This window comes from Phyllostomus hastatus, unplaced genomic scaffold (genome assembly GCF_019186645.2).
Source record: "Phyllostomus hastatus isolate PE091 unplaced genomic scaffold, TTU_PhHast_1.1 phas_scaffold_200, whole genome shotgun sequence".
Lineage (NCBI taxonomy): Eukaryota > Metazoa > Chordata > Mammalia > Chiroptera > Phyllostomidae > Phyllostomus > Phyllostomus hastatus.
Window position 1 is genome coordinate 8192693 of NW_025334016.1, and position 144179 is coordinate 8336871.

At 37.3% G+C, this 144179-nt stretch overlaps 1 protein-coding gene across 2 annotated transcripts; it reads right to left on the reverse strand.

Annotated features, from left to right (window-relative positions):
• Window positions 1–3019: 3019 nt before the first annotated feature.
• Window positions 3020–119210, reverse strand: MAOB (monoamine oxidase B). Of its 2 annotated transcripts, XM_045860610.1 has the most exons (15): window positions 119044–119210; window positions 71972–72066; window positions 69331–69468; window positions 30997–31101; window positions 30188–30279; window positions 22777–22918; window positions 21177–21326; window positions 20034–20193; window positions 15440–15536; window positions 14347–14400; window positions 13099–13156; window positions 9412–9509; window positions 5591–5702; window positions 4951–5013; window positions 3020–3905 (listed from the first exon to the last, which is right to left on the reverse strand). In XM_045860610.1, exons 1-15 carry the CDS (start codon window positions 119087–119089, stop codon window positions 3750–3752), a joined length of 1566 nt encoding a protein of 521 aa, XP_045716566.1. In that variant the 5' UTR covers window positions 119090–119210; the 3' UTR covers window positions 3020–3749. The 2 variants fall into 2 exon arrangements, with proteins under 2 accessions (XP_045716566.1, XP_045716567.1); XM_045860611.1 differs by lacking the exon at window positions 69331–69468.
• Between the last annotated feature and the right edge of the window lie 24969 nt (window positions 119211–144179).

The following is a 144179-nucleotide window of genomic DNA, read 5'->3' on the forward strand; positions in this document are numbered from 1 at the left end:
ATTTCCTGCTTTTTTGGTCTAATTTGGGATTATCTTTGTAAATGATATCTAATGTGACTTGTAACTTCAGTTGGCACAATTGCAACATAATGTATAAGTGCAAAGCATGAGGTCTATGCATGTAGCATTAGGAGAACAAAGGGCCACCTTGCACAGTGGGAGGATGAATAGTCCAGGAGATTCCTGGAGAAGATAGTTTCTTATTTGACTCTTCCTTTTTTTTTCATTCAATAAATCTTTCCCCCAGTTTTATTGAGATATAAGTGGCATACAGTACTATATAAGGTGCATAACATAATGATTACACTTACATATATCATGAAATGATCACCACAACAAGTTTAGTTAACATCCACAGTGTCATATAGATACAAAAAAAATAAAAATAAATATCATTTTCTTTTAACATTCATATATACCATACAACAGTAAGTATAGTCATCACTTACATTGTATTCCTAGCATATATTTATCTTATAACTGGAAGTTTGTACCTTTTTACCATTTTCATCCAATTTCCCCTCCCCTCACCTCGTGACCACAAATCTGATATTTTTTTTTCTAGTAGTTTTCTTTGGAGGTTAGTAATTTTTTATTCTCTCCCTTTTAAAATTGTGAAACATGCCCTGGCTGGTGTGGCTCAGTGGTTGAGTGCTGGCCTGTGAAGCAAAGGGCCACCGGTTCGATTCCCAGTCTAGGGCACATGCCTGAGTTGTTGGCCAGTTCCCCAACAGAGAGTGCACAAGAGGCAACCACACATTGATGTTTCTCTCTCTCTGTTTCTCCCTCCCTTTCCCTCTCTAATAACTAACTAAATAAATAAAAGATTATTTAAAAATAAAATTGTCAAATATGACATACATACAGAGAAATGTATAAAACAAATGTACAATATTGTGAGTAATTATAAAGAAACACCCATATTTTACTCAGGTCAAGAAGTAGAATATAGTTAGCATTTCAGAAGTGTCTCATATTTCCATCAGGGTCACAGCTCTCTACTTTGCTCCTGGTGGAAACCACCATCCTCAATTTCATGTAATCATTTCCTGATCTTCTATGTAATTTGACTATCATGTGGTTATCTCAGAGTTTTTATTTTTACATTCCACATATGTGAGATTATGCAGTGTTTATCTTTCTCTGTCTTACTTATTTCACTTAGCATAATTCCCTCAAAATCCATGTACATATATATGCACACACACATATATATATATAATCTGTCCAGAAAGTACCCAGCCATTCACTAAGAAAAATAGAGACATTTATTAAAGATACAAGATACAAGAAACATTGTACATAGGACTATGATGCCTCGGTGTCCTTCAAAGTAGGCACCTTGAGAGAACTCACACAGTTCTCCCAGTTCAAAGGCGATTTTAGTTTTGGGAAAAGCCAGACAGAAGTCACAGGGCACCAAATCTTGGTTGTAGAGGGACTGAGTCACCTGGGTGATTTGATGTTTCACCAAAACCTGCACAAGATAAGATGCATGAGTAGGGGCATTGTCACGGTGAAGCTGCTAATCACCAGTTCCCCATAGCTTCAGAATTCTGAATCATCTGAAGAGATTCTGTGGAAGAATGTTCAAGCTTAATGCAAAATTTGATGCAGATTCATTGCTCTACTTGCTCATTTTGAATGTAACAGGCACACAGTACACATCCTCACTCAATGATGTCTACCACCCCTACTGACTGGTATACACTGAAGTCATTGTTCATAAATGTGCATTCCAGTCCACTCTCCTTGGCTACCAGGTTACATCAATGTTGTGTAAACCATTTTCATTATATTAACAATGGCTGGACTTTTTCTGGACAGACCTTCATATATATTTATCTCAACTCTTTTACCCATTGATCCTTTGATGGACACTTACATTGTTCTCATGTCTTGACTATTATAAAGAATGCTGCTACAAACATGGGGTTGCAGATATATCTTCCACATGGTGGTTTTGTTTCCTTTGAATATATTTTCAGAAGTAGTATTACTAAATCATATTGTAGTTCTATTTTTAATTTTTTGAGGAACCTCCTTACTGTTTTCCACAGTAGCTGTACCAATTACATTTCCACCAACAGTGCACGAGGGTTCCCTTTTCTCCACATCCTTGCCAATACTTGCTGTTTGTCGATTTATTGTTGACAGCCATTATGACAGGTGTGAAGTGATATTTCATTGGGGTTCTGATTTAATGGATATGTTGATCTGTAATGTGATTACTTTGGGGGGAAATTTTTTTGGAGGGTAGCATATTCAAGAAGATATACTTATGTCAAGTACATTACATGTTTAGACAGATTCAAAACACAACATTTACAAAGAAATTCTAGTGAGTTCTTTAATTTCCTCATTTTGTCTCTAAATTTCCTATAAATTCATAAATATAAATGTCACTGTAAAATCAGAATCTTTATACTATGATTGATTAATCCTAGGGGATTTCTTAAATTCAATTTATACTAAGGTTAATAAGCTTTATTTTCTAATGAAAAGTATGAGAATGGCCATTTATAGATTTAAAATATATCTTGATAAAAGCTTAGTGAGTTCAGAGTTATGAGTCCTTTCAAATGATATTATTCATTTGAAGAGTAGTTCATATAGAATTTAGTGGAGTGTGAAACTGTAGTTTTAAATTAATTAGTGTACCTAGTAAAAAGCTTTCCACTGATAAGGAATATTAAAGGTTTGATGAAATATTGTGATTATCTTAATAGTTAAAACATCTTGCTTATTAATATGTCAATTATTTTGACAGTTTTTGGGGGTGGTAAAGCAAGGAGTTCTGTCTTTTAGCATCCTTGTCATGTCATTATAAATCATGTACCATGTGTTTGCACACACAGCACCCATAATAGGCCATCTAATCAAAATGCATGCATCATCTAAGCTTCCAGTAAATTTTGACTTAATACTTTAAAGCCACAATTATATGCTTAATATTGTATTGTGATTTAATCTGTCAAAACCTTGAAAGTCATTACCTAAAAAGAAAAAGCAACAGACATCTGGTGAATCAACTTTATTGTGTAACAATAGTAGGAGTAGTACAGTAATAGCACATAACAACTTAGTACAGAGTAAACTCATACAAGAGGGAAACACAAGTAACCATGGCAGGAAGTAGAGGAGGGTTATTGAGGCATACATTCTAGGAGGTGGGAAAGCAATGGACCTGTGTTCTAGTCTCCAAAATATTGAGGTCTATGTGGACCTTGGGAAATTATGTGCCACCTCTCTCAGCTTTATTTGGGTGAACTCTAAAAATATAAGGTGAAGACTAGATGGTCTCTAAGGTCTTCTAGCTATAAAACTACAGGATTCTAAGGACAAATGCAAAAAACTTGAAAGATAAGGATGTTGCCCAGTGAAGAAAGGAGAAGTGCAAAGTCATGGAGGTGGGAAAAAACTAGTTGTTTTTTTTTTGTTTCTTTGTTTTTTGTTTTTTTGTGCACGGGCAAGGTGTGTTGTAGGACAGTAAGGACTTTAAACAAGACTGCTTAACTACTGGGAAGATTCTGGGGGCAACAAATTTGGAAGTGGGCAAGACAGAGTGCTAAACCAAGTAGGGGGCAATAAGCAGGGACCAAAATGAAGAAAGAGATACTGTTTCTTATGGTCAGTTATTTGACTTATCTTCATGCTCCCCATCTCACACTAGAGTCTGTATATCTTTACGGAACTTTACCACAACCCCTTCCCCAAACCCACACACCAAGTAAAGTAAGAAGGGGTGGTTACAGATGCCGCATGAAAAAACCCTTTTTGTGGGCCAGGAAGCCAAGAGCAGTTCCTGAAAAGATGGTAGTCAATCCAATCAGCGTCAGCAGGCCTGGCACTGAGGGCAAATGTCTCTCCAAGAAGGCTGTGGTAATGGGTTGTGCAGGAACATCCTGGGTTCAGAGAACATTTGGTGTCAGTACAAGGCTTGTGAGCTTTGCTCCAGAAAGTCTACATTTCCTCCAGTTCTCCAAACATGACCCACTCTTGTCAACCTCTAGACTGTTAAACATAATATTCTCTCTGATCATAACACTCATTCCCATTTCCTACTGGGGCCTTTCCTTAACTAATTCTGACTCAACCTTCAAGTCTCAGTTTATACCTCACTTCCTCAGAGAGCTTTTCCTGTATCCCCAGGCTAAAATAGTCCCTCTTTTAACATTCTCAGCATGACTTCTTTTTCACAGTTGTGCTTTTTGGTTATCATATTCTCTCAACCACATGTTGAGCTCTGTGAAAGCACTACTGTAGCCTTATCACATTAGTTGGTGCAGAATAGGTACACAATAAGAATTTGTTGAGTTGAATAAATCTATGGTCCACTCAGCCCTCAATCCCATCCCTGACAGGTATTAAGAGAAAAACTTGCACTATCAGGGATATTCTTTTTGACTTCACATTTAATAGAGGAATGACTCTGACCTTTTTCACCCTCATTCTCTACATTACATTTCAGTCTATCATGCATGTGACCTTCCTTCCAGCCTGGAAGACTTACTGGGGTTTTATTACAAAAATAATATTGTATATATTGAAAATGAATTTTTAAAACCTAAATCTGCTCCAATTGATCCCAATCCTTTGCCACTAGACAGAGGATGCTGCTATATCTTACTTTCACTTCCTACCTCCTGTTGAGAATCACCAGATTTAGAGATTTATTCAACAGGCACATGCTTAATTCTTAATATGCCTAGAACTCTCAGATGAAAAATATTGTATTGTTCCTAATAATCTATAATGAATGTGGCAGCTACAAATTTATCAAAGTTCTAAATCTCTCACCTCTGCCCTAACTCAGGCTAGTAAATTTTCATGGGTTGAATCACTTAGGGAAATGTATGTGTATATACTCATATACAAGTTGTGTTCTTTTTGCAAATAATTGTTCTTAAATGACAGAGATTTCAATTCATGAAATAAAATATAACCTACCACAGACTCTGGTTCAGACTGCCAGATTTCATCCTCTGGAATCTTCCTCATGGCATGCAGGATCTGAAAGGAAGGAGTATCCTGGTGAATAATGAAAGTGACACCATATTTTTCCTAATCTGCTCTTTAAAATAAAGGACTGAATCTTGAGATATCCATAAAAAACACCAGGATAACAGCCAACATAGTCACTCAACCTTTAAAAGGGTCCAAAAGGTCTTTCACTGATGGCATAAAAATCTCCAATCATTAGGCTCACCATAAATTTTACTTATGAAACATGATTTAATAGGAATGAGATCAGAGGAATGAATTATCAGGAAACATATTAATGAATTCTGAGTGCTAATAGAAACCTGTTTGGTTCTATAACATTAAATCTAGGTTATTTCTCAAGGAGAGCCATAGTGATCTTTTGTCCTATGAGCTCTTTTCATCTTGGGTGACATGATAAATATTTTTGTTGTTACTTCTGGGTTAAGGTGTTCACTTCATCTGAGACTACTGTTAAAATTGTGTTTCATGCATCTTCAGATGGGAGTTACAGGAGAGTTGGCCTCCAGGATCTCAGACATGTTTGATCTGCTTGTCAGGTCCATAAGTTTCATCTTTCTCCATAGCCCATGACCCCAGGTCCTACCTCTCGGGCTGCTCTCTCCCCAGCCTCTACAGCTCCCTCCATGTAGCCACTCCAGTGTGTGGCAGTCTCTGTGCCTGCGAAATATATCCTGCCCACTGGCTGGCGTAGAACCCTTGAAACAAAAACAAAGGAGTAAAAATGGTTAGTATCAGAGAACCAGAGAACCTTAAATATCAAGTTGGTTGGTTTCCTCAGATTCTAAACATCAGGAGTACATTGTGAATTTTGGCAAAATGTTCATAGGTTCCTCCAGCTCTTACATGATCCTTGTCACAGACAAAATGGAATAAAAGCCAAAGTCCACCCCTGTACCAAAAGCTTACAAGTAAAGGCACTGACATCAATGGAGCATGCATTTGCTTCATCTACATAAAGTCATATATAGCTCCTTTGATGGCTCACTAACTGTTCCCAAGCCAACACATGGCTTAGTTCCCTGTCTGGCTATTCTAACAATGAACTTAGCAAGTCACTTTCTCTAACCAAATTTCCATGTAATTCCAAGGTTATGAAGATAAAACTTTTTGCAGTATTCCAAATGTCATGGACCTTAAGGATAGAGGAAAGCCCTGTGGGAAGGTAATCCTTGCTCAGGCTGGAAGTTACATAGCTAAGATATGCTGTACCTTAGTTTCTATCCTATAAATCGAAGCTAATGATATATAGCCTGACACATGTCCCTGAGAAGGAATAAAGATGAAAAAGGGCATTATCATGTCACTACCAATGCCTTATAAGATGGGGTTTATCTTACTTCTTTCATGTGGTCAAGTTCAGACCAGTGCAGGTGAGTGTTCTTTTCCTCCCCACACTCCATTGCCAAAAGGCATTTTCCTGACACATCTTATGGGACTGAGCATGAAACCTGCCACTCCATAGTCAGAAATATAATCACATCACAAGCCAAAAACAAAAGTAATGCTCTGAGTGGCTTTTCTCTGTTGAAAAGTTAAGTTTTTCATCCCCAGATCTGCTGTATGAGGCAAGAGATCCTATCTACCATTCCAATTCTCCATTTCATCCTCAATATCACCCAGAGCTCAGACATGCAGAACTTTTTCCCAGATATTCCATGAACTTGTAGAATTTTAAGCATTTGCTCATACAGTTTCATCCACCTAGAGTGTATTCCCCAATAGCCTTTCTCTGCTTTCTAAAATCTTCAGATATTATGGATATTATAGGCCTTTTCAGATTTTTCTAGGTAAAGCTAGCCCATCCCTCCCTGGGTCCTCATGGTATTAGTATGCCCCTCTATTATAATACTTACCATAGTGATTATAGTCCTTACCATAGCATTAGAGCAATGTTTGATATTCTCTTATCTCCTCATTTCAATCCCAGCCCATCAATCCTTCACAGCAGAGAGGGCTTTTCTTAGTATCAAAGGTTTCATCACAAGGCTTGGCAAATGGTTGGCATAGCCAATAAACGCTGAATGAAACCATTACTATTGACATATTGTACACTCACCGTAACCAAAAATTAACACAATGGTCCAGTAGCCAATAGGTGGAGCCCTTTGGCCCAAGAATGTTCTCATAATCATCTATCATTTCATTATTATTTTGCCATCTTCAGGAGGGAAAAAAGTGTTAACCAAAGTCATTTTAATATTTTTTTACCAGTTTTCATGGACAGATTAGTCATTTACATTTATTCACACTCTCTTTTAATTATACACTCTGAACAGCCTTTTAGTCACTACTCTACATTTCTTATTTTGTTTAGATTGAACTTTTAGCATCATATTATTGTTTGGTTTAATATTACTCTCATAGTCATAATAATTACTGCTATATCATTAATGCACACCTTGTTACCATCATCAAATACAATTAACTAAACACCAATGAGTTATAACTGGATGTACAACATTGTGAATACTAAAAATTATTGAATTGTGCATTTTGAGCGGGTAAATTATATAGTATGTGAATTATATCTTAATAAAGATGCTAAATAATAACAGACTGATTAACACACTGATTATTGTCTATGATATGCCATTTGTGTTTTCTCATATACCTCCTAAGGAAAGTGAGGTTCAAAGAGGTAAAATGGCCTATCCGGGATGACAAAGTTGGTTATTTTTAGAAGCAGGAGGGGAACGCAAGAGCCTTCACTTTCAGTCTAGAACTCATTTTGCTTTTATAATGCTGTACCCATGTTGGCACTTATATAGTTCTATTTGAAGAATTCTTACTGAGCTTTAATCTCAGTATGAAGAAACTTCTTAAAATGTAAGTGAACCCTCTGACTATCTAAATACCTATTCTTGTGCTGCATTGATTGGTTATATTGATTGGGATTGGTTCTTCAAAGGAATTAAGAGTGAAACACAGGACTTCCAGTCAAGATGGTGGCATAGATAAACACAGCTCACCTCCTCACACAAGCACATCAAAATTACAACTAAAATATAGAACAACCATCACTCACGATCATCAGAAAGCAAGCTGAATGGAAGTCTGGCAACTAAGGAATTAAAGAAACCACATCCATCTAGACTGGTAGGAGGACTGTAGATGCAGAATGGGCTGGTCCCACATCCATGTGTGGTAGATAAAAATTCGGGAGGGATATCTGAGGAGCAAGGAGTTCCAGCCTCACAGTAGGCTCCCCAGCCCAGGATTCCAGTGCCAGGAAGATAGGTCCCATAACTTCTGACTGCAAAAACTAGTGGGGATTGAGTCAGTGGAAGAAACTTCTGGAGTTCCCCTTAAATGACCCACACATGGACTTACTCAGAGTCACTCCCTCTGAGATCCAGCACTGGGGTAGCAGTTTGAAAGGCACCAGTGGCACACAAGGAGGAAATGAAGTGTCTGGCATCAAGGCAGGAGCTGGAGAGAGGTTTCTCTCAGACAGAAGGGAGGACAGAGGCCATTGTCCATTTGCTGAGCCCCCCGCCACCCCCCACAGAACCACAGAGCTGGCAGGCAGGTGCCATATCTGAGACTCTATTAACATGGCTAACAATGTTTGTCCCACCCTAGAGATCCCCTGAGACTCAGCTGCACTCAACTTACAGGCACACACAAACTGTGAACTGTGACTTTTCTATATGAATGGCTGGTCTTGGCTCATGCTTCACAACTTCCTATTCCTATCAAAGAAGCAACAGCTGGCTTCAGTAAGCCCCAAACTCTATACCTCTTGCTAAGGAATTGAAGGACAGATAAAGAGCTTCCCAGGCAAGAAAAAACTAAAGGATTTCATTATCACCAAACTATTATTATATGAAATGTAAAAGGGATTTATTTAAGAAAAAGAAGATCAAAATTTTGAACAATAAAGTGGCAAAAATACCCATCTGTCAACAATTGAGTTTAAGAAACAAAGTAAGCATACAAGAACAGAGACATAATTATGGATAAGGAGAGGGTTTTGATGATTGCCAGATGGGAGGTGGGTATGGGGGAATGGGTGAGGAATTGACAAGATTAAGAAATGCAAATAGGTAGTTAAAGAATAGCCATGGGGATGTAAAGTACAGTATAGGAAATGGAGTACCAAAGAACACATATATATGACCCATGGACATGAACCATGATGTGGAGATTGCCTGAAGGAGTGGGGATGCTGGGTAGAGGGGGTCAAAGGGGGAAAATTGCGACAGCTATAATAGCACAACCAACAAAATATAATTTATAAAAAGAGTGAAAGTCACCCCCATGTTGCATAATTATGATTTCTTTCATGAGATTCACAAGATACAAATAAAATTGGGCAGTTTTAAAAACATTTCCAAGAAACAGAAGAGCTATTATATAAACCTATTTAGAGTTTGAATTCAACTTAGCACACTGTCACTCTACCTTCCATATTGAGTCAGGATCCCTGGGGGGAAGTAGGTCGTGTAGCAGCCTCCTGAGTACTGATCCTCACACCAGTTCTTCTCTTCATAGTGCACTGGCTGCAAGGCAGAGTGTAAAAAGGTCAAAGGAAACTCAAAGGAAACTATCTACTCTAGAACAAATGAAATACATTCCTATAGGCTTCATATTAAAGAACCACTAAATGTCTGAAATACTTCCTTATTTTCATGATGTTTTTAGAGATTTGTCTTTGGGCAGGTAAATACCCTTGGTAATAAACTTCCAAGAAATTCTGACTTCAGAAAGTTTTCTCAATTTGTTCATATAAAACTTAGGTACTATCCATAAAACACAATGGTCAAGTTCCATTTTTTAAATTGGTCTTAACTAATAATAAGTTGTACTGCCTAATGGTTTCAAGACAGGTTTTTAGAAGGATTTATGCTTCTGTAGCTATTGGAGTAGGAAAAAGCAAAAAAAAAAACTGTCAAGGGAAAAGGATGATTAGATTCATGTTTTTGGTGGAATTGAGCTTTGTTGAAGGAAGCTAGACAGACAAATTAATGTTTTCATGCAATGTAAGCAATTCTGGTTTTTGTAAACAATTATTTGTAAACAATGAACAGGGAAAACATTAGATGATATTTTGCAAAGCTCAAGCTTTTAATTTATATAACCAAATGTATACATTATCATTAAGCATGATTTTAAAAAGATAAAATCAACATGGAAAGTTTTAAGAAAAAAATTCTTTTAGAGGAGAGCAGTGGGGGGAAATTGGGACAACTGTAACTGAACAACAATAAAAACAAAAGTCAAAAAATAGATTTTGATAAAACATTTTGTTTAAAAATTTTGCAGCCTGGTCAATAATGTCGTAATAACTCTGTGTGGTGCCAGTTGGGTGCTGGAGATGTCAGAGAGAGTGCTTTGAGAAGTATATGGTTGTCTGACCACCATGCTGTGCACTTGAGATGAATGCAAAGTAATGTTGAACGTAGGCTGTAATTGGAAAAAATAAAATAAAATAAAATAAAATGGAAAATTCCAGAAATAAAAAAAAATTGCAGCCATATAGAACTTTGGGTACTCATTTGTAATGTCTCCTATTTACAAAGCACTAGGCACTTCCTAAGGGGTATAAGTTGCTCCAGGCCTCTTGTGGTGTTCCCATGTCTTATGGCCAACCTTCTTCTGTCTCTGCATCAGATGGTGACAAGCACCTCATGAGCACCTTTCTCTGGCTGTTTCCTGCCAATTAGAATAAAGGATGGACTTCATCTTTCACCTTTCCAGGACTTGCTTCCTTCTGTGCAATAGACAACAAAGGGAGAGTAAAGCAAGTTCCCCTCTTTATGCCAAGAGGAAACAAGGACAGGAACAACTCATTTTTATCATCAGCAACTAATCATTCATATTCTTCATAGGAAAATAGACTTTTCCAAATTAAAAATGATCAACTTCCTTGGAAATCTGAGAACAACTGATTTCCTCCACAACTAAGGTTCAGCAAACAACTACCTAACAGGTTGTTAGAATAATTTTAATTTCAAACTGTGTAAACCTGTTAGTGCCTCAGAATGTAACTTAAAAAAAATTGGAGTATGTACCAGAGTGAACTCTCTTGAACAGTGTTTGTAAACAGAAAACCCAGTAATTCTTAACAGATGTGAATTACACACACACACACACACACACACACACACACACACACACATACACACACACACACGTATATCTGTGGTTTTGCTGGTTCACTCACACTACCATTAAGCTGAGTCTATGCTCATACTTAAACTTGCTAAATGGTATATGAAAGCAAAAAATGAAACAAAACACATTCATTATTATTATGTTTTCATCTAAATGAATCAATTAATTATTCTTGTTCATTTGCTGAGAAAGAACTCCCAAAATACTTAAGAACCCATGTTGCACTTATATCAACTACAGGGTAAAATTGCTTTAAAAATGAATGAAAATGAAAAATTCAAATGTCTCAACAACTTGACTAGAAGGAAGCAAGTCACTGCAAAATTGAACAAGATTAGTGTTAGAATAATGAGATTAAGCCATGTAGTTGCTCAACTAGGTCATGGTGTACACTGAAGAAATTTGTATTTAAGAGGCTTAACAAGCTAAACATTCTTAGCCTCCTCATTAGATTTTTCTCATACTTTAACTGCTCATTTTTCATTAGTTTCCTTTGCCTTCAAATGCTTCATGGATAACTGGATTTAATAATGGCTTTCAAAAGATGATTTAATCCATGTCAAAACATTAAAAACCTAGCAATCTAGTAAATTTAATAAGAACACTGACCTACTCCTTTAAATATTGATGAGGGAGGCAGTTAGGGCTACTGGTTATGAGTACATTGGACCTTCTGACTATTATCAGACGCCCTTCCCCAATGCCTCCTTACACCACTGCATTCTACCTTTGACCACCTCCAGAGTTCTACCAGTTTAACTTGAAGATAAGTTTCCTCAGGCTACTTTTTAAAAATTTTTAATTGTTGTTCAAGTACAGTTTTCTACCTTTTACCCCCACCCCTCCCCAGCCCTTCTCACCTCCCTCCCATTTCCACCCCCTCCTTGTTATTGTCTGTGTGTCCTTTATACTTGTTCCTGCAAACCCTTCCCCTCTTCCCCTGAAATTCCCTCCCCTCTCCCCTCTGGTCACTGTCAGCCTGTTCTCAATTTCAGTGTCTTTGGTTATATTTTGCTTATTTGTTTGTTTTGTTGATTAGGTTCCACTGCTAGGATTATATCCTGAGAACCCTGAAACATCAATCCAAAAGAACCTATGTACCCCAATGTTCATAGCAGCACAATTTACAATAGCCAAGTGCTGGAAGCAACCTAGGTGCCCACCAGTAAATGAATGGATCAAACAACTATGGTACATTTACACAATGGAATTCTATGCAGCAGAAAGAAAGGAGTTCCTACCCTTTGTGACAGCATAGATGGAACTGGAAAGCATTATGCTAAGCAAAATAAGCCAGGCTGTGAAAGACAAATACCATATGATCTCACCTTTATCAGCCCGATAAATACTTTCAAAGTTGTCTAGAAAACCCTGCTGAGGGGGCTCACCTTGAGTCAATCAGCATGTCTTTTCCTGTAACTCCTAATGTTCAAGGGTAAAACAAGGCAAAAAGGAATGTGCAGAAGGGACAGGCCACCCTATCTTTACCCATGAGACAGTGAGGAGTGGAGTGGGTGTTAAGAAATGTTTATATGCTAGTTTATGTATGTAAATGAGACTCTTGTGTCTTTACAAGATCAGCAGAGAAAGAAAAAGTTCTTTTCATCCCTATCCTGGCTGCTAGGATGTAGGATCTCACTAGGGATAGCAGAAGCACCCCTCTTCTACCCCCTGACAAAGCTAGGAGCAGAATAGCCAAATGCTCTGCTCCAGGAAGGGCTTTGATCTCAGGGACAAGCATAGCACCACCCGAATCCCAGCAATGTTGCAGGGTTCCTTAGCTTCCACCAACACACCCAGGACCCAAACTCTTTGGGCCAACTTATAAGTTGATCAGCCCTGTACAGACCCCTTCAAGAATGTATCAGGGAAAACATGAGCTTTAGGGCCCTACTGATGAACCTAACCCTGCTAGTCCCTTGAATACAGAGCAAGATCTCTATCCCTCAGGAAAAGGTTGGGAAGCAGCCTTACCTGCAAAGCTTCTTGGGAGCCCAAAACTTTTGCATAGAGATCACAAAGTTTATTCAACCTACGGTGGTGGGGGGGGGCAAAAGTGAAAATGAAGGAAGTGAAAGAAAACAGAAAGAGGCATTTATCTCCACATTGAAGACTGTAAGCCATTGCTTCCACTTGACATTTCAATTTCATTTTTCAAAACAAGGCACTTTGTTCTATTTCAAATGTTTTAAATCTATGTCACAAATAGTATTAAAGAAAATAAAGTGAGGCATTGCCTAAATCACTGGGAGCACATGGTAATTTGTTCATTCATTCTAAAAAGCACTGTGGCCCTGGCTGGTGTAGCTGAGTGGATTGAGCACCGGCTTGTGAACCGAATGGTTGCTGGTTCAATTCTCAGTCAGGGCACATGCCTGGATTGTGGGCCAGGTCCCCAGTAGGGGGTGCATGAGAGGAAACCACACATTGATGTTTCTCTCTCTCTCTCTCTCACCATTCCCTTCTAAAAGTAAATAAATAAAATATTTACAAAAATAAATAAAAAGCATTGTGTACCTCTTAAGTGTTAGTCAATCTGCTAAACACTGGTAGGAACCAGACATAATCCTTACTCACTCCCTTCCTGCTCCATTGCAAAGCAATGGGCAGAGTGGAAAAAGAAGGCAGCAGGAATAGCTTTAAATTCTGCTTCTGCCTCTTATGTACTATAAGCTCTTGAGCAGGTTACTTAAGCTCTCAGAGCTTTAGTTTTAACAAACTTACAATATTTTTTTTGTTAATGATGTAAAACAGTGTGATCCAAGCAGCAACATCAACCAGGAACTGGTTAGAAGTGCACTCCTCCCCAGGTAAATTTTCAGCTCCTGGACTATATCTATTTTAGTATTCTAAGGTGTTACATGTATTGTGTATTATCCATAACTTCTTGCATGGTATCTTATGTACAATAAACTCAATAAATATTAATTTAAATACTTGGTTCTTAAGTTATAAGCACTGTGACTTAATACAAAACCATTATAAAGAACACAACACACATGTAACATTGGAAACACACATATTATTAGGAAGTATTTAAGTTAAAAAGTTAAGTAAAATTGCAAGGCAGTCAAGTAGGTAGAAAAGAATAAAAAAGGCAGGAAAAGAAGAGAGGGATGGGAAAGAGAGGAAAAGGGGTTGGAAAGAAGGTAGAGTTATAGGAAGGAATTAAGAAAAGAAGGGAGGGAAGGAAGGGAGAAGAAAGAAGAGACACTTTCTTACCTTTCTTCTTTGCTAAGACATGCCAGTTTTCTGGCTTTGTGGGCAAGGATAAATCTAAAACATGCAAACAAGAATAAAAGGGGGGACTTAATTGTGGCTTTCATCTTGGCCTCATTTCTATAGCTACATATGTGCCTAGTATATAAGTTAAAAATAAACCAGACGAAACAAATTACACAGTAGTTATTTCATGTTCAATGTTTTACTGTTTGTGTGTTATATTCCTGACACTGAAATATACCTTTTAGCTTTAGGGATTCAATGCACTAAAGATAGATCACTGGCCATGATTTCTGCCTAGGGTAAATACTATGACTGATCTACTTTTCCCTACATGACTGGTAGTTGACAGGAATGAGCCCTGGGTCTTAAATGCCTAAGTAAGGCATGTCTAAGCCTTTCCAATTTCATCCAGCCCTTTGGTTCTATGTACACAATGGTGTCTCCCTAGTGCCCAGTCCTCTAGAAGCTGCCTCCATTTGTAGCCCTATGATTGTTTTCAGCCTTACAACAATTGGTTTCGATCTCCCACCCCTGACCCTTGGCTCTGTCTGAAATAAACTCATACATATTCTAGAGCCCATATTAATTTTGAGTGCTCCGAGTGACTACCTTTCTAGGCCAGGTTCTGTCCCCCGACATTTCCTCCATCTATGTTCATCTTCCTTGCCAAGCTGAGGACGGGGCTGGTCTTGGCTCCTCTCTAGTAGGACTTGGAAAATCTCAGCATCCCACATAAATACCACTGACGTTCACATAAGCTCACACAAGAAGCCCTCTTAGTAAAGCACCCTAAGTCAGGTCTTTATATCATGCTTTCATGAAAGATAGCTTACCAAAATATATCACCAACCCTAGCACTAAATATGAAGCAGAAAATTAATGTAACAAATTTTAAAATGTTGTTCTAACTTCTTTCTAAATATTCATTCATTGGAAAACACTATTTAAAAATCATTTTTCTACTGAAGGATTAGGAAAATAACACCATTATGTAAAATATTATTTTTAACAGTTTGGGGTACATTATTAATAATATGGCAATACACTGCCAATGCCAAATAGCATTCACACAACCGTAACTGTGCCTTACCCAATTATGGAGGGATAGTTGCCATCAGGTTTGGTATCATCCAACGTATAGGCAACTGGAGCTTCTTCTCCTTCAATAATCATGGTTCCACAGTAATCTTTGATAACAGGAAAATGAAAGAAGATATTCATCATCCTATCAAGCTACCCATGGCAGTTACAATGAGCACACATTTTTCAACTTCAAAAGGCCAAAGGCTGAATATAAGATATTATACTCGCAATATATGAAGGCAAACCAAACTGATGTCAAAGAAAGGCGAAGTAGCCAATATTTTGTGGAAAATATCAAACTGTAGACCCTTGTCTGCAAAGAATAAAGCAATGGGATATTATGAATTAGTCTAGGCCATCATGTAATGAAATCTTGTTTTCCTTGTCATTAATACTCATGTCTTCTATTTTCTCTTCCATAAGAAATCAGATAAAATCAAAGATGTTTGAAAGAAATACTAGTCCATTACTATGAAACAGAAGAAACTGAACATTCACATTCTATGAGGAGCCACTTACTCTATATTAACTAGTTTTTTATTATCTGGACATAGGGCAGAGAGAATATGGTTAATTAAAATTCACAGAGTTCCAAACTCTCATTTCAAACACAACCTCCAGAACAACTTGGAAAACAATTTGAGCTCATTCTGGACAAAGGCCTTGTCTCATTTCCCACACGAACAAAATATATGCAATTTCAACAAAAGACTGACAAAGCAATGGTGTAAATGTCAGGGCAGAATTTGAAATGTTATAATAATATCTTGCTACAGTGCATCCTTCTTCCTGCTCCATCATTTACTTGCAAATTGAGGTTCTTTTAACAAAATTATAGTGCAAGACTCTGGAACAAATGTTGTATAGAATATCAAATAAAAGGATTTCAAAATGATGAAGAAAAAACATAGAAAGAACTTTGAGGGTATGCATTGCCCTGACCTGCAAATGAGCAGACACACCTGTAGGCCATTTTACCTGCAGTTGCTTCTCTTTCTCTCCTCCCACATTCCTTCCCACTGTGCATCCATGATAATCAATGTCCCAGTCAGCCACTGGGTTGAGGGGCATCTGTATACCCCTCAGGCATGCTGAGACAGAAAAAAAACATTGAGAAAAACTCAAAAGTGGGATGGAGAAATATTTAAAATACATCTGGGAATTTAAGAAGATTTAAGAATACAAAAGAAATAGCTAAGGAATCACCTGTTATAAGAAGACAGAAAGAGAGAAAAACAGGACAGGATGTGATAAGAGAACAGAACAAATGCCCACTGATCACATGGGGGTTGCTGGCTTGGATGGATTGATAACAGAGGATGCCTGGCTGTCTGTGGTGGAGGTCCTGCTTTCTGGGTAGAGGGACTCTTAGTCATTTCTTTTCTAGTGTAAAGCTGCCCTCTGAGCCATGCAGGTGCACTGGGCAGAAGAGAATAAACACAGGGCAAAGGAAAGAGTCATGCTTAAGCTAGGACAAACCATGTGGTAACAGTGTAGGTAGAAAGCTCAGGAGCTTTCCCATGCAAGGGGACTTTCTGTTAGCTTGGTCCAGCCTCACTCTATAAAAGGAAAGGGCATTCAAGAATGTCCAGGCATTTAATGAATCCTTTACTAAGAGTAACAATGACAAAAACAGTAAGAAAAAACAAACAAAAAGGAACTCTTAGGGAAAAAAGACAAGGAGTACAAGAAATTTCCCCCAAAGTGGCAAGTAACATCCTCAGGGAGAAAAGAGATGTTGTAGCTATGGGAGGTGATAAAGAGAAATATTCAGAATAAAATAATTCACTGGAGGCTTTTTGAGTGTGGGGGTGTAGAATTTCTAAGCAAATAATCACATTCATCTGGAAGAATAACTGAAGTTTGCCAAGGACAAAATTACAGCAAAAATAATGAAGAGAAAATGCCTCATCAGATATAAAACATATAAGGCTGCAGTGATAAAAATAGTACAGTACTACCATAGGACTAGTTATATAATTTTTTTACATACAAAGTGGGATGTGCACACCTGGATTGCACATCCAGATAATGGAGGAAGATATCAGAAATTCTTAGGTTTTAATTTTAGCCTTTCAAAAAGCATATTTTGTATATTTTATAATTATAAAATGCATTTTCAGAGATCCATGTGTATAATTTAGAAATGAATATATTCAGTGGTAATTGGTGTTTAAAATATATTTTATATACAGGGATATAAAATATTACCTGTTATAGGTAATATTTAGCATTTTCTGGGATAATCTACAAGCAATAAAGAACTGGCTAAGGCTGTCTGTATCAAAATGCAAAAAGTTGCCTTATCTTTAATAACTAAACCATACTTCACTTAGAAAACAACAACAACAGAAAAAACAAACAAATAAGCAAAACTCTGGAATACTTGGCTGCTGAGTAACCAATATGTGATAGTCATTGTGCTAGGGTTGTTTGGGCTGCAAAATTCACTCCCTTTTATCTGGTTAGCTCAATATTCCCTGAGCTTTTGTGTTACTCATTAATCACAGTGTCTTCAGCAGTGGCATGGATGGTCTTTCACAAAGTAAACACCCTTTTATAAAACTCAACTTTATCATATTTCATTCTCTTATAAAATCCTTCAAGATGTTATCAAATCACTTATCTATGTAACAGGAATCATCCTGGATGTGAGTTTCTTCCCTGTGTTTCCACAATAGCCTAGGTAACACTGACACTGAACTCAGTACATTGTCATGCAATTATCAGTTTACATGATTGTCTCCCTCTGGAGTCTGGATTTTCTGGTCAAGGAAACATGACTTTGAATTCCCAATGCCTAGCATAGAACCTGTCATAGAATAAGTGTTTGATATTTGTCAGTGTTTGAAGAAATATATTAATATAGTAACTTAAAAAGATATTAAAAATGCTTTTGTGAGGCTTTCATGTCCACAACCACTTTTTAAAGTGTAACTCAAAACTCATTACCAACCATGACTAAGTTATACCAAGCCTCTTCTTAAGGGTGGAAAACATGAGTTTTCTTTCTGATACTACTATCTAACAATGAACTTGCCCAGCACATAGCAGGCCTAAGATGGAGGTTTGTAGACATCAATTAAAAGTTATAGATTCTCTCCACAAATAAAGGTATTCAAGTCATAAGACAAAAATCTCTATCCCATGGTCCTAAACCCAATCAACTTGCTATCAGCCAGCTATCTAAATGGGGCACCTGGATTGTAAGAGGAAGGAACTTAGCAGCAGTACGCTCGTTCTTCACAGTGGGTCACTACACATTGTCCTTTTCACAAGGTGGATTATTTGCTTAACTGATGCACCAATTCAACAGTAGTCCTAAATAGGATTTGTCGTAAATCTGGAGAATTAGGAGGTTATGATGTGACTGGAAAAAGTATATATACAGGAAGAACTGACCTAACGTAAAGTTGTGAAACTTTCCCCCTTTGCCTCAAACATAATTTCTCCCTTTTCTGCAGTCTACTTCCTCATTTCAGTCCATCCTTCCCTGTACTCTCAGTCCCAGGTACTGACTATTTATACCATGACCTCCTCTTAGAAGAAAAGTAGATGTGATAAGTGTAAATGGGATAAGACTCTAACATTGTGCTATCCAATACGGTAGCTACTAGTTGCATGTGGCTTTTTACATTTGAATTTAAAACAATTCAAGTGAAATAAAATAGAAACGTAAAATTCCTCAGTCTTATTAGCTACATATCAAGTATTCAACACCCACATGTGATTAGTGGGTGCCACATTAAACAAAGCAGTTCTAGAACATTTCCATCATTCCAGAATCTAGCACATTAGTGAGCATCCCTACAATGTTGTACCCAATAGAGTAACACACTTGTTGAATATATATAAATGAATAAATTGATTGAATTTAATTTAGTAAAATATTGACACAAGTGAGAACTTCCTGGAAATTTTCAGAACCCCCACCTTTCTGAATAGCTCTGTAAACTCATATTTTTATTTTTTATTTTTTCAATTAAAGTTTATATACAAGATTATTTTTTATTAGTTTCAGGTGTACAGCATAGTGATTAAGTAATCATATTACTTTATAAAATGCCCCCCTGATATTTCAAGTACCCACCTGGCACCATACATTAAACTCATACTTTTTAAAAAAAGAATTTATTTATTTATTTTTAGAGAGGGAAGGGAGGGAGAAAGAGGAAAAGAGAAACATCAATGTGTGGTTGCTGGGGGCCATGGCCTGCAACCCAGGCATGTGCCCTGACTGGGAATCAAATCTTCAATGCTTTGGTTCACAGACCGCACTCAAACCACTGAGCTATGCCAGCCAGGGCTAAACTCATACTTTTAAAAAATGTATTAGAAAATTTTAATAACCTATCTTCACAATATTTTGTGGGAGGATTAAATAAACTTTATATTGAATTATAAAAAGTTGGTCATGTTCTAAGGGAAGATAATTCCATGAGTTTGTGCCAATACATTTTATTTGATAGAATTGTTCTTAGAACCTGGACTAACATTTTATGCCTAGCATTCTAACAAAAATAGTTACATGCAAATGTGTATCTTTGCATGAAGTTTCTTAGACTTTCTCCCCAACATCTTTATTTAAGGAAAGTACTCACCCTTTTTCCTCCAAAAGGGCTCTTTATAATAAACAATACACTTGATGACCGAACCCAAAGGCACACGTGTAATCAGCTGGTTTCTCATCATTGGCAGAGGGGGACTGAAATGAATCTTCATGCCCAGAGCAGGAGGAATAGCACTAATCACGTATTTAGCCTGGAAGGAAAAAAAAAGTTTATAAAAATTGTTGGTAGGTTGTGCTTTTTTCTTAATGTTTCTCCCTCATTTCACTCTTCTCTACACTTCAGTCTCTTCTAAACAGAGAAACTGGGAGGATATTGTTAGATCCAAAATGTGCCCTTAGTGTTCTGGAGTTCAAAATCTCTGATGACTTCCCATCACACTTGGAGTCAAAATCAAGTTCCTCAGTCACTTCCAAGACCATAAGTGAAATGGACCCCTGTTATGTCTCTAATCTCACCTCTTGTTACTCTTCCCCTCATCCCTTAATTCTGCCACTGTGACCACATTGCTGTTCCTTCATCATGCCAGGGTTGCTTCTGGCTCAGAGCTTTAGCACTGGCTGTTCTGTCTACTTGGAATGTTGTTCCCTCAGGGAGTCACATGGCTCAGTCCCTTATCTCTTTTGGTTCTGTGCTCAAATATCACCTTTTGAGTGAATTTTTCCTTGATGACCTATTTAAAATAATATGACCAGTTGCCCTACCCCACCTTCTTGCAGACTCCCTGAGCCCCACTTCCCTGTTTGATTTTTTCCATACTACTTATCACTATCTGGCATACTCTATATTTTAACTATATATTTGATTATGGTCTTTCTCCTTCACCAGAATGTAAACCATATGAAGACAAAGAACTTTATCTGTTTTGTTCACTGTTCTGCCTCCAACTCCTAGAATAATGCTAGGCAGATAGGAGGCACTTGATATATATCAAATATTTTCTTTGTTTTTCTAATTATGTAGGACCCCAATACAGAGGGTTGATAAAATATGTTTTTATAACCCACCCCCACTCAAAAATATTCTGGTTCTCTTTTCTTTTCTTTCAGATAGAGTTAGTTTTTTCACTTTTGGCAAAGGAATTGTCCAGGAAGTCTGGAATATTCTTGGCTTATTTAAGCTTTGATTATCTATGAGACTCTGGTCTTTTCCCCTTAGTTTAAGACTCTTGGATACCTCATACACCTCATGATTTAGGGTCTCCACAAGGACATTTTCTCCTGTCTGGTCAATGTGGGTCACAGGCCTCTCCAGCTTCACTCGATCCCCAAGAAGGTCCATTATCCGCTCACTCACTTGACCAGATCCACCCACAAACTTCCTTTCCTGAAAAAAAAAAAGATTATAGAAGTATGTAGGAAATATTGGAATAGGTATAGATTGTTAAATTGGTAGTCTTCATCATATATATTTTTGTGAGACACATAAAATTTATTTTGCTGTCATGAATAGCATCTTTTACTGCTGTTGTCTAACTACTGGTTGCTGGATTTTGAAAAAATTACAGATTTTCTAATTGTCATGTTCCAGGTAATACAGATTTTCAAGCTCCAACCTCAGCTGGACAACCTTACCCTAACCCCATGTCCCACCTGTCTGGTCACTATATTTGCTCTATGTATTATCTGCATCTTTTTGTTAGGTTGTTGGGTCTGGTGAAGCTATTGACTAAAGTTGGGCTACCACTGGTGTGAGCCTGTTTTCCCCATCCTTATTACTCAGGCTTAGAATTTCCTTGGCCCACCCATTGCCAGACTAGCCTACTCCTTGTTGCAAGCTGTCCACTTCATCCTGAGTCAGATGCCTGCTGCTTCTGTGGCCACTGCATCATCTGCCCTGATCCCTTGTAAAGCTTCCAAATGTTCTGTACGGTTGTGTACACAGTTGAGCCGACTGTCTCTTCCTAAATTTTCAGTTCAGTTAATTATTAAAAGAATTTATTTATTTATTTTTAGAGACAGAAGGGAGGGAGAAAGAGAGGGAGAGAAACATCAATGTGTGGTTGCCTCTCATGCACACCCTACTGGGGATCTGGCCTGCAACCCACTCATATGCCCTGACTGGGAATCAAATTGGCAACCCTTTGATTCACAGGACAGCACTGAATACACTGAGCCACACCAGGCAGGGCTAATTTTTTAAAAGACTGTTTCAAATAGGTTTAAAAATTGGAAGGAAGAAGAGAATGAGGAGAAGGAGAAGAAGAAGAATATGAGGAAGGAAAAAAGAAAAAAAAGAGGAGAATGAATATGGGGAAGTGGGTATGGAATAAGAAGGAATGGAAAGGAAAATGACTACCAAGCAGATTATATAAGAACTCTTGTCCACTTCCCTCTGTGCCAAACACAGTGTCTTATACAATGCTGGGGAAATAGGTAATGAGTGAATTCCACATGTTTGTGTGTTTTAAGTTGAAAATGCATTTCTGACTTTTTGTTGACTTTTCCAAGAAGTACTCAAGCTATGTTCATCAGATGTTCTCCTATAAGCTTATCAAATAATAATTGAATGTACACCTGAATGGAAAATTATGAAAGTATATAGAAGAGAATAGCCCACTCTTAAATTTACATTGGCTGCTGGGTTCTCACATTGGGTACCTAACAAACAGACTGTCCCTCACAAAAGCCACCTTGAGCTGCCATGATAAAGTCCTAAGAGCTACAAGGCTCCCTGCTGATGACTGAAGAGCAATGTCAATCTTTCATTTAGGCAGTGATGGTTTTCTGTTAGAATGGTGGGTACCATGGATACCATGGGTACCATGGATAGGTACCTGCCCTCCATTTGTTGTTGAGATGATCCTGGTTGTGCCCCCACACTGCTTCACATACCAGAGGAACCACAGAGCAGAAATTTCATGGGTCTCTGCAGTAACACACAGGTTCACAAAGAGAGTAGCAAGCTTCTTTGCAGATCTACTCAGGAAGAAACAAGAACAAAATTGGCAAATGCAAAAGTAGAGCATCATTTTAATTCTATGGAAATTATTCAACCAATAAATTTACTTGGCTACATTTGGCACAACTTAGCAAGTCACAAAAATTGTTACTAGCATCCTGTATTATAAAACACGAGGTCAGAAATGTGGGGAATATGAGAATTATTTCCCCTTAACAAAACATCCAATCCATCAGAAAGTCCTATTGTCTTTCACCATATCACTCCACCTTCATCAATCCAAATTAGCATCCTTTGTTGCCAGGAGTATTGCAATTGTCTCCTCCTAACCAGTCTCTCTACCTCCACTTGTCCTCATCTGGTATCTATTCATTACACTCAAAGTCAGAAACATTTTATCTCCGTCCCCTCCCTTGTGTCCTTTCTAAAGTGTAAATCAAGTCATGCAATTCCTTTGCTTAAAACCAGCCAGTGGCATCCTATCAAAGCCAGAATAAGATTCAGATCTTTTATGATGGCCTCCAAAGTCCTAAGTGAGGTAGCCTATACCTACTTACTCTATCTCTTACTGTATACTCTCTATTTATTCTAATATCTCTTCAGAAAGATGACCTCATTTTTTTAGTTTTATTTATTTATTTATTTATTTATTTATTTATTTATTTATAGAGAAAGAGGAAGGAGGGGGGAAAGAGAGGAAGAGAGACATCAATGTGTGGTTGCCTCTCATGCGGTCCCAACCAGGGACCTGCTCTGCAATCCAGGCATGTGCCCTTGAACTGATGGCCCATTGGTTCGCAGGCTGGCACTCAATTCTCTGAGCCACATCAACCAGGGCCAAAAGATGAACTCTTATATGTCTATGAAAATGAGTACTGACTTCCACGTTCTCAGCACCCCCAGCATCTTCTGTCATTTTACTACAGTGGAGTTATCATTAGAACCCTTTCACCTTCTTAAATTGCCTTAATTATTGTTTTATTATTTGTATTGCTGTCTTCCCCTCTAGAATATCAACCAATGATAAAATGGATCTTAATTTTCTTGCTCACCATAGTGCCCCCTTTAATAAAAAGTACCTGGAACACGGTAAGCCCTCAATAATTACTTGTTGATGATTGAATGAATGGTTGATGAGAAATGTCAGCTTAACATTATTTTTAAATTATAATGCACAAAGAATGTACCAAGTGCTGGACTAAACACAGAATTAGTCACAGTTATCTATTCAGTCATTTTACTGCCTAATGGAAGACAAGGTCAAAAGATGGATGAGGGGGAAAAACCATTAACAGGGCATAGATAGACAAACATTTGCTTGGAGTTGTCAGGTACATGGCAAAAGTTGCTAACTGCAGGTACTTTGGAAAGTGAAAGATTTCATACAATTCCAGTGACTCAGTTATATCTAACACACCTTGAAATTCACCAATAATGTATACTCTGGGATATCTTTAACAAGGACCAATCATCCTTTTAACTTTGACATAAACTTTGTATGTTGCTAGTCAGCTTATGTGCAACTCAGAATTTGACACCTCATAGTGCTGCTGATTATGAGTGGAATAAATAATACTGTCTTCCTTTTATTAAACTCTTTCACACTCCATGGTTTTTACACCTACTGTCTTATGGAATTGTCATAATAACTATAAAATAGTTTTGAAATAATTTTTACTCTTTTTCCTTAGTTCACAAGCTCTCAGAGAGGTTATTAATATGTAGTACACAACTCACTAAATGGTACAACTTGAAACCACATCATACGTGAATTAAACCTCACATGATTTGAACACCTCAAAATGCTTCATAATTAGTCAACTGACAATTTGACTCATGAAGGTGCACATCTACTCTTCACTGTTACTCTGGAAGTGTGTAGAATCATACCTAACACATGTACCAGTTACTGACAATGTAGCTGTAATAGCCTGATAGGACTTTTGTGACAATCCCCATCATTTAGTCAGCAAATAGTGTAATACATATGTTGAGGTTACTTAGAGTTAGTTTTATAAGACTCCTCATGATAACTAAAGGGATGAAAATTGTTGAGTTGTCGTTTCTTTGTGGAGGCAAAATGCGGCAGGCACCTATCTAAAGCAAATATCCAAACATTGATTTAAAATATTACTTCAAAGTGAAAATATCCTTTGCTGTTTCCTGATGTCCTGTCTCTTTTATTTCTTGTTTTATAGGTGAATTGGGATGAAATAAGGTAAAGGGAGTAATAAATAATTAAAACAGCAGTGGCTTAGCTAGACAGCCAATATTAAACATAAAAATATTGCTGTGATTGCAGTTGTTATTGCTGCCAATTTGGTGAGAAAGAAATAATCCTGGTTTGAAATGGAGGCAGATCTAAAAGCAATTCTCTCTGGAGGGTCACACCATTCCTAGTCCTTTATTTGATTTACTCTGAAAGATTTAGTGAGAAAAGAAATGAGAATAATATCTGAGGAATGGAAGGCCAAGAAAGATGGTGCAATGATATTTTTGCATTCTTAGCCCAGTTGACTTTTTAAAAGATAAATGTTATTATGTTTTCTAAATGGAAAAAATACAGATTATATAAAATTTGGAAAATTCATAAAATAAAAAGAGAATGAGTATCTTGCATACTTCTGCTCCCCAAAAGATAATCACTAGCCTAATTTTGATTTATTTTTTCTAGTTATAGGTTTTTATTTTTTTTTATTTCTTAAAGTATATTTTATTGGTTATGCTATTACAGTTTTCCCAATTTTGCCCTTTTATCCCCCTCCATCCTGCACCCTCCCAACCCTCCAGATTTCCACCCCCCTTAGTTCATGTCCATTGATTGCACATATAAGTTCTCTGAGTTCTTTGTTTCCTATACCATTTTTGACTTCTCTACATCTGTTTAATGCCTACCAATTATGCTTCTTCTTCCCTGTACCTTCCCCCCATTTCTCCTTTCCCCCTCCCCACTGAAAACCCTCCATGTGATGTCCATTTCTCTGATTCTGATCTTGTTCTAGTTGTTTGCTTAGTTTTTGTTTTCATTGTTTTTCTTTCTTTTTTTTAGGTTCATTTGTTGATAGTTGTGAGTCTATTCTCATTTTACTGTTCATGCTTTTATCTTCTTTTTTTTTTTTTAGATAAGTCCCTTTAACATTTCATATAATAATGGCTTGGTGATGATGAACTCCTTTAACTTGACCTTATCTGGGAAGCACTTTATCTACTCTTCCATTCTAAATGAAAGTTTTGCTGGATAGAGTATTCTTGGATAGGTCCTTGCCTTTCATGACTTTAAATATTTCTTTCCAGCCCCTTCTTGCCTGCAAGGCTTCTTTTGAGAAATCACCTGGGTGTCTTATGGGCACTCCTTTGTAGATATCTCTTTCCTTTCCTCTTGCTGCTTTTAAGATCCTCTCTTTGTCTTTAATCTTGGGTAACTTAATGATGATGTACATGCCTTGGTGTGTTCCTCCTTAGGTCCAACTTCTTTTGGACTCTCTGGGATTCCTGGACTTCCTGGAAGTCTATTCTTTCACCAGATTGGGGAACTTGCCTTCATTATTTGTTCAAATAAGTTTTCAATTTCTTGCTCTTGTTCTTCTCCTTCTGGCACCCCTATAATTTGGATATTGGAACATTTAAAGTTGTCAAAAAGGTTCAAAAGTCTCTCTTCATTTATTTGAATTCTTGTTTCTTTATTCTGTTCTAGATGGACATATATTTTTTTCCTTTTGTTCCAAATCGTTGAGTCCTGGTTTCCTTCCTGTCACTATTGGTTCCCTGAATATTTTGCTTTATTTCATTTTAGGTATCTTTTATTTATTCTTTCATTTTTCAACCAAGCTCAATAAGTTCTGTGAGCATTTTGATTACCAGGGCTTTGAATTCTCCATCAGATAGGTTGGCTATCTCCTCATTGCTTAGCTTTCTTTCTGAAGTTTTGCTCTGTTCTTTCATTTGGACCCTATTTCTTTGTCTCAGGGCACCTGTTAAGTTGTAAAGGGGTGGAACCTTAGGTACTCATCCAGTCAGGGCAACCCTCCTTGCTGTGCTGTGGTGCTGCCTGTGGGGGAGGGTCCAGAGAGGGAACAATGCAGCTCGCCTGCTCAGCTCTAGCCCTACTTTCCACCAGTGTGAGACTGGGAATTTCTCCCACTACAGCAACTGCCATAGTCCACAGCTACCTCTGAGTCTCAGTCTCCCTTTAAGTCACCCCTGCCTGTGCAGTCTGTGACCTTACTGCAGTTTCTCTCCATCTACCGTCTTACTGGTCTGGTTGGTCTGGTTGACTGTTTCTTAAATTCCATGGTTGTCAGAGTTCCACCTAGTTTGATCTTCTGGCACTTTTGGTTGTTTACTGATTTTAAATTGGTTGCTATCCTCCTTTTGGTTGTGTGAGGAAGCTAAGGGTTTCTACCTAAGCCTCCATCTTGGCCAGAACTCTAGTTATAGGTTTTTAAAAGGATATTTACATAGCTGACCATATTGCAAATTTAATTTGTGTTTCTGAAAAGCACGTTCTAACTAACTGAAAGAATGATCAACATTAGTCTTTGAATGTATGATTGTGAATCATGATAGGTTGGATCATGATAGTTTGAATCATGATAGGTTGGATATTCTTGGGATTACTTCCTCTAAAACCAGGAAATAAATAAATGAATGAATGAATAAATAAATAAATAAATAAATAAATAAAACACATAATCTTTCATATCTTATTTAGGAAAAGTTAGAAAATTATCTTGTGTTTATATATTCCTAATATCTAAGGATGCTTTATTTTGTCACCCAACCAACAACTAAGGGAAGGACTAGGCCAAGGACTATGATACAAAAAGTCAGATCTCTATGATTTGAAAAGAATATAATTAGTCCTATCTTCAAGAAGCTTTAAAGCTCTCTGGGAGAAAAACCTAACTGAATTTATTAAAAGCTTTTCATAACATAACCTAAAAAACAAGTGCAGATAATTAAATACCCAATATATTTTTAAAATCTAATGTATAGAATTTATAAGTAAATTCTGTGATTTTATTACAATCAAATATATTATAGGTTACAATCTCAAACAAGTAGTAAATAGCATTAGAGAAGTGTTATACAAATATAATAAAAGTAGGTGTTGACTTCATGACAATAAAAGAATTTTACTATTCCAGAATTGGTTGTTTTGAAAGGTTGAAGACATAGGAGACATACAAAGAGGTTTATCACAGATAATTATATATTAATAATAAAAAACTAGAAGTAACCAAAATGCCCAACAGAATGCTAATGGATAAATATATTATGGTATTCACTTTCTACAGAATATTATAAAAACATGAAATAGGATATTTAATGAAGCATTTCTAAAGTTGTGGTTAAATGTTTGTATTGTAATATTAGGTATTAAAAACATTTGATGGATGTCTATTGCTTTCCAGTGTTTATACAGTTTTCTTTTTATTCATTTATTTTTATTGAATTTATTGAGATGACATTGGTTAAGAAAATTATATAGGTTCCAGGGGTATGATTCTATAATTCATTTTGTGTATAATGTATTGTGTGTTCACTACCCCAAGTCAAGTTTCTTTCCCTCACCACTTATCACCCTTTTAGGGTCTCCTAACTCCCCCAACCCACCTTTCCCTCTGGTAATCACCATACTGATATCTGTGTCTCTGTATTTTTTTCTTTTTTGCTTTATTTCTTCATCTTTTTCACCCAGCCCCCTCACCTCTGACAGCTGTCAGTCTATTCTCTGTATCTACGCCCCTGATTGTATTTTACTTATTAGTTTATTTGGTTCATTAGATTCCACATGTAGGTGAATTCATATAGAATTTGTTTTTCTCTGACTGGCTTATTTCACCTGCATAATGTTCTCCAGGTCCATCTATGCTGTCACAAAAGATAAGATTTCCTTCTTTTTATGGCCAACGAGTATTCCATCATGTAAATGTACCACAGGTTTTTATCCACTCATCTACTGATGGACAATGGGCTACTTTCAAATCATGGCCCTTTTAATAACACTGCAATGAACATAGGGGTATAGAGTTTCCTTTTTAGAAATGAGAACATATATCATACTGTACATACTCAATGATAGCCTGCATTTCTATATTTAATGTTATAATTTTTATGCCTTCTAAATGTTCTTCTATATTAAATATTCTTCTACAACATGATTTTAAAAGATTGTAGGGTATCCCATTATTTAGATGTCCCTCAACTAATTTCACCAGTGTTCTATTATTAGATATATACATTGCCCCTTTTAAAAATAATGACTTGAATCTCTCTTTCTCTCCCTCCCTCTTGATATGCTTTTCTCCCTCTCTTCTTTTCTCTCTCCTTCTTTAAGATAAATTCTAAAAAGTTGAATTTATATATCAATTAGTATGTAAATTTTATGTCTTTTGATTATTTCTATGTGTTAGATTCATCTATTCCTAAAATTTTGTTTATATTTTTAGTTGTCAGTGCTTCAGCTTCCCTCCCCAGTGACTAGAGAATGAAGACATCAACCCCAGAGCCAAACAAATTCCCTACTCATGCTGTTTAGCATGGGAAGATAATCTCCTTGAACTTGGCTTCCATTTCTCTTTGATTATCACAAATCCACCATATCTGTGGACTTACAGTCCTTTCCATTTTCTTTGCTCTTCAGGCAAGCATGAAGAATGAGTCCCCTTTATATTGTTTCTCTATATAGACTCCACAATTTCTATATAGTTCCCAGCTTTGCCAACCAGAATTTAATGTTTGGCTCATGAATACATGCTTCCAACACTATGTGCTTTTCATTTAAAATGAGAGCAGTCTATTCAGTCATCCACATTTCCTCTATAGTTGTAAATTATCCAGAGAACTTCTCTAGAAGTTCCTTTTTAAATCCTTGAAGAGTTACACCCGTAAGGTGTTTCAAATACATATTCTAAAGCACCTTCCTTACCCTTGACTACCATGAGAAGCACAAAAGCATTCCTCATCAACAGCTTGATAAATTACATCTTCAAGCAAATGATCTTGAAGCTGTTCTAATTAAAGGAAGTGGCTCTTTCTAGTCTGTTCTGAGGAATTTATGGGATAATATTGACTTTGTAATGCAAAATTCTGCCAAAGAAGTCAGCTTGATGTATAGACACTTTAAGACAGGACACATTTCCAATAGTTTTCAGTATGCCACCTGGCCAAATGTCATGGTTTTAGACACAAATTAGCTACTTGTTCCATTCCCATTGAATAGTATGCTAAATAAACCCAAAAGACTGTCACAATAAATTCCTTTGTCTAATAAAGAGTCTTACTCAGTCCAGCAGATCTTGTCTAGCAGCTCCTTCATCGTCATGTGGTCCCACTCTTCTGCAAGAGGAGCCTTCCATGGGGCATCACTGGGAATCTACATTCGGATGAGGAGCAGAGAGGGAAAATATAATGTTCTACTTTAAATAACTAATAGTATTAAAAACTCTAACTTAAAGAATGAAAATGTAAGTTTACAAAATCCCCCAATAGTGACTTTTACTGGAAAGTCAATGCTGTCTGTGTAGCTTTTCAATTATAGATCTATATACCACACAATCCATATTTAATTTATGATAAAACTTTCTGTACAGTAAATAGAAACTATGTTGTAATTAGTCCATTTACAAATATCAATTACTAATTTCCTTATTTAGAGAGAACATTCATAAATTCAACTCCTTAACAAGAATTAAACAGCTATAACAAATCACATTTAAACTGGAGTTTCAGGTCAAGCTTTGTGTGTATTTTCTCATAGGTTGCTGGTTTGGGTAGAGAGGTGACTGAAAGACCCAGAGGTCCTATTTTGCTATGTCCTGAGGATTTTCTAGATTAGAAACATCATCCCAGGAAGGATGAGTGGTATGTGATCTTCTCCTCCCTCACAAGTGGTATAGAAATAGCAGTCTGTTGTGAATCTCATTCTTTTAAAGGTTAGAAACAAGTCTACTTGTTCTTGTCACAAATCTTTAATGAGAGTTACTGTGTGCAATGTGCTAGGCATTTGTGATATGTTGCATCTTCTTTCTTTTAAGGACTAAACTTATTATAAAAATACAAGTGCAGTCACAGAAGCTTTGGAAAGCCTTACCTCTTGTCCCATTATATCCATTGTCCTCCAAAGATTGTTATGATCTAAGTAGGTAATTGGATTCCACACAGGTGGAAATGGTCCCCTGAATTTGTATGATTTTCCCTGTGAGATACAAGATATTTTTTAAAGGAAACATTTACTACAACATAAAAACAGTTCAATCTGCTAAGTAGGTAAATGTCTGCAATCATTATCATGTTAGTTATTAATACACGATACACATTCAAGTGTTTTAGTTCCTCATGGCATGAGAGCCCTACTTAACTTTTTAGCAAAGAGATTTCAAATGAAATTATGTTACCTAAATAAATGTAGTGCCACAATAAACACAATAAAAATTTTTACCACTGAAATAGGAACCCTCACCATACAAAATTTAAATGTCAGTTCAGAAGTAGGGTTATCTAACTTAATTTAATTTGCCAATGATACCTGAAAATATATAAGTCAGGATATTTGTGTTCCTAGAGGGTCAGTAATTACAACTATAAACATTATATGAGGCAGACGAGGATGAAAAACCAATCACAGAGGTGCAACCATCTGTAGGAAGAGTCACAAAACAAGGCCCAGAAAGCTTTCCCAAAGAATCAGATGTGCTTGCTCAACTCAGAAGTTCCCACAGATCAGCAAGTTCAAAGCAGAAAGATAATTTCACATCATTCCTTGGGGCATATATACTACCTGGTTCCCCCAATATAGTAAGGATACCTCAACACAGAGATAAAGAAAACACATTTTCCAAGGATAAATAATAACACAGGCTACAAGTCATCTCTGGGAGTCTTAATTCCATGCATGAAATATAGGGACATGAACAAAAACCACTTTGGGTTTATTTGAAACCTGAGTCAGAAGTCATCTTTCAACCGAATCAAAGTAATTCAAGATCCATAGTTAACCGAAATCTCACAACCCTCAATCATCCAGTAAAGGTTTATCTCATACTGATTTTTGTAGGCAGAAATCTTGAGCCATAAAATGAAAAGAAATTGCATGTTTGTTCAGGCTTTTTAAAGGATTTATTTCTTTATTTATTTTTAAAATTTATTTTCAATTACAGTTGGTGTACAGTTATATTAGTTTCAGGTGTACAAACATAGTGATTAAACATTTATATACCTTCGAAGGTGATCACTTGGTTAAGTCAGGTATCCATCTGATACCATACATAGTTATTACAATACTATTGACTATAATCTTTATGCTGTACTATACTTCCCCATGACTATTTTTTAAATATACTTTATTGATGATGCTAATACAAGTTGTCCCATTTTTTTCTGCCCTTTATTCCCCTCCACATACCACCCAACCTGCATTATCCCCCTTAGTTCATGTCCATACATAGAAGTTGTTTGGCTTCTCCATTTCTTATATTATTCTTAACCTCCTCCTGTCTACTTCATACCTAACATTCATGCTTCTTATTCCCTGTACCTTTTCCCCCATCCTCCCCCCTCCATCCACCCCTGATAACCCTCCATGTAATCTTTATTTCTGTGATTCTGTTCCTCTTCTAGTTGTTTGCTTTGTTTGTTTGTTTGTTTGTTTGTTTGTTTGTTTTTTAGGTCCGGTTATTGAGAGTTGTGAGTTTGTTGTCATTTTACTCTTTGTATTTTTAAAAGATTTTATTTATTTATTTTTAAAGAGAGGGAAGGGAGAAAGAAAGAGGGGGAGAGAAATATCAATGTGTGGTTGCCTCTTTAGTGCCCCCTATTGGCACACTGGCCTGCAACCTAGACATGTGCCCTAACTGGGAATCGAACTGTCAACCTTTTGGTTTGCAGGTCCATGCTCAATCCACTGAACTACACTAGTCAGGGCAACTGTTTGTATTTTTTATCTTCTTCTCCTTAAATAACTCCCTTTAACATTTCATATAATAATGGCTTGGTGATGATGAACTCCTTGAACTTGACCTTATCTGGGAAGCACTTTGTCTGCCCTTCCATTCCAAGTAAGCTTTGCTGGATAGAGTATTCTTGGATGTAGGTCCTTGCCTTTCATGACTTCAAATATTTCTTTCCAGCCCCTTCTTGCCTATAAGGTTTCTTTTGAGAAATCAGCTGGATGTCTTACAGGCATTCCTTTGTAGGTAACTTCCTCCTTTCTTCTTGCTGCTTTTAAGAGTCTCTCCTTATTGTTAATCTTGGGTAACTTAATGATGATGTGCCTTGTTGTGTTCCTCATTGGGTCCAACTTCTTTGGGACTCTCTGGGCTTCCTGGACTTCCTGGAAGTCTATTTCCTTTGCCAAATTGGGGAAGTTCTCCTTCATTATTTGCTCAAATAAGTTTTCAATTTCTTTCTCTTCTTCTTGTCTTTCTGATACCCCCATAATTCAGATGTTGGAACATTTAAAGTTGTCCTAGAGGTTCCTAAGCCTCTCCTCATTTTTAAAAAATTCTTGTTTCTTAATTGTGTTCCAGGTGAATGTTTATTTCTTCCTTCTGCTCCACATCATTCATTTGAATCCTGGTTTCCTTCCCTTCATTGTTTGTTCCCTGTACATTTTCCTGTATTTCACTTTTCATAGCCTTCACTTTTTCCTATATTTTATGACCATAGTCAATCATTTCTGTGAGCATCCTGATTACCAGTGTTTTGAGCTCTGCATGTGATAGATTGGGTATCTCTTCATCACATAGTTGCATTTTTTCTGCTTTGATCTTTTCTTTCATTTGGGATATATGTGTGTGTGTGTGTGTGTGTGTGTGTGTGTGTGTGTGAGCAGGCCTGTTACATAGTAAGGGGTGAAGCCTTAGGTATTCACCAGGGTGGGGCAACCCACTTTGCTGTGTTGTGGTGCTGTACATGGGGGAGGGGTCTAAGAGGGAGCAATGCTGCTTGCTCAGCTCTCAGCTGGCTTTCAGTCACTTCCTGCACTACCCGCAAGCAAATTAAGCCCTTGTGGTGCTGATTCCAAGGTGGGTGAGTTTGTGTACATTCTAGGACCTTGGTCTCTCCAGAAAACTCTCCTGTGAGGCTGGAAGTTTCTTCTGTGGCTGCAACCCCCACAGGTTTTTTTGGTCAAAGGTTTTGAGGCTTTATTTCCCTGAACTGGAACCCTGGGTTGTGCAGCCTGGCTCTCTCCCCAGTTGTTCCTTCCAGTTTATATGCACATGAATGTGGGATCACCTGCTCTGCCAGCTGCCACCTCGCCCAGTCCTCCAGCTGCTGCCTTGCCATGTGTTCTCTCCACTCCGGCTGCCTGTCTCTACCCCTCCTACCAGTCTGGATGAATATTTCTTCTTTAACTCCTTGGTTGTTGGACTTCCATATACAGTTGGATTTTCTGGCAATTCTGATTATTTTTTGTTTTTAAATTTGTTGTTGTCATTCTTTTGGTTGTACAAGGAGGCAAAGTGTATCTGCCTATACCTCCATCTTGACCGGAAGTCCCATGACTACTTTTATAACTGGAAATTTTTACTTCTTAATCTATGTTCATTCTTGTATTAATTCTGTGATCATGTTTGTCTTCTTTCTCCAACAAGGTTCTCAGGGGAGAGTTATTGTACAGGCTTCCATTTTTTTTTATTAGCATTCTCCTGAGAAACAGAAGTGATAGAATTTGTTTGTATGTGGGGGCAGGAAGAGAGATTAATTTTAAGAAATTGTTTCAGGCAATTGTGGAGACTTGGCAAGTCCAAAATCTATAGGGTAGGCTGGCAGGTTGTAGGGAAGAGTTGCCATTTAAGTACAAAGGCAGTTTGCTGCCATCATTCCCTTGGGTGAGACTCACTCACATTATGGAAGGTAATCTGCTTTGTTCAGAGTCTACTGATTTAAATGTTAATATCATTTTAAAAAATGCCTTCACAGCACCCAAGTGTCCACCAACAGATGAGTGGATAAAAAAGCAGTGGTATATATGTATAATCTTCACATTTGTGACAGCATAGATGGACCTAGAGGGTATTATGCTCAGTGAAATAAGTCAGAGAAAAGCAAGTACCATATGATTTTACTTACCCGTGCAATCTAGATAACAATATAAATGAACAAAGAAACCAGTCAGATACAAAGAACAGACTGAGGGTTGCCAGAGGGAGGGGTACTGTGTGAAAAAGGTGAAAGGATTGAGAACTACAAACTGGTAGTTAGAAAATAGTCATGGGGATGTAAAGTACAGCATAGGTAATGTTGTCAATAATATTGTAATAATTATTCATGGTGCCAGGTGGGCACGGGAAATATCAGGGTAGCACTTTGTAAAGTATATGATTGTCTAATCACTATGTAGTACATCTGAAACTAATATAAAGTAATACTGAATGTAAAAATATTTTTGATTATATGAAAAAATAAAATAAAATAAAGAAAACCTTCACAGAAATATCTAGAATAGTTTTTGAGGAAATATCTAGGTATAGTGGACAAAGCAAGTTGACACATAAAATTAATCATTACATTCTTAATCAACTTTATTGAGGTATAATTTACATAAAATGAAAGCATTTTAAATGCATGATTTGGGGAGTTTTGGCTCATGTATGCACCTCTGTAATATTTAGCACAATCAGGACATAAAATATTCTTTGAAGAGACTAGACAAAGAATATGTATGAATGACCCATACACATGGACAACAGTGTGGGGATTGACTGTGGGAGTGGGGGGCAGGGGTTGGGATAGGTGGAGAAAGGCAAAGGGGAAAAATTGAAACAACTGTAATAGAACAACAACAAAAATTATTTAAAAAGATACAAAATGTTCCTATCATCCCAGGAAATTCTCTATTGCCATTTCCCAGTCAATTCCTGCCCCATCTCTTGCCACAGACAACCACTGATCAGTTTTCTGTCACTATAAATTGGTTTTGCCTGTCCTAGATTAAAAAAAAATACAATCTTGCCCTGGCTGCTGTGGCTCAGTGGATTGAGTGCCAGCCTATGAACCGAAGGGTCGCCAGTTCAATTCCCAGTCAGGGCACATGCCTGGGTTGTGGGCCAGATCCCCAGCAGGGGGCATGTGAGAGGCAATCACACATTGACATTTGTCTCCCTCTCTTATTCCATTACTTCCCCTCTCTAAAAATAAATGAATAAATAAATAAATAAATAAATAAATAATACAATCTTGCCGTATGTATGATTCCACATTTACCTGGCTTCTTTTGCTTGAACTAATGTTCTTGAGTTTTGTCCATGTTGCATTTTGTTTCCTTTTATTGCTGAATAGGACTTCATTGTATGGATATACTATGATTTGTTTATCCATTCCCCTGTTGATGACTAGTTTCTGTTTTGATCTACTGTAAATAAGGTGCTCTGAACATTCTTGTACAGGTCTTTTTGTGTACATGTTTGCCTTTCTCTTGGGTAAATGCCTAGGAGTGGAATGTCTGAACTGTATGGTAGGTGCGTGTTTAATGTTTTAAGTTTTAAAGTTTGAAGTTTTAAGTGTTTTAAATTTTCCAATGTGGTTGTACCACTTCACATTTCACCAGAAATTTCTAAGAGTTCTACTTGCTCCACATCCTGCCCAATATTATAGACTTTTCTTTTATCATGCTTTATACTTTAAATAAACTTTTTATTTTAGAATATTAGATTTAGAGAGAAGTTGCAGAGATAGTACAAAAAGTATCCATATACCTGTCAACTAGTGTTCCCTAATGTTATCATCATACATTTATCAAAACTGGGAGACTGACACTACTTATGAAATTTCCAATTTTATTTAGACTTTACAAGTTGGTTGACTAATGTAATTTTTTGTTTCAGAATCCCATGCATGATACCATATTGCATTTAGTCACCAAGTTTTCTTGGTCTTCTCAGGTCAGGTCTGTGATAGTTTCTCAGTCTTCCCTTATTTTTCATGACCTTGAGAGTTTTGAAGAATACTCAGGTATTTTGTAGAATGTCCTTCAATTTGTATTTGTGTGAAGGGTTTTTCTTTGTTGTTGTTTACTTTTAGACAGGGTTTGGGGATTCAGAAGAATACAACAGGCATTCTTATCATATCAGGGTATATGCCTGACTTATCACTGGTAATGTAAACTTGATTCCTTGGTTAAGGTGGTACCTGCCATGTTTCTCCATTATAAAATCAGTACTTTTCCCCTTTACATGTATGGTTCTTTGGAAGAGAATCTCTGAGTTCAGTCCATCTTCAAAAGGAGATGGTGGGAAGTAAGTTCTACTTTCCAGAGGGAGAGTATCCACATAAATTTTTAAAATTCTTCTCAAAAGGGGATTTGCCTCTTTCCCCCTGTTATTTATTTATTTATTTGTTTATTTATTTAATCTTTTAGTTATGTCAGTATAGACTTACATTTATTTACTTTATACTTTGAGTTATAATCCAATACCACATTATCATTATTATTATTATTGTTATTTTGCATACACTGTTCTAATTGTGGTTATTGGGAACTCTTATGCCCTTTTGACATTCCTCCATCTTTTTGTTTCTTGAGCACTTCCTTCATTTCTGGCACTAGAAGCTTCCCCAGGTTCATCTTGTATTGTCTCTGTTCCAGTCCTAGGTTCTGCCATTATTCCAAGGAAACTTTGTTCCTTTTATCAAAAGAATGGTATTCAGAAGCAACTTCGGACTGCTAGGTGTATGCTGGCTTAAAAAAATAAACAGCTTTATTGAGATATAATTTACATATCATCCCATAAAATTTACATGCCAATTCTTAAAAACTTCTACATATGCCTCCATCGGAGCTCAGCACATAGACTTACTTAGCAGAAACATATGAATTGATCCATGGGATTACTCTCCACAAAGGACACATGGATCCCAGCCCAGCTCTGCCTCTCCTAAGCTGATTGACACAGAACAAGTTAGTTGCATAATCTTGTTGGGCCCTAGATATCAATCTTTCCAATTCAACGTTTCTTAGCCTTACCACATTCCTCCAGAAAGTGTGCCCAGATTACCATGAACAGCTGGGTAAGTGATTTTCTCAGTGTCCCAAGTTCTACATTTACCTTTCACCTGCCACTGATTTAACTGCACCAGCTTCATGAAGCCAGCTTACACGGGTCAAGTCATGGCTCTGCCACTCACTAGCTGTGTTAAGTTGCTTAAGGTCTCTGTGCCTCAGATTACTCATGTGTCAAATGGGATGACAGTAACTCACTCATTGATGTACTGGATAGATGAAGTAAATTGATCCATGTAAGTTACTTTGAACAGTGATTGGCATGTTGGAAGTTGTCAATAAATGTTGTAATTACTGCAGCTGCTACAGTTGTAATTATAACCTTTGCATGCCTAGCACCTGTTGGCATAGATTGTTGGCACACAGTAAGTTCACAATAAATGTTTAACATTATCTCAGCTTAAAGACAGATCTCTCTGCTGGTAGGGAGAAGGCAAAGTGCAGGAGTTACTTGATGTAACTGTTATATATCACATCACATATATGTACACATATATTTTATCCTTACAGAAAATTTTAGAAAACTATAAGAGAAACAGTAAGTATTTATAATCCCACCAAGTAGAACTCTATCATGGCCATTAACATTTCAGCATGTTTCTTTCATGTTTTCATATATTTTATACATTGTACAACTGAGGTCTTTTATACATGTTATTATTGTCCTGTTGTTTTCAGTCAATGTTGTATTCTAAATATTTCTAATGTTGTTCATTTACTCACTTGGCATATTATTATTATTACATAATACTTCATAATATACATGGAACAGCAGTTCTCAAACTGTGGTCCAAAGACCCCTTTACGGTCCCCAAAACACATTCTTAAAGTCTTTCTAACCACACATGAAGGAAGGTTTCCTTCGTGTACTTCAACCAAAATAAAATATTGCAACACCTTGAATGCTAATGCATAAAAGAGACTCCAACCGTCTCTTCTCAAGCCAGGTGTGAATGAGATAAGTAGAAATGTAAATCAATGTCACTCAACTTGACTTTTTATTTTAAAAACTATTTTCTTCATAAAATATTTTAACTTGTAATAGGGCTAGTGTTATTTTAGTAGAACTAATAGATAATATTAAAAATTCTCAGTTTCAATTCTTAACACGGAAAGTATAGAGTCATGTGACAGAAAGCCTACTTGAAATTCTCAATAATTTTAAAGAAATGTAAAAGTCTGAGAAGTATTGGCCCTGACTGGTGTGCCTCAGTGGGTTGAGCATTGTCCTATAAACCAAAGGGTTACTGGTTTGATTCCTGGATAGGGCACATGCCTTGGCTGCGGGCCAGGTCTCTTGTTGGAGGTGTGTGAGAGGTCCCTGATTGAGGACATGCAAGAGGCAACCCATTGATGTTTCTCAAAGCACTGGAAATGCAGGATGGCTTTCAAGAGGCCAACAAAACTGATTCACATGGGCTCTAGTTTGGAAGAAAAGAAATTTAATCTTCTTTATGGAGGAGGAGGCAAGGAAGTATTGAAAGCTCTACTTAGGCAAATAGGTTTCCGTTTACATTCATGTGTTCACATTCCTAAGCACCTGGACCTGGCACTGACACTGTCTTATGATTGTATCATCACATGTCCAAAGCTCGAGGGAGGGGCAGATAACATTGGCAATGTTTTTGGAAACTGCCAGCAGCACTGAAGCCCATTAAAGACCTGGAATTGTCTATGTAGGAAGAAATTGGAAATATGGTAGATGGTGGTAGCAGCTGAGAAACTAGGCAAAGTCCTGCAGGAGTAATAATAACAACAAATAACAATAGCTAACACTGAGTGTTTAGTCTGTTCAGGCCTTGTTCTGTGAACTCTACATATATTGATTTGTTAATTTTCACAACAACGTATTCATATGGAGAAACTGAAGCACAAAAAAATGAAATAATTATTTGCCCAATGTATCAAAACTAATAAATAGCAGCAGGATTTAAATTCAGACAAAGGCTAATGCTTTTGATCATGAAGTTTCCCAGCCTCTTAATTATAATTACAATTATTAAACACCACTTGTCAGCCACTGAGCTAAAATTTTTAATTAAATTATATGCAGTGGTACTTCGGTACTCATCATTAATTCATTCTGGAACTCATGATGGGTGCTGAAACTGACAAGTACTGAACAAAGAAGCATTTTCTCTTGCAGGGTGTTATGACTCATACAAGTTCTAGCAAGTGTGATGAGTCCTGAACAAACACCAAGTGCTGAAACATTTGTTTCTTGTCAAAATGCAGTGAGTACAGGGTTTGATGACTTCTGAAACCAAGGAGTAATGAAGTATGACTGTAACTGAATTCTCACAACAATCCAGTCAGTAAACTGCTAATTGTATGTTTCATTTTACAAATGAGTTTTGATGCACAAAGAGGTTGATAAACTTGTTTAAGTACATCAGCTTGTATGCAGTGGAAACAAATTTGAACCTCAGTTTTGCTTTTTCAGAGTTGAAGCTCTTAGTTAGGTCTCTTCTCTTATGACCCACTGCTAAGTTAGTTTAAAGGTCTCTTGCTGAAAGGCATTTAGGGCCAGTAACTATTCTTATGTCTATCCTTCCTATTCTCAGGCAAGGAGTAGTCTAACCCATCCTCAAATGGCTGCTACATCAGTTCATTCAACAAATATTTCTTGAGTATTTCCTACGTACCTGACACTATTCCTAGTTCTGGGAACACAGTAGTGAGTGAAAACAGCAAAAAATCTCTGCTCTCTTGAGAGCTTACATTCTAGTATGTGTAAACAAAATATGCTAATGAAACAGACACTAAACAAAATAAATAAGAAAAGAGGATGATAAATGCTATGAAGAAAAAGAGAGTAGGGGAGGTAAAGAAGTGTTGATGCTTTGGAATTGGTTGCAATTTTTAATAAAGTGGTCAGAGAAGATCTCACAAGATGATATTTGAGTGAGACAATGAAAGAGAAGGAGAAAACCATGAAACTGAGAGTGGTGAAGGGAGAACCTTTAGGCAGAGGCCTCAGCAAGTGTCCTGAGATGGGATTAGGAATAGACTGCACAAGGTATGGGAAGGAGGCAGCTTTATCATATCTCTTCTTCTATAATAATATCTCCTTGCCCACTGGAACACATCCAGGCTCTTGGCCCTGATTTTCACGGTTGCCAGAAGAAGGTGGCTGCTAAGAAGATGGCCTTTGTGCTCTGGTCAAGCAGTTTCCTTCATCTCATCAGGCCATCCTCATCACTGTATTATTGCTACATCTTTTCTCAAAGGCTCTTTGCCTTCTAATCTTCATCAGTACAAAGCTTAAACCACTTTCTATGCCCAACTCAAGACTCGCCTTCTTCAAGGCTTCTGAAATTCACCTCACATTTGATCAGTGCTCTAAAGATCAAGTTTACCCCATTGGAAGTCCCTACCATACCATATTAGCTTACATTTACCCAAGTTATCTTGACACTATTCTCTAGGTATTCTACATGGGTATCTATTCCCTCTCCAGCTAGTTCAGGAAAGGAATCAATCATTTGCATCCTCCCATAATGCTTAAGAGTGTTATATATTTCATTGATATTTAACAAGCACCAGATGATTGGGTGAATGGTGCTACAGACTAAATGTTTGTGTCCCCTCCAATTCATAAGTTGAAACTTAACCCCTAGTGTGATGGTATTTGAAGGTGGGTTCTTTGGAAGATGATTAACTCATGAGGAAATCCTCATGGCTGAGATCATTGCCCTTATAAAGGAGACTCTAACCCTGGCTGGTGTAGGTCAGTGGATTGAGCATGGACCTGTGAACCAAAGGGTTGCTGGTTCAATTCCCAATCAGGCCACATGCCTGGGTTGCAGGTCAGGTCCCCAGTTAGGGTCATGTGATGGGCAACCACACACTGATGTTTCTCTCCCTCTCTTTCTCCTTCCCTTCCCCTCTCTCTAAATAAATAAATAAAATCTTTTAAAAAAGAGACTAAAGACTTTCTGCCATGTGAGAACACAGCAACATCAAATCTACTGGCATCTTCATCTTGGAGTTCCCAGCCTCCAGAACTGTGCAAAACAAATGTCTGTTGTTTATAGGCTACCCAGTCTATGGTATTCTGTTATAGCAGCCTGAGCTGATTAAGGAAAATAGAATTAACATTAGAAGAGGAATTCTTCCGGGCCTAAGACTGAATCTGACTTAACGCTTTCTAAACAATCAAAATTAATTTCTTCTGAAAAAACTTAAAACAAGTATTTAAACTAGGAAGCTGAAAATTGTACCTCTTCTCCCAAAAGACCCAGTCAATGTCTTTATCATCTTTATCCTCATAATATCTTGTAAATACACCTGCCAAGGGAGACAGGCCTGAGTTTCACAAGGTAGAGTCCTGAAAATTGGCTGATACAGATCCCTCAAAGGATAAGAATCTGTTGAGAAAGATGCAGAGTTTTGTGCCCTTAATCTTCTGCTGCTTATATCAGTCATTTCCAGTCATACCATATTGCAAGCCATCAGGACACATCATTGATGCCAAAAGGGTTTCAAAGCACTATGCCCACAGTTAAAACCCATTTTCCTGTGCCATTTTTTTTTACTCTTCCAATTTGTAGGCACGTAAGTGCTTATTTTATCAAATAGCATAAGCATTTAAAATATCCTAATAAATATCCTTTTACTTAAAGAAAGTAATTTTGAACATCCCCAACATATCACCAAGCATGCACTAGCAAAATTCCAGACTGCTCCAGCCTTGAATGATGCTTTAGCTTTTCCAGGAGAAATCTTGGTTCAAATAAAAGCCTGTGCTATAAAAATGCTAGGGATTATAAGAAAGCTTGAAACTTGAAAAAGTGGTTCTTGCTCTTCTTTAAGACAAGTGCCCCTCTGAAAATGCATTGAAAACCATAGGATCTCCCCAATAAAGTACACACATACAAACTTTTCTGTACATAAAACTGGAGAGTATACCTAAAGCTTATCTTGGATCCTTCCCTAAGAGTTTAGGGATTTGAGGTTGAGAAAGTGTGGTAAATACCAAGTGTTGGTGAGATTAAGGAGTAACCAGAACTTTCATCCCCTACTAATCAAAAACTCTGCTAGTATCTACTGAAGTTCCATATGCACATAGCTTCTGACCTACTTCTAGATACATGCCCAAGGAAGTGTTCCCCAAACACATACATGAAAATGTTAAATGTCCATTAACATTACTATGAATAAATAAATTGAGTTACATTTCTACAATGAAATATAATACAACAATAAGAATGATCTACAACCACCCATAAAGAAAAATCTGATACTAGGTTCATCTGAAACCACATTTAGAGGACAGAGGAGATTCATAGCAAAGAGCAATGAGGCCAAGAAGGTAGCTATGCTTTAATCACATACCTGGAAGCTGTTCTTTATGAGTTCTTTATTTGTAAACTTAGATCACTGTCCCATGGTGATTAACTGAAACACTACTGTGTCTGTCTTAACACTTAATGACTCACTACAGAGGGGTTCAGGCTCGTGAGAGGGTAGGCACCTGGGTAAAACTGGTGTTCTTCTTCAATTACTGTGGGGTGAGCTGCAGTGGGGAAGCTTAACTACTCTGAGAAAGGACAGCTCTCACCCAGGTGTGTGTATGGATTATCATTAGAGAAGACTCTTGCATCCATCTAGAGGCCAAAGAATGGGCTACACATCCCGGTCATTAAGCATCAGTGCCTTTTAGACTTATGGGTTCCTTTGCATAAAATAACTACCTAATTTGTATGCCATGCTTAGTAATGACTACCTTTTAGTAAGCACTTACCATTAAGTGCTTACTATATCATTCTTTTTTTGTTTATTTTATTTTATTGTTGTTCAGTTACAGTTGTCCCTCCATTTTTAATTCTCACAAATCTTTTGGGGAATAGGTACTGTTCATAAGCCCTATCTTTTAATGATAACTTTATTTAGATATAATTCACATACCATAAAATCAATCCATTTTTATTGCAGCAAAATACATATGCATAACATAAAATTACCATTTTAACCATCTTTATGTGTACAATCCAGTACCATTCATTAAGTATATTCGCAATGTCATGCAACCATCACTACTATTCTTTTTCAGAACTTTTCATCATTCTAAATTGAAATTTCATATCCATTAAACACTAATTCATTTCCTCTTCTCATTAACTCCTGGAAACCTCTATTCTACTTTCTGGCTCTCTGAATTTGCCTATTCTGGTATCTCATATAAGTGGATTTTGTGTCCTATTTATTACACTTAGCATAACATTTTGCATGTTCATGTATTTTGTAGCATGTATCAACATTTCATTTTTAAGGCTGAATAATATTTCATTGTATGAATATACCACATTTTATTTATCTATCCATTTGTTGGTGGACAACCTTCCCTGAATCACACAGCTAATGAGAGGTTTTCAAATTCAGCTGTACTTAAAGTCAAGCTAGTTTCTCAGCTCATGTCACATCTCAATCATCGGCAGATCCCAGATCTGAATGGTCACTGGTGCACAAACAACAACAGGCACAAATATGGCCAGCCTCATAGCCATGCCACTCTGTCTGCCTAAATGTAATTGTGACTTTTAAAGCCCTAGGCAGAGAGACAAATGAAAAGATTAACTATCAAATTAGACCTAACACTGTATTTAGCCAAACAATGAAGAGAATCAAAATTTTCTTACAGATTGGCTTAGACAGAGCAGGAAAAAATCACTAGGCATCATACTTCTAAGTGTTACTAACACTTGAACAATTTCTTCTTTCACTCAGGAAAAACATATTATCCACAAGGTGTGAAACAGGCACCATGTAATGCTCTGGAAATACAAAAATAAAATAAGACATAGTCCCAGGGTCAAGGACTTTTAAAGCCCAGCTGAAGAGGCACCTCCATAGAAACAGAGAATTATAGCATCATAATTAAAGCATGGTACATGGCTGGCTTCATGACCATTACCTGGTTATATGGCTGTGTATTGCAAAGCTCCTTAGTAGAACCCCCAGTCTTTGGGTATAGGGAGCTATTTCACGAAGAACACAGTCAGCAAGATTCATGACTGCATCTATCTTATCCCAGACACTGCTACACCTCTTTATCATGAGTCATATCATTAGCCAAGTGGCAAGGTCTACAGAAGCCCCAATAAGTAAAGGCTGGACTAAAACCACTAAAGAGAAGACTACCACTTGGACTACCCAAGTGGTTAATATGGTGGATACTGTGATAAGCTTGCCCACATCCTCATTCAGAAATAAGGGACTTATTTCTTCAGCTGGTAGGAGTGTTCCTGGCAGGAAACTCTTGGTTCTTAGCCTCTTAAGGGATTACCCTAGCTGCAGAAAAACTACTTTTCCCAAGGTTAGGCCACCTTCTCTATGCAACAAGTCCAATGACTGCCTGACTGATGTGAGGGGTCATCTTCAGAATTCCTTGCAGAGTTGTCTGAGGCTTTCATTAAAATTACATTACAGTTTTACTACTCCTTCCACTAGCTCCTGCTTCTTTCCCCTCCTGTCCACAGCTGTTGGTCTCTGGAGCACTCCCTAATAACCCTCCTACATACTAATCTCCATCCATGGGTCAGCTTCTTTGGGAGCAATACCACAACAGCTATTCATTGGAATGAGCACAACAGACTGCAGCAATGTGGAAATAATCTTAATCCCAGGGCTCTGGGGTGGCCCAAACCTCATGAAAAACTTGTAGTCCCCAGGCATATGAGAATGGGAGTGTTTTCTTTTAGGAGGATTACTGGGGAGTTCACAATCTTCTTTTTCTCCATGATCCTCACTGACTGCTAATGAAAATGACAAATACAGCAATAGCTGTATTGCTATTATAAACACACTTAGACTGAAAGCAGGGAATTGAGAGAGTCTGTAATCAAATGTAAGGCCTACAAGGCAAAGCTAGTTTTTACATTATAGATGATAATTTTAAAATCTCATTAATGTTCATATAAAAGTTTTTTTCCAGGAGCAAGAGTAAATTTGCCATCTTAAAAATGTCTTCACCTGGCTGGCATAGCTCAGTGGATTGAGCTGAGGCTGGGACCCAAAGTGTCCCAGGTTCGATTCCCAGCCAGGGTACATGCCTGGGTTGCAGGCCATAACCCCCAGCAACTGCATATTGATGTCTCTCTCTCTCTCTCTCTCTCTCTCTCTCTCTCTCTCTCTCTCTCTCTCTTCCTCCCTCCCTTCCCTCTCTAAAAATAAGTAAATAAAATCTTTAAAAAATGTCTCCAAAGACCTTTAAAAAATCTCTTATGATATAATTTTGAGTTATTTAGGGAAAGAACTTGGAGTTAAAATCCACATGATCTCCAAACTCCAATGAATTTTAAATAAGTCTAAATATTAAAATATTCTCTTCCATCCATTTTAACATTCTCTGACAGCTGCATCAGCTTACATGTAATCTTAAATTAGAGGAAACAACACTTTGGTCTCACTAAAAGACTTCATAAAACACTCCATAAATAATTAACACAAAAGACAGTTTTCTCAGCTCTAATATTCCAGTTTAAATAATATATCTAATGTGTTTTTTCATAGACAAAAATATAGATAAAGTGCTTGTTAAAATAACCATCATTATAGAGTTGTAGAATTGCATGCCTATATAGATATGTTATGGTTGGGAAAAATTTTACTACGTAAGAGCAATATTATGATAATATGTAATTGGTCTTTGTCTCCATTTCCTGGTACAAAGGTTCCAAAACCTTTGGAATTTCCTAAGTGATAGCAGTGAGAGAAGTGTCTTTTATTATTTATGACCAGCCCCTTTCAACTCTACTGGAGTTTATTCTAATGAGGTGATTCTTTGTGGACCCCTAGCTATCTTCAGGATTGCCAGAGGAACCAAAGACATGATTAGAAGCTTGGCATGTTTAACCCATCCCTAGACCTATAGGGAGAGTATGAGAGGGCTAGAGATAGATTTAATCACCAATATTGAATGATTTTATTGATTATTGTCTACATAATTGATCCTCTATAAAAACTCCTAAAAAAGGTGTTTAGAGAGTTTCCATGTTTGGTGAACAAGAATGCATCCACATACCTGGAGGGTAGTGCACATAGTAAATGTGTAAATACTGAGTAATATTATTATTAATGTCCCTATAGTGTCCTTTCTACAAACTCTATGGGAACAGAAACTCCTGTACTCAGAAACTTTTAGGACCTCATCCTATAAACTTTCATCAGGCTGTCCATCTGTATCCTACATAATAAACCAGTAGTAGTAAATAAACTGTTTTTTTTCTGAGTTCTGTAAGCTGTTCTGGTTAATTTTTGAACCTGAGGAGGGTATCATGGGAACATCTGACTTATAGCTAGTCAGTCAGAAGTATGGGAGGCCTGGAATTTGCAACTGGCATCTGAAGTGAGGGCAGTTTCATGGGACTGAGTCTTTAACTTGAGGAGTCTACATTAACTGTGGTTAGTCAGTGTCAAAAATGAATTGAATTGTAGGACACCTATTTGGTATCCAGAGTTAAAAAACGGGTTGGTGTGGAAAGAAAAACACACAATTTTGATGCAGAAGTATTGTAATTAAAAAAAATAGATCATATTAAGATGTAAAGTGAATTTGAAGTGATTGATATAGGACAGTAAAGAAATAAAACCAAATACGCTTAACTATGATCATTGCAAACCCTTACTCTGGAATGTTTAAACATCAGGAATCCTTGGAAATTATCCATTTTTCCATCTACATACATGTGATTAGAAGTGGTGGTGGTAGCGAAAATGCCACCAGAAGTTAGACTAGTGGGATCAAACCAGACCTTGGTTTGTCAACCTCAGTACTTGAGTTCTGGCTAAGAAAGAATTCAGAGTCAAAAATCAAACTATAAGAGAAAGAATATGGACAAAGCCAAAGGGGGTAGGTTCAAGGGTGGGAGGTAGAGATGGGTGGGTCAGGGTGCATAGTGGGATGAAAATGGAGACAACTGTACTTGAACAACAGTAAAAAAAAAAGAAAGTCACAGAGGTAGAAGAAATAAGTTTTAGAAGAAAAGAACTCAGGAAACAAGTTACAGAGGCAAAAGAATGGTCCTGGAAGTTTAAGAGAAAGAAAAGGAAAGGTAGCATGCGTGGGGAGAAGGGCAGGGAGAGGGGAAAGGCACAGGGCTGTGCTCCTGGAAGGGAGAGTACCCTGTGTCCTCTGTCCTAAGGGCTTTTAAGGGTGCTGATTTTAGGGAAGATCCCTGGGGAGGATCCCAACAGAACATTCATCAGCTTTCCAGGTGTGTCCTTTCAGGGTCATGGTCTCCATTGATTGGTTAGTGCCAGGGAAGGGGTCATTAGTTAATGCAGTTGGACCTGAGGCAGCCAAGATGTCACTTGTCTGGTTTTGCTGCTTTTCTGATCCTGGAGCTGAAACACAACTGAGGCCTAGATGTATCTGATGAGGGTCAGAACTTCATTGTCCAGGGGGCTTAGTGTATAAGGGCTATTCTCTGGCCCCCTTGTTCCATCCTCCTTTAAGGGGGTCTAACCCTCATGAGTAGTAACATGCCAGGGGAGGAAAGGTAAGAGGGGGGCCTAAACCACATGACCATTGATATAAAAGATCACAGGGTCTAAAGTGCATGACCAGCAATATGCTAGGGCAGGAAAGGTTACCCTGAGGGTGAGATCCTTGTTTTCACAGTTTTGACCACTGCTAAGCAGCCAGGGCTTTCTGTCCTGGGACCTTCCATATCTGGGTTATTGTCCTTGCTCTGCTCAGGTCTGCTTAACTGCCTACAACAGAAGCGAAAGCACAACTTGTGATGTTTAGCACAACACTAGGTAACACGGTGAATTCAAGCAAACAACTTCAACTACTGGGTCTCTGTATAATGTAAACAGAATCATTATTATCATGATGTCATTGCCAGCAATCAGTGAGATGATACATATGCACTCTTAACAGAGCACCTTGCATATAGTAAATGTGTAAATACTGACTAATATTATCATTACTGTCCCTATACTGTTCTTTCCACAACCGATACTGCCAACTGTCACTTAAAGGTTGAGAGCTTTGGCACAGACTAATTGTATCACCTTAGGCAAATTACTTTATATCTCTGACACTTTTGTCATCTGTTAAATGTGAGCAAAGGCACAGGACTGAGGTGAGGATTAAATGAGATAATATATGCAAAGTGATTATAAGGATATTATTATTATTTTAATAAATACCACAATGCCCCTTTATAAACACATCTTGAGCCTCCCATGAAAAGAGGCTCTTTGGGCCCTCTGAAGAAACCCCATGGAAGACTTGTAGCAGAAGGTGCAAAGCTTCCTGCCGATACATCACTCTGCATGCTGGGATTTGCGAACAGAAAAATTAATCTCCCACTGCTCACCCTATCACCTCCCTGTCAGGGAAGGTGCTCAGCAAGTCACCTTCTCTGTCAAGCCCTCCCTAAACCTCCAGCCCTGGACCCTGAACTCCAGTCTCAAAGAGCTGCTCAGCTAATCCCAAACAACTGCACCATTTTCCTACCCCAACTATAGCCTCAGTGATGTCACAGGTGCAGGATAACAGGTGCATCCCTAGTCTTTCAAAGATATCCAAATGTTTTTGATGTCCCTAAACTATACAGAGTAATGAGAAGATGAAAAACCTCTTTGTAAACTGGGTACAGACATAGTACAATATAGAGGAGTTGGGGAGAAGCATTAATACTTCTAAAATAAATGATTTTTCTCAACATGGTAATTTCTTCAGATGTCAGTTATTATCATCTTTGGGTTACCAGACTATCATTTTTGAATCTTACAATACGTGATGATCTAAGTCTGGAAATAGTGTGTGTGTGTGTGTGTGTGTGTGTGTGTGTGTGTGTGTAAAAATCCCCTCCTAGAGGGTTTCTCTACCACATAATAATGATAAAAATGGTGAAGTTACCTAATATTTATAAAGTCATTTTTATATATTATCATATTTAATTTCCATGACAACACTAGGAGGTAGAAATTAACAGTCCTACTTTACAGACTAGAAATTGAGGCTTCTTCAAAGTAGTAAATTACATATCCAGGATCCATAGTGCATTTACTGAAAGAGGCCTGTGACTCCAGAGTTAGTCTACCTTTCTCTACAGAGAGGTTCTCATAAGATGAAAATTCATGTCCTTGAATGTATCCAATACAACAGGTATTCTACTCTCCATTAAATAACTCACCCAGTTACATAATTGTTCTCTGATTAATGCTGGTACAGATACCTGCTGGAGTGATACCAACTTTTCACTCTACACATTGTTTGGAGAAAATGTTTACTTTCTTTAATCATACAAACAAAAATGATGATTCACTGAGTTGGAAGATTCCTCCCAAAGAAATTCAATGCTTTGAAATAAGAACTCCACTTTGAAATAAGTCAAAGGAAACTTTATGCATAAATAGAAAGGTTTCCTTGGCCCCAAAAGGAGCTTTACTGCTAGAAATATTGATCCCTTGTGGTAAAATTGTGTTGACTTAGGAAGAGTCACTTCTGTTTTTGCAATTACATTTTATTGATGATTATGCTATTACAGTTGTCCCAATTTTTCCTCCTTTGCCCCCCTCCATCCAGCAGCCCCCACTCCCTCAGGCAATCCCCTCACCATTGTTCATGTCTATGGGACATGCATATAAGTTCTTTGGCTACTCCATTTCCTATACTGTACTTTACATCCCCAAGACTATTCTGTAACTACCTATTGTACTACTTAATCCTCTCACCTCTTCATTTAGGAAAGTCAAATCTAGGTCTCTGGGTCCTAAGCCTATGATCCTAATCTTTATATTATTAAATATAGACTGGTTGTTTTATCTTTTGACTTTCCCACACAAAATACACTTGATAACATATTTTTTCAAGGCTATGAGGAGCTTTGCTATGATTATTGCAACATGTCTTTGAGTCTATTTCTTTCATAGTGAGGAGAGACACTCTTTAAGGTGGACTGTATAATAATTCATGGCTTCTCTTCAAGTTATAAGCATTTACTTCTTGTTTCCTTTTTGGCATTTTTTCAACTGCTTCACCTTTTCCATCATCAAGCCTGTGTATTTATGTACAGAAAGTCTGTTACTATACACACATTTTCTTTTTTTGATCTGTTTCATTTAGACTCACTAGAAATTAATCTATTAACTTAGAAGATTCCTAAAATACCACAAACACCATTTTTATGCATAGCTTCAATTTTAAAATTCCATTAGGGATATTGTTTCATATGATTGCTGTAAATTCCAAAGCAAGCCAGAGGGTGCTAGTTAACTTATGCTGACCTAATGTAGGTTTAAATGATGACCATGGTCATGAGAAATGCAGGATAGTCTTAGGGTAGTTTCAGAATGTTCCTCTTCAAAATTATTGAATGTCTGTTGATATCACTTATGTTTTCCAAATGTACATATATCAGTTTGAATAAAATACTATAATCTTTGGACCTGGAAAACAGAGCAAGATCTTATGAATACTATCATCACCAATTAATGAAATGAAGTTATATAAATAATTGTGATGACAACTTAAGGATTCACAACATGTGATAAATTTCAGTTTTGTGAGAATTTCTAGGGTTGAATAAGCCAGATACTCTAAAATCATGATAATGTATATATTTTTTGGCAGGTTTTTGGTTAAATGCCAGGATGAAGAAAGATGATCAGCCTTAATAGGAAAAGGTGTGGTGTTTGGGGTGAACTGACATTTATGAAACAGAAATATATACATATTCATGCATTTGTCTGTGCCCATGCATACACATAGACTATTTATTTACTCAAGAGCAAACTTCTGTGGAATATTACTTTTAAAACAAGTCAGATCATGTTAGTTCTCTATTAAAACCTTTCGGTGGGTTCCCATAACACCCAGAGTAAAACCTTATGTTCTTATAACTGTCTGTAGACCCTCTGCCATCTAGTGCTGGATGTTACCTGTCTGACCTTCCAGTGTTGTGCTGGAGCTTGTTCATACTGGTTCATGAGACCAATTGATTGTATTCCTCTCTTATCAATTCTGCATTCAGTAGTGATAAGTTGGTAGGTTGACATGACCCATGGTGAAGTATTTTTACCATGCAAACCTTACAGATGAGAGTTAGTTTTTTGGTGAAATGTTACCTCCTCAGTGAGGCCCTACCTGATTATTCTATTTGAATTTGGATCCTACTCTCTCAAATCTCTATACTCCCATTTTCTATAATAGTCAGGATAATTGTTAATTTTCAAACATTGCTGAGATGTTTCATTACACATTGCTTTAGTGTATATGGGAGATTTAATAGATCTAACTCAAAAGTTCAAACCCTTTGTAGACATGAGAATTCTAATAGATTTTGAAAGCCAAAGCTTTTTGCATAATTCAACAAATTGGTGGTTAATGGGGTTATAACTCCAAAATGTATTTTAAAATCAACTCATATATACATTAGCATTTAGAGTGTTAAATTAAAATTAACATTTTTAAGTTTCAGGCAAAGTAATATGTGAATGTTTGGTACATCTGAATTAACTTCATTTTTAAAAAATCTGTATTTTATACCATTTTTATGTTGCATTTCACTATGTTTCTTGATTATACTTGTTACTATAAGTAGAAAGCAATATAAAATTAAACATGGTAAATTGCAATTCTATCTTAGGTATATAAATTGTTTTTTCCATATATTTTGTTTGTTTACTGCCTGTCCCCCCTTGCCCCAGCTAACACATAAGCTCCAGGAGGTCAATAATTTTTGTATGTTTTGTTTGCTTCTGTACTTGTAAGTTTATTTATAACTTAATTATGGACAAAGGGAGTAGTCTTCCATTATGGAATTTTGGTGGTAGCTGATGGTGTATGAATTGAAATGGGGAGACTGGCCTATTGACATTATCTAAGTTAAGTACCTTTTTTTCCTATAGTACTATATTACTTGTAATAAAATATCTAAGGTTTGCCTCTAAAAGCAATACCAAATAAAGGTCTACCCAATTGTGCCTTATAAAGACAGGCTCACAAAGGGGTAATGACACATTCTTTCAGTCATTCATGCAGGAAACATTTACCTAAAGCACACTATATGCCAGGTCCTTATCCTAGTGCTGGAAATACCATAGTGGACAAAATAGAAAAAATCTGCCCTCTAGGAGAAAGCAGATGAAAAACAAATATGATATAATGTTAGACATCTGTAAGTACTATGAAAAAACATTCAGGCAGAGAAGTGATAACTTAGAGATAGAGAATAGTAGGTTGGAGGGGAGCTACTTTTTAAGATGTCACATTATCAAGGAAGACCTCTCTGAGGAGCAGATGTTTGAGTTAAGACCGAGAAAGAGCATTCAAAGTGGAGGGAATATAAGCAGTCTTGGTTATATTGCTATACAAAGAAATAACCCCATGTCTTATAAGATTAATCTATTATTATCTCTCATAGTTCTATGTGTTGAATGGGCTCAGCTGAATAGTTCTTGCTTGAAGTCACTCATGTGGCTGCATCAGAGAGCGGCTGGGGCTGGAGTCACTTGAAGGCTCAATTGTACTGGAAGTCCAAAACAAGTTCACTCCCAAGTCTAGTGCCCTGATAAGAATGGCTGAAAGGCTGGATGCAGCTGGGACAGGTGACCAGAGTGCTTGCATCTGGCCTTTCTCACCTGGTAGTCTAAGGTGTTTGGACTTCTTACATGGCATAACTCAATGTTCCAAAAGTGATTTTTCCACGGGAGAAGTGGAATCTGCCAGTGTCTTAAGGCCTCTGCCCCCAAACTGGACCTACATCCACCTCTCCTTCTCTGTGGAAGGAATGTCAAAGAATATGTGGCCATCTTTAATGTGACTCAAAGTGCAAAAGTCCTAGGGTAGGAAAAAACTTGGCATACTAGAAGCCAGAGTGTCCAGACTAAAGTGAGTTGAGTCAGATGGTTGGTAGGAGCATATCACAGGTTCTTGTGGGCCATGATAAAAATTTAACTTCATTCATTATTCTAACTTATTTTTAATTACTTTCCTTCCAGAGTTCTAGAGTCAAAAAAACCTTAGCTATAGCCTGGATACATAAATGAGATATCAACAATGATCTGGGAGAAGTGCATGGAAACAATAAGAGAGAAACATGAGGTCCTTAAAATAGCAGCAGGACAACTATCCTGTCCTTGGAAAGAGGGGTAGCAGCTTAAAAACAACCTATTGTTCTTAGATGGACTGTCATCCTTTCTAATCTAAATGATCAATGTCATTAGGTATCATAATGACAACCTTCAACTGCCAAAATATCTATTCTACCTAAGTTATCCTTAAATATATAGTTTTACTTTCTTTTTCTACCTAAGCAGAAATTCATACATACAGAAATGTTTTTCTAACCATATTGGTTTATAATTTGCAATGGAAAAGTTAAATGAATGTGAGATATTTATCTGGTATAACACAGAGTTCCAGTAGTGTTACCGGAATGAGCAGCTTTAATGCTTTTTTAAAAATTTCTGGATTAAGAATGAAATAAAATGGTTCAATGTCTCTCAATAGCCCTTAATTTAACCAAATGGACAGTTCATGTCAGTGGCCTCCTTAGGCTCTTTTTTTTTACTTGCTAATTTTATTTAGTTTAATTTAATTTATTTTATTTCAAAATCTGGTAAAATATATACCAGATTTCAAAAGCTTAGTACAAAAAAGAGTATAAAATATCTTATTAATAATGTTTTATGTTGAACACATGTTCAAATGATAATATTTTAGATATTCTGTACCAATAAAATAAAATGTAATCACCTGTTTATTTTTCAATGTGGTTGCTAGAAAATTTAAAGTGACATTTGTGGCACATGTTATATTTCTGTTGGACAGTGCTGTTTCAAATTTTAATGAGTATTCTAAGATTTCATGTATATGTCAAAAAGGGGGAAAATGAATGCATTTTGACTCTCTGAACTTAGGTCATTTTGAGGTTAGTAAACTCTGACACACCCACTGTCTCCTGACAGCTCTACTAGAGAGCCAGCACTGCCACGTAGTAACCTGGAAGAAACAGTCTCAGTGGAGCCAAATAATAACCACTATCCCATAGTCTCTAAAGACATCAAAACACCCCTGGCTGCTGTGGCTCAGTGAATTCAGTGCCGGCCTGCAAACCAAAGGGTTGCCAGTTTGATTCCCAGTCAGGGCACATGCCTGGGTTGTGGGCCAGGTCCCCAGTTGGGGGTGTGCAAGAGGCAACCACACATTGATGTTTGTCTCCCTCTTTTTCCCCCTCCCTTCCCCTCTGTCTAAAAATAAATAAAATAAAATCTTAAAAAAAATAAAGACATCAAAACAGAGCTGAAGGAAACTTGGAAGGTAACACAGCCAGAAAGATTTTCTTTTCTGTTTTCTATTATCTGTTTACTCTGTTTGTCCAGGCATGTAAATTTAGTTGCAGCCAAATGCTGGTGTCTTAGCCTACTAGTAATATGAGAAAAAATAAAGGAGAAGATATACTCAAGAGCAGGAGAAGTTCAGTATATGAGGGACCTATACATTATTTTTAAGGTAAGTTTACTGACTTTGTTCTCTTTTAAAATAACTAGTAAAGGTTTATCTTACCTAGTGTCCTGCCAGTTAAATTCTTACTTGGTAGTAAGAATCCCTACAGCCTATTAGAAAAGTTTGATTTTAAAAGAAAAGTAAAGAGACTCTAGCCTTCCTAACAAAACATTCTTAGTATCTTCAGTATATCTTAGAAGCCTTATTGGTGAGAATAATATTAAACAGTCTTACATTATCATCTTTTCCCTTTAAAAGTTCAAAGTACTCAGCAGGACAAGTACAAATATCCTTCTTTTGCAAATGAAGAAATCAAGGCACAGAAGCATAAATAACATGGCCGAGGTCACACAAAAATTCAATGATGAAGTGTGTGCGTGTGCATGTGTGTAAGACAGAGGGAAAATTATGAAGCCTAGTAATGCCAGGATAAGATTCTTTAAGGTTCTGCATTCGAACATCTCCTTTGGGATCCAGACTGTCTAAACTCAAAGGGTCAAAGCTCAGTCATGGCTGTAAGCAGTTTGGATATTGTTAATAGATCTGTAATTGGGAGACTGCTGCTTAAGCAGGTGAGAAATTCACAGATCTGCTGGAAACACTAGGCCTAACTTCAAGTTCTCAAAAGTAGAGTCTGTGTCTAATTACATTTTTAAAGTAAAAATAAGAGGAGTACATTATAAAAAGTTGGAGCAGTACTAACAAAATACAAAGAAGGAAATGAATTACCTCCAATTTTATAATCCAGGTTTAAAAATAGCTATATGTGGTGCATGAGATTCCAGACCTCTTTATAAGTATCTACAAAATAGAAAGATGGATAGATAGGTGGTTGACATGGATGGACAAATGAACAAATAGATGATTTATTTTTTAAAGATTTTATTTATTTATTTTAGAGAGGGGGAAGGGAAGGAGAAAGAGGGAGAGAAATATCAATGTATGGTTGCCTCTCATGCAACCCCTACTGAGGGCCCAACCTGGCCCACAACCCAAGCATGTGCCCTGACTGGGAATCAAACTGGCAACCCTCTGGTTTGCAGGCTGGTGCTCAATTCACTGAGCCACACCAGTCAGCACAAAGTGGATGATTTAAAGGGAGAGGAAGGAAACAAAAACATAAAGAAGGGTGAAAGGAAGGAGAGGGGAAAACTGAAGAAGTGCTAAACACCAAATTAAAAAAAAAGCTCAAGAAACAGTTGTTCTGAAAGAGCCCAATAGCATAAAATCAAAAGATCATAAAAATCATTAATATATTTGAGTCTTTGTTTGTTATTAGCTATAAGTTTAACTTTGGTATAGACTGATTCCATGCAATGAAGATTTTTTTAAAGTCTTCCAACAGTTTTTTAGAAAGAATGTAGACATTTTAAAAAATCTCCACTTCCATGAACATAAATTGAGGTTTTCAGTCCTGGTATAAGCTGTATCAAAAAAAAAAAAAAGAGGAAAGGAAAGAGGGAAGAGAAGGGAAGGGAAGGGAAGGGAAGGGAAGGGAAGGGAAGGGAAGGGAAGGGAAGGGAAGGGAAGGGAAGGGGAAGGGGAAGGGGAAGGGGAAGGGGAAGGGAAGGGAAGGGAGAACAAAATCCAATAGCATATTTTTTCACTCATTTGCCATACTGACAATGCAAATACAAACTTGGTCTAAGTGTATAGACTTTCAAGCAACAATGTACAGCCTTTCTTCATCCTCCATGCTAAGAGATATAAAAGTTTAAGGGTTAAACAATACCAAATGTACAGACTTCAAAAACCATCCAAGTTAGGGCATTCACTAATTTTTAGGTAAGATATATTTGGAACACTGACGTGTGATCATTTATGTACAATAATGTAAAGTAAATATTTTGAAAAATAAAACTTTAGTGGAACCATCCTGAAGAATATACCAGTGGAACAACAAGTTACCGGTTTAAGGTATCAACCAATTTGTTTCTGCCTGTTTGAGTCCACATTCTAAAATCTTCTGTTCTTGCTTTCCCCATGTTCTGATTTTATAGATTACATATTTCTTACCATATATAGTTTTTTTAATATAGTCTGCAGTACATTCTGTACTATAATCATCAACTTTTATCAAAGCTTATATATTTTTGAGTTCTTTATTTTGAGTCATCATTTGATGATCCCTTGACATGGAGTGCTGCTATGACAAAATTTTAAATTGTGTGCAATTGGTTTAGTGGACAGGATGCACATGGTCAGAAAAGACGAGAAAGTAGTAAAGTATTGCCAATATTATTGCCTGACTAATTTCAAAGGCAGACAAACTATTTATCAATTTACTTTCAGCAATGTCATAGCTCTGGGATTCAGCAGCCAGGATTAGAACCCTTAAGTTTTCCTTGCCATCAATTATCAAATTTTATGATCTAAAGCTGCTGTCTCTTTCTGGTTTAACTGTGATATGGGAATCTTTCATTTTTTACTTTATTTTATTCAGTCATTTTCTACTATTTTTATTCATTTCCTTTTATATTGAGAAGAGATTCTTTGACCCCATAGTCCCACACCAACTGTGCTGCAAACTGTCTCAAATTCAATTATTTAGCACAGGACTTTGCATCGTAGTAACTTATACTAAATGCTCAATAAACGTTGGATGATTTGAATAGAATGTAGATGATTAACAGTAACTGATTGGCAAAATACTATATATTATATTTTTCTTTTAATAGAATATTATATATCTATTTAAAATGATATGAACAAAGAATTTTAACAACATTGGTAAAAATTGGTTAAATACTCATAAGTGAAAAGCATATATAAAAACTTTTTTGTGAACATATAAAATAGTAATCTAAGAATATTAAATATAAATAAAATATGTTGTATATGTATGTGTATAATCCTGAAGTACAAATAATGAAACACTATTCATCCTACTTCCAAACAAGTTTTACACAGTGTAATCAGGAAAGTAACAAGAATATAAGGCTTAGGAAGCAGCCAGTGGAATGAATAAATGTAGTCAACTGCAGAAAATCTTAAGGAAAAGAGGATCTCAAACTCGATTTTTCCAAGATGTGAGAGTGTACATTTAGCAGGAAAGAAGGTAGGCAAGCCAGTTGCTGGGGCTCAGAAGGAAATAACAGAAAAACTCCCAGCCAGGGGACAGTGAACTCTGCACAGTGGATTTTTGGCACCTGAAGACCTCAGTCATGCTCTGCCCCTATCACTTTCTGCCATATACCATTTGCTCTTTATAGCCTTTATGTTCTCATCTATTCACAACCAAATAAGTTCTAGTTATTTGGGAGTCAAAATTGTGAGGCCCAAATAAGATACCATATGTGAAAGCACACAGAAGGTTCTAGATACCCGCACCAAAATAATATTATCATTGTTATTATTTTCTAGTTGTAGCAGAAGCCAAGAGAAAGGCATGGCTCTGTGATCAGCTGACATGGAATCACATCTAAGCCTTTCCATAGGCTGCTGCTGTTTAGGGAGTGGCAAGGTAGACTAATACATTTTAGGTATTTTGTACTTCCTGCCAGTACCTCCCTACTGCAGGCTGCTGAAGTTCTTTGACCTGTTACACAGTCACCCTTGTTTTTCACCTTCATTTGGTGAGCTAGGCCCCTGTCATTGCATCTCTTTTGGCCTACTTAGCTATACCCCATGATGACACAATATAGACACTGTAAAAGTTGTACAAGACTTAATATACAAATCTGTTTCCTTTAGTGAATTTCACCATTAAAACTGAATTCTATACATTCTCTACTTTACAGCATAATTTAAAATTATCTCTGTGTTACCCATTTTATCTAGATGAGTGTGTTTGTACATAGAGAATATGTTTACTGGTTTTATCATATTTTAAGTTCCAAATGGCAACCTTGAAGGTTTAGAAATAATTCATCTTATATTCCAAAATATTGCTCCAAATCCAGCCATCAAAGGCATAATTTTCAGCAAATTATCATATGCCAAAAATATGTCTGCATTTTCTAAAGAACACAATGAGCACTTTGGTTTCCAGAATAACTTAACATAAGCTTTAGAATAATCACTAGAAAAGTAGATTTCAGATGGTAAATAGGAAATTACTGTTCTTCACATTTTTTTTTGTGGAAAAAATCTCCCATGATGATAAGAAAGATTTGTTTCCAAAAAATAAGAAATGAAATGGGTGGGAGCAGAAGAGAAAGTTCATGAAGCTCATCTTATCTAGGGCATACTCTTGGAGCCAGTGAGCTCTGTATAGCATAAGGGAAGTTCATGGAAAATGGGCAGCTGTTCCTGGTTGAAATACAAGCATTTGTCTAACCTGCTCCTGAAGACTTCTGTCATCATGAGAGAAGAAACTGCACCCTGAACTTTTTGATTCAGGCTTCCCTTGATTAATAGGGTTGGAGGTACATGCATGGAGAAGGAGTTATTAAGATCCTGAAGAATAGTGGACATTCTGGTTTGCTGCTTTCTGGAATATGTTGAGGTCCTGCATAACAAGATAGTTTCTGTTTCCCAAGTGCAACAATAATTTGAATATTTTATTTCTCAGTATTTTGGCTCCAATTTTTTTTTCCGCAATACCAAGAGAAAGTGCATCACCTGTGATCTCTTCCAAGAAATTCACTGAACTGGTCTCGTCAATAGAGATCTAGTTTCCACCATTCTTTGCATTTATGTGCTTTTTGTGTACTTGTATTTTCAAAGGGATTTCAGAGTTTTCAACAAACTGAAGAATATGTTAAATGCTGCCTCCTCCATGAGGTTGTTTGAGCAATAGAAGTCACAGGAGCAACAAGTAGGCAATATATTTGAGAGATGTCTCCCCATTCAGATAACTTTTCAAGCATTGATGCTGATGACATACAACACAAAAGGGACTTTGACAATGAGCTTGGCTTCTGGCCACTGGGAAGCATACTAAGAACAGAATATCTTTTTATCCATTTCTCCAGATAGCTGGAGTTTAGAAATTATTATCAGTGTGAGGTTGAACTATTAACACATATTTACACTTACCTAACTCTTAACAGTTCAGCCTTCAGGCCTAAAGCAGTTCATGTGTACTTTAATTAGACTTTAGTTCCAAATTTCAGACTGATAAAAGCTTCTGAGACAGTGAAACTTTATTTTTCAAGAGTCTAAACTGTACCAAACTGAAGAATTTTCTAACTTCATTATTTTTTAAAATTCATTATTTATTGATTTTAGAGAGAGGGGAGAAAGGAGAGAGGGAGGGGAGAGAGGGAGAGAGAGAGAGAGAATTGGTTGATTCTTGTATGTGCTGTGACCAGGGATTGAGCCCCCAACCTTAGAGTATCAGGATGACACTCTAACAAACTGAGCTACTCAGCCAGGGCCCAACTTCTTTGAAGTAAAAATGCAAAAGAACAAAAAGTGAACAACAACAAAACAACCATATACATGGGCACCTGCAAACAGATGCACACAGAAGATGAAAGAGGAAGGGATGTAAATCCACATATAGCAATGTTGCTTAATAATTTTTTTATTTTTTGTCTTTTTCTTTTTAATTATGAGATAGTGCCTAAAAGTGCCTAAAAGGGAATTTTTATAAGTCACTTCCAAGGCATTTAAACAGCTGCCATATAAACTATATGCCATATAAACTAGCAGAAATTGGCATGACTATTTCTAAACAGATTAAAAATTTTAGTAGATGCTTACCAATAACTATTAAGCACTATTGACTGCATCACTATTTTAGAAGTAAGGAAAACACCTAAATTATATAGATATGGGTTGAAGTGATAATTTTTTCCCACTGATAATTAAATCCCAATATAGCTTGGTATCATATATTTTATTCACCAACAAGGCTTTGGAAAACCACATTTTGGCAACATGAGACAGATATATAGTAGCACTAAAAATGAATGCCACTCAGTACATATAAACATTTCCAACAGATAGGGGGCAGACAGTAAAGACTGCACATCACAGCACACTAGGGGTTTCCTGTTATAGAGCTGGCATAAACACACCCTATCGGCAGACCATTTTCTCCTGCAAATACTAAGGAACTAGATATACCCAGAGTCATCATTTCTTGACAAAGACACCCTTCCCTTAATGAGCTGCTGTAACCTCTCCCTTTTGTGGGTAGCTCCATTTCATTAGTTTCCATTATGACCAGCATACCCAAGTTCCTTATCCTGATGTTCTTACAGTTGCACGTAAAACTGTCTTCCATTAACAATCATGTGAAAAATTTAAAATGCAGATTCCTTGAATAGGCTCATTCAAATAGCAGGATCTGGCAATATGGTAAGAAGCATACTTCATACTCTCAGGCTCTGGGTTAACAAATACATGCAGGTCCTCTGAAGAATTAAGGCAAAAAATATACTATATACTTGCATAAACCATAGTTTGTACTTGGGAACACTAGCATTTAAAACATGTAATAGACAGTAATGTCAAAATGTCAAAAGTAGTGACTATATGATAGAAGAGGCAAATTTCTGAACTGCAATCTTTGGAATATAGTTGCAGATAGAATGTCATAATTCTGGTCAATAATGCCATAAATAGTTGCAGCCATCCAAGATGTTTTTACAAGCTAAGAATGAGAACAATGACATGTGGACAATGAAAGACATAGAAGTGATGATAGTGGAGAACAAGTATTTAGTTTGGGGAGAACTTCTTAGCTGTAAGGATTTTATCATAGCTTATTATCATATAACTCTTCATGGGTTATGACCATGAGGAGGTCAAATTAGCACATCTATCAAGATTGAAATAAAAATCTTTTTTCATATTCTCATTAGTATTTCAATTACCTCTTTAGTGAGCATTCATTAGAGTAAGTTAGTGTATCAGACATGTACACCTATGCATGAGCATATGTATACAATATTTTTAAGTTCATTGATATTCCTCATTTCCTCCAGCAGAGGTCAGAAAATAGCAATACAGGAATATGAAGCATCTGTGAACCAAGAGAATATTTGATTTTCCCTAGATAGGCTTATAGAGGTTTTTGGGAGTTTTTTTTGTTGTTTTTCAGTTTTTCTTTACCCATATTCTCTGATTTCATTTTTACAACACATATGTTTTACCTTTGTAATAATTAAAAAGAAATAACATTTATTTTTTAATTATATATTTTTGATTATGCTATTATAGTTGTCCTGATTTTTCTTTCTCCCTTTGTCTCCCTCTACCCAGCACCCCCAACTCCTTCAGGCAATCTCCACACCACTGTTCATGTCCATGGATCATATGTATAAGTTCTGTGGCTGTTCTATTTGCTATACTGTATTTTATATCCTCACGGCTATTCTGGAACTACTTATTTGTATTTCTTAATCCCTTCACCTCTTTACCCATTTCCCCACAACCCCCTCCCATCTGGCAACCATCAATTACTCTCTGTATCCATGATTCTGTCTCTGTTCTTCTTGTTTGCTTAGTTTGTTTTTTAGATTCAACTGCTGATAGATAGGTATTTTTTGCCATTTTATTGTTCTTAGTTTTTATCTTTTTCTTAAATAAGTCTCTTTAACATTTCATATAATAATGGTTTGGTGATGATGACATCCTTTAGTTCTTTTTCTTGTCTGGGAAACTCTTTATCTGCCCTTCTAGGTTTTATAAATAAAGGGAGGGGGAAAAAAGAGAGAGAAACATCAATGTTTGGTTGCCTCTCATGTGCCCCCAACTGGGGACCTGGCCCACAGCCCAAGCATGTGCCCTGACTGGGAATCAAACCAGCAATCCTTTGATTCACAGGACAGCACTCAACCACTGAGCCACACCAGCCAGGGCTTCCCTTCTATTCTAAATGATAGCTTTGCTAGGTAGGGCAATCTTGGTTGTAGATCCCTGCTTTTCATGACTTTGAATATTTCTTGCCAATCCCCTCTAGCCTGCAAATTATCTTTTGAGAAATCTCCTGATAGTCTTATGGGAACCTCCTTGTAGGTAACTAACTGAGTTTTCTCTTGCTATTTTTAAGATTCTCTCTTTATCTTTAACCTTTGGCATTTTAATTATGATGTGTCTTGGAGTGGGCCTCTTTGTATCCAGCTTGTGTGGGACTCTCTGTGCTTCCTGGGCTTGCATGTCTATTTCCTTCACCAAATTAGGGCAGTTTTCTTTCATTGTTTTTTTAATAGATTACCAATTTCTTGCTCTTTCTCTTCTCCTTCTGGCACCCCAATGATGTGAATGTTGGACCTCTTGAAGTTGTCTCAGAGGTTGCTTATACTATCCTTACTTTTTTCTTGGATCCTTTTTTCTTCTTGTTGTTCCAATCAGTTTTTTGTTGTTGTTTTTTTTTTGTTTTGTTTTGTTTTGCTTCCTTTTGTTCCAAATCATTGATTTGATTCTTGGCTTCACCCACTCTACTGTTGTTTCCCTGTAAATTGTTCTTTATTTCAATTAGTATATCCTTCATTTCTGACTGGATCTTTTTTATTCTGTTGAGGTCCTCACTAAGTTCCTTGAGCATGCTTTTAACCAATGTTTTCAACATCACATCTGATAGATTGCTTATCTCCATTCCATTTAGCTTTTTTTTTCTGGAGTTTTGATCTATTCTTTCATTTGGGTCATGTTTCTTTGTCTCCTTGTTTTGGCAGCCTCCTCATATTTGTTTCTACGTATTAGGTAGAGCTGCTTTGACTCTGTGTCTTCATAGTGTGGCCTAAAGCACTAGGTGTCCTGTAGGGTCCAGTGGCACAGCCTCCTGTATCACCCAAGCTGCGTACTCAAGGTGCACCTTTCCTGTGGGCTGAGTATACCCTCCTCTTACAGTTGAGCCTTGGTTGCTGATAGCAGGTCAATGAGAGGGATTTACCTAGGCCAGTCATCTGAAAGGCCTGGCTGTGACCACTGACCATCAACTTCCACCCTCCATGTAGGATCACCTATGCAGGGGCAGGGTGGTGGTGTTCCAACATGGTCTGCAGCTGTCCATTGGGTGTACTGGCCCTGGATTTTCCTGGGCCATAGAGGCCAAGGTCAGCCCCCACCTGTGTTTTGCCCAGAGCCACCCTGCATGAACTATAAAGCAATCTCAGATGACTGCTACTTATGCTGGCCTTGGAGATTCGTGGGGAAAGTCAAGCTGTGAAACTAGGCTTGCAGCTGCTATTGCTGGGTGTGGGCCTCACTGAGGCCAGCTGTTGCTTGTTTGAGAGGATTTAGGAAGTTGTGAAATAGGAGCCAGGACCAGCCATTTATAGGGAAAAGCAGCTTGGGTGGGGCCATATGTTGGGTGGGGCAGAGTCTCCGGACATCTCCAAGGTGGGTCAAACAGTGTTAGCCAGTTTGATGGAGTCTCAGAAATGGCTACAACTTGCTGGCTTTGTTGGGGGTGAAGTTTAGAAAAGAGACAATGTCCTCTGCTCACCTTGATACCAGACACTTCAGTTCCTCCCTGTGTGCCACCGGTGCCTTTCAAGCTGTTACGCTGGTGCTGGAGCTCAGAGGGAGTGAGTCTGAATAGGTAAATCTATGTGGCTAAATCTATGTTCATTAAGAGGAACTGCTTGGGGTTCTAGAAGTTTCTTCCACCAATTCAATCCCTGCTGGGTTTTGCTGCCAGAAGTCATGGGGACTTATCTGCATGGTACTGAAACTCTGGGGCGGGGGGCCTAGTATAGAGCTGGGACTTCTTACTCCTGAGATATCCTTACCAAACCTTTGTCTACCACATGTGAGTGAAGGACCAGATGATTTTGCATCTGCACCCCTTCTACCAGTCTGGATAGATGTGGTTTCATTAATCTTGTAGTTGTCAGACTTCCATTCACCTCAATTTCTGACAGTTCTGAGTGATGGTTGTTCTATAATTTTAGTTTTAACTTTAATGTGGTTGTATGAAGAGACAAACCTTGTCTGCCTACACAACTATCTTGATTTGAATGATCAATAACATTTATTTTAAGTTTTATAAAAAGCACTGTCAGTATATATATTTACTCTGCATCAAGACAACAATATTGCTTAATGGCTTGTATTTTCATAGCTGCACCTACGTTATTTGAAATAGTCTCAGAAAACAGCATATTTGGCCATCACTCTGAAAAAGTATTGTGTAATATCGTTTTCACAATTGATGACTGTAAACAATCTCTTTCAAACAAGGGACTTAATGTTAGTCATAAGATTACCAGAAAAACACTACTTCCAGTCAAGATGGAGGCATAGGTAGATACATTTTATCTCCTCACACAACCAAAAGAGGGACAACAACAAATTTAAAGGCAAAAAATAACCAGAACTGTGAGACAATCAAACTGTATGGAAGTCGGACAACCAAGGAGTTAAAGAAGAAACATTCATCCAGCCTGGTAGGAGAGGCGAAGATGGGCAGCCAGGGAAGAGAGGATGCATGGAAGGTGGCAGCTGGTGGACCAGGAAAGGCAGCAGCTGACAGAGCAGGCAGTCTCACATGTGTATACAGGTAAACTGGCAGAAACAACTGGGGATCTAATCCGACTGCACAACCCAGGGTTCTAGTGCAGATAAATAAAACCTCAAAACCTTTGACTGAAAAAATCTTTGGGGGTTGTGGCGGCAGCAGGAGAAACTCCACCTTCACAGTAGAGTTAATTGGGGAGGCCCACAGGGTCCTAGAATGTACAAAAAACCACCCAACAAGAAATCAGTACCACAAGGGCACAATTTGCTTGTGGGTAGTGGAGGAAGTTACTGAAAGCCAGTTGAGAGCTGAGCAAGCAGCATTATTCCCTCTCAGACACCTCCCCCACATACAATGCCACAATGCGGCAAAATGGGTTGCCCCGCCCTGGTGAATACCTATGGCTCTGCCCCTTACTACATAACAGGCATGCCAAGACAAAAAAAAAATATGGCCCAAGTGAAAGAACAGATCAAAGCTCCAGAAAAAATACAACTAAGTGATGAAGAGATACCCAATCTATCATATGCACAGTTCAAAACACTGGAAATCAGGATACTCACAGAAATGGTTGAGTATGGTTAAAATGAAGGAAAAAGTGAAGGGTATGGAAAGTGAAATAAAGGAAAATGTACAGGGAAGGGAAGGAAACCAGAACTCAAATGAATGATTCAGGACTGAAGGAAGAAATAAACATTCAACTGGAACACAGTGAAGAAACAAGAATTCAGAAAATGAGGAGAGGCTTAGGAACCTCCAGAACAACTTTAAACATTCCAACATCTGAATCATAGGGGTGCCAGAAGGAGAAGAAGAAGAGCAAGAAATGAAAAACTTATTTGAAAACATAATGAAGGAGAACTTCCCCAATATGACAAAGGAAATAGATGTCCAGGAAGTCCAGGAATCTCAGAAAGTCCCGAAGAAGTTGGCCCCAAGGAAGCACACACCAAGGTACATCATAATTACATTAGCCAAGATTAAAGATAAGGAGAGAATCTTAAAAGCAGCAAGAGAAAAGAGACAGTTACCTACAAAGGAGTACCCATAAGACTATCAGCTGATTTCTCAAAAGAAATTTTACAGGTAAGAAGGGGCTGGAAAGAAGTATTCAAAGTCATGAAAGGCAAGGACCTACATCCAAGATGACTCTATCCAGAAAAGTTATCATTTAGAATGGAAGGGCAGATAAAGTGCTTCCAAAATAAAGACAAGTTAAAGGAGTTCATCATCACCAAGCCCTTATTATGTGAAATGTTAAAGGGACTTAGCTAAGAAAAAGAAGATATAAAATGCAGACAGTAAAATGACAATAAACTCACAAATATCAACAACTGAATCTAAAAAAAAACAAACATAAAAATGAACTAAGCAAAGAACTAGAACAAGAACAGATTCACAGAAATAGAGATCACATGTAGGGTTATCAGCGGGGAGGGAGAGGGGATAAAATGGGGAGAAAGGTATAGGGAATAAGAAGCATGAATGGTAGGTACAAAGTAGACAGGGGAGATTTAGAATAGTATAGGAAATGGAGAAGCTGAAGAACTTATATGCATGACCCATGGACATGAACTAAGGTAGGGGAATAATGGTGGGAGGGGGGTCCAGGGTGAAGGGGAATAAAGGGCAGAAAAAAAATGGGACAACTGTAATAGCATGATCAATAAAATATATTAAAAAATTTTAAAAAGATTACCAGGAAAACAAACATTTTGAACATAGTTCTTGACTGCCAAGAAAGCCTGCACACACAAAGACAAAAGAGTGAATATAAACTTTAGTCATCTCCTCTGTCTGGAGAAACCTAAAAGAGGTACCAGTGTTCTGGGAAATAAATCTCTGTAAGTCTTAGGTGTTAGGACAAGTGAGACAGAAGAAATCAGTCAATGTAACCTACATTTACAAGCAAGGAACCCAAAGAAGGATGTTTAGTAAGTGCTTCTGATTGATGTTCAACAAATTGCACTATCACCATGCTACATTTTCATTTGTAAATGATGTGTCTCTCTTTCTATTAGACACATATGGAAGAAAAGTGAAAAAGCTTATAAAACAAAATCCTACATTCAACCAAAACTTTTATGCATGAATTAAGGCAATCTTTTACCCACATCATGCCAAATTAGATAGATTTTTATTTTCCATTATATTAAATGGTTCATAATGTGTAGCCTGTTATCTGTCTTTTTTGACATTATCACTCACAAATAATATAAGTATCTCAATGTGTCAGCATTGTTACATGAATCAAACTGACTATTGCTAGTCTCTCCTGTCTCCTCAGAGGATGATTTCTACTGGCAAGGAATATGTATGTCTATACTGCTCACTTCCACCTACAGAGGCAACTGAGGAAGACAAAAATTCAAAACCTCTGCCAGTTCTTCTGTGAGACTCTAGGTGGAGTGCAAGAGTAAATCATTCTTAGCCTGTTGGAAAACAGTGACTTTTTGGCCCAAAACTATGATGCTGGGAAACAAGGATCAGGGAGATGTGAGAAGTCTGAAGACCTGCAACATGGTGGGAGACTAGAATCCACAAAGAAATGTGGCTAGTGAAAAATCCCCGGGGACACAAAAGTCTAAGCTTATTAGAATTAGAATGTCTAATATTCAATTCTAAGTTAAAAGTTTGTGTTTCTGTGCCCTGTCTGGCGTAGCTCAGTGGATTGAGCATGGGCTGTGAACCAAAGAGTCGTAGGTTCAATTCCCAGTCAGGGTACATGCCTGGGTTGCATGCCATGACCCCCAGCAACCGCACATTGATGTTTCTTTCTCCCTCTCTATCTCCCTCCCTTCCCTCTCTAAAAAGAAATAAATAAAATCTTTTTAAAAAGTTTGCGTTTCTGCAATTAACTATACCCTCCACCCCACATTGCTCAACATTTCAGTCAAGTCTGCTGCACACAAAAGCTTGGGATGGTCTGAGTAAAATCACAATGAAGAGGTGAGTTTCAACCCAGGCTGGCATAGAGCAAAAGGAACAAAAGAGTCAGAGGCCATGAGATGTGAATAAGCATAGGTGTCATGGAGGCAGGAATCATAAGCCACAAATGATCATGAGAATGTGAGATATAGTAAATGCATCGAAATCTTGGGAAGATCAATGTAGCTTCCCCACAAAAAGAAATAGAATTTGTGACTTGAGCCACTGTTATGTAAACCTTTAATAAGTAACTTTAGCTGTTAAATAGGACAAAATTTCAAAATACTACATCAGACATATAGCAAATACTTTTTATAGTATCAAGTCTAAGGTAGCATTTGTAAAACTGTACACAAGATTTTGTATCACATAAAACAGCCCAAGGTTTTAAATAAAGTAATCACAAATGCATTTTCTCCATTACTTTTGTTAAACTTTTTACCAAATGAGCAATAATGCTGAATTACTTTCCTGAATAGGTTGAGAATTCTCAGTTATTTCTACTTTGATAACAGTGAAAAAATTTACAAAGTGGTTGAAACACACTTATAAAATACATTTTTTTGCATACATCCAAGGACACAAAAGTTTCTTTGAGAGAACAATCTAGAATTCACATATAGAAATACCCATAGGGTAGCCTTAAGATGCTTCAAATGCTGTCCAGTCTTACCTTTACATGGTGGATCAGATACTCTACTTCGTTCACTTTGTAAGTCTCCAATCCTAGCTCTTTGGCTAATCTTAAAATACGATTCTGGGTTGGCCCAACATACGATCCTCCAAGGTCCACATATTTAACCATTTCATTCTGTTTACCCCAGGAAAAAATAAAAATAAAATAGTTGTAAAAATGTTATTAGTAAGATAAAAATTGGGTCCTGAAATAAGCAAATTGGCATTTCATAGGTCATAGACACATCTTGTGTATCCACAATAAAAGTGGATTCTATTCTCAACTGCATTCATGTAATTTAACAGTTATTAAATAATTTCTTAATTTAAAGCAAAATTGATAGAACTTTGTATAGGCAAGAGACTTCTGAATCCCATCATTCACAATGTACCACAAGATGGTTTGGTTTTTAGTACCTTAAGTTTATAAGCTCTGAATTGTTGGTGAATTTTCTATACTTAGTACTTGAGGCTATTTTGATGCATCTAATGCTAGATGCTAAATGCTAATGCTAGAAAAAAAACAAGAAAGGAAATGATCACTTCTTATGTGGTTTGCCAATCTAGATGTTTGAAAGATAGCATTGGAGAATGTTTGGTTATAATTTAAACATTTGAAATTGCTCTTATGTTCAATAGCAACTTTTTTTAAGTTTTATTTATTTATTTTTAGAGATGGAGGGGAGGGAGAAAGAGAGAGAGAGAGAAACATCAATGTGGGGTTGCTGGGGGCCGTGGCCTGCAACCCACGTATGTGGCCTGACTAGGAATCGAACCTGCGACACTTTGGTTTGCAGCCCGAGCTCAATCCACTAAGCTATGCCAGCCAGGGCAATAGCAACTTTTCTATATAATTTTGAATCAGCTTCACATCCAATGACTGAGGACCAACCTTTGAATAAGAAGTTATTAGAAAAATTCCTTCAAAAAATGGTCTTGGGAGAGCTGGACAGCTACATGCAAAAAAATTAAACTCAAGCACTAACTTACACCAAACACAAAAATAAACTCAAGGTGGATAAAATATTTAAATATAAGTCATGACACCATTAAAGTCCTAGAGGAGAACATAGGCAGCAAAATCTCAGATATTTCATGCAGCAATATTTGCACTGATATGTCCCCTAGAGCAAGGGACATAAAGGAAAGAATAAACAAATGGAATCTCATCAAAATAAAAAGCTTCTGCACACCTAAAGAAAACAATATTAAAATAAAAAGACAACCAACCATATGGGAAAACTCATTTGCCAATGATACCTCAGACAAGGGTTTGATCTCCACAATATATAAAGAACTCACACGACTCCACTCTAAGACAAGCAACCCCATTAAAAAATGAACAGAGGACTTGAACAGACACTTCTCCAAGGAGGACATACAGAGGGTCCAGAGACATATGAAAAGATGTTCAGTATCACTAGCTATCAGAGAGATGCAAATTAAAGCCACAATGAGATACCACCTCACATTGGTCAGAATGGCCATCATAAACAAAGCCACAAACAACAAGTGTTGGAGAGGTTGTGGAGGAAAGGGAACCTAGTGCACTGTTGGTGGGATTGCAGACTGGTGCAAGAACTATGGAAAATAGTATGGAATTTCCTCAGAAAACTAAAAATGGATCTGCCTTTTGACCCAGCAATTCCACTGCTAGGATTATATCCTAAGAACCCTGAAATACCAATCCAAAGAACCTATGCACCCCAATGTTCATAGCAGCACAATTTGCAATAGCCAAATGCTAGAAGCAGCCTAGGTGCCCATCAGTAAATGAATGGATCAAAAAACTATGGTACATCTACACAATGGAATTATATGCAGCAGAAAGAAAGAAGGAGCTCATACCCTTTGCAACAGCATGGATAGAACTGGAAAGCATTATGCTAAGCGAAATAAGCCAGGCAATGAATGACAAATACCATATGATCTCACCTTTAACAGTAATCTAATCAACAAAACAAACAAACAAGAAAAATATAACCAAAGACACTGAAATTGAGAACAGGCTGACAGTGACCAGAGGGGAGAGGGGAAGGAATTTCAGGGGGAAAGGGTGAAGGGTTTGCAGGAACAAATTTAAAGGACACAAGGACAATAACAGGGGGACTGGAAACAGGGGAGGGAGGTTTAGAAAGCTGGGGTGTTGGGCTGGGGTGGAGAAAAAAAGTCAGTAAACTGTACTTGAACAACAATAAATATAATGTTTTTTTTTTTTAAAGAAAAATTCCTTGTATGAATGTGTTCAAGCAAATCTGGGTACCTATTAGCCAGGAACACCAGAGAAAGCCTTCCTTTTCTTTCTTTTTTTTTTTTTTGTTTGTTTGCTTTTTATTGTCTAGCTCCCCACCCCCAAAGGACAAACATTTCACAAAAGCAAGAATATTTGTTTTATTAACAAATGCATTCCAAACACCTATTCATTGGTGCAATTTACTGGGCAAGTGTCAAGTATCATAAGGTAAAAAGAGAAAAGTTCCAGTAGGAAGAGTTGAAAAAGACACACTGGGAGAGAGTCTGTAGGAAATATTTTAGAGTAATTTTCATTCTCTTAGAAAAAGTCAAATGAAATTCAAGACTTCCAGCAAGAAAAAAATCAGTTTTGATCCCCTTTTTCTCCTCCGTCTTTAATGTCTTACCCTAATAGTGTACGTCCTGCCTCCCACACGGTCCCGAGCTTCCAGAACAATAACATTCAGGCCAGAATCATGCAGAAATTTGGCTGCTGCCATACCTGGGAGAAAATACAATAAGAAATCAGAATTAAACGCTTTATAGGGACTCCAGGGAAGTTCTTCAGCCAATGAGAAAAGCCCATGTTGATTCAAACATGGCCTACTGTTACATTTAACTTATTGGTGGTTAGAGTTTCCCAACAGAGACCCAAATTCCAAGTCAGAAAACTAACTGCTATTTGCAGAAAGAACAAAAGGGATTTTATTTTTGGTAAGTGCCTCCAATTTTAAAAACTCTGGTCAGTATATCAAAATGTCCATCTTTAAGGAATAAATTGTATGGTTATACATCAACAACACAGATAAAAACACAAGACCTCACTTAAGAGACATGTATAAGCCCCAGAAGACTCAGGACCAAATGTAAACAATAATTTTATTTCCAAGGTAAATCTGAAAAACTGGTAATTTGCCAGGGGTGGAGGGTGAGTGGACCTTCAAAGAATGTGAGAAGACCTAAGATTTACAGTGAAATTAGACTTTTAGAGGTTGATGTAATGTTTGAAAACCAAGGACATAAATTTGACCCACTTATGTGTCCTAATCCCCATGTGATCCATCACTGAAGAATTAAGTGACTGCATTCATTCACCCATTTAATTATTTTTTAAATTTTATTTTAATCATTGTTCAAGTACATTTTTCTGTCCTTTACTCCCATTCCAGCCCACCCACCCATCCCTCCCCACCTCCCTCCCATTTCCACCCCACCCTAGTTTTTGTCCATGTGCCCTTTATATTTGTTCCTGTAAACCCTTCCCATTCTCCCCTGAAATTCCCTCCCCTCTTCCCTCTGGTCACTGTCAGCCTGTCCTCTATTTCAGTGTCTTTGACTATGTTTTGCTTGTTTCTTTGTTTTGTTGTTTAGGTTCCATTTAATTATTAATGTAGTCAAAAATAATCAATGCCTGCTACATACTCACCACCATATATCTAGCTTTAAAAATAGCTTTATTGAGATAAATTTACATACAATAAACTTTATGCAATGAGATGTGTTTATTTATTTATTTATTTATTTATTTATTTATTTATTTATTTTCAATTATAAGTATTGGTGAGAATGTGGAGGAAAGTGAACCCTTGTGCAATGTTGGTGGGACTGCGAAAAAAAAGTACAGCCATTATAGAAAACAGTGAGGAGGTTTCTCAAAAAATTAAAAATAGAACTACCATATGACCCACCAATTCTACTTCTGGGTATTTATCTAAAGAAATCCAAAACACTAATTCAGAAAGATATAGGCACCCCTCTATTCATTCCAATGTTATTTGCAATAGCCAAGATACAGAAGCAGTCCAAGTGTCCATCAGTAGATGAGTGGATAAAGATGATATGGTACATATATACCAAATGAGTTTTGACAACATACAAGTCCATCTTGGATATAGTTTTCTTTTTATCTTAGAGGTATTAAAATCCTGAATCTTTAAATCCACTCTTACAGAATTGTATAACTTTTCTCAGACAACAGAATTCTGATGCTCTGAATGATTAACTGAATTTTCTCAGTTCCAATTATTTTACTCATTTGTTTTTATGAGACCAAACAAAATCAACAAAAGATCAAGACACTGTACCTTACAGATAAATGAAACAGCTTCAATCTTATATTTCAAAAATAATAGTCCTGGGACTTTTATACCCCTGCCTAATGTGAAAAAAGAATCCTATAAAAAAATAGCCATATAGTGTTCACTACATTTAAAAAGTTGTTCTAAATTTTTTAGTATATTAATTCAATGAATTCTCACAGCAAACCAGTAAGAAAAGTACTATTTATAATTCCCATTTTATGGCTGAAAAAACTGAAGGACAAAAAGATATCCAAGGTCACATAGGGAGCCAGCAGGCAAACTCAGGTCATTTCACTCCAGCATCAGTATTTGTGAACACTATGACTAATGCTTTCCAAGAGACCTCAGTGCCATTCTCTTTATATTGATAGATTGCATCTCTTTATTTTTGCTAAAGGGAGAAACTATACTTCAAAGGATATTTTTCACTTTATTTGAGTTGACATGTTTTTAAACATATACTTGTATCTTGTTTGATAAGAATCTGTGAAACATAAGATATGAGCCCCACCACAAAAGCCATAATGAAAAGCCAAGGCTTCATTCACCATCTATCAGCCAACCTAAAAGAAGAACCCTATGTTTTAAAGAGGCTGATTTAACACTTCATTACTTGAGTTAATCCATCTTCTAATCCCTGTCCTTGGGGGCAAGGCCAGAGCTTTTCAGTGAGTGGGGGAGTAGAGGTCCCAAACTCCAGAGTCCCCCATGCAGTGTGCATGAGCATTGCACAACCCTAACGCTGGATCTGGGTTTTTAACTCCAGTATCCTAATTTCACCTCCATACAGAAAAAAAAGAGAAAACATTTCTATTTAGATTAAAAATTGTGGACAATTCAATGTCACTTTTCTTAGCAAGCATCAGTTCAACAAATAAAATATGAAATAAGATGCAGCCATGGTAACAGGCGTTATCAGGGAATTCAGACAGACCTGCTGCGCATACTGAGGCTAAAACAAAAAAGTTGAGGGATACATCACTCATACATACAACCATTTTATATTCCACAAAATGTATTGTCATTTAGTAAGTGCAGTTACTCAATAGTATCCAATACTAAGCATAAACAGTTATTAGAACAACCCAGGGTCCTATCAAACCATTGAATCATTGAATAGAGTTCTATATGCTCTTGTGCCTTAAAAAGTCATAGATAGAAAATTACAAAAATACTTTAAATAGAACAATACAAGAGTAAGTTGTTGGAAATATAATTTGTCACACTGATTTTCATAGGGGACCATTCAAAATTCTTATTGGATGTCAACTGATGAAAAAACTGATTGGAAAAGTAATTGGCCCAAATATCAGTGGCTTAGGGAAGTCACCTCAGTTTACTGGAGGGGATTTTAGAATGCCCAAGAACCTGAGGAGTTGGAGTCTGGTCATTAAGAAGTAGCTATCAATGGATTCCTCAGTGATGACTGGTGAAAGGACTAATGGTTTGACTGATGGAAGAGTAAGCAAACAATAAACTATACATCAATAAAAGAAAAAAGCAAACAAAATATAACCAGAGACATTGAAATTAAGGACAATCTAACAATAGCCAGAGGGGAGGGGGAGGGGATTGTGGGGAGAAGTGTTTTCAGGAACTACTATAAAGGACACATGGACAAAACCAAGGGGGAGGATGGAAGCAAGGGAGGGAGGTGGGTTTGGCTGGGGTGTGGGGAAGTAGTGGGGAGAAAATGCAGACAACTCTAATTGAACAACAATAAAGTAATTAAAAAGTAAACTATACAGAGCTGCCCTGATTTACAACAGGGTTCTTCCCGAGTTCATTTCTATGTCAGTTGTTTGGAACTTTTAATATGTTTTGCCATAGAATAAAATATTAGAGATGATGCATTATCTGGCAAGTCTGGGAATTTTAATATGCAATATTATTGTGAAAAAATCATAAAGTAGCAGAAGTGCATTTGCCCTAAAACACTAAACAATGTAATTGGCACTGTTTTAAAATTTAAGCAATCACTTCCTGACACAATACAGTAAGTTTTTTAAAAACAGAATATCTACAATAATAACAACCATTGTCAGAAAGCATCAAGCACTTGCTTTACTGTGTGAAGTGCTTTACATGCAAAGTGCTTCTGATCTTCACCAGAATGCTGAGTATTATTATCCTTATTTTAAAAAAGGAAAATGGAGGATTAGAAACATTCATTGATTTGCCATAGATTATATAATTAGTATATGGCAGTGTCAGATTTCAGACCTAAAGCTGAACTCTTAGCCACCACCCTGGTACCAAAAAGGAAAAAATGAAAAATACAATAACTTGATAAACTGATTGATGTAAAGTGCCTTAAAATACTCTGCTCTCTATCTAAATATAAGAATCTTAAAATACAAGTTTTTTCTCTTAAATGGATATTTAACTTTTGCAACCAATTTAGGATCAAGCTTAAAATCACTTTGTACTTTTAAAAAGCTAGTCAAACTTCAGTTAATACTTCAATTAATATTTCACAAACAACTTATCATTTACCACTTTCAGAACCAGTCCCTATGTGCCCCTGACAGGCTTCTGATAAGATCATCCTATTTGTTGCTTCCAAATGGTGCAGGATCTATAAGATGTTGGCTCAGGGAGTGTCCCTTGGATGAATAATCATAGCACGGCACACAGGAATAATGGTAGACTAATGCCTGATGCCATGAAATTATAAAAATATTGCATCTCTCTTCCCAAGCAGCCTACTTGGAAAAAAATTAATCAAATTAATGACTAACTCAATTATTTGGATACCTAAATTTGGATCAGACACCTAAATTATTTTAAAGGTTGGAATCAGTGGTGTGTAGCAGTCTTAGCTTTCTATACTTCCAGTTTTGTGCTATGGAAAATGGCCCAATAGATAGGTGCTGTAAGAGGCTGGAAAGTACACAGTGCAGGTAACAAAGGTGCCTCTTCCAGGTGTCTTTAGAGCAGTAGAGGAGTTAAGATTTAGAGGGAAAGAAAAAAAAATTACCATCTGCTTCATTCTTTGCTCTGTTAATCTGTTGTATTTCCTTCATATCAAAATCTGATATACGACAAAATGTTTTAAATGTTTTAAAATGCCAATTGTCTTGAAAACATTATAAGATATCTGTACTTTGATACTACATAGATCAGTTCTTTCCAGTTAAAAAAAAGTTATGTGAACTAACATTGACAATGAAATTCACTATACCTCAAAGCATCTCTAAACTTATAACCTTGGTAAACAATGTAGGCATTCTCCCATGAAAGAAAAAAGCCAAAATATACAAAGAGTCCTCATCTGACAAAACAATGGTTTTATGAGGTAATTCTAGAAACAATCAAGTGAACTTCTGGCCAAAGAACTGGAATTCCTTGATGTCTCTAAAGAAAATGTTTCTTAGCTAACACAAGTACATGCAAAGAGAAAAAAAAAAGGCCTGGGGTAAAAAGAAAACTATCCTCAATGTAAAATTTAATTCATTAAAAGAAAGGGGTATTTGTAAGTGGAATTTAGATGTTAATTGTTGAACTTTCAACACAGAGTAGAGAGGAAGGTGAAGATAAAGCTAAAAACAGCAAACATTTTGAGCACTGACTGTGTGTCCGTTTCTATTATAAGTGTTTTCCATATAAATGTTTATTTATTTTCCCAACAACTCTATGAAGTGGTCTGACATAAAAAGTGAGGGACAGCCCTAGTTAGTGTGGCTCAGTGGATTGAGTACCAGCCTGTGAACCAAAGGGTCGCTGGTTCAATTCCCAGTCAGGGCACATGCCTAGGTTGCCATGGTCCCCAGTTGGGGGTGTGCAAGAGGCAACCACACATTGATGTTTCTCTACTTCTCTTTCTCCCTCCCTTTCCCTCTCTTTAAAAATAAATAAATAAAATATTTAAAAGAAAAAAAGAAAGTGAGGCACAGAGAGAACAAGTCATATATCCAAGGTCACACAGCTAACAAATGGCAGAGCCAGTATTAGAAGCAATCTGACTCTAGATAATAAGCATGCCCAGCAGCCTTCCCAGTGAAACACTGAAAGCCTTTCATGGAACACCATGAACCATATTAGCAGCAGAGCCACATCTAGAACATTCCATGCCTTTGTGTAAATTAGAAGAAGTTGCACACTCCTGGCAGGTAAATTTGAAAAAGACATCTTCCCTTCAGATGAGTGCAGCCTCCTTCTGTGCAAATGGCTTGGCTGGCAAAATGTACACTGGGTTGCTTAACCCCTTTCATTGAATCAGCCAGGTACCCTTGTGCAGGATACTAACTAAACAGCTTATGCTATGCCATGGCGTTGAAACTCAGAAAACTTATTTCCTGAAGGCTCAGAATTTAATGATCTGTTCTGCATCTAGTCAATGTTAGCACACAATTATCACTTTCATGTTTGTTAAACGAATTCATTTTATATCCTTCAACAAAGATGTCATTTAATTATTTAATCAATCAATGAATAAATGGCTGCAATGGTGTCTTTATAAACATAGTATATTTAATATGGTATTAGAAACTAAAATATTTACACACACTGAAACTGATTTCCTCCAACCACATTGAAAACAATAAAGGATACCTTTGACTTTTTCCAAGGGAAAGAAATGGGAAGAAGGATAACTAATCAATAATCATAACTACTTTACATTTGTACAACACTGCAGTTTCCAATATTCACACACATTCTGTCCTTAACAACTCTTTGAGGCTGGCATTGTTATTCCTATTTTTTATATTAGAAAATGGAATCTCAAAGAGATTCAAGGGCTTGCTCAGCATTATATAGCTAATGGTGGCAGAATTAGGGATAAAACCCAGTTCTGTTTTTGTGTGTTTTTCATGATTCACATTGTTTTCTATAATATACAAATTGCTAAATTGCTTTAAGAAATCTCAAAGTGTATCAAGTTTTAAAATTAGAATATTTCTTGGTTAACATTCTTGGAAATAATATGTTGATGACAACCACCAGGAGCCTGTCAGTGCCCAAAGCCCAGAGACTATATCATTGCAGGAAGATCTGAAACCATTTGGAGCAACACTGTGTCCTCTAGTACAGTTTCACTAAACTACTCATTAAGAGGTGCTTTGGTTGAACAGTTTTTCCTCCTTAAATACAGACTGACTCCTTTTCCTGAGAACATACAAACTTTTTGGAAAATCAAAACAACACACAGCATAAATCAAACATATGTATCATATGTGTATCACCCTTTTTGCCATTGAGAAGCAAAGTCTACAATATGTTATTCACTTCTTGCACCCAAATATGAAAAATACACCACACCTTCTTGGAAGCCTTTTACTCTGTTTCCCCTAAGACAGTTAAAATATATAACACAAAAGCAAAAGACAACAGCTTCTAAAATAAAGGAGAACTTTACTGAATGAAATCTCAGGCTGTGGAATACCTTATGCTCTTGAAAAGAATAAAAAAAAAAACATTAAGCTTTCATGAATTGCCATAGAAACATTTTCCAAATGCTACTGCTTTGAGATACTAGAATGAGATTGCCTTCCAAGGCCTTTCAGAATATAGCTAAAGCCAAAGCATTGTTTCTTCATCATGCTTTATATGCAAATTATTGAATTTTAAAGAATGTTAGCAATCATAATGAGTCTTGTTGCATATTGAAGCTTTTGTCTTTATCCATTGTTGTACGAAAGGAGTGGGATATCCTTTGTGTATTGTAATCATGGTAGACAAAATTTGTTTTGCTTTACCTCAACATGGTTTCCTGTGAAAACAGGATGCAAAACCAGCAATCAGTTTTGTCTTTATCAAGTTTGTGTGTTAGATTCTTCATTTTAAAAACTGTTACACAAGAAAAATACTCCATGAGTTCATTTTATTATTCATTTTACTGCTTATTGGTATTTTTCTTAGAATTAAGATTCACCTTATTATGGAGTACTAAGTATTGAACAGGAATATATCAAAAAGGTATACACCTTGTGTTCTAATTCTTCAGTCTTCTCACTAAAAGCTTTATAGTCATTTATGCAAGCCCCAGGACTTGCTTTTATACCTGCACACATTTCAATTAAAAAAAACACATCACAGTAACCATACAGTTAGGACATAGACTGATTTGTCCACCAGAAAGACCACTAAATTTAATCACTGAAATATTAAGACCCAAGAACAATATTGTTAATTTTATCACCCTAGTAGTAATTGTTCTTATAATTATTTATGTGAAAGCAATGTAGTACTTAACACATGTTAAATTTACATGTCTTAAGGGAGAAGACCTCCCTTGCAATTTAATCTGTAATGATTTTATTGCAAGCTAAAATTGTGGAAATGTTAAAAATGAGTAATAACTAGACATATTTAATGTTAATAGGAAATTTGATATAATTAAATGTCCTTGAGTAAATCTGTGTGTGTCTGTGTGTCATTTTAGGGGTCAAAATTAATCCATAGAAATCAATTGTTATTATCAACAGTTTCCATTGCCTATATTTTCAATTATTTTTGCTATAGTTTCCTTTTCCCTTAAAAAATGTGCAGCAAACTCTTATTTTATTTTTTTAAAATTAAAGCCATATTATGTGTTCAAAAAGTAAAAAAAAACAAAAACAAAAACTGGTACATAAAACTAAACTTTATTTTTGTTGTTCAAATACAGTTGTCTAGATTCCCTACCATGCCCCCCCACCCCTCTCTGCCTTCCACCATCAAACCTATCTCCTTTGGCTTTGTCCATGGGTCCATTATACATGTTCCTTGATGGACCTTCCCCTGTTTTACCCCATTATCCTCCTTCCCCTTCCCCTCTGGTTACTGTCAGTTTGTTATTTATTTCAGGGTCTCTGGTTATATTTTGTTTGATGTTTGTTTTGTTGATTAGTTGATTAGTTTGGTTTGTTGATATAGGTGAGATCATATGGCACTAAACTTTTAATCACCTGCCTCAGATCCTTTTGGGAATTTGATTGAACATGTACAAATACATAAAAACATACTCTTTTAATACTAGTAAGTGTAGAAATAACTATATGAAGTTATGATCATTTCCTTGACTATGATCTGAGGATGAATTGCCTCATTGCCATGATAGTAGCCCTCCTGTGGACTACCAACATCATTTTTTCAAGTCACGAACATCTTTAAGGTAGAATATAAAATCATAGAGATACAACATTCCCTTTGGCTCACCCACTTCCTTGATCATAGGCTCTGAAAAAGCTGAATGTTACAAATGGCCTGAAGAAGGTCAGAGGCTGGCCGTAGAATATTTTTAATACTTCTCCATTTTAAACACCTCCTTGGCCCTGGCTGGTGTTGCTCAGTGGATTGAGCACCAGCCTGCTAACCAAAGGGTTGCTGCTTTGATTCTCAGTTAGGGCACAGGCCTGGGTTGCAGGCCAGGGCCCCAGTAGCAGGTGCTCAAGAGGCAACCACACATTGATGTTTCTCTCCATCTCTTTCTATTTCCATTCCCCTCTCTCTAAAAAATAAAATAAAAATAAAATCTTAAACATCTCCTTTAACCAAAAATGAAATGATGAATTAGGAATTCAAGAAAGAGAGGGTAAAATGGGCTTTACTAATGAAAAGTAATTGGAGTGAGATGGAACAAGTAACTGGAGAAATGATACTATGGGTCATTTGGCAATGTCAAAGTCTGACCCTCCTAGTGTCTTCTGGGAGGCCAGTGCAGAGCCTGGCCCAGGAACTTCACTCTGTGCCTGAGAACATTCTTGTGAACCAAAGATCAAGGCAGCCAGCATTGTGCAAGGACCAGAGTGGAAAGTAAACAGTACCTGGTTTAAGGACAAGGCAGAACACTGCAATTCTGTGGAAAAATCTCTATCTCTAATAAGCCACTGCCTGGTTGTATGACATTGGGCAAGTGTCCTCACCTTTCTGGGTCTCACTTTCCCCATGTATAAAATAAGCTAATTAAATTATGCCCCTTCCATTCTATAATTAATCCAAATGAGACAGGACAATGACATTAAGCTGAAATTTCATTACATAAGTGGTATCTTTATAACCCCAATGCATCTAGTTTAATGTCTGCCCTGTGAAGCATAAAATTTGGGTGACATCAATAGCTATTAATAAAAAAATGTGATTTTTGTAGTCATGCAAGACAATGAAATGCTGATTTAATTAAAGTTGGTTAAGGACAGGTGTGCTAAGGTAATTAGGATCAAAAGGTCCTCATGTCTGTGACTTACTTCAAAATGCATCAAAAATAAGAGGGAATGACAGAGGGAAGGATAGATAGATGGATTCAATGGAATAAAAGACAGAGAAAAAAGTTTATTTGTAGAATCTACTTGATAGGTATATGTGTAGATTGTAAAATTCTTTGAAAATTTTCATTAAAAAATTCTGGAAAAAAGTTAAGCTGGTTTCTATTCTGCTGGACCTATCAGAACCATTACATATTGAATACCTCCATCAGGAGATACTATATATACCATTTACATAATTTCTCTTTCTCTATAATTTACTGGAGAACAAACGATGGCAGTGATATTTTGAAGGCAGAAATGTCTCCTCACATATTTTGGGAAACCCTAAAGAAACTGGGCCATTTGGTCAATGTGGTAATAACTGGTCATGGGTTTGTCACAGAACCTTCCTCTCAAGGAAAAAAAAACCCTAGAGGGAGATCCAAGATGGCAGAGGAGTGAGTGGAAGTTACACTAACCTCTTCCCAGGACCAATCTGGAATTATGACTAAATTGTGGAGAAATCACTCAGAACAAATAACTGAACAATAGCTAGAGGGAAGCCTTATAAACATGGACAGACAGAAGAATCAGCTTCAGCATGACATGACTGGTATAGAGTGCACTAGAAACATGAGAGGGCTGTCTGGGCTCTCATGGGCAGCAGCTGAAGTTCCAGAGTGATAATTAAGTGGCCAGTTGAATCCCCCTGAGAAGTGTGGGTCTAAACCGTAAGCTGGGATCACCAGCCTAGAGTACCAGAGCCTGAAACATACATAGATAACAACCAGCAGCAAAAAGCTGCAGGGTTGCTCTCTGCTACAGATGGATGCTTGGAGATGCAGAGAGGTGTTTAAAGGGCCAACACACAAATTTTAATTTGCAGCCACTTACCCTGGGCTCTGGCAAAGGCAGGGGAAGTGTAGGTTGGAGACGCCTGACAGGAGATTGGGGACGGAAGCTTTGGGGAGAGAGAGAACTGAGAGAGTAGCTGCTGGAATCACAGTGGTGAGTCATCACCCATACGACAGCAGCCTCCTGCTCAGGCAGACCACTCCCCTTTGAGCAGCAGAAGCCTGAGGGGAAACAATAGCCCCGACCCCCAGAAGGACTCTGTGCTGGCCCTGTGGTGCTTAAGCCTGACTGCTGAGTGCAGAATGAACAGATTAACAACTGAAGGGGCCACAGACAGAAGATCCCTGGAAGTCTTGAACAGGCTGCCTAAGGTTAGCTGGGGTCACCATCTGACATCACCAGAGGCAGATCCAGAAAGAAAAAACAGTGGTAAATACTAGATGCTACTAAGCCAAAATCTACCATGGTCTTCTCCATAATTTCTGGTATTTTCTTTACTGTATAGTGTTTTACCAGTCATTTCTTCTCCTTTGAGTTTGTGCATATTAAGTCACTAGATTTTATATTATAGTTTATTTCAATTCACATATTTTGCCCCTCCCTTCTCTTATCCCATTTTACCTTCTTATTTCCTCCTATTATTTTCATTTTAAATTTTGTTTTCTCTCTTGCTACAACTTTTTTCCATTCTGCACTCTTACTATTTGTCCCCCATCCAACCTCACAAAACCAATTTTCTTGTCAATGGTCATCTCACATTCTTTTTCCCACTCTTAAAATACTTGTGTTCTCTCTACACCTTTAGCAATCTTTGCTCATTGGTTGTGAGTAGGATAATTGTTCCATTTTTCCAATTTTATTTCTACATCTTCACCATTTTTGTATTTCAAATCTCAAATGTTGCCATTCCCTTCCCCTACTCTTTTCCATCTCAAATTTTAATTTTTCTCTGTCTTAGACTAGTTTTCATTCTTTACTCTTAGTATCCTCTCTCCCTCTATCATGTCAAAATCACTTCCCTCTCTTCTACATATATCTTAAGCTTTTCTTTCTTTCTATTTTCCATCTTACTCCCATCCCACCTGTATTAATTTAACTTCATTTGCTTTTTTCTTTTTTATTCTATTTTTAAAGTATATTATATTGATTATGCTATTACAGTTTTCCCAATTTTTCCCCTTTATGCTTCCTCCACCCTGCACCCCCTAACCCTGCAGCATTCCCCCAATCTGAGTTCATGTCCATGGGTTGTACATATAAGTTCTTTGCATTCTCTGTTTCCTATACCATTTTTCATCTCTCCCCATCTATTTTATGCCTACCAATTATGCTTCTTCTTCCCGGTACCTTCCTCGCCCCCCCATTCCTTCCCTCCATCTCCCCACTGAAAACCCTTCACGTGATGTCCATTTCTCAGATTCTGTTCCTTTTCTAGTTTGCTTATTTTTTGTTTTCATTGTTTTTCTTTTTTTTAGGTTCATTTGTTAATAGTTGTGAGTTTGTTCTCATTTTACTGTTCATAGTTTTTTCTTCTTCAATTTCTTTTTAATATATTTTATTGATTATACTATTACAGTTGTCCAATTTTTTTCTCCCCTTTATTCACCTCCACCCTGTACCCCATCCCTCCAGCACCCCCCCATTGTGTACGTGACACAGTTCATGTCCATGGATTGTACATATAAGTTCTTTGGCTTTTCTGTTTCCCATACTATTTTTTTTTCTTTTCATAAATTACTTTATTGTTGTTCAAATACAGTTGTCTGCATTTTCTCCCCACCACTCCTCTGCCACCCCAGCCAAACCCACCTCCCTCCTTTGCTTCCACCCCCCTCCTTGGTTTTGTCCATGTGTCCTTTATAGCAGTTCCTGAAAACTCCTCTCCCCATAGTCCCCTCTCGCCTCCCCTCTGGCTATTGTTAGATTGTTCTTAATTTCAATATCTCTGGTTATATTTTGTTTGCTTTTTTCTTCTGTTGATTATTTTCCAGTTAAAGGTGACATCATATGATATTTGTTCCTCACCACCTGGCTTATTTCACTTAGCATAATGCTCTCCAGTTCCATCCATGCTGTCGTAAAGTGTAGCAGATCTTTCTTTCTCTCTGCTGCATAGAATTCCATTGTGTAAATGTACCATAGTTTTTTTATCCATTCATTTGCTGATGGGCACGTAGGTTGCTCCCAGCACTTGGCTATTGTAAATTGTGCTGCTATGAACTTTGCAGTGCATATGTTCTTTTGGATTAGTGTTTCAGGGCTCCTAGGGTTTAATTCTAGCAGTGGAATTGCCAGGTCAAAAGACAGTTCCATTTTTAGTTTTCTGAGGAAATTCCATACTACTTTCCACAGTTGCTGCACCAGTCTGCAATCCCACCAACAGTGCACTAGGTTCCCTTTCTCCACATCCTCTCCAACACTTGTTTGTTGATTTGTTTATGGTGGCCATTCTGACCAGTGTGAAGTGGTATTTCATTGTGGTTTTAATTTGCATCTCTCTAATGGCTAGTGACATTGAGTGTCTTTTCATATGTCTCTGGGCCCTCTGTATGTTCTCCTTGGAGAAGTGTCTGTTCAAACCTGTTGCCCATTTTTAATTGGGTTGTTTGTCTTCCTGGAGTAGGGTCATGTGAGTTCTTTATATATTGTGGAGATCAAACCCTTGTCCAAGGTATCATTTGCAAATATGTTTTCCCACATAGTTGGTTCTCTTTTCATTTTAATGCTATTTTCTTTATCCATGCAGAAGCTTTTTAATTTGATGAGATCCCATTTGTGTATTCTTTCCTTTATGTCCCTTGCTCTAGAGGATATATCGGTGAAAATATTACTGCATGAAATGTCTGAGATTTTCCTGCCTACATTTTCCTCTAGGACTTTTATGGTGTCATGGCTTATACTTAAGTCTTTTATCCACCTTTAATTTATTTTAGTGTATGCTGTAAGTTGGTGATCAAGTTTCTTTTTTATTTTTTTGCATGTACAGCTCTCCCAACACCATTTGTTGAAGAGACTATTTTTACTCCATTTTATGCTGCTGCACACTTTGTCAAATACTGATTGACCATAGAGACTTGGGTTTATTTCTGGGCTCTTTATTCTGTTCCATTGGTCTATGTGTCTGTTCTTATGCCAGTACCAGGCTCTTTTGATTACAGTGGCCTTGTAATGCAGTTTGATATCAGGTATTATGATCTCTCCTACTTTATTCTTCTTTCTCAAAATTGCTTCCGCTATTCAGGGTCATTTACGCTTCCATATAAATTTTTGAAATGGTTGTTTTATATCTGTGGAATATGTCATTGGTACTTTAATAGGTATTGCATTGAATATATAAATTGATTTGGATAGTATGGACATTGTGATGATGTTAATTCTTCCATCTCTCTTAACTTTTAATCTTGGGTAACTTAATGATGATGTGCCTTGGTGTGTTCCTCTTTGGGTCCAACTTCTTTGGGTCTCTCTGGGCTTCCTGGACTTCCTGGAAGTCTATTTCCTTTGCCAGATTGGGGAAGTGTTCCTTCATTATTTGTTCAAATAAGTTTTCAATTTCTTGCTCTTGTTCTTCTCCTTCTGGTACCCCTATAAATTTGGATATTAGAATGTTTAAAGTTGTCCCAGAGGTTCCTCAGCCTCTCTTCATTTTTTCCTGAATTCTTCTTTCTTCATTCTGTTCTGGTTGGATGTTTATTTCTTCCTTTTTTTCCAAATCATTGATTTGAGTCCTGATTTCCTTCCTGTCACTGTTGGTTTCCTGAATATTTTGCTTTATTTCACTTTGGATATATTTCATTTGTCAACCAAGCTCAAACAGTTCTGTGAGCATTTTGATTACCAGGGCTATAAACTCTCCATCAGATAGGTTATCTATCTCCTCATCACTTAGCTCTCTCTGGAGTTTTGCTATGGTCTTTCATTTGAGCCCTATTTCTTTATCTTGGGGCACATGTTAAGTTGTGAGGGGGTGGGGACTTAGGCATTCACTAGGGCAAGACAACCCTCCTTGCTGCACTGCCATGCTGCCTGTGGAGGAAGTGCCAGAGAAGGAACAATGCAGCTCACCTACTCGGCTATAGCCCTATTTTCCACCAAATTCTCATAGAGACTGGGAGATTCCCCTACCATAGCAACCCCTGCTATAGCCCATAGTGAGCTCTGAGTCTCAGTTTCCTGTTCATCCATCCCTGCCCATGTTTTCCACCTCCTCTCCAGGTGTTCTCTCAGCCTCCCCTGCCTGCATGGTCCACCGCCTCGCTGAGAGTTCTCTCTGTTCACCTGTCTTCCTGGTCTTGTTGGACTGGTTGACTGTTTCTTTAATTCCTTGTTGTCAGAGTTCAGTGGTTTGATTTTCTGGTGCTTCTGGTTGTTTATTGATTTTAGATTGGTTGTTATCCTCCTTTTGGTTGTGCAGGGAAGTGAAGGGCTTCTACCTATGCTTCCATCTTGGCTGGAATTCATTTTACATCATTTGCTATTGATAGTGCTATGGTAGATTTTTATCCAATTTGGTTGCTATTATTTTATTATTTATTTACTTTTGTTCCTTTTTATTTCTCTCACTTTATTTTAACTATTTACATTTCTCTATAAACATAACAATAACTCTTCTCCTCTCTTACTGCACTCCACCTTCTTCATTTCCTTTTTTATTTATGATGTAAATTTTACTTTCTTTCTTTGCATTGTTCCAATTCCCTAATCTTATTAGTGTTCTTCCCTTTACCCCCTCAAAATCATTTTTCTCTCAGTAGGCCATCTCATACTCACACTCCTTTCTTATAACTATCTTACTTTCTTTACACTCTTATTAATACTGGATCATTTCCCGTTGATAGTGGGAGTGTGGGTGAAAGTTATTTTTCCAGGTGTGGGTTTGTTCCCTGGGCTTTGTGGTTTTATGCTGGCCAAAACTACACAACAGCATACTAAATGTGGTGGGTAGAATGACCCTCAGTCAACCAGCTGAAGTGAAGAACCCACCAAAGAAAGACCAAACAACAATCAAAACCCAAAAACATACAGAGAGCTAATATAAATGGCATAAAGGGCATCCCAAGAGCATCAAGTTCAAGAGATCAAGGAGACTGAACCACTGAATCCCACAGGTCTCCTACCATAGAGCTTTACACTACAAAGACACAGAGTCAAAGCAAATCAATTTAAGAAGCAGAAGTAAGCAAGAAGAGTTTCCACTAAAATGGGGAGACAAAGAAACAACTCCCAAATGAAAAGAAAGGAGAAATCCCTAGAAAGAGTGCTAAATGAAATAGAAGCAAGTAAACAATCAGATACTGAGTTCAAAACAATGGTTATAAGGAAGCTCAATGAGCTCACTGAGAATTACCAAAAACTACTGGGAAACTATGAGGAACTTACTACAAACTATATCAGCATAAAAAAGGACATAGAAACTATCAACAAGAGCCAGTGGGAAATGAAGAATACAATTTCTGAAATGAAGAACACAGTAGAAGGAATCAAAAGCAGGCTAGATGAAGTAGAGGATCAAATCAGTGAGCTGAAAGAAAAGATAGAAAAATTTCCCAGAAAGAGCAAAAAAAAAAAAAAAGGAAAAAACATTCAAAAAGATGGGTTAAGGTAATTGCAGAGGACCACATGGAATGGAATAATATCCATATAATAGGGATGCCAGAAGGAGAAGAAGAGGAACAAGAAATAGAAAACCTGTTTATAAAACTAATGATGGAAAACTTTCCTAATTTGATGAGAGAAAAAGTCACACAGTCCAGGAAGCACAGAGGGTCCCAATCAAAATGAACCTGAAGAGGCCCACTCTAAGATGCCTCATAATTAAAATGGCAAAGTTCAAAGAGAGAATCTTAAAGAGCAAGGGAAAAACAAGAAGTAACATACAAGGGAGCCCTGATGAAACTAGCAGCTGACTTCTCAATGGAAACCCTACAAACCAGAAGGGAATAGCAAGAAATATTCCAAGTAATGAAAAGTAAAGGCCTGCAATCAACACTACTTTACTCAGCAAGGCTCTCAATTAAAATGGAAAGAGAAATAAGGAGTATCTAAGACAACGGAAGGCTGAAAAAGTACACCTCCACCAAATTAGCATTGCAAGATATACTAAAGGGACTGCTTTAAGAAGAGAAAGAAAAAGTGAGAGAGAGAGGAACACTGATACAAGGGGGTAAAATGTCAATGAATAAGTACTTATCAATAATAACCTTAAATGTAAATGGATCCAATACTCCAATGAAAAGATATAAGGTAGCTGAATGGATAAGAAATCAAAACCCACACATATGCTGCCAACAAAAAACCCATCTCAGAACAAAAGATCTACACAGACTGAAAGTGAAGGGGTTGGAAAAAAATATTCCAAGCAAACAGACACTGAAAAAATTGTGGTGTTGTAATACTTATATCAGACAAAATAGACTTCAAAACAAAGGCCATAAAAAGAAACACAGAAGTACATTTCATACTACTCAAGGGAATAATCAATCAAGAAGGCATAAACATTGTAAGCATATATGCACCCAACATAAGAGCACCCAAATATATAAGGAAAATGTTGGAGGACTTAAAGAAAGAGAAATACAGCAACACATTTATAGAATGGAATTTTAATGCCCCACTGTCAACAATGGAGAGATCTTCCACACAAAATATCACCAAGGATTTTGTGGCACTGAAGAATGCACTAGATCAAATGACTTAACTGATATATGTAGAACTTTTCATCCCAAAGAAGCAAACTACACCTTCTTTTCAAATGCAAATGGCACATTTTCAAAGATAGACCACATGATAGGACACAAGACAAGCCTCAACAAATTTTTTAAATAATTGGAATCATATCAAGCATTTTCTCAGACCACAAGGGCTTTAGACTAGAAACCAACCTCATGGAAAAAAACTCAAAAACATTCAAATTCATGGAGACTGAATAGCATGCTATTAAACAGTGAATGGGTTAATGATGAGATCAAGAAAGAAATCAAAAAGGTTTTGGAAACTATCGAAAATGAACATACAACAGCCCAAAACCAATGGGGCACAGTGTTCATAGTAATAGAGGTCTACCTAAAAAAGATAGAAATATTTCAAATAAACAACCTGACTCTACATCTACATGAACTGGAGTAACAACAAACAAAACCCAGAGATAGTAGAAGAAAGGAAATAATCCAGATCAGAGCAAAATTAAAGGACAAAGACTAAAAAAAAAAAAAACAATCCAAAGGATCAATAAATCCAGGAGGTGGTTCTTTGTAAAGATAAGTAAAATCACAAACCTTTAACCAGACTCATCAAGAAAAGAAGAGAGACTACCAAAATAAATAAAATCAGAAATGAAAGAGGAGAAATTACAACTGATACCACATAAATGCAAAGGATTGTAAGAAATCACTATGAACAACTATATGGAAAGAATTTTGAAAACCAGGGTCAAATGGACAAATATCTAGAAACATATAATCTCCTAAAGCTGAATCAAGAAGCAGAAAGCCTGAACAGTCTGATAATAGCTAGTGAAATTGAAACATTAATAAAAAAAAAAAAACTCCTGGCACACAAAAGCCCTTGACTGATGTTTTCACAGGAGAATTTTACAAAACGTTTAAAGCAGAGCTAACTCCTATCCTTCTCAAACTATTCTAAAAAATTCCAAGAAGAGGAAAGACTCCCAAACTCTTTTTATAAGGCCAGCATCATCCTAATCCCAAAGCCAGATAAAGACACAACAGAGAAAGAACACTATATATCAATACGTGGATGAATGTAAATGTTAAAATCCTCAACAAAATATTGGCAAACTGCATGTAGCAAGACATTAAAAAGATCATGCACCATGATCAAGTGAGATTCATCCCAGGGATGCAAGGATTGTACACAATATTCACAAATCAATAAACATGTACATCACATAAACAAAAGCAAAGACAAAAATCACATGATTAAATCAATAGATCCAGAAAAAGCATTTGATAAGGTATAGTAATCACTGATGATAAAAACACTCAACAAAACGGGAATAGAGGAAGTATACCTTAACATACTAAAGGCCATATACGAGAAAACTGCAGCCAACGTCATACTCAATGGACAAAAACCAAAAGCTCTCCCACTAAGATCACAAACAAGACAAGGGTGTCCTCTTTCACCACTTCTATTCAACATAGTATTGGAAGTTCTACCCACAGCAATCAGACAAGAAAAAGAAATAAAATGCATCCAAATTGGAAAGGAGGAAGCGAAACTGTCATTGTTTGCAGATAAGATGATAGTGTACATAGAAAATCCTATAGACTCCACCAAATAGTTACTCAAACTAATAAGTGAATTTGGCAAAAACAGCAGTATATAAAGTCAATTCAGATACTGAAGGCATTTTTGTACACCAACAATAAAATATCAGAAACAGAAATTAGAAAAAATATCCCATTTGCTATAGCAACAAGAAAAAATAAAGTACCTAGGAGTAAACCTAATAAAGGACATAGAAGACCTATACTCAGAAAACTACACAACACTGAAGAAAGAAATTAAGGAAGACACAAATAAATGGAAGTACATACCATGTTCACGGATGGGAAGAATTAACATCGTCAAAATGTCCATACTACCCAAAGCAATATGTCGATTCAATGCAATCCCTATTAAAACACCCATGACATATTGCACATATAAAGAACAAGCATTTCAAAAATTCATATGAAACCATAAATGACCCTGAATAGCTGTGGCAATTTTGAAAAAGAAGAGCAAAGTAGGAAGGATCACAATACTTGATATAAAACTATATTACGAGGCCACTGTAATCAAAAGAGCCTGGTACTGTCATAAGAACAGACACATAGATCAATTGAACAGAATAGAGAGCCCATAAATAAGTCCATGTCTCTATGGTCAATGAATATTCAACAAAGGGGTCAGGAGCATAAAATGGAGTAAAAATAGCCTTTTCAACAAATGGTGTTGGAAAATCGGGACAGCTACATGCGAAAAAAAAAAAAGAAACTGGACCACCAATGTACACCACACACAAAAATAAACTCAAGATGGATAAAAGAATTAAATATAAATCATGACACCATAAAAGTCTTACAGGAGAACATAGACAGGTAAATCTCAGATATTCCATGGAGCAATATTTTCACCAATATGTCTCCAAAGTAAGGAATATAAAGGAAAGAATTAACAAATGGGACTACATCAAAATTAAAAAGCTTCTGCACGGCTAAAGAAAACATCAGCAAAATGAAAATGGAACCAATCTTATGGGAAAATATATTTGCCAATGTTACCTCAGACAAAGATTTGATCTCCAAAATATATAAAGAACTCACAAGTCTCCAAACCAGGAAGACAAACAATCCAATTACAAAATAGGCAAAGGACCTGAACAAATACTTCTCCAAGGAGGACATACAAAGGGCCCAGAGACATATGAAAGGATGCTCAGCATCAATAGACATCAGATACAAATTAAAACCGCAGTGAGATACCACTTAACACTGGTGAGAATGACCATTATAACCAAATCAACAAACACCAAGTGCTGGCAAGGTTGTGGAGAAAAAGGAACCACAGTGCATTTTTGGTGGGAATGCAGACTGGTGAAGCCACCATGGAAAACAATATGGAATTTCCTCAGAAAACTAAAACTGGAACTGTCTTTTGACCTGAAAATTTCACTGCTGAGATTATACCCTAAGAATCCTGAAACTAATTCTATAGAACCTATGCACCTTCATGTTCATAGCAGCACAGTTTACAACAGCCAAGTGCTGAAAATAGCCTAAGTGTCCATCAGTAAATAAGTGGATCAAAAAACTGTGGTACATTTACACAATGGAATACTATGCAGCAGAAGGAAAGAAGAAACTCCTACCCTTTGCAACAACATGGATGGAACTGGAGAATATTATACTGAGTGAAATAAGGCAGGCAGTGAGGGACAAATACCATATGATCTCACCTCTAAGTGGAACCTAACCAACAAAACAAACAAATGAGGAAAATGGAACCAGAGACACGGAAGGAAACAACAAACTGACAGTTACCAGAGGGGTGAGGGGAAAGTGATGGGAAAAATGGTAAAGGTCAAGTCAAAGTACATGTATAAAGAACCCATGGACAGAGACAATGTGGGGGAGGATTGAATGTGCCAGGCAGAATAATGGGGCGAAAATGGGAACTACCATATTTGAACAACAATAACAAATTAAAGTTAAAAAATAATAAAAAATCCAAAATATTAAAGTTAGAAGGAAAAAATTCCTCTTCTCTTCCCACCCAAAAATCAAACATTCTCAACAACACCATTCTCCTTAAGCTGCACATTATGAAGGAGCTGATGTTCAAGAGAAGACTTGTTTCTAGAAAAGAACAAAGCCTAACAGGAGAGGCATGATTTGGGTAGGAAGAGAGTGACTATAATGTATTTAGAAGGGGAGCTTCTTGGGGAGGCTGGAAGTATACTTGGTTCAGCTGAGTTATAGAAAGGTGGAAAATGGTGAAATTAAAAGGAAAAAAAAACAGTATCCTACTATGAGAGGAAGTAGAGAATTCTCTCTTTCTTCTTCTCAGGACATATAGTACAGCAGGATTGCCCAGGGAAAGGCAGGCTAAAGATAGACGGTAAGTCCAGGGATCTGGAAAGCCTTGGGTTCAATACCGTAGCTGAAGCCCCACAAAAGGGAAAAAGTGGGCTGTTACCTAAATTAGCCAAAAGACAACCAGATGAGTACATTTGGGTAGCACAGTGTTAGGAGTTTAATTATGGCTTCCTGAAATTCGCATGTTGAAGTCCTAATACCCACAATTTCAGAATGAGACCTTACTAGGAGAAATAAAGTTAAAATAAAGTTAAAATAAAGTTACCCAGTTAAAATAAATTCACTAGAGTAGTCCCTAATTCAGTATGACCAATCTGCTTACAAAGAGGAAATTTAGAGATAAACATGCAAGTGGTGAGAACATCAAGTAAAGATGAAAGCAGAGATTAGGGTGATGCTTTTACAAGCAAAGGGATGCCAAAAAGACTGCAACAAGCCACCGGAAGGAAGGGGAGACTCAGGGTGCAGATTGTCTCTCACACCCTCCAAAGGAACCAACTATGCCCACACTTTGATCTTGGAGTTCTGGCCTCTAGGCAATACATTTCTCTTGTTTTAAACCACCAAATTTGTGGTTCTTTGTTACAGCAGCCCCAGCAAACCAATACACATAGGAAAGTGTATTTTCCATATTAAGATAACTTAACTGTTCATTGAACTAATTTTGGGATAACATGATTAAAGTCCTAGTCAGCAGGCTAGATTGGTATTTCTTATGTTCTCAAGAGTGGTGAGGTGTTGGTGAGGAAAGGAAGAGGGACATGGGGGCAGAGAGCAAGGGAAGTTTGCCAGTGGCAGTATTTCTAAACCCTGTGAATGGGGCCCTAGCCCAAATGGGTGTTACATGAGCAGTTGGGTTAATCTCATGGTGACAAACTTAAGGATCTGAGTTTCAGCTTTGGCACTGTAGATAGCCTAATAAAGGGGAGGCCTTTTAGCATTCAACTCAGAGTAGTAAATTATAATGGGTGTGCATGAACAATCTAGAACTTAAATGAAGAATAAAACCTTCTGAGATGTTCGTTAAGAAATTAGCCTTTGCCAAGATTATACAATTTCTTTGCTCCACACAAATTCCATACTATTTTTAGAATGTTTAATGTTTAAGTCTCTCATTAAAGTCTACTCAAAATGAAATGACTTTCAATGCTATTTATGAAACTATTCAACTCACCAAGAAAAACTCTGGCTTCTGAGTCTAATTCCTTTCCTCAGTGCCAAGAAAAAGCTGTAACACACCCAGATACGAGAGGTTTCATTTTATTAGCTCAGGTGCTCCAAGTCTCTGAGCACCAAGACCAGACAGGAGAGAAACATGGTGTCAAGGCAAAGGCATGAACATGGCCAGAAATGGACTATTTGGAAATGTGTGCATGGGAAAATCTGTCCTTTAAGTTTTTAACCACTTTCAAACAGAAGTCAAATAGGTGGAGGGACCAATTGTGGCATTAAAATATTAGCCAATAATCACAGGCCAAGCACAATATGTTTTTTAACCTAACCTAAAAAGCTCATGTTAAAGCTATCAGTCCCACCCAAAGAGTGTGTAGACTTAGACCCATGTAGGAGTACATATATGTGTTATCAGTGTCTAGCATATTAATGTGTGAATATGTGTGTGTGCATATGCTGAAGCTGTGAACAATACACATAACTAGAATTATTCAGGGGTGGGAGTGAAATGCAGCAACAAGGCAGAAGTTGCCACTGCTCCTGCACTGTTACTGGGAATTGGGTGCCACCCTTCCTGCAAAAATAGGGGGACAACACAAAGTAAGTAAGTGTAGTAAGTAAGTGTAGTAAGTAAGTAAGTGTAGTAAGTAACTGGAGCTGGAGAAATAAAACATGTATTCTTTTGAAATTATGACACCAACAATTAGAATCCTTGTGCATGTTTGGTTTTTGTTTTTGCTTATAGTAACTCAACTAGAATAGACTTTGTGTCCAGAATTCTAAGTTGTAAACAAATAGCAATGAAAAAAAAAGAAAAGATACAGTTTTTTCTGGAAAATACCATCAAGGAGTCCTGTGAGGAGTATGAGCTAAGAAATGGTGCCAGGAGGGGAAAAGGGCAAAGATGTGTTTTCTTAGAAGCTGCCTTCACATGTTAACCTTAAAGCTAACCCTCCTGGCTTTATCATCCTCATGCCTAAGGTCAGCATTTCTGACAGCACCCTATCTCTAAGGAGACAAGTTGCATCCTTCATCACCAGGGAAAGTCAGTAATCTCACCCAGGGTTCAGGAATTTACCCTGAATTTTGTTCATGATACCACATAATTTCATTTACTGGACTAATTCCAGGATTTGCTGTATAAGTGATTGACTTTTTGTTATAAATTTATACTTTCTAGAGACCTAAAATTAAGCACTTAGAGTCATGTAATTGCAACTTCTCTTAAACCACAGTCTATTGCCACTAACCCTTCTTATTTCAGAAAAATAAAATGCAAGTAAATTGATAAAAGTGCTTTCCCAAAGGTCAACTTTATATCAAATCAAATAAAAATAAACTCAACTACTTGATATTTTATGAAATTTACTTCAATTACAACATAATAAACAGATTGGGAAAATGAGAGAGAGATGCACCTTATGTTTTCCAAAGCTCAGAAGCTATTTCTCTTAATTGCTTTTTCTTTGAACAGCATCTTTATTAGGTTATTGTATATATTCTGGAACTTAATAATATTGTTTATATTGTGCTTCCCAAACTGATGAATACAATGTAATTATTGTTCACTAACTGAGGGAATGTTTTGCATCACAATCTGTAACTCCAGGCTTATGGGCCAACTGAAATGCCCCAATATTTGTAGAAAAACTGTGACTAAGGAAAATACTATTACACATTAAATATAATATCTAAATACACATAAATATATTCACATAAATATACGTATCTTATATATAAGTATATACTTAAGTACACATGTAAGTATTTTCCTTGGTTCCAACATTCATGTGAATATTGGAACTTTTTGCCCAAAGGAGCTCCTCCAGCCCCAACCATCTGGGAAAAAACATATGGAAGAAGCAGGCAGCTAATTTGGTCAGGCACCTTTACTCATGTGCCTTTACTAGAACTAGAGGCTTCCCTGTCTTCTTCTAGTCTCCTCCACTATCACAGTCAACTTTTCTTTCCAGAAAGCAACACAAAATTACTTTCTAGGTGAACTCATACTATGTTGTATACAGAAAAATCACTGAAAATCACATTTTAAAATCTTAAGAAGATAATTTTTGAAAGGTTAAGCATAGACTTACCATATGACCCAGCAGTTCCACTCCTAGGTATAGATATATCCAAGAGAAATAAAAACATACATCCACACAAAAACTCATACACCAATGTTCATAGTAGCATAAATCACAATAGCCAAAAAGCTAAAACAACCCAAATGTTTATCAACTAATAAAGAGATAAACAAAATGTGGTATATCTATATAATGGAATATTATTCAATCATAAAAAGGAATAAAGTACTAACACATGGCAGCTACAATGTGGATGAATCTTGAAAACATCATGCTGAATGAAAGCCAGACCCAAAAGTTCATGTATGGCATGATTCTGTTTATATGAAATGCCCAGAACAGGCAAATATCTAGAGAATGAAACTAGATTAGTGGTTTCCAGAGGTTGGATGGTGGTCACGGTGGTACCAATGTTGGTGAATAAAGAATGACAACTAATAGATGTAGGGTTTCTTTTTGGGAGGATAAAAATATTCAATAGTAACACTGAGATCATTATTACACAACCTTGTGAATATGTTAAAAAAAACTATTAAATTGTATGCTTTAAATGACTGAATTGTATGTATGGTATGTGAATTATACATAGCAATAAAAATGTTATTTAAAATCTTAACAAGTTGAAATTTTAGAACTAGGTAAATTTTTTTATTATTATCATTACTTTTTAAAGTTATTTTGAGATTTTAGTAAAAGATGTTTTAGCTGGTGTTGTGGATGCACCATCCATATTCCCTCCTAATCCATTTCTATTTGAGCCCATAACTAAAACTGACTATGTCCAAGGGCTTATTTCTTGTTGCAGGTGCCATTAAGTATCCCAGCCGCCTCGCACCTCAGTGGAGATAACTGAGGTATATCTTACACTCATTCCCTGAGGTCCCCTGCAAGATTGAACACCAGTCACACATAGTGGAAACATGCTTGAAAATGCACCATTTCTTGATTTCCTTGCCTCCTCTATCGGTATTTTCTGGAATCACTTCCCAAATAAATGACTTGCACTCACATCCTGTCTCAGGATCAATTTCTAGGGGGAATACAAGGCAAGATACTTGTTACTCTTTCTTGCCTTCTCAAATAATATCCTTGTCATGCCCCATTAGAATGATTGGAAATGACAATTGGTTAAGTCATTAAAATTTTTTTTCTGTGGTTATATGTTTAACCACAGAGGTAGATTTGTAGAATTAGATTTTGTTGAATTATGTTTACAAATAATGCCCAGCTTACCTACATTTCTGTAATAGCTGCCACCAATATTTATATACCAGGTTGCATGGGAAATGTGGTGGCCTTTGGAGAAGGGGTCTCTGGAGTGACCATCTGCTCTTGGGGCTCAGACCAGAGGACTCTGAGGCTTCAGCCTACAGGTATAGAAGGAGCAGCTCCCACTGCAGCACAGTGAAAGGCCAGATGTAGCGTCTCCATCCCATGGAAACAGCAACAAAAGCTTCAGGAGAGCAGAGCAGGGACTTTGGACTTGGCTGAGACAAGCACATGGAAGGTTCTAGAATCAGCAAACCATTGGTGAGTAGGGAACCTTCCTTGTCCTCTGGGGTTCAGTTGGTATAACAGCACTACTCAGAGGGATAGAAAAACAGACACCATGGAAGCACAGCTATAAAATTATTGACAGCATAAAATAGAAAAATGTTGCTGGGACTCTTACATATTAAATTTTGGCTGAAAAGTTTGGTGAAAATATCATGTCTTTTCTGAAAACAATAAACCATGTGATTAGCAAAAATAACCCCACTAAATAATAAACAAAAATCTCATGAGGCACATAACAAGAGTATAATTGTCTCATTTTAGGTATTATATTTCCCAATGTATGTCATCCTTATAACTTATATTTACAAATAATTCAATGATCTGAAAGTCTTGTAGCCAAGTGAATTTCAAAGCTTTCAATTTTTCAGATTTTAGAGAAATAAAACAGTACATGGGCATATTTTATGTAATAGTTTTAATGACAATTGGGAAACCCACCCTTAAATTACTGCATTTTTATGTCTGCAGTAACATACAAGAAGGGAAAAAATAGGTTTACAGTTGTAAGTATGTGAAACAGTTTATTCTTACATGTATTATTTATTAATTGTATCATTTTCCATATGAACAATGGTAAACCTATTTTTGTCCAACTCTATATGATGAATAGCAAAGCACATGATTAGCAAGTGTTGCTCAAGTTTTGCTGAAAGATCCAGAAAATAGTTTCAATTTTCATAGCTTCAAGCATTTGGGAAATGCAGATAAGGGACTGTGGTGTATGAGGGTAGGTGAGAGCCATAGTTGCAATCACATAAGTGTTGAGGACATGAATGTTGAAAATGGAACAAGAAAACTCAAAGAAAAGGAGGATACTTGTTCATTAAAAATACAATTTTCCTAGCCAACAAGATGCTTTAATGGTTATTAATCCAGCATAACCACTATATTAAAGTAACTCAGAAAAGAAGAAAAACAATTTAAATGCAATTTAAAACCCGAAGTTCTAAATTTAGTTGTCAAAGCAAGGTTTAATGAGCCAATAATATTTACTATGAATCTACTAGGTGCAGGCATTGTGCCAGGTGTTAAAGGCTCCCGGGTGCCCCCCACCCAGGGGCTTTTAACAGGGAAGGCAGAAAAGGTATAAAACAAGGTGCCAGAAAGGTATAGCTGGGAGATACAGTGTAGTTCACAGAAGGCTATCAGAGAAGGAGACCCCCCAAAAAGTGAGTTTTAATATAAATTCTGGAAGATCATCAAGAGTTACCATAGTGATATGTGGAAAAGAGGAGCGTTAGGAAGAAATTCCACATGCAGAAGAGCAAGTGCAAAGGCCAGAGACTGTGGTAGATTATTCGAGGACATCAAAGTGGGCCAGTGTGATTGCAGAGCAGATGAAAGAAAATGGTGGGGGATGAAGCTTCCAAGGCAGGCAGGACTTAGGTCTGCAGTGTGTCCAAGCCACAACCATCACTTTGGACTTTATCTTGGTGTTAATGGGAGACCATTGAAGGGTTTAAACCAAAGGAGTGACCTCATGAGATTTGTATTTTATAAAGATTGCCCTAACAGAAGACAAGTCTAGAAGGACACATGCCAGGCTGTTAGCCGGGGTCACCTCAGGAGGATTAGGATGGGGTAAAGCCAATAGATAATCAACTTTGTCTTTGAACAACTTTATTGGCTTCATGACAATAATAAACACTTTTGTGTAGCTTATAATTTTTTCCATTGAAAACAAATTATTCTTCCTTCAGTGTAAGAGTGGACTAGGTGGATGAACCCTGATGACATTATGCTAAGTGAAATAAGCCAGACACAAAAGCACCAAATACTGTATGAATTGTTCTATGTGAAGTCTCCAAAGTAGTCAAATTCATAGAGACATAAAGTAGAATGGGGGTTTTCAGGGGTAGAGGAATATAAGGAATGGGCAGCGTTTCACTTTAGGATGATGACAAAATTCTGGAGCTGGATAGTGGTGATGGTTGCACAACAATATGAATGTACTTAATGCTGCTAAATTGTACACTTAAAATAGTTCAAATGGTTATGTTTTTTTACTGTATATTTTATCACAATGAAAGAAAATAGCAGACTGGAGAAGGGCTGGGCTGAATGATGGGACGTAAATAAGTAGACTCTGGGAACTACTGTGGTCCATGTGAGGAACCCCAGGTCAAGGAGACAGTGAGGTGAATAGGTCTGAGCTATATTTTGAAAGTGGAGAATGTGGAGGAAAAAAAGAACCCTCATACATTGTTAGTGGGATTGTAAATTAGTGTAGCCACTATGGAAAACAGTATGGAGATTCCTCAAAAAATTAGAAAGTATCTCGTATCTAGTATCCAAAAATAGACCTTGAAACAAGGAACTGGGTATCACTAGCTTATTTGGGAGGTGGTCTCAAGAAGTCCTGATAGGTTCTGGGGGATATGAGTCAAGGGAAAGAAGGTAGGCAATAAGGGCTTCAGTACTGAGTAGTCTGCCAATGTGGGCACAAGAACTCGATCCTACTGGGGGCCTCTGAGAGGCTGTGTGGAACACATCTCAATGATTCCAATTAAGAGGTGGGGAAGTTGGGTTATTTATCCTGTCAGCCCTAAGTAATGGCTATTCCTGGGGGCATTAACCATGCCCCACTGCTTGTCTGTCCTGGATGGGAGGTGAAAAGGTTCCATTGGCCAGAAAAAATCCTCAGGCAAAGACTTGCAGCAGTCAGAAACCATAAGTCTCTGTGTATGGGAATGGGTGCCAGAGGGGATGGTAGTAATCCTACAGTGTCCACTACAAACATCAAGGGTGTCAGTTTGAAAACTGGTCTGAAAGAGGTTTTCTTTCCCAAAACAGAACACTAAAGGTGAGTGAGTAGGCAAAGGAATCTGAAGGAGCAGCTAGACAAGTAGGAGGGAAACAGGGAACTTTGATGAGAAGGGATGTTTTAAAATGCCCAGTTAATATATAACATGAAAAACTGGAAGATGTTTTCTTAGATTGTGGGAATTATTTTGGAAAACATTATTCGTTAAATAAGTATTTATAAGGTCCAAACACCCTCTACCACAAGGCTCAGAGGCCAAAGATGTAGAAACCAATATTTAACTAGACAAGTAACAGTGTGAGAGTAATACAAGCCCTCAACATGTGTTTTAACTCTTCATCTTTTTTTGACTTTCCCCTTTATGTACAATTATACAAATCAAGACACTACACAAACTACTCTATAGGAAGGATGTATTTGTCGACAAAGAAAAATCTAATATTACCTTTTTTATGTCTACAAGAATTACATGGAACCAAGCTCCCTTAGAAATATGAAGCAGATATTGTTACTATTATTTTGAATAAGAATTTTGTTTATTCTTCAACACATAGTGTGTGTTGAATGGCAACACATAGTTGCCATTATTTTCACAGGAAGACTGAATAAGCTCTCACTTTATGAATTATTCACAAACATCATTTTTTATTGTCATTGAAGTCTTCATCCACTGTATTTCAAAAAATGTTAAAAAACAATGCCAGGATTTTATACATAGGATGCATGACTTAAAGACTGGTTTAAATTCTAAGTGCTAATATTTTCAAATCACCATTTTCTAAGAAAAGGTATTTAAACATCTTAACATACACAGATACATATATTCATTGGAAATTTAAAATTCACTGATGCTTTTAATTTTATAGATTGGTTTAAACTTATTCTCAAGCAATCTTTAAATGTGAAAACCATTTTCAAAGAAATTCATCTATAGGGAAGGAAGCCAGATTTAAAAGACATTTGTTTACTGAAGTATACCTTTACTCTTTGATGTTTTTACATTATATTTTTCCTTGTATTGAATTTATTGGGGTGACACTGGTTAACAAAATTGTACATGTTTCAGGTGCACCATTCTATGACACACCATCTGTACACTGTATTGTGTGTTCATCACCCCAAATCAAGTCTCCTTCCATCATCATTTACCCCCACATACCCTCCTTTAAAAGAACACAATAGGAGAAAAAGGTTTTATAATTTTCCTCAGCTTCTCACAGTTTTGTGTTCACAAACTAAAACCCAGAAATAAAACAAGCATAAACCCCCAAAATTTCTCTTCTGCACACAAAATGTTTTTGCTTCCCTTACATTACAGTCATCTCAACCTCTTTGTACTCCTCCCTGTTTCTCAGACCTGTCCACTGGAATCTCAATATTTTGGACTAGCAGACTGATTTATCTACAGAAAACTCAATTTCTCCATGGACACATTCTCCTTAAATCAGAGGGAAAATAAGAAAGGGAGAAAAGCAGATCACAGGCAGTGTATTATGGATGCTTTGTCTTTTATCAACTAGGACCATGTGATTTGCTTTCAGACTCTAACCACTCCTATGTGAAGTCCAATTTCAGATGACATAAAAGGCAAGTATGATATTCTACTCACCCCTCATAAAGCCAGGAATATCACACTATCTATGAGTAAGACCAAAAAAGCTAGCAGAGGACACAACACTTGGAAAACAAAACCAAAATTATCTTAGCATCCATTCTAACTTCAAAGGTGAGCTACTTTAAAGGACACAAATTTCTCTTCTATTTAAAAGGTATATTTTTTGCATAAGCCAGCAATTAATAGGCACAGAAAATATAATTTAACATGTTTGGTGTGTGTGAGTGTGTGTGTGTGTGTGTGCATGTTTTAAGCTTCAACTCTTTCCTGATTGCTTATTGCTAGATACCTGACAGCATCTAGCACATAGAAGGCACTGACTTCATGTTTTCTAAATGAAAGACTAGCAGCAGACAAAGGGAGACACATTGGCATGCTGCCAGCTAAGATTTGGGGTAGATAGTAAATATAAAAGGCTGAATCACAGGATTAAAAACTAGCCCACAATTTCCTTTTTACAGATATTTCCATAATTAATGTGCTTTGTTTCTTTTCTGTTAGAGAAGAGGATCCTCAAAGAATGTCATGACAATACTAGTAGTCTAGCTCTTCCTGGTTTGGTTTCACAGGTCTGAGAAGGACAGGATTTGTTTCTTTGTCTTTCTCTCTCCCTGGCATGGTGTTCTCACCACTGGAGTTTATATAATTCTGAATTATATATAGTCCCTGCCCTTCTGTATGCATTTCTAATTATTTTCAAGAAAATGATCTGGTAGGGAAAGTCTGTCTTTGTTTCCCAGATACTCTGCACTGTTGGACCCTAAGCACCTTGCTTTGAGTACTCTCACCATTCTGATGTAAATCAATCACACAACTCAGCAGTTGAGGTGTTGGTTATCACACCCAGTGATGTCTTTACAATTTGAACAGACACATTTGCTTAGAATCTCCAGAACCCAAAGGACAAAATTCCTGCCTTTCTAAGTCATGCTAAACATACTCTAAAGACAATTGTCTCCTTTACCCAACTATAAAACCAATAGCAAATTACTAAAACTATATATATGCATATACATATGTGTACACACATGTGCATGCACAAATACATAAAATGTGTGTGTGTGTGTGTGTGTGTGTGTGTGTGTGTGTGTGTGTGTGTGTATACCTCTCCAGGAGGTATCCAGCCATGTAATATGAAAAATAGAGACATTTATTGAAGGAGATGCAAGATATAAGAAACACTGTACATAGGACAATGATGCCTCAGTCCTCTTCAAAGTAGGCACCTTGGGACCTCACACAGTTCTCCCAGTCACCATCAGCTGCCCCACCATATTTTCCTGAATCTCATTGATGGTCTGAAATCTCTTCCCTTTCAAAGTTGATTTTAGCTTTGGGAAAAGCCAGAAGTCACAGGGCACCAAATCTGGACTGTAGAGGGGCTGAGTTGCCTGATTGATCCGATGTTTCATCAAAAAAGTCTGCACAAGACATGATGCATGAGCAGGTGCGTTGTTTTAATGAAGCTGCCAATCACCAGTTGCCCATGGCTGCAGCCTTCTGAATCATCTAAAGAGTTTCCATAAGGGAATGTTCAAGCTTAACACAAACTTTGATGCAGATTCATTGCTCTATTCACTCAGCCATTTTGAATGTGATGGCCACAGAGCATACATGCTCACTTAATGGTGTCCACCTCCCCCACTGACTAGTACAGTGAAGTCATCATTGTTCACACATGCATGTTCCAGTCCACTCTCCTTGGCTGCCTGTTTACATCGATATCATGCAAACCATTCTAGTTATATTAACAATACCTGGACTTTTTCCAGATAGACCTCATATGCATGTGGGGGAACCCCTCCAAAACCAGAATTATCTTCTGGAGGGTGGGTCCTTTGTAGTACAGGTTTACCCTGCTTGGTGAATGTTATAGGAACCCATTTTTGTCAGTGTACTAGCTGGGGTTGTTGTGAGAGGTTGCATTCAGCTTCAGTGAATTTTTTTTTGAAGACTCTTTCAACACATTTGCCCATTTCATGATGGGTGATTTATGAGCACACCTGCCCACACCATACTGAATGATCAGCAGTTTTTGACCTAAAACATCATGACCTCTGAGTGACTTTTTTTGTTTCCCCAGAAGAAAAATGTCCTCAAAGAGAAACATTATGCCAATGTGGAAGAGGTGAAACAAAAAACGGTAGAAGGACTATAAAGGCATCAACATTGAGTTCAAAAACTATTTTGAGCACTGGAAAAAAGTCTCGATAAGTGTATTGCATCAAATGGAGAGTACTTTTGAAGGTGACTGAAGTTTAAACATATAAGAATAAATATACATTTTTATAAGTAAATTCTGAGTTTGGGGAGTCCCATATATATCATATCATATCATGTTATATTTTTTCCTGGTCCTTACATCATTTGGTGAATTACATAGAAGATCACATCTCTGGACATGACAATTCAAAATGTTGTGACTTAGCACTGTCCCTAGGCCATTTTGGCTTCTGGCATCTTAAAAAAGCCGAAGTCCTTTCATGGCACCCACCTCCAACTTACTGAAGCTTCATGGTTAGAGCACCTTCTGACATGCAGAACAAAAATGCTGTTCAATTGTATGTCTAGATTAGGGTCCATGGCAGGGAGTCTTTAAGAGAAATTTGCATGTAGAAGCTTTATCAGGGTTCAATACATGTAAAGCAGTAAGAAAATCAGGATTGAGCAGAGGGAGGAGATGAACTGAGATACAGTCTTTATGGACGCCTTGGCCAATCCTACAATGAGCTCCACAGCTGAGATTATCCTTCAGAGTTGTCATGAATTGAGCAAGGGGCCCAGGCCTCTATACCTCCATATCTGTTGTAGGGTGACCCCAGGGAAGAGGCATACCCTTGGGTGAGTCAGCTCCTCTCAGTCAAGGACAAATTCCAGAGAGGGGCTCAGCTGTGAGCCAGCACCAGTCAACACTCTCAGGAGATGAGGGACTAACTGTCCTGAAGAGGGCTAGGTAGCCCACTACAGCATCCACTACACTGCCATTTTAGGGCTAACAGTAAAAAAACAAAACAAAACAAAACAAAAACCCCTGAAATTTTAGTGCCCTGTGTGTGTTAGAGCAGTGGTCCTCAACTTTTTTGGCACCAGGGGCAAGTTTCATGGAATACAATTTTTCCACAGATTGGGAATGGGAGAAGTGGGGTGGGGACAGGTGGTAATGCAAGCAAAGCTTTACTCGCTTGCCCACTGCTCATTTCCTGCTGTCTGGTCTGGTTCCTAACAGGCCACAGACCATTACCAGTCCACAATTCAAGGGTTGGGAAATCCCTGTTTAGAGCATGGATTTGAATTTCGACCATTTAAGCTACATTTTAAAGAGAAATATTTATATTAGCTGACTATCTTTCTAATAATTCCTATCACCAAATCATTCTTCAGGTCCTTTAAGGCCCGGAGGTGAAGGTGCTATCTTCCTCTCCTCTGTGTTATCTGTACCAAATGAACTTTATTTGGGTCCTTTCCCACCAGCTCTCAACATTTGCCACCCTCTGTTTGATGTGCCCCTTCCATCTGTATATTCCCACACCTAGCCCAATGCTTGGTAAATAGGACACTTAATAAGGGTATATTGAATAAAGGAATCAATCAATCATTAATAAATGAGCAAACATGACTTCTTTTTCTCCACTGAAGAAACAAGATAGAAAAACACATTTGATGAACAAATATGATTCATTTGAGTGTATGCCTTTGTGTGTGCCTATCATCAGTGCTTAAAAAGGAGTATTTCATTTTTGACTGACATAGAATAAAAGGGCTATTCTCAAAGCCAACTGTATCTTACATGACTCCTAAATAAATTAAAATATACCATAGGATTTCAATGTGAACTAGAGAGGAAATTAAGATTTAAACAGGAAACAGCTCTTTGATCAGCTGTTATAATAGACTGTAGACAAAGGCTATATTCATGTCTTAATCTAGGTGGGTAAAAATAATCGTAGAAAATGATTTGTTATAAGCTGTTTCTTTTCTGTGCTGAAAGACAACAGAAGTATCTAATTAATGATGTTAAACCTCTAGAAGCACAGGATGAATGGCATCCAAAAATTTTAAAGTATTATATATATATAAAAAAAGCCCTGGCCAGTGTGGCTCGGTTGGTTGTCATCCTTCAAATCAAAAGGTCATGGGTTCAATTCCCTGTCAGGGCACATGCCTGAGTTTCAGGTTCAGTCCACAATCGGGCCACATGCAATAGGCAACTGATTGCTGTTTCTCTCTCACATTGATGTTTCTCTTCCTCTCTTTCTCCCTCCCTTCCTCTCTCTCAAGAATCAATAAAATAAAAAAATGTTTTAAATAAAATTTAAAAATTATATATATGTACTTATTAAATAATAGTAGAGATATGAAAAATCAGTTTTCCAACATATTGTAGAGAACAAAATTTGCCACCAGTGAAATTTTATAAAACTAAAGATATTTGTAACTTCTAGTACCTACAACTTCATTAAGTTATAACTGCAAACTGCTGAAGAACCATGATTTTTCTCTGTATTATTTTGGGATGGGGGCAATGTTGGCTTCCTTTTGAAGTAATTAAAAATCCCGTTATTAAAATTCCACCATAAAGAAAATTGGTAAAACTTTCTTGAGATGACAATTTTGCAGCTCTTATTAAATGCCTTCAAAGGATTACCAACATTTATTTCTAAAAATTTTCTTAAGAAATAATCAGAATCATGCAGATTGCTTTCTATTTCTAATAGCTTTAAAATAGCAGAAATTTAGAAATACAGGTGTTTAGCAATAGGGGATTGTTTAAATAAATGAAATATTATCTTATGAAGTAACATAAAGTTATCAAGATTGTATAATAGAAGAGCACCTAAGACATAACTGCACATTCATAATATGCTATTATTTATTTTAAAAGGGCTACCCATGATGTGGTAAATACAACAGATGGTGTGCAAAAGTAAAATATAGGTTGCAATAGTAACAGTAGTTAGGGGTTTTTTTAAGGTAAATTACAGATAATTTTCATTTTCTTTTTGCCCTTTTCTATAATTTATACATTTCACAATAAGTACTGTTTCTGAAATTCATATTATTAAAAAAAATTCCCACCTCTCCAAAAAAAATCCTTAAACTGTAAATCACCAAGAAAGAATATGAGTTCATCTTTCATTTACATGAGTGGTGTTCTTAAAAATTTTGAGGGAATATTGGTTATTAATTAATTTGTTTATTAATTCCTCACTGTAGCCTGTGTTATCTGAAAAAGAGGTCAGGTTGGATAACAAAAACTCTTCCAAAGAGCTTGTTGCTCTTTCCAGGAGAAAACTTGAAAATAACCCCAAAAAGGGAAGTATAATTAAGAATATAATTATAAATACACAGTTTAAGACAGAAATACAGCTAGGATCACAGGAATTAAAAGTAGCTCCAACTCCAAAAGATGAGGTCAGGATTCCAAATTCAATGTAAAAAAAATCATTGGAAATGTTTTCAAGATAAAACAAAAGGCAAGATTACCTAGGCTGGAAGGAGAGCAAATCAAACAATAGACCTAATAGGTCACCTTCACCATTGTGCAATTCTGACAAATGATGATGGGGCTAGAGTGAGAAATGGCCTTTGTTAAGAATAGTATAGGAAATGTAGAAGCCAAAGAACGTATATGTACAACCCATGGACATGAACTAAGGGTGGGGGAGGGGTGCAGGGCAGAGGGGAATAAAGAGGGGAAATGGAACAACTATAATAGCATAATCAATAAAATATATTTAAAAATAAAAATAAAATAGAAATGGTCTTGGTAAGAGATGACTAACAAGATCAAGAGCTTAAACTTCTGACATTAGGTAAAATTAACTAGAATCTGACATTTAAGATGCTATTAAACAGAGACTGATAACATGACAAATATTTGAAAGGTCAGACGTAACCATAGATGCTTTCTGATTGTGCTCTCTCTCACAAAACAGGTTTCAATGACAACTTTTATATAACAAATAGGATGACTGATTCACTTCATGTTTGAGATTGCCCAAGATATGGGTTTCTCATTTAGTAAATTGGGTCAAAGCCCTTAGAAAGATCTCTGATTTTATTTTTAAGCAAAAAATTTAAATAATGTCAAGTCCTTAAATTCTAATGATAAAACTTTAGGGGGAAAACATTAATTTTTTGTGATACTTCTTTTCTAGGTGGACTCTCAGCAAAATAGAAGAAAGCAAAGCATGCCTTTGAAGACTTTCTTCCCATTCTTGCCTCCCTTCTGTCTCTTCCTCTTGCAACTTTCCTTAGGGTTGAGATAATCCAACTCATTATAATCAGCTGATCACCTCTCAATCTGTTCTGAACTTCTACCTAACTCTTGGCTTCCCTGTCTTTAGGTTTACCCTCTTTCACTTATCAGGCACACAACTGCTCACCTTATCTTTACAGCATAAATTTTCAATGGCTCCCTATTTCCAACCACAGAAAAAAATCTAACTACTACCTTTGCTTTTCAATATGTCATCATTTGATCCTGCCTTCTTTCTATTAATTTTATAACCCTGTCTCCCCATCTTATTATTCTAGTCTTGCTGGGATGTGTACCTTTATATAAACAGAAATAGCTGTTACTTATTGTGTCTCCATGATTTATATTATTCTTCTAAACTTTATTTTTTAAGATTTTATTTATTTATTTTTAGAGAGAGGAGAAGGGAAGGAGAAAGAGAGGGAGAGAAACATCAATGTGTGGTTGTCTCTTACCCATCACCCACTGGGGACCTGGCCTGCAACCCAGGCATGTGCCCTGACTGGGAATCGAACCAGCGATCCTTTGGGTCACAGCCCGTGCTCCATCCACTGAGCTACACAAGCCAAGTGTCTTCTAAGCTTTAAAGACTGTCTCTCCTTGTCCACCCACCCAATCTTTTTTGTTTTTCAAGACCTATTAGAACCCAGGCCAATGTAGCTCAGTTGGAATGTCATCCCTTAAACTGAAAGGTCACAGGATGGATTCCCAGTTAGGGCACATGCCTAGGTTGCAGTTTGGTCCCTGGTTAGGGCACCTGTGAAAGGCAATCAGTCAATATCTGTCTCTTTCTCTCTCCCCCTCCCTCCCCCCTCCCTCCCTCCCTCCCTCTCTCTAAAATCAATAAGCACATTCTCAGGTGAGGATATATGTACCTGTTTGAATTCCACTTTCTATAGAGCAAAAGCAAAGCAGATTTTTTGGATACCTTTGATAATCCAATATGGAGTCACTATCAGCCATGCCAGTTATGTCAAGCAGCATGATGCCCAGGATTGAAGTAATGGGATGTAGTGGGAATGCCCTATGGGCCCAGATCACATAAAACCACAAGTCTAGACACTTGGATAAGGACTCCATCTGGACACTGATATGAATATGACCATCACCCACTGTGGGCTATAAGAATCCAGAGCTGCAGTCACTCCGTGCTCAAGCTTGGTTGTACCACAGGACACACTCAAAGGACTTCTGAGGACTTCTGCTCCACCAGAAGTGTGCTGCCACTGTAGCCTCCTGGCTTGAAACAAACACATGCCTCTCCATCTGTGGAAGACTGCAGTAATCGGTACTTTGCACCAGATGTTTGCTCTGTTTGCTCTATCCAGTAAGCCCTCCTCCCTTTCTGTGTGAAACCTATGTATAACTCATTGGCTTATTGGGGAGGTCTCCCCTAATAAACGTGGCATTGTGGAAAGTCACAAAGGTGTGTCAGTGACTCCTTTCTGGGATGCTCCCTTGCTCATGACACACTCTCTTAATGAGATCTTCTCCAACTCCTTGGATTTTCAATGATTTCTTCTATGTAACTTAGCCATTGGGTCCCACAGTATAGAACTCAATTATATATTATTATTAATGGTTCCTTATGTGATGGTCTTGTTTCCTAAGGTAAGAATTTGGTATTACCCTTTTTCTATACCTTTCTTCAGTAAATAAACACCAGTATGTGCTGGGTTTATCAACACTGCCTACTGGGACTTGGTTTTGTATAGTACCTTTGTTTACTGAGTTAACTGAAGGGGTTGAAGATGGATTCATTTTGTGAATATAAAAGTAGAATGTAAAAACAGTGCTTTCAAAGTATTAGTGATTTTTACCTCTACAAAGCATCATTTGGTCAGGTTATTGTTTCAATTGTACTTCCTTATAAATCTGGGGTGCATTCCCCAGGGCAGTAATTTTATTCAAGAGAAGTGGCTATGAGTCCTGGAGCTAGCCTTTTGGCTTCTCTGGCCTGTTTTTCTTTGGACAGAAAACCAGGTGTTCTCACTAGTATCTAAAAACTCTAAAGATGCTTGCATCACCTTCAGTCACCAATGATTCTACTAAAGCAACCCTCTTTTTAGCTTAGAAGGGTTTTATGTGATTTGGATGTTCAAAATCAAGAAATACTTTTATACCATTATACTCCCTCTATTAAGGGAAATAATGACTTTTATGCAGAGACATAACTAAAAAACTAAGCTTAGCAAACTTGAGCCCTTCCAAAATGGTAATGCTATCCATTTAACCTGAGTAAATATCCAAAGCATTCTTTTATGGTTATAAAAACACTCATTCTGAACACAGCCTCTCAATTTGGCTCATCTTTTAGACTTAGAAGAGTATTCAATCTGGTGCATTTCCAGGATCCCCTCCATTAAGTACTATCAGTTCACTGGTAAAAATAGTATATTTAATGTTTATTGAGCATTACAGGAGTTAGCCCCAGGACCATCACTCCATTTTATAATCAAGGATCTGGAGACTGAGGAAGTAGGTAATGAACCCAAGCTGCAGTTAGGGACATAGGTAGGATTTGAACCATTTAACTTCTGTGTTATCCTGCTTCCTCTAGGAGGTGAAAAGTTTGCTCCATTTTTTTCAATAGGTTTCTAATTGTGGAGCTTACCTTTTCTGGATCCAAAGCCTAAGAAGACCCATGGTCATGTTCAAGGGACTCTACCAATTTAATTCAATTTCTGAGGGCTAAGTGGGCTGGGTTCCTTTCTAAACACCAGAGATAGAAAAATAAATCATACAAAGTCCTGAAATTTGGTCAGCCCTATGGTCAGATGTGGGGTTACATATGTTTAAACAAGGAATTTAAATGAGATTTAGTAATAGAAATACACGTGGAGCACTGTTAAGGCTATAAATATAATGCCATCAAATCTATAGATGAAACTGAAGGTTCACATGCAACAGGACACATGTCATTTGTCCCAGATGCTGACTGATATCTGCCATTGTCTTATGATCTTTTCACCTGTGATAATTTAATATTCAGTAATTTTAAATGTTATTTAAACTGTAGATGTTCTAATTCAATGTACATCAGTCAAGTGTATATGCATATATAATTTCAATCTTGACAGGAATAAAGAAATGTACATTTGAGAATTTGGTGATAACATACTAGTTGTCATTATTGATATCTGGAAAAGTAATACTTGACACTAAAACATTATAAGGATTTTACTATGTCAATGTAACATGAAGTGCTACTGAGGTCTCAAATGTCAGATAAGTAAGTCAGAAACTAAATTAACTCTTCAAGTTCACCTGAAAAATTTGACCCAGAAGTCATCTGTGTATTTATTGTCAAAATGCAAGAGCCATTACAAGTTGAATTTTCAGCTATAAGCTGTAGTATGTTTTCAAACAACTTTGATGACATACATGTCAGCTGCATAAGGTAACCACTTTACAAAAATCCTCTCAATGTGTGTTTTTGCAGCTATGTAACTGTGAACAAATGTTATCCAAACACATTATAAGTTCTTGTTATAGAGGAAATGGCTCATCTGAAAATGAGTAAAGGATAAAAGCCTGGAAATAGCTGCTCCTGTGTAATTACAGTTTTGCCAGGAACAGAAGAAATCCATTAGGGAAACAAATGCTAAATTGAGTGACATTGAGGTGATCCTAGTATTAACACCAAGTGAATTAGAAATCTTCATGTAGAAATGTGTTCTGCATTTAAAATTCTCGGTATATTTATCTCTTAAGTATAGTAAAAATAACTAGAGGTTAAGCTTTGCCTTTAAATTTAGCTGCTGGCTTTCTTGCATCATCTATAATACATTAGCAAATCATATGCAAGCCGGGAAAGTAGAGCTGAGAAATGCTTTCCCTGTTACATGATAATATTTCATGTGTGTGCATATCCATGTGCATGCACGGACACTAGCCACTTCCTCAATCCAAAGTTTGACAGTAGAGTCGGTTGGCACACTGGCACTTCATACCTGATAGTGGTTGGTGGTTATTTTATCACCCCAATTAACAATACTAGCTAACATCTACTCTGTGCTTGCCTGATACCAAGCCCCACTCCAAACACCTTACATGAATTTTCTTTTCTTTTTACATGAATTTGCTTTTAATCCTCTTAACCACTTTTGAAATAGATACTATTATTATCCCTATTTTCCAGATAAGAAAATGAAGGCATGGAAAGGTTATTGATTTTGCTTAAGGTGACACAGCTAGTTAGCAGTGGAACCAGGGTAGACACCATGATCTTAACCTCTGTGCTCTACCACTGCCCCTGAGGATAGGGAACCTAGACCTTACCATCCAGGCAGAGGAGAAAGAAAAGGTCATCATTCCCCTGGTTGGTGTGGGTAAGTGGATTGAGTGCCAGCCTGTGAACCAAAAGGTCTCTGGTTGGACTCCCAATTAGGGCACATGCCTGCCTGGGTTGCGGGCCAGGTGCCCAGTAGGAAGTGCGCAAGAGGTAACCACACATTGATGTTTCTCTTCCTCTCTTTCTCCCTCCCCCCTCTCTAAAAATGAATAAATAAAATCTTATAAAAAAGAAAACTGTCACCATTAATAGCCAAGCCAAGCCTTAAGCATGCTTTAGTGACTTCTGAGAATATATAGAGACATAGCAATTGTGACTCTGGGAGCACCTGGTTTTGCCCACATGGCCTACCAAGCAGGCCCCTCCCAGTGTGCTCCAGGTAGTAGAATTAAGCATAATGAACAGGGCTTTGTCATTCTAAACCCTCACAGAACTGCTCTCAAAAGTCAAGTTCCTAACATCTTGTTCAGCATGTAGACAGTGCTCAACATGCCACCTTTACTTATTAGTTAATAAATAATAGTATCATTTATTATTAATACATTTGTTATTATTTATTATAATTAAGAGGGGAGTCAGGTGGCTGAAGTGAGGACCAGATCAGAATAAGAATTAGAGCCAGACTAGAGTGATGGTGAAATACATATCTTAGGTTTTCAAAATTTCCCCTGATAAGGAACACAGTGGGTCCCAGAATCACAGTGAACCTGAGCTTCTCAGGCTCCTCACTAGATGAAATAAAGGCACAGGCTGGGGCAGGATGTGGCTGGAACCAGGCAGGTAACTGTTGATGCCTGCACATATACCTCAAATCCTATTGCCACCTTATAAATGCCTCACAGCAAGAAACATTATTGGTTGGTGAAAAGGAATATGTGATTACACAAAAATGTTTGCTTCTACTCCCATAGATTTTTGTAAAGACCCTAGAAGCTAAACAAGGATAGATTTTCCAAGAAGGTTCAAGCTGTACCCATAATGACCTTCATGTACTGTCCTTCATGTACATTTTATTTAATCATAACACAGTGTACAGTAATTCATGTTCATCCTTTCTAATCCTCTGTCATAAAGGCATTTAAAGTCTCATCTTACAGGTAAGGCAGCTGAAGGACAAAGAGGTTATAGAACTTTTAATGCGGCACACAGGTCAGTACAGGAAATGGGATTGACAATGCATCAGTTTGATAACAAAGTATATGTTCTTTTTACTTTCACATACAGCTTCTCTATGTCCTCTCCTTGAATGAGATATCCAAATTTCTAAGCACTTCCACACAATTATTAATTTTTAAATCACTCAGGTGGGCTATATGAGCCCTTGTGGGCCATCTCTGACACTCCCTGCCCAGACTAGTCCTGCCAGCTTGCAGCAAGCTTGCTCTCCTGAGCACACAGATCACCTACCAGTTGTTGCTTACAACTTTGGAGGCTGGCTCCAACTTTTTCAGGATCTTAGCCAAGTGCCTTCCACACCCAGATAGCTGAATCTCCTCTTTCAAGTCTAGCACACACTTTCTCTTTTTGGCTTCAAGTTTCCCTTTTTATTAGATTTTATTCTGAGGACTGAGCAAGAACCATTCCAGAATTGAAAAAGATAGTTTCCATGGTTCCACCAGCCCAAACACTAAAACCAAGCATTGGAACAGATACAATGTGCTGTGGTACACTTCCATCTGGAAAATGCAGCTACTTTGCCAACACTCCAGAGATTATCTACTTCTTACATGAAGGGCATATTGAGAGGTTTGTATCTAGATTGCACACATATTTTTAAAAAGTTGTTTCACAATTTTCTTGGACTTTTCAAGCACCAAAAAACTAAGTTACATATTAACCAGCTATATCCTCAGAACAGCTCTATTTATCTCAATGGGAGTGACTAAAATTTGCTGACAGCTTTAAAAATCAGCACATGTGCATGATCAGAATGTACCAAGTTTAATAATTAACAAAGCTTAAAAACAAGAATCAAATTCAGATAGTTTTAAATGTAAATCAGAGGATCAGTCACCTAACTAATTCTAAAATTCTGATTTTACTATGTTTCCTATTCTTAACATGATTTGACAGGAAATGTGAAAGGGTTGGTTGTGAATTGGTGTGAATTTTGGATCCAATCAATTATTACTTCATTGGTGTAATGTTCATTAATTTAACATATTTACTGAGTGCTAACTGGGCTGGACAGAGGTCTGGAGCTGGGGGTTGTGGGTCCTCTGGGGAGGAAACAAGATACCTTTCTGGGACCCAGAGGCTTACAGTATAGTGGAAAAGAAAGATATTGAATATACAGGCATACCTTGGATATATCAAGGGTTTGGTTCCAGACCACCACAATAAAGCAAATATAACAAGAAAGTAAGTCAAACAAAGTTTTTGGTTTCCCAGTGCATATAAAAGCTCTGTTTATGCTATACAGTAGTGTATTAAGTGAACAGTAGCATTATATCTTTAAAAGCCAATCATATCTTAATTGAAAAATACTTTATTGCTAAAAAATGCTGACTATCATTTGAACTTGTTAGAAAAAATAGTGCCGATAGACTTGCCTGATGCATGATTTCTACAAACTTTCAATTTGTAAAACATACACTATCTGTAAAGCACAATAAAGCAAAGTACAATAAAACAAAGTATGTCTGTACACAATCATACTAATATGTGAACAACTAAAATCTCATGGAAAGAACAAAGTGAAATAGTAGTTACACAGAGGCATCTAATCCCATCTGGGAGAGATTCAGGAAGGCTGCCCTGGGAAATGATATCTGAGCTAAGATTTGAGGTTAATAAAATATGTTCTATTTTCTCAGTTTCCTCATCTCATATAGAGAATGACTAAATACCTTCCTTCGTGTGGTGGAAGTAAACACCCTCTCTTCTAGTTCTGTTCTGGCCTCCTCTCTTCTCTACACTCCTGGTTTGGGTCATTTTATTTATTTCAGTGGCTTCAACTAAAACTTTGTAAGCCCAACTTCTTCCCTACATTTCTACCTGCTAGACATCTTTCCCTGGTGTCTTTCCAGCACCTCCACCTCCAGATGTCCATCTTTCCCCCAAACCTGCTATCCACTTCCTTACATGGCTCTTTTTGTTAACACTGTCACTCGATAGATGTCACTTTGTGAATGAAAAATCCTCAGTGGCCATTCAATGACCACAGAGAGAACTAAACCTTTTGAGGTTACATACAAGATTCCCCACAATTCATCTCAACTGACCTTTGTAGTTTGGTCTTCCACTAGACCCCCCAGCTGTCTACACTGAAGTTCTGAAGGTTTCCTAAGCATGCTACCAAGTTCCTTCACATATTTGTGATTTTTTAAATTAATTAATTAACTTTATAAAAAATTAAAAATAAAATAAAATCAACTTTTAAAATATTATAGTTGACATACAATATATTAGTTCAGGTGTACAACATAGTGATTGATATTTATATACCTAAACAAAGTGATCACCATAAGTCAAATAACCATCTGCTACCATACAAAGTTATTATGATATTATGCTGTACATTACATCCCCATGATTTATTTATTTTATAACTGGAAACGTGTACATCTTAATCCCATTCACTTTTTTGCATATGTCTCCACTCTCCTCCCTTCTGAAGCTGTTTCTTAGCTTAAAATGCTTTCTTTATCTAGTCCTCTGGTGAATTCATATTCATTCTTTAAGATCCACTTCAACTGTCACTTCCTCTGTGAAGTCTGCCCAGATTTTCCCAGACAGAGTTCAACTTTCTCTCCAATCACTTTCTCTAGATCTTTTGCATGCCCTACTAAAGCATCTGTCATCATAGGTCATTAATGTTTGTTCATGACTCTGCCTCCCACATCAACTTGTGAGCACCCCAGGGGCAACGGTCCTGTATAATTCACCTTTCATTTTCTTTGGGATAAAATGTGGAACAGGAAATAAATATTCATTGAATTAATGAATAATGAGTGAATGAATTAATGGACTCTTCTTGTAGTATATACTGCCTTCTACCTTATATTGTCTTTGTTTGGGTATCATATCTCTCTTCCTGAACTGACAAATCTCCATGGCAGTAACAATGTGATCCATTTTTGCATGCCTTACCACATCCTACCCTAAATGGTTATTGTTTGGATAAACAAAACTTTTGTAGGACCTTGTGTCATATGTCACAATTGTAAAGCCGTATTCACACTCACTGTTTCACTTGGTCTTCACACTGACCCTGTAATCTAGCCATGACTAGTTAGTGTGATTCTGAGGTAGTAAGTAAAGCAATTGAGCAAAGCTTTGGAACCCTACTTTCTTGGTTTTTAGAACAATTCCTATTCTGTGTAATGTTTTTTGAGAAAAAGAAGATCTGCTCAGCAATCCCTGGTTTTGAGAGTTTGAGGATGAACGTAGAGGTTCATGACTTTTTGGAAAAATAGCTAAACCCACTCTATCCTACCCATGAGTTTAACATAAATAACTTGAGTGAGCTTGACAGTTTGGAGTATGAATTAGAAAGAGCAAAATAAAGGGGGGAGAAGAAGAGAATCTGAACCCTTTAGATATACTTTGGACCAAAAAAGACTTTGGGGACCTGGAAAGAGAAATTTCAGCTTCCATAAGATGGAGTGCCTTGCAGGGCAGCATCAAGAAGCACTTAGTAATACTTTCTAAAATACCTAGGTAGACATGCTATTAAGTCTAAGTTCCTCCAGGAAAGAAGATATCAAAAATGTTGAAAGAAAACTGAATCTATATAGCCTTGGTCCACCTCAGTATGCTATTGTGTTTATTCATCTATGTACCTGCACCACTGGACACAAAGTGTAGCATGGGTGAGCTCAAGAGGGTCAGGCTGACTAAAGTGGTAGCCTGAAACCTGACTAAATCTGGAGCTAAGGAAGACTGAAGTGGAGGAAGGTACCCAGGACCAGGGCCAGCACCCAACATCCAATGCCCTTGTTTGCTCAACAAGCACAGCAGAGTCAGAGCACCTCTGTCCTGCTGACCTCACTGGGAACAAGACCAACCCCTGAACCTGAGATATGCGTCTTAGCCAACACATTCATGCGTGTCCTCATTACTGCTCAAGCACCAGGAGGCCCTGGGTATTGGGCAAAAGCATCCCCAGGGGTTTGTTAAACAAACTGTTGTGGAAGCATTGTTTATTCCCACTGACCCCACCCCATATGATGTGACTGACCCTCTTTGGGGAGTGGGGTCCCTCACTGACCTCATCTTTCCTTCTGACTTCTGTCTTTGGCAGCCTCTCTGTGTGAACAGCCATCCTCCCACACTTTCATTTCTCATAGGGTAGTCTCTGACCCCATATCTGCCAAATATGGGTTGGGCAAGAGAGAGTCAAGTTTTTTCACCCCATCCCTGCTGCGTGGTTTGGCTTTCCTGCATTGGTGGCGGGAGGAGGAGAGCATGAGAGAAGGTACATTTCCTAAGAAGGCCCTGCAGCCCCAGGTAGAACCATGACAATCATGGAAACCCAGAAAATGGGGATCAGGAGGGTCTTTGGCAATCAATTGCCCCGGAGTTCAACCCCTTCTTTCTGAACGGGGACATTCAGCTGTTCAAGGACATTTTCCTGATGTCAGGATAACAATACATTGTGGTGCATGCCTGCTCCAAGCGTGGCTGTGGAGTGCCTGGATCCGATTGGAGGAAGTGACTGATCTTCACTTGGGGCAAGTGACAGACCTTTGCTAACCCCAAGTAAGAGTCCCTCTCCTGCCCTCTCCCTTACCCCTTGCTTGGAAAATTACAGCAAGCATAGATTTGGCACTCTTCCAGGGGAGAAAGTCAAAGCCTCGTACCTTCAACAGACTTCCAGCCCCATGCTCTTCTGTTCAGGGGCGCACCAAATACTCCCCCTGAGGGAGCTTTCCGTGCGGCACCCTGGACACACTAGATCCCCGCCCGTGCATGGAGAATCTAAGGGCTCCTAGGCTCAACCCCCGCCCATGGCAGCCCTGCAAGCCTCTCCTAGCCTTCACTTCTCCGAGTGCTGGGGCAAGGAGGACACGAAGCCGCAACTGACCTGAGATACCGCCCCCCACCACGACCACGTCGCATTTTCTGCTCATGTTGCTCTCTCCTCTCCAGGCCACCTGGGTGCCAGCTGCTCTGGTCTCTTGGTCCCAGCTCCCACTCGAAGTGCAGCCTGAAGCACTATTTCCTCTGCTGAACCTCTAGATTGCCTGCTGCCCAGGACGCTGGGGAGCGGAGCCCCGCCCACGGGTCTACGACGCCCTGGTTGGTGGAGCGCAGCAGCTGCCTCCGCCCTCTGCTCCGCAGCTCAGACCTGCGGAAGGGTGGGCTACTGGGCCGAGAGATGCATCTGGGGCCTGCAAAAGTGCTTTCCTGGAGGCACCAGCCTTGGCCTTCTTCTGCACAGTGTTTTCCCATCAGCTTCCCTAGTGCGAGATTGAGCTTGGGGTTGGGAACATAGCAGTTTGGGGTGCCTTCCTCCAGCAGCCCAATTACTCCCGGAATGGAGCAATACAGATAGTAACAAATATTAATTGAACTCTTCCCAGGTACCCGGCGCCTTAGTAAGGCTTTACATTGCATGATTCCAGTTGAACCTTACAACAACCCATTTTACACATGAGGAAAGTGAAATAAAATAGTGACCAGCAAAGGCAAGATAAAAAGCCAGAAAGAAAAACAAAGCCAACAAAATTCTGAGATGCACTTTGACCCACCACACAGTGTTGTCATTACCTTGGCACATACTTGAGTGGGATTCTCAGATTTCTCATTTTCCTTTCAAATGCCTACTTCTTTCCCCAATGCCCCTGCCCATGTGCCCACAATTAACTCAGGAAGGTTCTTCCCTAGTATTGCAAATGCAGAATCTAAAGACAATCTTAAATTGCCACACTTTTGCAAATGATGGAAATAACCAACTGTTCCTTGAGCAAATCAATGTGTCAATGCTAGGAGCTGTTCAGGTAGGAACCTAGAAAACTGGTGGTGACAAGGGCAATGACTTGGATGGGCAGTGTGGAATTTAGAGACCCACCTTTAAACAGCAAGGGGAGTTATTTATGGCCTTGGGATGTGGGTAATGGATCCTGGCATTGCCAAACATAAGAATGATTCAACAATATTATAGGTGTTTACTAAATAGAAATAATATATGCACCCCTATGTTCAATGGCAGTACTATTTCCAATAGCCAAACTATGGAAACAACCCAAGTGCCTATCAATACAGTGGATAAAAAAGCAATGGTACATATATACAATAAAAAAGTATGAAATCTTACCATTTGCAAAAGCATGGATGGATTTAGAGGGTATTATGTAAGTGAAAGAAGTCAGTCAGAGAAGGGCAAATACCATATGATTTCACTTACATGTGGAATCTAAAGGACAACATAAATGAACAAACAAAACAGAAATAGACTCATAGATACAAAGAACAGACTAAGGGTTGCCAGAAGGTTGGGGGACTGGGTGAAAGGGTTGAAGGGATTGAGAAGTACAGGTTGGTAGTTACAGAACAGTCACAGGGATGTAAAGTACAACATAGGGAATATAGTCAATAATGTAACAACTATGAATGGTGGCAGGTGGGTACTGGCAACATTGTCAAGGTCACTTTGTAAAGCATATGATTGTCCAACCACTATGCTGTAAACCTGAAACTAATACAAAATCACATTAAATGTAAACTGTAACTGAAAAAAAGAGAAATCTATTATTATAATTAAAAAATACATTTAGAAACACTGCTTGAAAGGAGATCAAGATAGAAAATTCAACTATAATTCTTGATATATTGTCAAAATATTAGAAAATAAAATTCAAAAATTCCATTCATTATAGTATCAAAATTAACAAAATATTTAAAAATAAATTTAGGAAAAGATAATATGTGTTTTAGCTGAGGTGGCTCCAATTAAAACAGAGCTATATTTCTTCAGACCACTAGGAAAGCCACATCTAAGAACAAAAAGTGGGAAGAAGCAATGTAGGGTAACTTTTGAAGAAATAATTATATATAGTGTTTTTGTTTAGGTTAGCTAGCTACAGTGGGGTGCTCCCGGTGTGGTGAATTGATGAGAACATGAAGCAAACATTCTTGTCATCCCACCCTAGCCAATGTATCCACCTGCTGCCAAAGTCTCCTGAGCTTCTGCTGCCCTCAGACTGGAAGAGGGTTTGCTCATGCCTGTGACCAAGAAGTTACTGGTGGCAGAAAAAGTCTTGGACCAGCTCTGACTTGGATTCTAGAAACTTTTATCTCTCCTGCTTTGGTATAGAACAGTTCCTGGGCTTGAAAGTTGAGCCTATGTTCCCAGCCTCTAAAAGCAGTGCTTCTCAGACTTGAACATGAATACAAATTGCCCAGGTCTGATGTCTGAGAAGCTGCATTCTAAAAAGCTCCAAGTGATGGTACTGCTGATGGTCCATGAACTACATGCCTTGAGCACATTCTCTTCTCCACTCCTCTGTTCTCCAACAGTTCCAGAGCCAGCTTCATTCTCCAGAGCCTCTTATCTATCTCAAGATGAACCTAGTGGGAAGATGTCTGTGTTTTATACAAGCATTTATGAGACAGCTGCTATGCTGAGCCATGGGGAAGAGGTGAAAAAGTTGAAAGCTGCCCCTGCTCTCTTATGGCTCACACTCTATCAGGGAAGACATCCAGGTATAGTAACCACAAATGCAATGAATGTTGCACTGGAACATGCAGCAGAGACAGATAACCTAGTCCAGCTAATCACAGAGGACCCCCAGGAAAAAATTACTTTTCTGCTGGGACTTGAAGAATGAATCAGGGTTAATAAACTATTGAGGAAGACGAGCATACTAGGCAGTTAAGAAGCAAGCCTGAGGCTGGACTATTGGAAAAACTGGACACAGTCCATGATACAAAGAACATTTTTGACCACCTTTAGGGCTTGTTAGAAATACCACAAAAGTAATACTAATTAAGAGAATAAAAATCCTGGAACATTAACAATAAAGAAAGTGATATAAAATATAATTTATTTTTGTGTGTGTTTGTGTCTTCTCTTCCCAAGTAGATAATACATTCCTGTAGGAAGGGATCATGTATTATATCTTATTCATCCATTAAAGGAGATTTTATTGAGCACCAACACTGTGTCAGGCACTTTACTTATCACTGGAAATAAGTCCTTATAAATAAGAAATTATGGTAGTCCTAGGAAAACCAAATATGAAAGTAGACAATTACAATTAACCTAAGTCATGTTCCAATGAAACAATGCTCAACACCTCTAGCCAAATACAGAGGAATGCTCTTCGCCTTAAGTAGTGTTTATTTGCCTTCCCAACTTGATGAAATCCATGTTTCTTTCATCAATTAAAATTAACCCACTTTCCTTTCATTTTATTTTATTAAAAGACTGCCAAAGAGATAAAATCTTGTTATTACTTCTTTCTTACTGTCCATCTTTTCATTAACAGATATTTCAGTGAGTTTCTTATGTTGCCATAGGAGGTTTCAATAAAGAGACAGGCTGTGCAGAACAGAGTTCACCTGATATTATCTAAGTTGTGCATTTCTTCTTTTTTTGTTTTTTGGAACACTAGAAGCTTGACAGAGGATAGGATTTTTTTAAACATTAGATTCTTGAAAGCTTACCAGTTTCTTCATCCCAACTTCTCTGTTAATCTTTTTCTATATATATGCACTGGTGTATCAAATAATGAAAGGGTCAGCCATTGCCAGCAGGACAACTCATTAAAAAGTGTTAAATTAGAATTTCAACAAGTTAACAATTGTAAATGTTATATGGCCTCTTATTCTACCCAGTGAAGTATCCATCATCAGCTTGGATCCAAATATGGGAGTGTCCAAATCACCAAGAAGATAATAAGGGAACTTTCAGTGGGCCAAGGACTTGCTTTTGGACTCAAGGACCTGCTGAAAGGGGAATTACATCCTCAAGCAGCCCAAGAGTTAGAAATACTTAACTTCAATCCACATCAAAGTCATGGGACATTGGACTGAGATGCAGATGTATTGAGGTGGCTTATAAAGACAAGGTTGAGATGGAAGAGAAATAACTCTTCCTGTCCAAAGAAACAGAGTATGGCCCTGGCTTGTGTGGCTCAGTGGCTTGAGTGCTGGCCTACAAACCAAAGGTTCAGCAGTTTGATTCCCAGTCAGGGCACACACCTGGGTTGCAGGCCAGGCCCCCCAGTAGGGGTAGAGGAGAGGCAACCACACATTGATATTTCTTTCCCTCTCTTTTCACTCACTTCATTTCTCTATAAAAAGAGATAAATAAAATCTTTTAAAATATATAAATAAATTAAAAAACAGAGTATTGCTCTTTCTCCTATGACTTAATTGCCATAGCAAGAGCAGGACAGGGACAAAAGGGCACAGAACAGAGGAGTGGGCCCCAGCACATACAAGTCAGGAAGTGACACCAAACTATAAGGCTTCAGAAAGCTACAGGTAATACTTAGATATGTTGCAGAGCATGCTGAAGAAAAGCAAACTGTATTTTCAACATAAGTACTAAACAAACTGTACCCAAAGTGAGTTTTATAACAATGAGTGATGCTGAGACTAAAAATATTTTCACAAGTAAAATAAGGGTTTCTAAACAAGGAATGACATGTCAGAACAGATGATGTTGAGGCAGGATAGTAAGAAGCTAGGGAAATTCCTTGACAAGTGGAATAAGAGAAACTGATACAAAATAATTAAACAAAGTCAAATGATTTGAACAATTTATAGTCAGCTAATGAATCACATGGTTTTATCTTCCCTAACCAAGGACACTTAAAAGAAAATGGTATATACATTCCAGACTGTCCCAAGACAGACAGGCCTAGGTCCCTCTTCAATGATGTTCTTTAAAAATGAAACTAACCAGAAATAACCCTTGACCCCACTATTCACACATTTTGATGAATTAACATATCGAAGGAAACACCTGAAAAAGTAATGAATATTCTGTTAAGACCCTTCCCTGAGACCTCCCCTAGGATTCTGTCCAGCCAAAGAAAGATGAAAAAAAAACTTCAAGACAAAACCTACCCACGGTGCGCTCTTACTAGATCACACCTAGGCCTTGTATCTGCCCTCTTTGTCCTAGACTATAAGGGTCCCCATGAGACTTGCACCCAGGGGAGTAGTGGGCAGCAGAAGCTCATTTTGGGCTTACCTCCTGAACCTGTCTCCAAGCCCCCCTCCTTTTCTCTAAATTCCCAGTGACCTCACTTCTTTTACTGCAACTTCTATTGTTTAGAGTTAAAGAAAGCCCTGCCTAAGCTCTCTCCTGTTGCTTCTTTTACCCTAAGCCCTTCCTTTGTTTCACTGCTTCCAGCTTTAATAAGAACACTGTCAAAATCACCTAGACTCATGTCATGAAATCTTTCCTACACGAAGTCAAGAACCCACAGGCAGACCTAATCCCCATCTAGTAACAATGCGACAAGGACTGTGTGGGGCACACAGATGAAGAGTAAACAGCAAAAATATTCAGCTCAAGGTAAGAAAAACCAGAACAGTCATTTCCTAAGAACATCAGGTTAAGGGTTTTCACCAATTCTTTTGGGAAATGAAAATTAGAAATTAATATTAGAGGCCCACTATATACTAACAATTATTAGTTGTTGAATAGAGTTACTTTCAATTAATTATCCTTATTTATGTTATACTAATTTTATAGTATGTGGTCACTGATACAGAATCAATCCTTTGGCTATCTTTATGTAGCCCTGAGTTTATATAATCTCTCCATGTTTTCTTATTTGTGTCATGTAGAATAAAAATGATGATTGCAATCAAGAGTCTGGTGACTACGGTGATCAGATGAAAAAAGGAGCTCTACTTATAAATGGTTACTGCAACAAGACATATTCCTGGTGGGGAAGATTACACATCACAGAATTTTGCTAATGGCTGTGGCTTGAGTTAACTTGAACTCTTCTAAGTAATAAAAATCTAGTTTATATGAAATGATTGAAATGAAGGCGTTAATTATTCTTCACTATGAATGTTGTGACTCTTATTGGTTTAAACTATGAACAACTGTAAAAATAAGTGAAATAGAAAATGGGCAATATACTGTAAAAACCTGAAATGTATTACAAAAGGTAAAAAATGTGAACATATCTCTGAAATTTAGTATATAATATTAAATATCATAATACAAATATATATTATATACATATATTAATGTGTTATAGATTAATTAATTATATTACAACTTTATAATTATTATACATAATAATGTGCATTCCATATATGTAACATATTGCATGATTAGAGTGTTTAGAAGTTCCCACTGATATCCATTTGTTGCTTGTGGTACAGCCATGTTTGTGGACCAGCAGCTGAGTATGGCTAGTGGTACAGGGCCTCTTCAGAAGATAGCATCATCATGTTTTATAAGCCAGGCATCCACAAGGGAAAAAATATTACACAAGGGGAGCAAACTGCAGACACTGCAAGAAGTTACCATTTCTCAAGAATGTAGCAGTATGAGTTGTTGATAATTGCGAGTTTCTTGTCATTTTACTGTTCATAGTTTTTATCTTCTATTTCTTAGATAAGTCCCTTTAGCATTTCATATTAATTAAAGATAAGAAACTATGAACAGTAAAATGACAACAAACTCAAAACTATAACAACTGAACCTAAAAAACAAAAATAAGCTAAGTAAACAACTAGAACAGGAACAGAATCAGAGAAATGGAGATCACATGGAGGGTTATCAGCAAGGAGGGGGAGAATGGGGGGAAAAGATACAGGGAATAAGAAGCAAAATTATTAGGTACAAAACAGACAGGGGGAGGTTAAGGATAGTATAGGAAATGGAGAAGCCAAAGAACTTATATGTATGACCCATGGACATGAACTAAGGTGGGGGGAATGTTGTGCAAGGAGGAGGGCAATAAAGGGGAGAAAAAATGGAACAACTGTAATAGCATAATCAACAAAGTATATTTTTTAAAAAAGAATGTAGCAGTATCAAAATTGGATTGAGGCAATTCTCTCTAGAGGTAGACTTTGTGCCTAAAGCCTGAGGCTAAGGGTACAAAGACAAACTGAGGCTCATTCAAATAAGAAGTTTGTTTAACCAAACATCTATTTGAATGAGGCAGTACCAAACAGGAAGTGGGTAGGAGTGTTCCATGAAAAGAGCTGGGGAGGCAAGGCCTTTACAGGGCAGATGTGGAAAACAAGCAAGGAGATTATTTGATTGGCTAGAGTCTAAGGCTGCCTTATTTAAGGAAAGCCTAGTTGGCTGTTTGTGACCAGCTGTTCTTAAAGTTTATGTTCTCAGATAAGAGTGCATTGTTTCTGGCTTAGGTTCTGGTTTGCTTTTGTAAGCTAGCAAGGCATCAGAGCCACTTCTGTCTAATGGTCTCCTTGTTTAACTACTTTAACAGAGGTTAGTAAGCTGAATATTTATTAGGGAGTGCTCTCAAGAGCTACACTTACAGAAGGGAAAGAAAAGCAGGAAATTACAGAAGTTGAGCTAGATAAAGTTTCAATGGAAGCTTCAGCTAAGCTCTGGCACTGAAACAGTCCTCCAGAGTTGTTCTCCCCTTGGAACAAGGGCTAGGCTCCTGCTTCAAACTTTCATTTGATGTGGGCTACCTGGGGATGGTGATGGGACTCTCAGCAGCTGAGACAATCCCCAAAGAGGGCTGGCAGATGATTTTATTGAAATCTGTTTTATGATGTTAAATTTATTTACTCAAGAACATGAATGTTTTTCCACTTGTTCAAGTATAATCTTGTATATTTCCAAACATTTTTTGTAGTTTTTCATATATAGCTTTTGAATGTATCTTGTTAAGTTTATGCTTAGGTATTTTCTTTATTTTTTTCTATTGTGAATGAGCCTTTTTGCTTTATTATATCTTTGAGTATGATATTTTTTTAAATGAAAGACTTCCACTTTTTGTATATTTCTTTTATAACCTATTAGTTTATTAAAATATCTTGTTATCTGCAGTACTTTTTTCATTGATTTGAGTTTTACCTAAAGGATATGCAAATAAAGACAGTTTTATCTTAGCATAGCCAGAAAAATCCTGAAAAAGAAGAGAAAAATTAAAGGGAAGCAAAGAGCTGGGCTTATTACATATGAAAACATTTTAAAGTCTGTATGACTAAATCAGAGTGGTATTAAGTCATGAGTAGACAGAACAATAGAATGGAATTGAATAAATGGATCAATCCCACATGGAAATTTGCTATGTAATAAAACCTCAAAATCAGTGAAAAAAGATGGGGGTTGCTTTTTCTGTAATCATGTTATTTTAAACAGACTCAAACTTACAGAAAAGTGAAAGTACAGCACAAAGAACCTTTTATTCCCTCAGAGGATTTGAAAATAAGTTGTTGACATGATGTTTCATCACCACTCCAACAAAATACTTAGTGTGTATTTCTTGTGAACAAAGTCATTCTCTTACATAACCACAATATGACCCTCAAAATGAGAAAATTAACATTGATTCATAATTACCATGTAGTCCTTAGACTCCATTCAAGTTTCATCAATTGTCCTATGGTGACCTTTCTAGCAAAAGGACTCTGTCCTGAATCACATGTTTTATTTACTTGTGTTATCTCTTTAATTCAGAACAGCTCTGTGTTGCCTAGATTTCTATGACCTCAACACTCTAGAAGATCTTACTTATTCAAGGACTTTTATAGAATGTCTCTCAGTTTTGGTTTCTCTGATATTTCCTTGTGATTACATTCATATCATACATCTTTGGCTGAAATATCACCGAACTGTCTCTTTCTTTCTAGTTGCATCCTATCAGGTATGATTAAAATTGGTCCCGTTACTAGTAACATTAATTTTCATATCTTGGTTAAGGTGGTATCTTCCAGACTTTTACTCTAAAGTCACCTTTTGTTGTTTTATATTGATATTGAATAACTATTTTGTGAAGAGATACTTTAAAACTATCTAAATATCTCATTCTTCAAACATCAATGTATTCATTTATTATTTACAGCAGTATAGACTCATGGATCCTTATTTTATTCTATGGGTTATAATCCATTATTTTTATTTATTTGGATGCTCAAATTATCAGTGGGTGCCCCTTCAAGCTGACTTTTGTGTTTTTCTCACATGCCCTGCCAAAGATAGAGGTGTCACTAAATAAGTAGTCATAAAATAAGAGATAAAATTGAATTCCAAATAGATGGGAATTTAAATGCAAAAAGTTAAATTATGCAAGTGCTACAAGATAACATGGGTGAAATCTTTTATAAACTGGGAGCAGGGGAAATTTTCCTTACAATGACTCAAATGCAGAAATGTTAAGAGAAAAGATGAATAAATGTGATCAACCTTGTTCTCATACTACCCACGTGACCTGGCTTCATTGCATCCATCAAGCTGACTTTAGTCCCTTGCTAAAAGCAGCTCTAACCACAATTCCATATGCACACCCTTTGAGCAAACCTCTTTGCCATCACCCAGGCTCATTCTAGCCTCTACACCTTTGTTCTTTCCTTGTTCTTCATCTTTGCCAACCCATTGCCAGACAGTTCTGTCTTCCCTCTGCCTCCCCAAATCTCTTGCCACTCCTGAAATGCCTAGCTCAATCTCTCTGTTCCCATTAGCCTTCCCAGGTACTCAGGCCTACTTCACCTCTCTATGCTTCTTACTCTGAATCCCTAAAACACAGATGGTATCACTCAGTTTAAACTATATTTGTTGAATATGAGTGTCTTCCTTGAGAGCAAGAAACACATTCACATCCTATCAGCCCTTCATATATAGCCAGACTGGCTGACAGGTACACAATAACCATTGTACACGTGTTGTCACTTTAATTCCATGAGGATTAAATAGTCCACATGTTTATGTGTCGATTGAATAGCGATCCCTGGGCAGACATTCTGCTAAGTGCTAGAAACAGTAATGACACAAAGACTCAGACCCTACCCTTATAGAACTTTTACTCTAGTTTTTAACAATTTGCCAAGTCCAGCTATCCAACAGTCTCATCTGGACTCAGAACTAGTGAAAACTCAAAAGAACTGCCTGCCTTTCTTGAGCTTTCCTTTCCTACACTCAATATAGGTCACCATCATGCTTCTTACAATCTCAATTTCATTTTTTTCCTCCTTCATTCAAGGCATGCATAGGGTGGAGTTCTTACTTAGGGAAAGAAAAACTGTTAAATTTACTTTCTGCTTGTGCTTTTCCCAAGAGAATAGTGGCACTAATATCTTAAGACATTGGTGCTGTGCTGGGATTTATAGAACTATATCCTTTGTGCCATTCCACGTCCTTCATTCCCATATGTGATGAGTTAAATTGGTCCCCCTTCCCAAAAGTCATATGTTAAATCTTTATCCCCAATATGATGGTATTTAAAAGTGGGGCACTTGAAAGGTGATTAGGTTTAGATGAGGGTGGAGCCCGAATGATGAGATTGACACTTATTAAAAAGAGACACCAAGAAACACTCTCTGTCCTTCTCTCTCTCCTCCTCACTCCCTCTCTCCTTATTTTTCTTCTCCTTCCCCCATCTCTCATTCTCTCCTTCTGCAATGTGAAGATATAGCAAAAAAGGTGGCCATCTACAAGTCAGGAAGCCTCACCGGAACCCAGTTATGCTGTCACCCTGGTCTCAGACTTCTCAGCCTCCAAAACCATAACAAATTTCTGTTGTTTAAGCCACCCAATCTATGGTACTTTATTATAACAGGGATCCCCAACCTCAGACCAGTACCAATCAGGGCCTGTTAGGAACTGGGTCGCACAGCAGGAGGTGAGCTTGAATGTAATGCACTTGAATCATCTCCAAAACATCCCTTTCCCCAACCACCCCCCATCCATGAAAAAATAGTCTTCCATGAAACCGGTCCCTGGTGCCAAAAATGTTGGAGACCGCTGCCTTAACACCCATAAAAATCCTGCAGTAGAAATGTCTTCAAATTTTACTGTGATTTCTCTAATAAATAGTCTTCACTTTAGGCAGTACTTTAGAGGGGTTTTTTTTTAAGTTGAAAAATTTCAGCTATAAGATTTTCACAACGAAGCCAACAAAATTCAACTAAGTTTTTATATATTTTCAGAAAAAGACTGTATGACAAAAGCACTGATCTTCAGTTCTTTGTGTGTCATTTGGAAGAAGCTCTCTATCCCAAAGTTTTAAACCAGTCTGATGTTCTGATACCATGACCACTCACTCACAGATATCTGGCCATTTTCAGTGTAATTATTATTATATTAAGAATTGCAAGAGTCTCTGAAATTCTAGCATGTTTCTTAAATCATACAACAAAAAGACCAAATTATGCTTACCATAAAAAAAAAACTTAACAGACTCAACCAAATACAATGTGTAGACTTGTTTGGATCCTAATTAGAGTAAACTAACTGTATTTTGAGGACAGGTGGAGAAATTTGACTATAGACAGGCTACTAACTGATATTAAGCAATTCTTGTTCATTTTGATATATGTGATAAGAACATGGTGTATTTATATATAAAATATGTTTATCATTATAGATGCATAATAAATATTTGAGGGTGAAAGAACATGTTTTACATTTTCTTTAAAATACACTACAAAAACACAGTGGTAGCTATAAAAAATAAGACTGACAAAGTAAAGAGAGTTATTGAAGCAGGGTGATAGATGCATGAGGAATGTTATGCATCCTATTCGTCTGCATTTATGAAAATTTTCAGAAAAAGTATTTTCAAATATGTTGACTAATTTTACTAGGCATATTTTATGATGTTCAAATGATTTTACAATAGGTGCTTGGTTACTAAATTTATATTAATTTCAAAAATATTGTACAACTATGTTGAGTGATAAAGGGTTTGCTGTAGTGTAAAGAAAATAAAGTTTTCCAATCTTTCTTAGCTCTTACTTCAGTAAACCATTCAGTTTCTTATTTATTTTCATTGTTGTTCAAGTACTGTTATCTCCATTTTTCACCCCAACATGCTCCCCTCCCCAACCCATCCTGACTACCACCCTCAAACCTGGCCCCTTTGTTTTGATCCATATGTCCTTTATATATGTCCTTGATAGCCCCTCCCCTATTATCCCGTATTACCCTTCTCTCCCCTCCTCTCTGGTTACTGTCAGTTTGTTCTTTATTTCAATGTCTCTGGTTATATTTTGCTTTCTTATTTGTTTTGTTGATTAGGCTCCAATTACAGGTGAGATCACATGGTATTTCTCCTTTACCACCTGGCTTGTTTCACTTAGCATGATGCTCTCCAGTTCCATCCATGCTGTCACAAAGAGTATGAGCTCCTTCTTTCTTTCTGCTGCATAGTATTCCATTGTGTAAATGTACCACAGTTTTTTTATTCATTCATTTATTGATGGGCACCTAGGTTGCTTCCAGCATTTCACTATTGTAAATTGTGCTACAATGAACATCGGGGTGCATAGGTTCTTTTGAATTGGTGATTCAGAATTCATAGGTTATAATCTCAACGCTGGGATTTCTAGGTCAAAAAACAGTTCCATTTTTAGTTTTCTGAGGAAATTCCATACTGTTTTCCACAGATGTTGTACCAGTTTGCATATCCACCAACAGTGTTGTACTAGGGTTTCCTTTTCTCCACAACCCTGCCAGCACTTACTGTTTGTAGATTTGTTTATGATAGACATTCTAACCTGTGCAAAGTGGTATCTCATTGTGGTTTTAATTTGCATCTTTCTGGTGGCTAGTGATGCTGAGCATCTTTTCATATGTCTTTGGGCCCTCTGTATGTCCTCCTTGGAGAAGTGTCTGTTCAAGCCTTTTGCCCATTTTTTAATTGGATTGTTTGTATTACTGGTGTGGAGTTGTGTGAGTACTTTATATATTTTGGAGATCAAACTCTTGTCCAAGGTATCATTGGCAAATATGTTTTCTTATATGCTTGGTTCTCTTTTGATTTTAATGCTGTCTTCTTTAGTCATGCAGAAGTTTTTTAATTTTGATGAAATGCCATTTGTTTATTCTTTCCTTTATGTCCCTTGCTCTAGAGGACATACTGGTGAAAATATTGCTGCATGGAATATCTGAGATTTTCATGCCTATGTTCTCCTCTAGGATTTTTATGGTGTCATGACTTATATTTAAGTCTTATATTCACTTTGAGTTTAGTTTTGTCTATGGTGTAAGTTGGTGGTCAAGTTTCATTTTTTTGCATGTAGTTACCCAGATCTCCCAACACCATTTGTTGAAGAGGCTATTTTTACTCCATTTCATGCTTCTTCCCCCTTTGTCAAATATTAATTGATATAGAGACTTGGGTTTATTTCTGGGCTCTCCATTCTGTTCCATTGGTCTATATGTTTGTCCTTATGCCAGTACCAGGCTGTTCTGATTACACTGGCCTTGTAATATAGTTTGATCTCAGATATTGTGATCCTGCTTACTATGTTTTTTCTTTCTCAAATTGCTGCAGCTATTAAGGGTCTTTTACAGTCCCATATAAATTTTTGAAATGTTTTTTCTATGTCTGTGAAATATGTCATTGGTATTTTAACAGGGATTGCATTGAATCTATAAATTGCTTTGGGTAATATGGACATTTTGATGATGTTAAATTTTCCCTTCCATGAACATGGTATGTGCTTCCCTTAATTTGTATCTTCCTTAATTTCTCCCTTCAGTGTTATATAGTTTTCTAAGTACAGTTTTGTTTTGTTTTTACCTCCTTGGTTAGGTTTTCTCCTAGGTACTTTACTTTTCTTGTTGCTATATTAAATGGGATTTTCTCCTGATTTCTGTTTCTGTTATTTCATTGTTGGTGTATAAAAATGTCTTTGATTTTTGAATATTGACTTTGAACCCTGCTATTTTGCCAAATTCACTTACTAGGTCAAGTAGTTTTTTGGTGGAGTCTATAGGATTTTCTATGTGGACTGTCATATCATCTCCAAACAGTGACAGTTTTATTGCCTCCTTTCCAATTTGGATGCCTTTTATTTCTCTTTCTTGTGTGATCACTGTAGATAGGACTTCGAAAATATATTGAATAGAAGTGGAGAAAGCAGACATCCTTTCCTTGTTACTGATCTTAGTGGGAAAGCTTTTAGTTTTGCCCATTAGGTATGATATTGGCTGTAGGTTTCTTGTATATGACCTTTACCATGTTGAGTAATGCTCCCTCTACTGCTACTTTGCTCAGTGTCTTTATCATAAATGGGTGCTATATTTTATTAAATGCTTTTTGAGCATCTATTGGTATAGTCCTGTGATTTTTGTCTTTCCTTTTGTTTATGTGATGTATTATATTTATTGATTTTTGAATGTTGTACCATCTTTGCATCCCTGGGATGAATCTCACTTGATCATGGTGTATGATCTTTATAAAGAATTGCTGGATGTGGATTGCCAGTACTTTGTTGAGGATTTTAGTGTCTGGGTGCATCAGCAATATTGGTCTGCAGTTTTCTTTCTTTGTTGTGTTTCTATCTGGTTTTGGAATTAGGATAATGCTGGCTTCAAAAAAAGAGTTTGAGAGTCTTCCCTCTTCTTGGATTTTTTGGAATTGTCAGAGAAGGATAGGGGTTAGGTCTTCCTTAAATGTTTTGTAAAATTCTCCTGTGAAACCATCTTGTCCAGGGTTTTTGTGTGACAGCATTTTTTTGATTACTGCTTTGATTTCACTAGCTGTTATTGGTCTGTTCAGGTTTTCTCCTTCTTTTTCATTCAGTTTTGGAAGATTATATTTTTCTAGAAATGTGTCCATTTCCCCTAGGTTTTCAAATTTCTTGGCATACTAGTTGTTCATAGTACTTTCTTACAATCATTTATATTTCTTGGTATCAGTTGTAATCTCTCATCTTTTGTTTCTGGTTTTGTTTATTTAGTTCCTCTCTTTTTTCTTGATGAGTCTGCTTAAAGGCTTGTCAATTTTGTTTATCTTTTCAAAACAAATAACCACTTTCTGGATTTATTGATCCTTTGAACTGTTGTTTTAGCCTCTATGTCCTTTAATTTTGCTCTGATCTTGGTTATTTTCTTCCTTCTACTTGCTCTGGGCTTTGTTTGTTGTTGTTCCTCCAGTTCTTATAGATATAGGGTTAGGTTGTTATTTTGAAATGTTTCAATCTTTTTCAGATAGGCTTGTATCGCTATGAACTTCCCTCTCAGGACAGCAGTTGCCGTGTCCCATGTTTTGGACTGTTGTGTGTTCATTTCCATTTGATTTCAGAAACTTTTTTATTTCTTCCTTAATCTCATTCTTGACCCATTCATTGTTTAATAGCATGGTATTCATTCTCCATAAATTTGAGTGTTTTGAGTTTTTTCCTTTAGGTTGGTTTCTAGTTTCAGGCCTTTGTGGTCTGAGTATATACTTGATATTATTTCAATTTCCTTGAATTTGTTGAGACTTGTTTTGTGTTCTATCATGTGGTCTATATTTGAAAATGTTCCATGTGCATTGGAAAAGCATGTGTATTTTGCTTCTTTGGAATGAAGGTCTCTATATATATCAGTTAAGTTCATTTGGTCTAGGGCATTGTTCAATGCTGTAATATCCTTGTATATATATTATTTGAAAATCTATCCATTTTTTGACAGTGGGTTTTAAAATCCCCTAGCTTGTATTGCTATCTGTATCCTTCTTGAATTCCTCCAAAATTTACCTTATATAGTTGGGTGTTCTTATGTTAGGTGCATATATGTTTATAACGTTTATGTCTTCTTGATGGATTCTTCCTTTGAGTATTATGAAGTGTTCTTTACAATCTCTTTTTATGGCCTTTGTTTTGAAGTCTATTTTGTCTCATATAAATATTGCTACCCCAGATTCTTTTTTTCTTGTCTGTCTGCTTGGAATATTTTATTCCAATCCTTCACTTTTAGTCTGTGTAGGTCTTTTGTCCTGAGGTGTGTCTCTTGTAGGCAGCATATGTGTGGGTCATGTTTTCTTGTCCATTCGGCTACCCTATGTCTTTTGATTTTAGAACATTTAATCCATTAACATTTAAGGGTATTATTGATATGTACTTATTGCCATTTTTCCCATTTGTACCTGCGTTTTTCTCTTTCTCTCTCTCTTTCTTCCTCTTCTTATAGAAGTCCTTGTAGCATATCTTGTACTGCTGGTTTGGTGGAGGTGTATTCTTTCAGCCCTTGTTTGTCTGCAAAACTCTTTATTTCTCCTTCATTTTTAATTGAAAGCCTCGCTGAGTAGGGTTGTCATGGTTGCAGGCCTTTGCTTTTTATTACTTGGAATGTTTTTTGCCATTCTCCCTTGGCCTGTAGTGTATCTGTTGAGAAGTCAGCTGCTAGCCTTATCAGATCTCCATTGCATGTTACTTCCTGTTTCTCCATTGTTGCTTTTAAGATTCTCTCTTTGTCTTTAAAACCTGGGGTTTAATTCTGATGTGTCTTGGAGGAGGCCTCTTTGAGTTAATCTTTGCTGGAACCTGCTGTGCTTCCTGAACTTGCATGGCTTTATCCCTCTCCAGGTTCAGAAAGTTTTCTGTCATTATTTTTTCAAACAGGGTTTCTATCCTTTGTTCCTTTTCTTCTCCTTGTGGTATTCCTATGATTTGAATGTTTTTGCATTTCATGTTATCTCGGAGTTCCCTTAAGCTATCTTCACATTTTCTTAGTCTTTTTTTGTATAGCTGCTCTACCTGGGTATTTCTTTCTACCTTGTCTTCCAGCTCACTTATTCGGTCCTCTACTTCATCCAGCCTACTTGTAATTACTTCTAGTGTTTTTTTTTTATTTCAGAAATTATATTTTTCATTTCTTCCTAGTTTTTGTTTATAGTTTCTATTTCTTTTTTCATACTGTTGTAGTTCTCACTCAGTTCCTTGTAACTGTCTGTGAGTTCCTTGAGCATCCTTATAACCATTCTTTTGAATTCTATATATGATAGTTTTTTTTTGCTTCCATTTCATTTAGATATTTTAGTGGGAAGTCTTCCATTCCTTTTGATTGCAGGTTCTTTCTTTGTCTCCCCATTCAGGTGACTCTGTTTGTTTCTGAACTTCCTGATGCTCTGATTTGCTAGCTGTTTTTATAGGGCGAACTTCTATGGTAGTTCTATGGGATTCAATGGTATGGTCTTTTTGATCTCCTTGTCTGGATATTCTAGGGGTTTCCTTTCTTCTGTTTATGTGATCCATCTTGTTGTACTTTGGTTTTACCTGTTGGTGGTTCCTTTTTTTTGGTGGATTCCCTCCTCCAGTGGGTTTACTGATGTTCACAGTTCAACACCTTATCTTGTATGTAACCATTGGCAGGATGAAGGCAACATAGAATAAACAGCAGGAAAGTGTTCTAGTGGATTTAAAATACCAACAAGTAGAGAAAAGATAGGAAATCCTTTGTAGATATACAGCAACAACTGTGATATTTCACCCAACCAGCTACTTTTTATAAAAAGTGAAAAAGAGATAAGACTCTTATTTGAGGGGAGAAAGAATGTGAGTTGAATCCAGAAAACAGCACTTGTGTGAGGTTAGATGGTGAGATATAGTGAAAGTAAGGGATAGAAACTGGTGTAGTGTGCAAGAGAATAAAGTTAACCACAACAGTAACAAAGCTCAGAAAGATAGTGAAATGGGCCAAGATCAGGGAGGGGTGCTGTGTAGTATTTATAGTTATATGGAACAATAATTATTTACAATAATTCAGGAATAATAACATGAAGAGAAATATATATGGTCTGAATAAAAAGAATAGAAAGTAAAAGACCAAGGGTAGCATGTTATTGGAACATGAGTGAAGGAAGAGAAGAAAAATTAAAATACGATGTGAAAGGGAGGACAAAGAAAACCAGTCAAACAATGCACTTAAACAAACAAAATGAAGAAAACTAAACAGAAAGAAGAAAAATAAATAAATAAAAATAATAAATAATAAAACAAAAGAAATGAAAATAACAAAAAATATAATAATAAAAATAAAAAATAAAATGCAAGTTCTGTAGGATAGTAAAGTAAAATTTGTCTCAGTTTCCTAGTTGGTTAGCCTTCTGATCTCTCTCTGGTTCTGTCTTTGGTTCTTTGGTCCTTGCACAGCTCCATGTCTTATTGCCTCACACTGTGGGGGGGGTTGGGAGGAAGCCTCCTGCTGATTTGAAACCTGCACAACCAGTTCTGCGGGTCTTCCTAGCTGCTGCAGGCAGAGGGGGGTTGGGCTGCAATTTTTCCTTTCCTGTGGATTTTTGAGGAAGGGGGCTAGGTCTGGGCTGCAATATTCACAGTTGCCCAGCCTCTAGCCCAAACCTTCTGAGCTCTGTGCAGCTCCCACTGTGCATCTGTGCCAGGCTGGCACCTTTAGTCCACCACATTGTGCCACCAGTGAGGTGCACTGATTAGGAGCAATCTGCACCCCTCCTCCTCCCTCTTTGCTGGCCTGAGTGCTTTGCACTCTCAGAATCCCTTCAGGGCAGTTAAGTTCCCCTATTAAATTAAGCCTCTCTGGGAACTGTAAGCTCTCTGAGCCCCTGCTGCCCTCCTCTGATCAGTCAGTCAGTGGGGAGCTCCTCCTCCCTCTTCGCCCCGGCAGTGGCTACTGCAAGGGAGAGGTCCTTGCACAGCAGCTTCGTACTACTTTTTTTTGAGTGAGTGAGTTTCCCTTGGTTTCCAGCTGCTGTTTTTAACAAATGCCAGGTTTTTCACACAGCCCAACTCTCTGAGTAGTCCCAAGACTCTTTGGTTCATTATCATTCTAGCCCATGGTCATTCTTCTCCCATCTCCAGATGTCTCCCTGCTCCACACTTTCTCTTGTGCTCTGGAGCCAGGGAACACAGACCAATCTGGGAAACACCCCCTGCTGTGTGTCTCCCACTGCATCTTTATCGACCCATGAACTTCAAACATCTAGGTCTCTCCTAGGTGTGACTGGTTTCCCTGCTCTGGGAGAGAAGGGAGCTGCACAGTTAGAATCACTGACCCAGCTATCCTCCAAAACTCCTATTGCAGCAGGGATGGCAGCAGTGACCAGGACCACAGCCACCATGCTGCGGTCCCAGACCCAGGGCCCAGTGACTTTCCTGTCCACCTACAAAACTTCCTTACCATTCATTTGTTAATGTCCTCTGCAATCTTTGACTTCCAAACTTCATGTAAGCTGGGATTCTATTTGCTGTTCACTCTGTTCTTCTGAAGATCACCTAGATGTCCCAGTTGGGTGCACGAGCAAGTGGGTTAAGTTCTCACCTACCTTGCTGCCATCTTCCAACCTCCTCTTTTAGTTTCTTTGTTCTCCACCTGGAATTACCTAGAACAAATACAAAAAAAAAACAAAAACACTTTTTATCTCCTAAAGACAGATGAAAAGTCAGTATCTTTCAATCTTAGGAAGACTGGTAATATGAACCATAGAACTGGAAAACACCTTTGGAGTTATTTGGTCTATATCTCTGCTGTTACCTCCCTATAGCAACCAACCTTCAGCCTTGGGAACAAGGAGCAGCATCAGGCAGGCCCTAACAGTGAGGCAGTGGAATAGCAAGAAAGCTCTAAACAGGAACAGGAAGTAATCTCATTTCTGATACCCCTAACTCCCCAAAACAACAACACCCATTTATATGGCCAAGATTAGAACACAGGGCTCCTGGCTATGAAAAACAAGTATAAAAAATGTAAGTGTTGTGAGGTTGTCATGACATTTTATATGACTATAGCTCCTGTTTGTATAATATTCTGGTATATGTGTGACTTTTACCAACAAATTCCAGATAGCAAGGCAACTGTAGTTGGTATTATAAATGGAAACTTTGACCTGTTGAGCTGAGAACAGATTTACTTATCAGTGGTTATTTATGCTTTCTGAGCATTGAAGTCAAGTCATTTCATTAATGCTGACATTCCAGGAGCAGCTCCGTATATTTTCAGTCACAATGTTCATTATAGAAATGACATTGTGTTCACTGATACCAAAGTGCTAGTGGAAAAAAATACTTTTGGTGCTAAATTTCCATGACCAAATACTCAAATAACTGAGACGGAAACAAGTTGTTTCCCTACATTATTAATATACAAATGTCCTCTGTGAAACTCGGGCTTGGAATGTACAGGGCTAAACGTTAATCTTCCATCCACTGTATGCTCCTGGGGAAAAGAATTCCTGGGGCCTGGATTCTCTCATCTTCTAATTTAACATTTCAGAAGTGACCTCTTAAGCTCTTCCATTTCCTGGAATCCTGTTCTTACTTTAGACCACAACTGATTTAACTAATGACTGATTATGAACTAAAACAAATAGCTCACTTTTTATACCTTTGGAGGAAAATTATTTTAATTTTCTGTCTACCTCAAAGGAATGATACAGCTGATTTTTTGAGTGCTTGAGTATCACTTCACAGCTGGGCCTCTCTCATATGTCCTGGGAGATATAGGGAAAATATTAGAGAATACTTGCCCTAAACACAATTGCCCGATTTAGCAAATAAAAGTACAGGATACTCAGTTACATTTGAATTTCAATGAATGATATTTCGTAACACAAATGTGATTCATGCAACATTTGCAATATAATCATAGTAAAAACTATGTATTGTTTATCATCAATTTAAATTTAAGTGAATATTCCATACTTCATCTGGCAACTCTAGTCCAAAAAGATATTTTGTACTGGTTCAGGAGGAGAAATCAACACAAAGAACTCAGTGTGAGAGCACTAAGTATCAGGGTATGATCAAATACTAAATTGTGGGGTTCAGGGGAAGGGAAGTGTTAACATAGATCAGAATTCCTCCAGCAATGAACTAATCAAGAAACTGTCTTTGCAGTTTTATTCTATGTCCCCAGAGTGTTAATATCAAAAGCACATTCTCTGGCCTGGAAGACTTTAAATTTTTTTAAGTAACTGAAATCATCTGACACCAAGAAGAGGCAAGAGGTTAGGGTTTTTTAACTTTTACAATAATTGATATTTTGGACAGGAAAAGTCTTTTTTATATGGGCTGCTCTAGCACTGTAGAGTGCTTAGCAATACTCCTGGTATGATGGTCAATTTCATGTGTAATCCATGTAATTATGATCATAGACCATAGATTACACATTATTTCTGGATCTATGTGTCTTTGAGTGTTTCCAGATGAGATAAGCATTCAAATCAATGTACTTACTAAACCAGATTGCCCTCCCCCAACATAGGTGGGTATCAGCCAACCCACTGAGGGACTAAATAGAAGAAAAGGGGAAGGAAGGAGGAATTTGCCATTTTTTCTTCTTGCCTGATCATTTGAATTGCCACATCTCATTTTTTCTCCAGCCCTCAGATTCAAATTGCCACATCTCATTTTTTCTCCAGCCCTCAGATTCAAATTTAAGCCATTAGTTCCCTTGGTTCTCAAGGGGTTTTTTTATTTTTTTATTATTCAGACTGAATTACACCCCTGGCTTTCCTGCATCTTTAGCTTACAGATGGTAGGCTGTGAAACTTTTCAGCTTCCATAGTCATGTGAGCCAATTCCTCATTATATATCCTTCCTACAGGTTCTGTTACTCTGCAGAACACTAACGAATACACCAGGTTTCTACCTACTGGATACCTGTAACACCACTTCTGTCAGCCCCACCCTCATTTGTTTGTGAAAACCAAAAATGTCTTCAGACATTACTAAATGCCTCCTAGGGAAAAAATCACCTCTTGTTGAGATCCATTGGTCTAGATAAAAGCAACCTGTATCAGTTGAATTAAATGTCTCAGAAGTCTCTAAAATAATTCTTTCCCTATCCAACTGAGACAAATAAGGGACAATTCAAACAAATGAATTATATGCATTTGAGAAGCTTGTGCCTAAGATACATAAAAGTGTTGTCAGATATGAATACTGGGTAATGAAAAGGCAGATGATTCATTTTATCCATTAAGAGCATATGTATTTACTTCAAGGCGCCTAATTTCAATGGTCCTGGGTCAACCTCAGTTAGGTCTCTCTGAAATAAATGAATCTGGCAAAAACAAATCATTACTGGCTAGTTACAAGGATGATTGCCTTTAATAAAAACTTCTGTATCTATAATTGGGGTAGAAAAAAATTCATATAGTAAAGAAAAAGAAGAGTTTTGAAAATCTGGAGTCCCTCCTGAGATGCATTTCTCCTCGAATTAATAAATACTGTGTTTTTTTTTCATCCAAAAACCTTCAGAAAATTTGCACATTCAAAATCATTCTACCAAAATATGTAAATCCCATATTGTTTTGCTTCTGGCTATTCTATTCTAGAAACATTATTTCATCACTTTGAGAAACAAATGTTATTTCTAATGGGAGAGATAAATAACAAGATATATTCACAATGTAATTTTTCCTATTTTAAGAAATTGGGAGCCCTGGCTGGCGTAGCTCAGTGGATTGAATGCGGGCTGAGAACCAAAGTGTCGCAGGCGCAGGCTGAGAACCAAAGTGTCGCAGGTTCGGTTCCCAGTCAGGGTACATGCCTGGGTTGCAGGCCATGGCCCCTAGCAACCACACATTGATGTTTCTCTCTCTCTCTCTCTTTCTCCTTCCCTTCTCTCTCTAAAAATAAATAAATAAAATCTTAAAAAAAGAAATTGTTTTTTCCTATGGTAAAGTTAGAAAAAATATCACTTTTTCTGATAATTTATTAAATGAAAATTAGCCTGGGATTCAAAGCATGAATAAAATAAATTTATATTTTGAATATCCAGTGTTTTGGGGAATTATTGACCAAATATTAAAGGAAACTCTCTTGCCTTGCTTTAATAAAAAAGGAAAAGTAGCCCTGGCTGGTGTTGGTCAGTAGACTGAGCACTGGCCTGCAAACCAAAGGGTTGGTGGTTTGATTCCCAGTCAGGACACATGCCTGGGTTGCAAGCCAGGTGTCCAGTGCGGGGCATGCAAGAGTCAACCACACATTGATGTTCCTCTCCCTCTCTTTCTCCCTCCCTTCCCCTCTAAAAATAAATAAATAAAATTTTAAAATATTTTTTAAAAAAGTAAAACACTGATTGAAAGTTACAGGACTCCAACAGATAAATATCAGTCAAAAGAATTTTTCAATAAAGTCCCTTAATTTGCTGCTCATGGTAAGATTAAGTAATAATCAGATATAGGAATTCTATTTCCAGCAATAAGATATATATACTACATGTCCTGAAAATTCTCCCAATAAAAAACACCTAAAAATTCTAGATAAAAATATAACAAATGCCACATTATATTAAATAAAAGAAACCAGACACAAAAGGTCACATATTGTATGAAATCATTTATATGAAATATGTGGAATAGTAAGACAGAAAGCAGAGTGGTGGTTATCAGGAGTTAGGGGAAGGGGAAAATGAGGGATTAACTACTCAACATGTACAGAGTTTTCATCACCTTTGGGGTGATGAAATGTTTTGGAAGTAGATAAAGGTGGTGGTAGCACAACCTTGTGAGTGTGCTAAATGTCATTTAAATGTATACTTCAAAATAGTTAATTCCATGCTATGTGAATGTGCCCTCAATTAAAGAAAATAGAGACAACAAATATGTTTTTAAAGTACAGCCAAGTTAGTAAGAAAGTGATAGAAATCCATAAGGGGCCAAAACTTAGGACACAGCTGGAAATACAAGTGATCAGCTGAAATTACAGCTATCCTGGGGACTTTGATGATTTTCCTAACCAGAGGAATTGGCGTTTTAGTGCATCACAGAACAGAAGGTAGTGCTTTCAACTCCTACCTCATGAGATGTTGGAAATGAGACCCCTGAATGAAGCTCAAAATCTAAAAAGATTTTTTTATTTCCCTGAGTCTCATTCTTTGAAAGAGCTCATTTAACAAAAGCCACATGCCTAAAAGATGGAAGAAAAAGAATAAATCTCAGCTTAGGATCAGCATGTGAAATAAAGTTTCTTCCTGAAAAATTGTAACAGCAGGTTACAATGAATGCTGGAAATAATAGAGAAGAATAACAGTTGAAGACATAATTTAAAAGGATCTTTATTATATTAAGCTATTAAATAAAATTAAACAAAACAGTAAAAATGTAAGAAGTTGAAATCAATAGAGTTTGTTAGTGCATTGGAAGTAAAAAGGGAAAAATCAAAATATATAAAGGTAATTTAAAAATAAAAAGCCATATAAAATAAAGAGATACTCAAAGGGAAGAGTTCTAAAAAGCATAAATAAGAATCAGAGAATAAAAAAGAAAATAGAGTGCTAATTCACAGTAAAATAATTTAAAACAAGCTAAAAAGAGTAACAGTGTACAAAACCAACACAGGAAAGTGAAGCTATGAATACTTTTGTAATAGTGTAAATATATACCTGATCACTATGAGGAAAAATAACAGCCAACCAGAGGGATGAAAAGAGCAGAGTTGGTGGGAATTCCCAAGGAAGACTGACCATGCCCCATGGTGGAGCCTGGGCAGAAGCCATCAAGCCATGTCAGAGAGGCCAGGGTAGCAGAGTCCAAATTCCAGATGTAACAGTCCTGAACTTTGGCTATTTACAAGAAAACTTGAAACCCAAGTCACCCCCTTGATAAAAACACATGTGTGTGCGTGCATGCACACACACAGGCAAAGGCACTATGACTGTTAGGGATGGGGGTTTTCCTAACATCACACAATTGATAAGTGACAGAGCTGCTACTTCATCTATGGTCTTCTGATGCCAAAACATACATTTCTATTATTTCCCTGAATTTTCATCTTAAAAAAAAACAGTAAAGCAATTAAGCATAAAATGCCTTTGTTGTTGTTCTCTTTTTGTTTTCCACTTATTTTCTTGGCTTTGAAAATAAGCCTTTCTCTTTAACTAGACAGTTAAGACAAAGACTTGAAGGAGACAGGTACAAATTCTTTTGCACATAGTGAAGGGAACAGAGATGGGTGACAGTGCTGGGAGGGAGTGGCAGGGGCACAGGGACCAAAGAGTATAAGAGAAGAGCAGCAGAGTGTACATCTAGCCCCAGAAGGAACAAGTGATGCCTGTGCTCACTAAGTATTATCAACCTTTCTCAAAAAGGGAAGACCAAGAAAACTGCAGTGAAATAATCAGGAAGCTAAGATTATGCTAATTTGGGGGCCATCACCTAGTCTGAGATTATATCCTTCCTGTTTTTTGGGTATTAACATGTCCTTTCTTTTATAAAATAATGACAAAAGTAGACACTCTCTAGGATATCTTTATCTGATGCAATTAAAATTTGTCAACTTTATACCAGTCAACCAATTTACTATTAAAATTATTATTAGGGAAATTATATCAATCTGTGAAATTACCAAGTT

Bases quoted from the DNA above. Each gene is read 5' to 3' on its own strand.
- MAOB (XM_045860610.1), bottom strand. From the start codon at position 119,089: ATGAGCAGAAAATGCGACGTGGTCGTGGTGGGGGGCGGTATCTCAG. The intron at 21,327-22,776 runs GTACCTATCCAT...TTTTTTTTTCAG, and splicing joins CAACAACAAATGGAGGGCAG to GAAAGGAAGTTTGTGGGTGG. The intron at 3,906-4,950 runs GTAGGTTATATT...CTCTGAACCCAG, and splicing joins AGTCTGAACCAGAGTCTGTG to GATGTTCCTGCACAACCCAT.